Genomic DNA, 144,179 nt, shown 5'->3' with positions numbered 1-144,179 from the left:
TAAGGAGTCCTGTATTCTAATTCTTCACCATTATTTAATAAGACAAGGGTTTTTTTCCATCAGAAAGGGATAATTATACTTTACTACTTATATCACAATGTTTTTGAGATTTAAAAAGGAAATTATATGTGAAAGAAAAACATTAGGTTCCACATATAAAATGATTAGAGCACTTGGCACATAAGAGGCAACAAATTCTATAATACTAGGTTTTAAAAATGCTGTATGGATAACTGTGTATTTATATAATTGAATTTATGGCACGATAACATCTCACCTGGGACAGCAGAGGTGGTTGTCACTTATCCCTCTGTTTCTGTTATTGAGAACAGGAAGTAAGCCAAAAAATACTACTTCCGAGGATATCAAATTGATATCACAAAGTCCGTACAGCAAAGTTCTTTATTCTTAGGTAGGTGCCCTGCACCAGAGCCATTCCAGCAAGGTTTTCAATTCCAGAATGGAATTCAATCCAGTAAATTAAGTGTGTTAGCAGTAGAGAAGGGTATTGCTAGAAATAGGTACCCTGAAGCAAAAAACCCAGCTAAGTGATTGAAAAGATGAAAAAAAGAAAAAAAAAACTATAAAGAAATAAGAAAAGCAGCCTGAGGCAATTAAGTATGGTACTCTCTAAGGGCATTAACATAGTAGAGTCCAGCACCAGTCAGTGTGATAGAATAAAACAACATCAATGAAAAGGCGGATAACAGGACTGTCTGTCAATTCTGCTGTGTAAATTTGGGCAACTCACTTAACTTCCCTGGTCCTCCATTGCCTCATCTATACAATGAGGAGGTAGACTCAATTGTCTGTGAAGGCCCTTCCAGCTCCAGGATTCTGAGATCCTGTGTTCATAATGAGACCCTGACTCATTAAGAAAAGATCAAATGATGTTTGTATGCACTTGTTGAAGGAGCCCAGGAAGTATATAGTCAATAGTAGGAAGATTTTTCAAAGCAACCTTTAGTACCTACAGGTACAGATTTTAGTTATCTAAAAATGTGGAATAAGTCAACATCCTTAATAGTGACAGATAATTGAAGACTTTCTTGAAGTATTAGCTTTAAGAATGATTGATTAGGGTAATTATAATTGAAATACTAGCCAGTTTCCAGATTTTTTAAAAGCTCTATAATGTGTGTCTGCTAATTACTGTCTAGGAAAATAATGAAATTATGAAAAGAAGTCTTAGGGCAGAAATGTGCTCTGAAATATTTGAAAACCAATACTTCAGTGAGGGCGTTAAAATCCATCTTTGGTAGCATGTTGAAATGACTGATACTTAGGATTCTTCTTGCAGCCTATGCTGTTGGCATGATACTTACATTTGTTGTTCTGGTGCTGATGAAAAAGGGGCAACCTGCTCTCCTCTATTTGGTACCTTGCACACTTATTACTGCCTCAGTTGTTGCTTGGAGACGTAAGGAAATGAAAAGGTTTTGGAAAGGTAGCAGCTATCAGGTATGTGCTTATATTTTGGTTACCAAGTTATGACATAATTCACTGACTGACTTTGGCTGGGAACTGCCTATATGTATCACAGTTTTTATGTGCCAAAAAATTACCTTGGATCTGTCAGAATGTCCTCAGTTTTTTCCACTACTACCCCCTTGCCACCTGCTGCATCGTCATTTCTCATCCTCACTGCAATCTGATGCCAAAATCCTGGTGACTCAGATAAAACTACCAAGAAGCAGTGGGAGGGCATCAGAGAAAACCAAAACAGCTTTCAAAATCCACACGTAGTAGACTTCATGAAAGATAAAACTCTATGTTTAAGTACTGAACTTTGAGACTGACGTTAGCGATTTATAGTAAGAGTCCTAAGGTTTTGCAGATAAAAAGTGTACTCTCTCCAGCATTTGAATGGACCTAACTAAATGAAGTAGGGCACTCATTTCAGATTTAAGTGGATCAAGATCGACCTTTCTGTAAAATTCCCAAAGCAAAGAAAATCTTGATACCAGAATCTATTATGTCTGAGTTATTTCTTCATTGAAGTTAACCCCCCTTTCTTCTTTTCCTAAATGTTCTTGGTAGTCCAGTAAAGTTTGTTTGCACTGAAATTAAAGGGGGTTGAGAAACCCTAGTCTGTTGAGGTCAGGGTCATGGCATTGATCCCTTCATGAGGCAGTTAGCCCTGCTTTGCCCTGTTACACCAAACTGCCCTTCTCCATCCACCCTCATGCATGCGTGTTAGTGGTCACATGAGCAAAAATAGAGACACTTTGGGTGGATGGCTACAATTCTGTTAGTAGATAAACAGTTCAAAGTTCATATCCATCCTGTGGTTAGTTTTATTCTTTATTTAACAAGAGATGATTAACACATTGTTAGACTACTATAATTGGAAAAAGCACTGGTCTAGCGTTCTTTTGGTTAAATCTTGTAATTTCTTTGAGATTTGCTTAAAATAATAATACCTGCCTTGCCTACCTCATGATGCCATTGTCTCAACTTATGTTTATACACCTGGAATTAGTTTAGGGCCACAAAGTGTTTGACTAAACTAGTAAGATAGCTTGTAACTTTTCCATGAAGAGGACACCCAAATGGATTTTTTTATTTTTATGGATTTGTAAAAATAAAAGTATATCCTACAACACACACTGCTATTGGCCTTTGAAAGTCATATCCCCAAAAGTGCTCTTCGTCGTCATTTTTTTAAAAATAGTTTTATATTTCTTCATTTAGCAAGTGTTTGTTGAGGAGTTCTATGAGTCAGGTACTATTTTAGGTGCTGATGATAAAAGATGAAGAAGTTAGAAACAGGCCTACTCTCATGGCCTCTTGAAAGTTAGAGTCTAGTGGAAGATGCAGATAGAGTCGCTAACAGTAAAGTGTGATAAATGTATTAGTTATAGTAGGGTGCCATGAAAGCGAGAGGTGGGACACCCAGTGCTTATGGTTTCGAGCCAGAGCCAAAGGTGATTTGGGGAAAGCTTTTTAAAGAATGTTAAATTTATGTTGAGACTAGGACTGAGTCATGTGTTCCATAGTGGGAGAACCATGTCTTCAAAGAGGGAAGAAAGTGTGGGACATTCTAGGAACTGAAAGAAGTTTAGGATGACCATAATGTTGAGTAAGAGTAGGGGAGCTCTAGGAAATGAAAACTGGAGAAGGAAGCAAGGTTAAGAGCCTGGAGGGTCTTGTAAGCCATGTTAAAGAATTTGGACTCTATCCTAAGAACATTGGAGACCATTTAAGGGTTTTAAGAAACCTAAAAAATGGATTGAAGTAGGGAGCAAAACTTGAGGCAGCTGTTACAACAAGAAGCGATAGTAGCCAGAATTAGTAAGGTAGTGAGGTTGAGAGAAGTGGACAAAGTCAAGAGACATTTAGAGACATAGTTAATGGGATCTAGTGACAGATTCAGTGTAGGGAGAAGAGAAGGAAGTGGACTCCAAGGTTTCTGTCTTGGGTAACTGAGTAGGTGGATGGTGAGATAAAGAAGGGCAACGGGTTTCAAGAAGAAGATGATGAATTCAGTTTTGGAGTGTTAAATGTTGGACATGAATTCAGTGTTGCACATTTCAAGAGTACCTGTAGGACCACCAGGAAGAGAGAAGTAATAGGCAGTTGAATAAATGTCTCCTGATGTGCAAGAGACAGACCTAGCTAGAGAGAAATTTGGGAGTGTCATTAGCATGCTCAGTGAGTGAGGATGTAGAGGGAGAAGAACAGACTCTGGACAGAATTGTGAGCAAGAGATTTCTGGAATTAGGGGCACTCATCCGATTAACTGATTATCAGGTAAATCAGGCCAAGGAAGATGAGCAACACGGGGAAATTTTGTTTACAGTTGGCATTAAATCTTTAGGTTAGAATTTACATTTGGGACTGTTAGAGCACATATGCTATCTTATAGAATTAAGTATGTTTCTTGTTATTTTCATCACCGGTATTTTATTTTTACTTATGAAATTTCCCTTCCCCTTTAATACAGCTTTTAAAGTATTTTATTATAAAAATATGTACTTATTACAGAAAATTTTGAAAATGTAGAAAATGACAAGAAAATTAAGTGCAACCATAATCCCACTACCTAGAGTTAGCCACTCTTAAGATTTAAGTGAGTTTCCATCTGTGCCTTCCTAGATAAATGAATTGGTGGGTGGGTGATAGCATCCTCTAAATAGTTCTCTGTCTTGCTTTTTCACTGCATGTTTATATTATTTCATTTTAACTTTCTTGTAAAAATCATTTTGATGGATCATATGTATGTACCATACTTTATTTTACCATTTCCTTTGACCCAGTAATTTCTCTTCAGGGAATTGTTAAGAAAATGATTAAAAATTGGGCAAAATTGATGTGAAAAGATGTTCATTAGAGTACTTTGTGTCATCCTGTACTAGTACAGTTGTCTTATAGGTTAATGTTATTGGCAATTAACAAACTAAAATTTTTACATAGACTCTAACCCTGTTTTTATTTTAATTACTTTTTGTGTTTTAATTACAAAGTAATGCAGGTTGGCATTTTTTAAACAAGCAGTACAAAAAAGTGTCTCAAGAAACATAGAAGGCCCTTTTCTAACTCTTCTACCCCCACTCCATCCTTAAGGGGCACTCACTGCACAGTTTGCGTGGAGCCTCCAAATCTCTTTATGCCAACTCACACTCTAATGAGTTGAACAGAGATGTTATATACGTAAACGTAATAACATTGTGTTTCTTTGGAAATACCGTACAGCTCATTTTTTCTCTGGCTTAGCATAGCATCTTTCCTCCTTTCTCTCTCCATGATGTTTATTGAGGAGAAAGGGGAAGATAGGTAAGGAAGGAATTCAACCAAGGGATGTATTTATAGTTCCTGTGAACAGATAGCCTGGCCTGGGAGCATCCAAGTTTCATTCTGAAAAATTGTGATCTTGAAAAAAATTATGATTCTGCTTCATAGTAGCTCCCTATAAAGCGAAGATGATTGCAGCTGGACACAGAGCAGTAGTAAATAGCCCCAGAAGGGCACACTCCAGGGCCTTCGCCACATGACGTAGAAGCTAAAAGAGGCAATTGATGGTCGGAAAATCCATTTAAAAGTTGCTAGAAAGATGGGACAACTTTGGTTATACACTTCTCACTTTTGTAGTGTGGTGTCATAATTTTATTAGGTAAGGAGATTCACAATATAAAATAACACACAGTAATAAAAAGTGTGGAGTCTGGTGCCAGACTGCCTAAGTTTGAACACTGATTTTGTTAATTATTAGCCATGTGACCTAGGCAAGTTCCTTAGCTTCTTAGTGCCTCAGTTTCGTTCAAAGTAAAGTGGGATAATCATCATCCTACTTCAAGGGTGGTTGTTATATATGCAAACTGCTTAGAATAGGGCCTGACACATCATAAGCACTCGAAATGTATTTGCTCTTATTATTTGTAGGAATCAGGGTTTTTTGTTTTGGTTTATTTGTTGGTTTGGATGTTATTTTTCGATTCATTAACTAGATTTCCATTTTCCTGGTTTGGATATAAAAAATTTGGGTCTTCATTAAATCTGGTTCCTTTAATTTATTTTTAGAAGGATTTGATAGCCGTCACAAGCCTCAGAGAAAAAAATCCTGTTAAACTCGATCATTTTCCCGCTGTGCACTAAATTTTAAAATGTGAAGAATGGATATTTGCCAAAAATTTAGGCAAGCTGGTTGCAGAATAATATAAACTGATGCCAGGACAGAGCCTGTTTTCCCAGAAAAGGAGCATTTTTGAAAGTTACAGAATGCAGTACCTTCACAAAATTAGTTCCTTGTTAATGTGAAAAAGAAAACCTTTTGTTGCTTTTGTCCAGCCTTTAAAGTCAAAATTAATTCAGCTTGAATGTTGTCATTTGTGGGGGACAGTATATTGTAGGCTTTAGTGTCAGCTCTGGCAAGTTACTTAATCTCGTAAAACTCTGTCTCCTCGTCCATAAAATGCAGTCGGATCTCCAGGCAGGTGGGAGAATCTGTAACCCATAGCGGTGGGTGAGGCAGCTGGGTACTGAAATCAGATCAAGCTAGGCAGAGGCTTGGAGAGTAGAACGGGAACCTCAACGAGCCTGATAAAGCAGAAGGAGATTAGGTGTGGACCCACTGTAGGACAGGCCTGAAAACCCTCTGGCGGTTACTGAGTCATCTCCTAGACGACCAGGGTAATAATCCTTTCCCTCCTCTCCTCTCCCCACCTCCCTTATCTCCATGGCGTTGCCAGCCTCTGTTTCCAGAATATCCCTTATATAACTCCCCCAACTCCAAATCTGCCTTCTCCAAGCAGATACCAAAGAGTTCTCCAATGGAAATTGGGTTCACCTTTCCCTATATATATATTTTTTAGACTTTGTACTTATTAATATCTGGCATGTAGTGTAGATATTTATGTATGCCTCCCTAAGTTATTAGCTTCTAGGTGTTAGGAACCCATAGGGCTGATAACAGTGTTTTATCCACTGTAAATTCTCCATTAATGTTATTGAAATTCTTCATGCAAAGCACCTGTAATGTTCAGTCCCTAATCCACTGACCTTTAGTCACTTTTGTATGTGTGTATAAGATTCCTGATCGTGTTTTAGCAGCCCTCATAAAATTACCAAAATTGTTATAAAATATTATAAAGTGAGGCACCTTTAAAAATGTTAAATTAGACTCGTATCTCTATAATCTTTATATATAATTATTTTTTGCAAGTGCCAAAAATTTTTGCTACTGTTTTGAAATAATCAAATATAAAATAAAGTCCAAATCTAAGGTGATAGCACATTTGTGTGTGCTGTTAATCATTTGGTTCATTTTAGCACCTAATGGTAGAGTTTAGTGCAAGGATAGTGCAAGAATAGTGGTGGTAAAAAGCAGCACTTTCCACTTTTCTAAGTGGCCTGAGTGGCCCTGACAGCCTTCCTATGCTGTTTTCAAAGGGCAAATGGTACTTCGTTTGTTGCTGAAACTTGAGACTTCATAGAAATACTTTAGGATTTTGCTAGGAGTCTCTCAACCCTTTCCGTGAATTTCTCTGATCAAAAGAAGTAACATTTCTTTCTATAGGATTTCACTAAAATAATACTAAAATCTTAATTGTATATTCTTTTCTATAGCTCAAAGCTACTTATTCTGTATTTTTTATAAACTTTTTTTTCTGAAATGCTTCAGGAGCTGCAGTCTTCAGTTGCATTTATTTGATTTTACTCAAAGTCCTAGTTCTCATTAGTGCAGAGTAAATAAAGATGTTTTTTCCCTAGAGAGAAAAATCAAGCAGTGGCATAATTGCTTTAGCATATAGAACAATTAAGAGAAATGATCATTTTAGGGGATTCTTTTGTTTCTAACCCTAAATTAGTGTGTTTGATTTAGGCGGCAGCCTCCAGGGGGCTGTTTTACTCTGGGTCAGAAGTAGGTTTTCAGTTCGTCGATAATGCTGTAAACAGTGGGTTTGTCTCTGTTAAATGTCACTAGTGCTTCTAATTATTTTTAGAAGTCACAAGCTGTTACTGACAAGTCAGAATACAGAGATACTTAGAACAACTCTGCTGTAGTATCAACAACTCTGCAGTTAACCCTGCTTTAATAAGAGTTTTATTAGCCTTTCTGGAGATTGGTTCAACTATAAATAAGCAGAGCTATCAGTAAATGCCAGGTTAGGGGACCTAATTTCAGAGACGTCTTTCCAAATTGAGCTTGCCTATTTACAGATATTATGAAAAATAGTTTATACCGATTTTGCCCGTTAATTTTATCATCTATGCTAATTTTTATTGTGTTTTTAAAAGCCTATTTCAAGGGGCCGACCTGGTGGCGCAGCAATTAAGTTCACATGTTCCACTTCGGTGGCCTGGGGTTTGCCAGTTTGGATCTCAGGTGCAGACATGGCACCGCTTGGCAAAAGCCATGCTGTGGTAGGCATCCCATGTATAAAGTAGAGGAAGATGGGCGTGGATGTTAGCTCAGGGCCAGTCTTCCTCAGCAAAAAGAGGAGGATTGGCAGCAGTTAACTCAGGGCTAATCTTCCAAAAAAACACTATTTCAAGTTTGCTCTTTATGTCTCTATATTGTTTTTGTTGGGTTTTTTTGAGGAAGATTAGCCCTGAGCTAACATCTACTGCCAATCCTTCTCTTTTTATTTATTTATTTATTTATTTTGCTGAGGAAGACTGGCGCTGAGCTAACAACCATGGCCATCTTCCTCTACTTTATATGTGGGATGCTTGCCACAGCATGGCTCAACACGTGGTGCACAGGTTCACACCCAGGATCTGAACCAGTGAACCCCGGGCCGCCGAAGCAGAATGTGCAAACTTAACTGCTGCACCACCTGGCCAGTTCCCTGTATTGTTTTTATTGAAAAGTCAGTAAAGTAAATACAAAGTAGAGATGTTTACGTCTCAATAAGTTGATTTTGAAAGTGTTTTTTTTAAACTAATATATTCCTATGTTTAGGGATTAGATTACAATGCCAATGAGGTGCCTGGGGATTAGGACAGAAGCAGCGCGTAATTAAGCTAGGGTTTGTAAGCTGTCATTGCATTAGGTTACAGTTACCGAGGTAAGAAAGACTTGGGGAAGAAAGAGGGTTTCCCCACCATCCATTCTGCAGAGGATGCTTTAGTTCCGTTTCCCCACAGCTCTGACCTCTTATGCCCAGGACTTCTAAATTGTGAGAAGAAAAGGGGCCTAAATATATCTTACATACTTCTTTCCCTCCCTCATTTAAATTGTAATTAAGATCAGCTCTTCAACAACTTCCTCATGTGTTTCATGTAGTGAAATGCTTAATAAATGTCATCTGTCATGATTTGTTTTTTTATTCTTTCCCCTGGACGTACTGTGAACATGTAGCTGCCTTAATTAATCTAGGGGATATCTTTGGCACATAGAGGACCTTAAAACTCATTGTTCGAGGACTTGAGATGACCCCTAGAGTACCGGGAGGTTTGGGTCTTGGAAGCTGACCCCAATACTTGAGACACGTGTCAGCTGAGAGCCTCAACTCAGGCTGCATTCTTCTTGTCTGGCACGTCCAGTCATTTGGAAATGACTCCTCTCTCTGCTTCCTCTTCCAGAAAACACTAGAGCTTTTAGGAGTAGTTTACAAATAGAGGAACATTGATCTTGCTGGTCCTTCTTCTAATTTTTGATAAAGGAGAAGGAAAAAGTACATCACAATACTGAAATTTAATCACTAATCTAAAAATTGTTTTAGTCTTCACAAAAACATTAAGTACTTGTTTTTACTGTTTTTAAGTAATTATATATGAAGAACAGGGTAAAAACACTGAAAACGTTTAAGCAGTTTCTTCTTCCTTCATTCCCAAATATGAAAAGACTTTTATGGGAATATAGGCAGAGCTGAAGCGATCATTTGAGGAATGTTTAACTGGTAATTCCTCTAAATTGTCTATAGCAAATGTATTGGTTTTGTTTTCAGATATCATTTGACCTTTAAGTCCCTTCAGTTTATTTGTTTTTATTAGAAATTTTTGTCATTCAATGTTTCCAAAGTTTCATGTATCATTCTTAAATTATCTTAAGGTCAGTTCAAGGTATCAACCAGGTTACACTGTCCCCAAACCAGCAGATATTCTCACAGTGACTTGGGGGCCATTTTTAGTTTTTCTTTCTCTAGTAGTGGACTGCCTGGAATGGTGTCCTGGAGTAAGCAGGAGGAGTATCTTCCTTTTACAGTGGAGTTTCCACTGCATGAAGGGCAGTGTTCATACTGGGAAATGGAAATAGTGGGAGATCCAGAGACAGCATTTATCAGATTGGCCCTGAGTCAAATGAGGAGGCTTCCTGAAAGGTTCAGTGTCACCCTGCCATGTCCTTAGGAGCCTGGCTGTTGAACCAGCACATTGCTCCAAAAGGAGTGCTCAGCCCCGGGGAGCACTCTGTGCCTTTCTTAAAAAATGAGAATCCTTTTGCCAAATTAGTGAATATTGAGGGCAAGTTGAAAATGTGCATTTCCTAACATCTTTTATTTATGCCTAGATGATGGACCATCTGGATTCTGCAACAAATGAAGAAAACCCGGTGACTGCTGGTGAACAGATTGCCCAATAATAATGTTATGTGGCCCTGCAATAATGTGTCAATTGATTTTCTACAAATAGATTTTGACATTTTTTTGTTTTTAAGCTTTTGACTTTTCAAATTGAATTTTGAATTCACAATCCAAAAGAATCTTCAGTGATATGCTTACAAATATGTGTATTTTTAAGAGCTGGTACTGACAGTTACATCATAAATAATTAATATACATTTGCTTTTAATCATGTTAAAGTTTGCCTTCACATTAAATAAAAGCATATGGTCTGTGTAATTTTCAAGATGTATTATAAACAGTATATTTTTCTAAAAAAAAGTCTCAACCCACCCATGAACTTTTCTTACAGAAATGTGTTTCTTTCAACTCTAATGATAGATAAAATTATTTCTGTCAAAGTGAGTTTCTGAACAGATTTTACTATAAAGAATTATGCAGATTTTATGCTCTACAGAAATAACTGTTTAAGACCATGCAAGAAGGCAGTTCAACAATGAAATTTTGGACCTTTTATCGCTGCAGAGGTTGGAAAAATATAATTTGGGAATATATATAAATGCATATTTTTGTAGCATAAATTTTTTAAAAGTCTCAATCCTTTTTTAACCTTGAGAACCTGAGAACCTAAATTACTTCAGACTGCATATGTATTATATTAGAATATTTTTCCAGGTATAGAGAAACATAATATATAGAACTAGTCATTAAAAGGATACAAAAATTAAAATCCACAGTTTTCAGTGGTGTGCTGTTTCCTTAAAGATGGAGCTTAAATTTCTACACTAGCATTCAATTTTACTGTAGTATTTCTGATCTCTGAAGTTTGGTTCTATTGATGTTAGGCCTTGATATTTTGTAAAAATCGTTTTTCTTATCAAATTATATATTAATACATATGGCTCATTGTTCAAGTATAACATCCCTAACAGTCCGCTCCCCACCTTTTTTTCCCTGATTCCTGCTCCTTTTCCCATAGGAAATCACTGTTTACCTTTTAATATTTTGTTGGAGGATGGTTTACTAATATACAAAGTGTGCTTCAGAGGGAAGAATTGGAGACAAAAGACAGGAGACAGGATGTTAGTCTCAATTTAATTACAATATAAGACTGAGTAAATTATCTTAGCTTGAAACACTGGTATCTCAGTATTCGCATCTGCGAAATGAGTAAGTTAAATCAATTAATCACTCTAGTACCTTCCAACTTGAAAAAATCTTCCCTATTCTTTGCTAAATCTCAGTTGTGACCTTGAACATTATCGTGGAAGTCAGGGGTCAAATTATCTTTCCATTTTCTTTTATTTTCTCTAAGAAATTTCCAAATGACAAGTGATTGCAAAGGCAGCAGGATTTTGCATATCTCTGTAAATAATGTGCAAGATATGTGAACAAATCTATGATCTTTCATTGTAAGGCCAGTCAACTGATTAAAAGATAAAGCTAATGCCTTTCAAAATGGGTCAGACTTTTGATGTTTGAACTAAATTTAGCATTTGAGGGATTTAGATGTTTTTGTTTGATTGTGAACTTTCGCTGAGTAAGTTGCAGGTACAGAAGCTCCCTGACAGTCAGCCGTTCTTCCACTTAATACACTTATGGGTCCTATGGTTTATGGCAAATGACAAGTAAGTATCTGACAAGTGAGGGTTAATCTTAATTTTGCCTCCATAATATCAAGTTTGAATTTTTTCCAAAGAATCTAATTTATTTGGCAGACTCTGATAGAGAGAAAGACAGATTAAATGCCATTTTAAAGCTCCCACTATATTTTCTTTTATAATATCAATAACATGTTTGCCAAAATACAGTTTTTTTCATAAAATCATCTTCAGTCTTATCCCAGCTTTATGATATTCAAAAGCTTCAACATTTGGTGAAGAACATTAAAGAAAATTTTACATCTAGAAATCTGAAATCTTAGTTTTTGATACAAATTCTACTTTATCCAACCAGTAGTTTTTAAGTAGATACAACCTTGTTCTAGTTTGCTATTCAGATCTTCTTGACTAAATAGAAATAAATAAAAACTGAAATTCCTTAAGTTTCTCCATCCTCAACATCAACTTTACATTGTATGTAAACAATTCTTCTAGCAACCTAGATAAAATATTTAGAGAAATTACGGTAAAGCACAGAAATAATTTATTTGGGAGATGAAAATGAACAAAGGCTAGAGTAGATGAAATTTGACTTTAGAAGGCTGTGTCATGTCTTCCTCTCTTGCCCTCCTGTGACCAATAACTTTTAAGAGGAAGAGAAGTTGATTTTTTCCTAAAAATGTCTTAAAAATAAGATGTACTAATACTTACTGCAAAAAGAAGTATTACTTCTTAGAAATTCCCTATGAACATTATTGTAGCTTTTCAAACAGAAATCACTAAATATCTCAAATTGTAATGTAGATAATTTTTACTTCAGTTTAGTTCAGCAAAGACAAATATGAAATTTGTGGGGAAAGACCTTGATATTCTAATACATATTTTCTTCTATCTTGTGGTTTTTTGAGATTAGTAACACCTTATTAGTAGAATCTGCAATTTATTTCTTTTTTGAAAGAAGAGAATTTTACCCTATCTGTTACTGGCATTCATAGATTTTAGGGACATGTCGTCGGTATTTTGATGAAATGGTACATTTATAGTAAATACAAATGAGCTTTCTGATTTTCATTTACTGTTTCAATTTCTGCCTTAGGTATAAGCAAACACTATTTTTACATTTGACAAAAGAATATTTGAAGTAACTTATTTAAGCTTAGCCTCTAAAATTTTAGCCTTATTTCAGCCAATGAGATTTCACAATACAGGAGCTGCATTTCAAATTAGTGGAATGCACTAGTTTGAAGGGCTTTATATTTTCCCATTAACAAGGGAAAAAGTTGAATTTATTCAAGATGATGCCAATTAACCAATTCTACAATTAAAAAAATTTATTGTCAGTGCTCTGTTTACCTCAGAGGATAATTCTGAAGGGGGTTGGGGAGGGTAATGCAAATAAAATCAGAATACTAATTATGAATCACTTTATGCTTCCTGAAAGAGAGATACTCTGTAAATTCCAGAGATCGAATCAAACTACTCAACCTTTTGGAATTTGAAAGAAATTGTATAGTTCTCATGATTTGGATTACTGAATTTTCAGAGTAAACAAAATGATTTTTTTTTAGTATCTAAAGTTAATCCAGTTAGCCTGCAGAATTTCCCAGTAGGACGAATCAATGTAAATTAGGTAGTTTTTGCCTGTTTTATATCTTCTGTTGTATTTTGTTCAAATGAGAACCTTTTTAAAAATATATATGATTGAATTTTTACTTCTGAAAAATATGTATGATTGGTTTGAGTGTGGAATTCTTTTTTTTAACACTTTGATATGTAAGTTAGTGTAAATTAATACTTTTATAACACTACTAGGCTTTATTTTTTTATGGAACATGATTTAAAATTTAAAAATTTTGAAGTGTTAATTTAGCAGTGCTTTAAAACTCTTCATGATGGGCCAATACTGACAAGAAAAACAATTTTTTTAATGTATTGAATTCACTATGGTATTCAATAAATTCTATTTTAAAATAAAATTTGAATTTGTCTTATTTTGAATAGTGAAAAAGAATTGAAAATGAACTCAAAGTGTACTAGGCCATATCACATAAGGCACAAATGGTGATAATCACTTATGAAATGTTGTAGTTATTTAAGTCTGACCAATTATCCAGAAAACCTAAATTCATAAGTGTCATTTACTGGAAATTTATATTGATACATAATACCATTAATAAATATTTATTGAATTAATGTATGTATAGACTTTTGTGTGTGTGTGAGGAAGATTCGCCCTGAGCTAATATCTGTTACCAATCCTCCTCTTTTTTTGCTTGAGGAAGATTAGCCCTGAGCTAACATCTGTGCCAGTCTTCCTCTACTTTGTACGTGGGACGCCTCTACAGCATGGCTGTTGAGTGGTGTAGGTCTGCATCTAGGATCCAAACCAAGAAACCTGGGCCACCGAAGCAGAGCGCACAGAACTTTAAACACTCGGCCATGGGCCCGGCCCCTGTATAGACTTTTTTAACCAAGAAATTATCCTACCTCTTGTGATGAATATTCCTGGCATTTGCAGCTTGGCCAACAAATTACTAAGATCCCTGTTGCCATTGTACTGTCTTTTTAACTCCGATGTGCTTGGCCCAGATATCTATCTGTAGTGTTTGTCTTGGCTACATGTTGAAGAAGTCTCGTTCCCTTCTGCCCTGCTGCAGAGGAACCCTGTCTCATCCCACAGGCCCATATATCTGGAAAGATGCATAAGGAACTAGAAAGAGTGACTATCTAGGAAGAGAGGGAGTAAGATGGCTAGGGCATAGGGGTAAGAGGGAGAATTTGTTCACTGTATACTCGTGCTTGTTGCATTTTCTATCATATGCTTCTATTAAGATAAAAATACAAATCAAAATTTATTGAATTGTTTTCCTCTTACTAGTATTCATATTAACAGATGGTTAAATAATAAATTATTCATATCATTTTCTTTAGATAATAAGCCTTGTAAACAGTCTAATGTGTATAGTGGAAGTAAAAGGAGAAATATTTAACCAACTGTCAATTTTTTTGTCTTTAAATAAAATTATGTTCTCTAAAAATTATATTTATTAGCTTGAAAATCATTTTGTTTTGCTAGAAAATAGGAGTAGGACTAAATTTTATATTAAGATCATTTCCATTTCTAGAATCCCATGAAGACTAGAGTCTAGGTCAGTAGTCATCAATTTTGTATTTCTTTTGCTCTTACCCAAATGACCCACCACAAACTAAATTAAAAATAAAGCATGGGGCCGGCCCCTGGCCAAGTGGTTAAGTTCACACATTCTGCTTCGGAGGCCCAGGGTTTCTCCAGTTCGAATCCTGGGTGTGGACATGGCACCACTCATCAAGCCATGCTGAGACATCATCCCACATGCCACACCTAGAAGGACCCACAACTAAAAATACACAACTTTGTACTGGAGGGCTTTGGAAGAAAAAGGAAAAATAAAATCTTTAAAAAAATTTTTTTTTAAATAAAGCAAAAGTGAAATAATGTAACACTGAGAAGCATGAACACAAACAACTGAAAACCATGATCAATTGTGGGCAACACTAATGATAAAGTATGCTTCCTAAAAAATTTCAACTACCTGCATATGAGCTCTTAGAATAGACACTTTGCCCTCAAAACAATAGCCAGACAGCAGAATTCTGGAGAGAGATGTCTGTAACCTATAGTAAGATACTAATTCTTAACAGCTCTCTTAGGAGGTTATGGGTAAATAGCTCTTAGTCTTAGCTGAAAATGAAAGTCTATGGTTTGGCATGTCATTCTGTTAAAAACAAGTTTCCAGTTTAGATCAGAGGTCACTTCTCTAGATTAAGTGGGAAAAGTTTCATTGGATTCTAATTATTAGTTACTTATTAATAGGCTCTGCTAACTATGGAAAACCAAGTAATTTTTTTACCAATTAAAAATGCTTCACAAATTTATTATATGTGTTTGGAACACTTTTCAATTGAAGCCCCACCAATTATTTTCTCTACAATATCCACTCCGGCCCCTTTCAGTGCAGAGAAATATACACAAATGCACTTGCCAAGTCCTCTCCATTCTCTTCCAAATGTCTCTCAAAGAATCCTAGTACTCACCATGCCCACTGCCACCAGCTCAATTTAATCCGTCTGTACTGTAACAGACTCTTAATTGGTCTTCCAGATGCTAATTTTGCCATAAATCCCCCTTCCACATCATAGCCAGTGGTCTTTCCAAAATGGAAATCTAATCATGCAACTCAAGTGCTTTAAAAAAATCTTTAACAGCACCAAACTTGTCTAAGAATAGTCTAGATTCCTGAAAGTGATTTTTAAGGCCTAAGTAGTCTAGCCCCTGTTGCTTTCCAACTTAATCTCGCATCATTTTCCTCTCCTTCATTCCTGTCCCCTTGCACTCCTCTTCCTAGGAAACTCTCTGTGCACAAGCCCACCTCCCACAGCCAGCCATCCCCTAAAGACTCTTCAAATCTCCGTTTAGGTATCACTATTTGGAATGGGAAGAGATAAATGTGGAAAGAACAAGTACAGACAATTCCTCTACGGAGTTTTATTATAAAAGGAAGGAGAGAAATGGGGTCAAGAAATAAGTTTGGGTTTGGTGGGGTTGGTGGGGGTTGACCAGGAGAAATACAGCATGTTTGAGTGTTGGTGGGGATCCAGTAAATAGGGAAATTTTCATGATGCAGGAAAGAGATCAGAGAATTAACTAAATTTATTTCTAGTGTTAAATGATTGTTGGATTTGGGATGTTAGAAGAAGTTGGATAGATAGGAAGTGGTGGTCTGAGTGGATAGTTAGAAATTGAAATTATGAGGAATTGCCATTACTAGTAATTGCAAGGTCAATGTAGGGTTCCCAGATAAAATATAGGTTGCCCACTTAAAATTGAATTTTAGATAAACAATGGATACTTTTTAGTATGCGTATGTTCTGAAGTATTCTTAGGACATACTATGTGTATATATGTGTATATATATATATATTTTTTTTTTATATCTTTCTTCCAAGTATGGGTCTATTTTTATCCATTATGGCGATCATTCAATGGGCCCTTTAGAGGTCTAGTAACCACTGTCCTTCAATTTTGAGAAATTTTCATAAATTATTTCATTGATTGTTTCTTCCCCTTCATTTTCTCAGTTCATTCTTTCTGGAATCACTAATATTTTGTTACGGTACCTCCTTGACTAATCCTCTACTTGTCTTACCTTTATTCTCAAATATTCCACCTCCTGTCTTTTTGCCCTGTTATCTGGATGATTTCCTTAACATTATTTTCTAAGCTTTTTATGGAATTTTTTATTTCTGCTAACGTGTTCTTAATTTCCAAGAGTTCTTTTTTGCTCTAACACTTTATCTTTTATAGTATCCTATTGCTGTTTCATTATGCCATATATTCTCTTAACTCTCTGAAAATATTAATGATAGGGTTTTTGTCTGCTTGTTCTTGAAACTGTTCTCTGTGTATAGCCATGTTTTCTTCCAATTCCATTTTTGTGTGTTATATCTTAGAAGCTTTCTTCAGAGGGAAGGTAATCTTTAGTTTTCTGCTCACGTTTAAGATTTAAAGACTAAAAATCCAATTGGACACTGAGCACATAAGTGGGGTGTATTAAATGACAGGTACATTGTAGGATGATCTGGCTCTGCTACTGGGAAACCCCAATGTCAGTCTCTTTAAGCACTTTCTCTTGGGCTGATCAGATTCCTCAAAGAAATCTTTCCTAATCTCCTGGAGTCATGTGGTTGAAGAAAGTGTTGAAAGTCTCTGCATTTTATATGCAAACATTCAGTCAAATACCATTTTCAGTGTGTACCTATGCATGCCCTCAATTGTGACTGGTATCCTCCAGGCCAGAGACACCCTGTTTTACTCTCTCTGAAGAACAAACCTCTAGTTTTCTGCCAGAGTCAGGGAGGGACACTTGCCCAGCTCCATGAAGTAGGAGAGGAGATCTGTAGCTCTTGATGAATGATAGGATTAGAAAAGAACCATTTTGTAATCCCAAAGGAAATAACTGGTTCAGGCAATGATCATCAGTGTATGAAACCATTAGATGAAAGGAGGACTTGAGCTGTCAGCACCTGAAATCATTGATAAATCTTAGCATTACTAAAAGTGGGACAACTAGATACTGTAGGCCTTTCAACATGATGCAGTATGAAGCACAAAGCACCATGAAGTTTTCTGGGGAAAAAAAGACAACCTGGAATTTAATCAAATCTAGAGCACAAACTTGCAACTATGGAAAATATGGAGGATGAAGGAACAAGTGAAATGACACTGAAGGGAGCAAACTTAGAAATACAGAATAAGCAACATTCCAAAGGACAACTGAATGGTTCTTGTAATAAATCAACAGCACCTGGGGAAAAAGTGAGGCAGGAGGGGCTGCTTTAAATTAAAAGAAACTTCTATGATATGACACTCAAATCTCTTGTGTGGACCTTGTTTGGATCCCAATTCAACAAACCAACTCAATAAGACATTTGTGAGCCAACTGGGAAAATTTGGTTATGAACTGGATATAAAACAATATCAAATAATTATTGTTCATTTCTTTAGATATGATAATGGCATCATGTCCATTTTTTTAAACAAATCTGTGTTGAAATATAGAGGAATAAAATGATATGAGGTCTATAATTTACTTTAAAATAAATCAGCTCCAGCTGAAAAATAAGAAAAAAGAACAGATAAAGCAAATGTAGTAAAATCTTGATAATCATTGAAGCTAGGTGATGAGTGTTTGTTTCTACTCTTGTATATGGATGAAATTTTTCATTAAACAACTTTGAAAACTGTTGTTGCATGGAGTTTCACAAGGGAGCAAAATTAGATGTGTATTCACTTCATCACCTTTCATCTGCATCCCTCTTTATGTTTTTGCTCTTCAGCTATACATTTGTAATCATTTGGTATTAAGCACCTATATTGTATTTAAGTATTATTCAAAGCACAGAGCCAATTAACCCAACTAACAGCTGGTTGCTTAGTTATTTTATGTTTACATGTTTTAGTTTTGCTTGGAGTGTTATGTATACTGTAATTAGTTTTTATGATCTTGAAGTATATTAGGTTGAGATTAGCTACCTGAATGTTATCCCTTTGAGATCTTTATGAAACAAGATGAAAATCTCTTAAGAATAATGCGGCCAGTATACACATACTCATAAACATAAACACACATATAATATCTCCATTTTAATGCCATTTAACTTGCATTTTAGGACTTTCCTTAGATACCCTTATAATGTCACAATCTTAATAAATTGCTATTAATTTATGAGATATATGTTAGCAATGTTAATACATAGTAGAAATAATGGTATCCAATATCAGATCTTTTTTGCAATTCCTTGTTTTCAATGTTTACCAATATCCTATGTAAAAAAAAAAATTTTAGCAACCCAGAATAATTATCAAAGCAAATAGCTTAAGTGTCAAACTAGATAATCAAGTTTAAACACACTTATCTTTTCATATGTCTTACTACTTGGGTTTGCTCAAAAACATTGATGTAGCAGTGCAAATGAATAATAATTCATCTATAGGACCACCAATTAATAATTTAAAAATTGACTGTGAAAATTAAAATCTATAGCACAGTCTCATGATCCCTAACATCCAAAATCACTATGTGTACAACTTTTGTTCATCCCTCAGTTTTAGTGATTAAGTCTCTGCCTCAGACTAAAATTTAAGGATTAATTTTTTACACAAACTTCAGAAGTTTTTTTTACTTTCTCTGGAAGTAGTTGAGTCAAATGATTGAGGAATAGCTACTCCATCAAAATTAGTTTACCATAGGTCGATGCATTTAGTCTTAGACCGCTCTAAACTCTGTCCAGGCAAAGTAATCCATTCATTATACACTCACACATACTTCAGAAAAGTTCATATAGTCCCAGCAACAACATTCTTCATTAACACAAAGCCTTTGCTACATTCAAAGGGGAATTTCTCCCTATGGTTACTGGTAATTTGTTCTGGCTTTTGCCTAAATCTAGTCACTTGAGGCAGAGTTTTAAAACTTTAGGAAGAGATTTTTTTTTTTCCTTTAAAAATAAACTAGGGCCAAAGAAAAGGGTTATAAAAAAATGTTTATTATTTGTATATTGTGTACCTACCTAGCATATGTGCATACAATAAAATTGAAGTCTGATTTTCATCTTAATTATTTGAGAACTATTTATTGAATACCTATTATATGCCAGGCACTATACTAAACTACTCGGGTTAAAGATTAGTATTTGAGGCATTCCAGGTATTTTTGGTTGCCATTTTATAAGCTTTCCTCTTGCAAACCAGGTTAATTCTTTTGAAAGAATGCCTAAGAAAGAAAATCCATTAATCCTCTATCCAAAGTAGGACAAAATTTGTTGGAACTGGTTTAATCACTCTCTGCTTATTATAAACAAAGGATTTGCCAAAAATTTATGAGCATCTCATTTTTAAGTGACAGGAAAAATTACACAAAATAGACATTTCATATATTGACTCTCTTTTTAATTATTTTGATGCTTTAATTGATTTTAATTGTTTTAACATTGCCAGTCTTCAATTTTGAGATACAGGGTCCTTTTCTCAGTTGCCCAGGAACTTATACTGGTACAGATCAGTTCAGGGAGAAGTCAGAGCATGATTAATGTGGAAACAATCATAGAGGCCAACTATTTGATCCTAGTGAAGTAAACAAAGATTCTTGATTAGCTGATTAAACAGTTTGAGGAAAAGATCTTGTGAAAGACTGAATCACGTGTAATCTGTTCTCTGTGACTAGTGACAGATTTCTCAATTGTGTTAAGGACGTTAATTCTGGACTTAGATTATCTTGTTTGAAACCCTGGCTCTGTCCTGGGCCTCAATTTCTTCCTCTGTACAATAGGGATGATGATAATAGTATCCAGCACAAAGGGTTGCGAGAACTTAAGTTAATACATGTGAAATGAGTAGAAGAATACTGGGCAAATAAAAACCATTCAATAAATGCTCATTGTTCAATGAAAGGAGGTAAGGACTCTGATGCTTTCAATTTGTTTCACTATGGAGCCTGCTATCACTTATCTGAACATAAACCTCCGTATTTGTGTGAATGTCAAGGTTTGTGAAACATGTCTTAAACAACTGTGGGAAGTCATAAAACCTGATTGGTATCAGATATAGTAATCACTCATAAATTATACCACTCATTAGTCACTTTGGATATACTATGACTTACAATAAACTTACAGCATTCTAAAAATGTATTTTCTAGGTTAAAATTAAGCCTCCTTATTATTAAACACTCTAAAATCTCAGGGCATCTACCATTGTTTAAAATGGTTGCTTTGCATTTCCCAAATGCCCACTGCAGCTGTTTATGAGCTTAAATCAACAAATGTGCATCTGAAAGTTTGTAAATGCAACAGCAAGTATGGTATGTATTTGTTAACAAATTTAAATTACAAGAACAAAGAAGAAATTGTGGGGCTAATCACTGACATTTTTTGGATTAACTGAGTTTTATTTTGTTTTTTTTAAATCCATTTCTCCTCTCTGCTGTTTGGGAGTTATATAATCTGTTTCTATTCTCATGGTTCTTAATCTTAACTTTTTAATGTGCTTATGAAACTTAAAGTTCAAAACACTATGACTATTCTACCTGTTCCAAAACAATGAAACAGCTTTGCAATGATGATCTTCAAATATTTTGTTTGCATACCACTAAAAGAATTTTGAAAAAACTACTACGGATGGATAGATGTTAACTAGACTTATTATGGTAATCATTTTGCTATATATATATATATTTGAGTCTTATTGTACAGCTGAAACTCATGTTATATGTCAATTATATCTCCATAAAAAATTAATGTATAAAAAACTATGTAACATTTTTATCATAATTTTAAATATCTGCAATAAATGTAATTTACCAGAATATTGCAAATTTAGAAATTTTAAAAAATGAATTTTATTGCTTGGAATTTAAATGTCATAATGATTTGATACCCACGATCATTCATTTAAGAAAGTTAAATGAGTTATTTTCTTCAAAAATAGGAAATTTTACATCATTCTTTTGTCCTTAACTTGTGTTTTCTAGTCTACTTTCCCCACACGATTTTTTAAAAAATCAATACACTTTATTTTTAGAGCAATTTTACGTTTACAGAAAAATTGAGCTGAAGTTCCTATAAACCCTTTTCACATCCTCCCCACTCAGTTTCCCCTGTTATTAACATCTTGCGTTGGTGTGGTATGTTTGTCTCAATTGGTGAGCCAATCCTGATACATTATTATTAACTAAAGTTCATAGTTCACATTAGGATTCATTCTTTGTGTTGTATATTCTACGGGTTTTGACAAATGTATAATGAATGTATCCACATTATAGTATCATACAGAATAGGTTCACTGTCTTAAAAATATCCTCTGCTCCACCTATTCGTCCCTTCTTCCCTCCTCCCAAAACTCTGGCAACCACTGATCTTTTTACTGTCTCCATGGTTTTGCCTTTTCCAAAATGTCATACAGTTAGAATCATACAGTAGCCTTTCAGGTTGGCTTCTTTCACTTAGCAATAATCACTTAAGTTTCTTCCATGTTTTTTTCAGGGCATGATAGCTCATTTCTTTTTATCATGGAATAATATTACATTGTGTGGATGTACCACAGTTTGTTTATCTATTCACCTATTGAAGGACATCTTAGTTGCTTCAAATATTTGGCAATTATGCATAAGGCTGCTATTAACATCTGTGTGCAGGTTTTTATGTGGACACAAGTTTTCAGCTTATTTGGGTAAATACCAAGGAGCACAACTGCTGGATCATATTGAAAGAGCATGTTTAGTTTTGTAACAAACTGGCGTACTACCTTCCAGTGTCAGTTCCATTTTGCATTCCCATTAGCAGTGAATGAGAGTTCCTGTTGCCCTACATTCTTGCCAGCATTGGTGTTATAGGTGCTTCGGATTTTTGCCATTCTGATAGATGAGTAGTGGTAAATTATTGATTTAATTTGCAATTTCCTGGTGACATATGGTATTGAACCTCTTCTTATTTGATATATATATATCTTCTTCGGTGAGGTGTCTGTTCAGATCATTTGCCTCCTCTTCAGCTTTTTTCATCTTAAGATTTCTTTTTTCTTTTTAAAGATTTTATTTTTCCTTTTTCTCCCAAAGCTCCAGGTACATAGTTGTGTGTTTTTAGTTGTGGGTCATTCTACTTGTGGCATGTGGGATGCTGCCTTAGCATGGCCTGATGAGCGGTGCCATGTCCGCACCCAGGATTCGAACTGATGAAACACTGGGCTGCCACAGAGAAGCATGTGAGCTTAACCACTCGGCCACGGGGCCAGCCCCTCATCTTAAGATTTCATAATTGTGTTGTTTTCTTATTGAATTTTAAGATTTCTTTGTATATTTTGGATACCAGGCCTTTATCAGATAGGTGTTTTGCAAATATTTTCTCCCAGTCTGTGGCTTGTCTTTTCATTCTTTTAACAGTATCTGTCCTAGAGCAGAAGTTTTTAATTTTAAGGAGGTCCAACTTACTAATTTTTTCTTTCATGGATCATGCCCTTGGTGTTACATATAAAAAAATCACAGGGATGCCCTGGTGGCATAAATTTGTGTGCTCTGCTTCAGCAGCCCAGGGTTTGTAGGTTTGGATCCCAGGTGCAGACCTACACACTGCTCATCAAGCCATGCTATGATGGCGTCCCACAAAAAAAATAGAGGAGGATGGGCATAGATGTTAGCTCAGGGCTAATCTTCTTCAAGCAAAAAAAAAGAGGAAGATTGGCAACAGATGTTAGCTCAGGGCCAATCATCCTCACCAAAAAAAAGCCATCGCTAAACTCAAGATCTTCTATGTTATCTTCTAGGATTATAATGTTTTACAGTTAGGTCTCTGGTCCATTTTAAATTTCCTTTTGCGGAAGGGATATTATCTGTGTCTAGATTCATTTTTTCCCCTATGTGAATGTCCAGTTGTTCCAGCACCATTTGTTGAAGACTATCCTTTCTCCATTGAAATGCCTTTGCTCCTTTGTCAAAGATCAGTTGACTACATTTGTATGGGTCTATTTGTAGGCTCTCCATTCTGTTCCATTGACCTATTTATCTATTCTTTCACCAAAACCATATTGCCTTTATTCCTGTCACTTTGTAGTAAGTCTTGAAGTTGGGTAGTATCATTTCAGTCCTCGATTTTGTTCTTCTCCTTCAATATTGCATTGGCTATCTTGGGTCTTTTTGCCTTTCCATATAAACTTTAGAATCGGTTTGTTGATTTTGATTGGGATTGTGTTGAATCTATAGATCAAGTTGGGAAGAACTGATTTTTTTTTTAAAGATTTTATTTTTTTCCTTTTTCTCCCCAAAGCCCCCCGGTACATAGTTGTATATTATTCGTTGTGGGTCCTTCTAGTTGTGGCATGTGTGACGTCGCCTCAGCGTGATTTGACGAGCAGTGCCACGACGGCGCCCAGGATTCGAACCAACGAAACACTGGGCCGCCTGCAGCGGAGCGTGCGAACTTAACCACTCGGCCACAGGGCCAGCCCCAGAACTGATATTTTGACAATAGTGAGTCTTCCTATCCATGTACATGGAGTATCTCTCCATTTATTTAGATCTTCTTTGATTTCTTTCATCAGAGTTTTGTAGTTTTTCTCATATGACTCTTGTACATATTTTGTTAGATTTATACCTAATTATTTCATTTTTGGGTGCTAATGTAGATGATACTGTGTTTTAATTTCAAATTTCAATTGTTCATTTCTTCTATGATTTTATCAGAAAAAATTTTGTTGCTCAAAAATCTTTTACTGACCACACTATTATAATTCTCTACAAAACTATGCATATATCAGTTGACTGAAACATTAAGTTGGAAAAGGGGTTCTATTAGTCAGGAAAAATCCTGACTTATATATATATATAATGTATTGTAAGAGATTGGCTCATGTAATTATGCAGTCTGAGAAGTCCCATTATCCACTGTCTGCAAGCTGGAGACTCAGGCAAGCTGGTGGTGTAGTTTTGAGAACCAGAGGGCTAATGGTGTAATTCCCAGTCAAGGGTAGAAAACTGATGTCCTAGCTCACACAGTCAGGCAGACAGTAAACCCCCCTTCCTGTGCCTTTTTGTTCTATTTGGGCCCTCAACAGACTGGAAGATGGCCCACTCACATTGGGGAGGGCAATCTGCTTTATTCAGTCCATCAATTCAAATGCTAATCTCATCCAGAAACACTCTCACAGACACCCCCAGAGATAGTGTTTAATCTGGGCACTCCATGTCCCAGTCAAGCTGACACATAAAATTAACCATCACAAGGGTAATCAGAGTTAGTGTTCTAAGGCAGTGGTTCTCAAACTGGGGTATATATGCCCATAGTGGTATACAAAGACTTTCCAAGGGATATGGGTAGTGTTAAGGAAATTGATATTTAAGGAACTGATTCTATAAGGGCAATTTTATTTCATATTTCTCTTTTTCTCTTACTTCCACTTTCTTAGAGGATATCTCATAGTTGTCCCTACGTACCTCGTGCAGTAGGGGATTGGACACTTAGAAGCTAAGGCCAATGTAGTCGATCAGATTTAGGACAAAAATCTTTCAGGAAAGAGGCACAAACAGTAGCATAAGGCCTGAGCCATGGAATGGAGTGATCCACCATAGATGTTCAATAAACATGATGAGTAAATGGATGACAGATTGATTAAACAACATACTATGGAAACACAGACGTCCACGTTCTGCTCCACCTCCTGTAATCCTCTACTATGTAGGAATAGCACCTTGCCTTAATCTGACATGAAACTGCATGTCAGAATCAGAGGACAGAGTTCATCTTTAGACTCTGACCTATCAGCAGTTTATTTTTTTCTTCAACAAATATTATTAAATGACTCCTATACATGTGTCATCAAGCTAGGATACACGGGTGAATAAGATGGATAAGGTTATGATCTTTGAACGTTTAGTGGCAAGAGGTGAGGGGTTGGCAAGCAAATTGGTAATTAGAGTACAGTGAGATAAATGCTATAATAGGGAATATTTAGCATGCAATGGAAACATACGGGAGGAGCACCTAACCCAGATTGGGTGTGTTTGAGAGAGCGAGTAAAAATATTCTTGAAAGAAGGGACTTACAAGTTGAGGCCTGATAATGGACATCGAAGTGTTGGGAAGGAGGCTAGGAGAAATGACTAGAGACAACACTAGAAAGATAAGATGGGGTCAGACACTAAGGTATTTTGACTTGTGATAAGACAAATAGGAGCCACTGAAGGGTTTTAAGTGCAGAAAAGGCTTAAGGATCATTCTTACTAAATTAATTATAAGGAAGAGGCTGTTTGGCTTTATTACTGGAGTTCCAGCCTCTGACCACTAGGAAGGGTTGACATGACACAGTTATGCCTCTCTGCCTTCGTTTGAGGCTTCTCATTCTCTGGAATACCTTTCTTCCATATATATCCTTCCAATTCTTCCTACAAGACTCAGGTCATATTCTACTGCCTCCAAACTTCCCAACACCCCGACTTGGTGATAGACTCTACTACTGCATAGTCCCTTAATTGCACCACAATATTATCAGTTAGATATTACTGCATTACAAATTTTCCCAAAATTTAGTCGTTTAAAAGCACAATAAGGGGCCAGCCAAGTGGCATAACAGTTAAGTTCATGTGCTCTGCCTTGCTGGCATAGGGTTCAATGATTTGGATTCTGGAGAGGACCTGCACACTGCTCATCAAGCCATGCTGTGGCGGCATCCCACGTAGAAGAACTAGAAGGACTTACAACTAAGATATGTACAACTATGTACTGGGGCTTTGGGGAGAAAAAAAAGAGGAAGATTGGTAAGAGATGTTAGCTCAGGGCCAATCTTCCTCACACAAAAAAAGAAAAAAAGAACAATAAACACATTATTTCTCACAATTCCCAAGGATCAGGACTGGGGGGTGGCTTAGCTGGGTGATTCTGTCTCAGAGGTTTTCTTGAGGTAACAAGATGGCTGGGGCTGACATCTTGTCTGGGGTTGAAGGATACACTTTCAGGATGGCTTACGCACACGGCTGGCAAGTTGGTACTGGCTGTTAGCAGGAGGTCTCAGTTCTTTGCCACATGTACCTCTTCACAGGGGTGCTTGAGTTGTCCTTATGACATGGCAGCTGGCTTCCCCCAGAGTGAGTGATCTAAAAGAGCAAGGTGGAAGCCAAAATGTCTTTTATGAACAAGCCTTAGAAGTCACACATTGTCATTTCCACGATATCCCATTGATTACACAGGTTAGCCCTATTCAATATGGGAGGAGAATACAGAGGGGTGAGAATACCAGGAAGTGAGGAACATTGAAGGCCCTGTTACAGGTTGGTGCTAACACAGCAATAATAACATTTATCTTCATTATGAGTTAGGCTTGTAGTTATCTCTGTCCCATCAGACCAGTGTTTCTCACCCTTTGTTTATTACCACTCCACTATAGAGTCTTTTTAGCCATGTTTTTCCTAATTGCACCCACCTTAATGAAATTTTAATGTTTGTGTTCTCTATGTATATCTGTACTTCATATAAAAAGAGTAATATATTTTTTTTTTGAGGAAGCTTTAGCCCTGAGCTAACTACTGCCAGTCCACCTCTTTTTGCTGAGGAAGCCTGGCCCTGAGCTAACATCCGTGCTCATCTTCCTCTCCTTTATATGTGGGACGCCTACCACAGCATGGTGTGCCAAGCGGTGCCATGTCCGCACCTGGGATCTGAACCGGCGAACCCCAGGCCGCCGAAGCAGAACGTGTGCACTTAACAGCTGCACCACCGCGCCGGCCCCAAAAGAGCAATATTTTTCACCCTCCCCTCCAGAATCAATTTTCACTTCCTTGTGGGTGATATCACTCCTTTAAGATTGAGAATGCATGCACTAGATTGAGAGCTAAAAATCCAAGAGTTGGTACAGTACCATGCCTTTTCATCTTGTTATCACTCGTAGAAATTCACTTAGTGCTTTAAACAGAGTATAGAAGTCAATGTCTGCTGAATTGAATCTCTGCAAATGATTGGGCAAAGACAGGGAGGAGAATGAGTATGTGCTCCAGTGAGAGTGGGAAACAGAGATGCCACTGACCAAAATGGAAACACAGCCCCTGTGGGAAAGAAATGAGAGAGAGGGCATTTGAGGAACATTTTTTAAAACACTGTATTTATCCATCTTGTTCATCACTGAACATTGAACAGGACTGTTCCTGATATATTCTTAGGAACTCAATACTTTTTAAAAAATGAATTGATTGCTCTCTGTCAGTTAGCATATGTGAACTCCAGGGCTGTCTGATCACCTGTAAATTAATAATTTTTTTTTCATTAATTCAATTAAGGAATAATCCTGTTCCCCATTTCTAACTCTAAACTAAATGCTCCCATTTACCAAAGAGTTCTGGAGATCACGTGTCACAGAGCTGTTCTTGTTTCCTTCCTATATCACCCAAGCAAGGAGTGAAGCACTTGTGGGTACAAAAAGGCAGAGTCACAAAGACTGAGGAAAACAACGTACTCTTCTCTCATTATATTTTGATTTTCTGGTTTGTCTCCACCTTTTAGATTATAAACTCCCTAAAGGCAGGACATGCGTAGGCCCAGCTTGAGATCTAGATAATAAACATTTATTGACTATATACATAAATTAGCTAAGATCCCTTCCCCAAGGGTCTGATAATGTAGTAGGAACGGTATGACGCATGTATGAAAACGTTTTTTAACATTGGTCCTGCTGGACCTGCCAGAGGGGGAAAGAATACACAACACCTGAAGATTGTTCACAAGCATGGCCAAAGCTTGCTAGGGAAAACAACGGGTGATTCAGTTTTGTTGGAGAGAAGATCCTACTTCAGTGAACTGTGTAACATAACATACAGTTACACTTGGTGAAAGAAGCCAGACCAAAAAAAAAATAGCACATTTTATGATTCCATTATATAAAACTCTGGAATATGCAAACAAATCTATAGTGACAGAAAGCAGATTAGTAGTTGCTGAGGGGTGGGGATGGGGAGGGACAGGATGGGGGTTTACAAAGGGCAAGAAGGAAACTTGGGGCTGATGAATATACTCACTGTCTTGATTGTGGGGATTTCATGGGTGTATACATATGTCAACACTTATCAAGTTATACATTTAAATATGTGTAGCTTATTGCATGTCAATTATTCCTCGATAAAGCTGTTTAAAAAAAGAGATCAAAGTCAGATCACAGAGGGTCAAACTCTTTCCTCTTGAAGTTTTTCGGGAACAGTAAGGTGATGTGTGAAAAGCATCATTTAGTAACCTATCGCTAATAAATTGTCAAATCTGGGCTGGTATGATAGCAAAGGCAAAGGAAAGACAGGTGTTAGAACAACCCATAGTCTTTGGTTAAGCTATGTGGTGCATGCGTGTCTGCGGGCGATCCCTCCGGAGGAAAGGATGGTGCCCACAGATAAAGCCAGAGGAAGAAATTTTGCAGGCACATACAAGGGAAGTTAGAGGAAGAACATGATTTGGGGTAAGAAGATGATTTCGCACTTTGGACGAGGAGAGAGTGCTGAAAGCCTCCATCCGCTTTGAGGCACCGAGAAGGGGCTGGGAAACGCCGCTCGAGAGAGCAGGCAGAGGCCAGGCCCCGTTAGGGTAGATGAGACCACGCTGCCACTCCACGCTGCATCCCAGAGACCTGGACCCGTAACCCTCAACTATTGCTTCGTCAAGTTCCATCCCCTGGGCTGAGCCAGACTTCGTGCAAGTCTCGCCTAGGTACTCCACGGAGACCTGTGGAGGACACCCGCGCTGCCTCGGGAAACCGGGAGAGGAACGGATTGGGGGGCGGGGGGTGCTCGTGCACGGTGCGTGCGCGCGTGCGCAGGGCCGCGGCCTGGGAGGGAGGGAGCGCGCGCCCTTCACGTGACCCCCCGGCGGGCGGCGACGCACACGACGCGCCCCTCACGTGGTCCGCCTACAGCCCCGTCGCCGGCGGAGGCGGGCGCGGGCGCGTCCCTGTGGCCAGTCACCCGGAGGAGTTGGTCGCACAATTATGAAAGACTCGGCTTCTGCTGCTAGCGCCGGAGCTGAGTTAGTGCTGAGAAGGTTTCCCTGGGCTGTCCTCGTCCGGCGGCCTCTGCTGCCGCCTCCGGAGACGCTTCCCGATAGATGGCTACAGGCCGCGGAGGAGGAGGAGGTGGAGTTGCTGCCCTTCCGGAGACCGCCCCGTGAGGAGAATGGTACTGGACCCACGCAGGCCGGGCGGGGAATGGCCCTGCGGGTGCGGGCCGGGAAGGGGAGGACCTGGCGGGCCAGCGTGTGTGCGCGCCGCCGTGCTTCCCGGGGCGAGGGACCTCCGCGCTGCCTGGAGGCTTCCGGACTAGCCCTGGCGGGACGGGCGTGTGTTGCGTTCGGGGGTGAGGGGCAGGGAGCCGCTAGCAGATCTGACGCGACAGCTCGTCGCGGGAATCCCCGGAGCGGAGCCGTGGCTCCAGCGAGGGCCCCTCGAGGCGGCAGAGGCGCGGGCTGGGGAGTACCTGGCCGAGCCGGCGGCCGCAGCGCGCTAGATGCAGCGCTCCCAGCGCCGCATCCCCCGGGAATGTGTTCCTCCTGGCGCCAGTTGCTGGCAGACGAGGGAGCCAAATGCTCTGCTCAAGTTCTGCATGCAAAGGGAGGGCGGGCAGGGAGGGAACAAAAAGGGAGTAGAGGACACTGGGTTGGAGCCGTGACTTGTGTGCTGCGCAGCGGACACTCCACAGGTACATTTTACTTTTGGAGCCAGAGGGGAGGGACTGGACGCTGTGGACGGTGGATCTGGTTTGGAATTTTCTTTAGCAAGCATTAAGGGTTTTATGAGGGCGCTGCTGTAGGTCCCGAGGCGATGTGTCGTCTGGATTTCTGGCGAACTCCCTCATCCGTTGCCTTAGAGAAGAGTTGTCGGTGTTTGAAACCGAAGGCGCAGAGTGGAGAGAGGGGGATGCGGTGCATTGCAGCTTTTGAGAGAGCTTTTTTGTTAGGTCCTGGGATCAAATTTAAAGATATCTTACAAATGAAAGTTAGTTAGATCAGGGACGTGAAGAGCTGGGTAGGTATTTCTGGTCAGTACTTAACTTGATCGGCTTCCTGCAAACAATTCTCCCTCTGCTGGAGTCTGGCAGGTTTACTTTTCTCTAGAAGCTAAATCAAGTGCCGTACAGAACTGAAACCACGAATACAGTTATACTTTGGATAAATAGTGCACCTTCCACTATTTTCCACCTTCTTTCGTAATGTAAAGTCAATAAAAACGTCATTTTACCTCTTTCCTGATTTTTAAAAGAAGGATTTCTTAAGTTTCTCTTCCGACGCTAAATTTTTAAATTTATTACTTAAATGGATTTTCAGGAAATCTGTTTTAGGGGGAAGAGTTGAGTCAAAGTGCGTTTTGTTTAAAAAAGCAAACCATTAATAGTGACTCTTCAGTGATGTGTCTGGTTTTCCTCTTTAGATGGTAAATAGAGTTAATTTGAACCAATCATTTTGGTGTTTTGAAAAAATTTAGATACGTTAGAAGATGGAAATGAAGATGATTCATCATCTTCAGAACCATTACTTCCTAAGGTTTTATTACAGCAACCAGGCACCTTTGGATCTGGTGACTTTCTAATGAAAGTCTCTAAGTGTTAGTCTTACCTCAGGTGCTCTTCTTAAATCTAACCTCTTACCTTGATGTCCTCCTATATACATACTTTGAAACCCAGCCTTCAGAAATTAGGACGTGTTCTGTGTTTCTCCTGCCTTTCCATTTATGTCCAGTCTTTTTTATAGCAGATGCGCTCCCCTAAACAGTATGTTTTTATACATGAATCGCGCACTGTACTTGGCCCATAATAGGAACTCAGTATTGTTTGTACCTGCTGTTAACAATCCTGTTGATTCTACAGGGAGAAATTCTCACTTTAAAATTTGAAATTAATGCTCTGATTTTATTTTATTTTTTACATTACTTGCATCCTGACTGCTACTGAATTGTGTTATTTTCTTTTCAATTTCCAATTAAATTATAGTGAAAGCTTAGGATAACCTAAAACTGGGGTTCTCCAATAATGATAATTTGTTGAGCCTCCTCAACTTTTAGGCTAAAAGTTCACCTAAGTATGTTGTATCTACACTTTAATTCTTACTGTAAACTCTTATTTAAGGCATTTGCTTCTGGTAATCACTTTCTTCTTTGACACTGAAAGTAAGCATACAAAATTTTTCTACATTTTAAAAACATTTAAAACTAATCAGCCAATTCACCAAAAAACAATGCAAAACAAAATACCAAGAAATACAAGTTCAGAAACTGGAGTGGAGTCAAATTTTGTACAAAATTATCTGCCATGACTACTGGAAAAATTTGTTTTGTTTGACAATCACTCATTTAATGTTTAATATATTTCAAGCACTATTATAGGCATTGGAGGAACAAAGGTGTGTTAGACAAGTTTCCCACTTTAAAACAGCTTATATTTATAAATGTAATTTATAAAAGATCTACCTGTCTTTTGTCAATGGAAGATGCATATATTACTTCATAAAACAAACATTTAGTGTCTACTATGTTGCGCGGGCACTGTGATACTTAATAGTCTTCAAGGGCAGTGTGAATATGCAGAAAAAGGGATAGTGTGAAACTATTGCATAGATTACTGTGAAAGTATAAGGTAATCAGGGAGAGAGAAAGGAAGGCCTGGGTAGGCTTGCAAAGGAGCTTATAGTAGAGGTGAGTCTTGAAGTCAATAGCTATCGGAATTAACTTGGAAATAGAAGGAGTGTTTCATTGGCGATTTAAGTCTAAGGGCAACTGAGCTTTAGAAGAGAAGAGCATCCTTAGTTTATTCTGGGAACTACTGTGCAGGTACTGTACGTAGATTGGAGTGAGTGGAATATGGGATGATATGGGGTACTGGTGTGAGTGTTAGAAAAATAGGCAAGGACCAGATTTCTGAGGGCAATGGATACAAAGGAGTTTGGAGTTTGTTCTGGAGATGTTGGTGAATCACTTAAGGAAACACTATGGAGGGTGAATTGGTGTGTCTTTAAAGTGAAAAGAGAGAGACCCATAAGGAGGAGGCTATAGCAAGACTCTGACCAAAATGTTAGGGGCTTGAAATAAAGTAGTAGTAAAAAAAGAAGGAACAGATTAAGATGTTTAACAGTTGAAATATTCAGAACTTGGTTACTTTTGTGGAGTAGTGTGTGTGAGTGTGCATGTGTGTGTTGGCAAATGTCAATAATAAGAACAAGACATAAAATGAAAACATGTAATAGTTGAACTCATTACTTAAAATGTGCAAATTTAATATTAAAGGCCATACTTAAAATGTGCATTTTTGGTTTTGATTTTTAAATGAAGGTCTATTGAAGCAAGCGCTTGCAAAATTTAACTTTGAGTTTTACCCGTTATAGATAGTTTTGATCTAGTGCTCTGATACTCTCTAACATTCTAAAATGGGAGATTTCAAACATACAGAGATATAATAATAAAGTGAATCATCATATACCTGTAACCAGTTTCAACAGTTTGAAACATGTGAATTTTATTTCTTCTATTATCCCTCCCATTCCCCCTCAACTGGATAATTTAAAAGCAGATCCCAGACATATCTCATCTACAAATACTTAATTGTGTGTATCTCTAAAGAAATAAGGGCTCTTAGCATATCCACAGGACTATTAGCACACCTAAAAAATTAATAATCCTTTAAAATCATTAACTATTCAATGTATTTCCCTGGTTGTCTCATTTTTTTCAGTTGGTTTGTTCAGTCAGAATCCAAAGAATTTCACACAGCACTTGGTTGATAAGTAAGTCTTTCAGTCTCCAGTACCTCCTTCTTTTCTTGTCTTGTCATTTACCATTTATTTATTGAAAAGGTTTGGATCATTTGCCCTGTAGAATTTCCCACAGTTTGGATTTTGTTGAATGCATCCATATACTGTCATGTAACGTGTTCCTTTCTCCTCTGTATTTCCTGTAAATTAGTGGTTAATCTAAAGACTCGATCAGATTCTAGTTTGATATTTTGGCAAGAATACTTCACAGGTAGTTCTATGTACTTTGAATTGCAGCACATTAAGAGGCTTCTGCTGTCTGGTTGTTTTTCTTTTTTCTGATGTTAAGATTGACTAATTGCGGGGCTGGCCTGGTGGCGCAGCAGTTAAGTTTGCACGTTCCCCTTCTCGGGGCCTGGGGCTCACCTGTTCGGATCCCAGGTGCAGACATGGCACTGCTTGGCAAAAGCCATGCTGTGGTAGGGGTCCCACATATAAAGCAGAGGAATATGGGCACGAATATTAGCTCAGGGCTAATCTTCCTCAAAAAAACAAACAAACAAAACAAGATTGACCAGTCGCTTGGTGGTGTCAGCTGCCTGATCTTTCAGTTGTGAAGTTCCCTGTCAGACATTCATATAATAGTATCAGTAGTAGCCATTGATGATTATTACCATTGATGTGTTACTTCATTCTGAGTTTCTCTTTCCCCTTTCTCTTTGGAGGAAGCTCTCAGCCTGTGATTAAATTTTACAGTCGTCTTTTTTTTGAGTGACTGTTCCTTAAATGTCTGTTTTAAGTATGGTACCTGAAAGCAAAATTCAGAGTGGTTAAGATTACTTTAGAATATGAGCATCATTTGGCTATCTGTGGGGATTTGAATTGAGTCATTTATGTGAGTTGATATAAAAGAACTTCCATATGTCACTTTTAGAAGGGGCTTTACATTATTCGATTAGTTTGAATATGAATGAAATGTTTGACTTGGAGAATTGGTTGGACCTCTTCTAGTTTATGAGAAATGACTGGTTCTAATTTGAGTTAAGTTAGTACTTTTAGATATTTTGTTGACCCTTTGGTTCAGTTCATCTTGGATTTAGAAAATTACTCTGGATGTTTTTGGGGAATGTGTGTTTAGTTTCCTGACCATTTAGAGGTTTTAGAACCACGTTGAAGAAATTTTGGTATATGGCGGTAAGCAGTTCTTTGAAGTTGATAGGCTTCACCTTGTCTATCACCTGGCTTATCTCTTCACCTGAGCATTTTTGCCAAGTCACACTCTTTTATGAGCATCACTGTTACTCTTTCTGTAAAAGGCAGATGATGATCTTTCCTCTATTTGACCTCAGGAACAATATGAAGATTAAAGACTGTAAACACTATTTGTCCATCCTTGCATCATGAAAACGTGTCAATAACTTAACACCTTGACTGTCCAGCTGCCAGACTTCTGGAAACCTCAACGTTGGAAACCCAGCTCCTCATGGAAAGAAAAAAGTCTTTTGAGCCAAGCCATTATCGGGAATATATCAATCTTGAGCCTAGAGTTCACCGATTGAAAAATACGTGCGAAGTGAAATTTAGTAAGCTTAGTTACCTACTTTCCTCTGACAATTTGGTAGTATGTTGAGAATGGTGGAAGGAAAGTTATCTGAGAACCAAACTGTTCCTATAAGGAGGAGGTTGGAGGAACATTAACTAGACTAGAAAGATAGGCTGTAAATTACCCTTTAGTATGTGAACCAACGGTCTTCCTTGTCTTTAAGAGTATAATTTAGCATACCCAATAGCCAGAAGGTACTCTAGACTAAGAAAAGTGTGTACATGATAGACTTTAGACAGATTTTCATGATATTAGCTAACATGTATTATCCTTTAGCTGTGGCTGTTGTTCTAAATGTTTTACATGTATCACATATATTAACTCTCAAGAAAACTCTCTGAAGTAGACACTTTTTCTCCATTATTTATATAAGGGACAGAGAAGCAGAATCACTCACCAAAGGTCATAAGGCTAATAAGTGTTAGAGTAAGTGTTGACTTGCCAAATTATAGAAACTTGGAGAAGGATCTTGATATTCAGGGGCATGTATATTTGTGAGATCTCAGATGACAGATGTTATGTTAATTAAAAAGGTTAATGTCATTTTAAAAAGTGTTACTTTTTTTAAGATTATGATAGTTTACAACCTTGTGAAATTTCAGTTGTACATTATAAAAAAATATTACCTTTTAAAAAACATTTATTATACTATATTTTCTTCAAAAGCTATAAAACCTAGTAGAATTTCCTTTATGACTAAATTTCCATGTAATAACCTTAGGATAGGTTATTCACAACTCAATTGTACACATTGTATTTTGGCAAAGTGCAGACTTCCTGGTCTGAGGGGATCTTTAGTAGATTGGAAAAGCCTTTAATTAAACTAAATAGATTTCTGTGATGGGTAGAACTCTTTAATAAAAACCATAGAAACCTATCATGAATCTATCAACAAAGTATCATCACACTACTCAAGGATAGAGAATGGGTTGATATGGATTACTCACAATATAAAGGCTTGAGTTTTGTAATAGAGAATGTCCTAATGTTTTCTTTAGATTTCTCTCTTTCAGATTAATTTTTGTGACATTATCTGAAAACATATCATCGGTCATTGAATTGGCTATATGTGATGGATCCATTTAATTCAACATATTCTGTTGTTTTGGGAAAAATATTTTATTAGGTAACAAGGAGCCAGGAATAAAAGTGAAGAATTTAAATTGTACTGTTGATGCAAGTACATAATATTTTAAAATAAATGTATATAATTTGACTTCTTTGGTAATTCTGTCTTTGTTATGGAATTCAGATATATAAAGTGTATAAATCATAATATAGGTATCATAATATCCATGTACCTACCACCCAGCTTAAGCAATAAAATATTACAGATAAAATTGAAGCCTCCCGTGTACCCCATCAAAATCCTATTCTACTTTCTACTTCTGCAGACATATCATCATCCTAAATTTAGTCTTTATTGTTCCTTTGCATGCCTTTTTAGTGTTGTCACAAAGATTATATATAATATATAATGATTTTTTGATATTCCTAAATTTTATGTATATGAAATCATGTACATCTTTTTATGGATTTTGTTGTTTTCCTTTTAGTCAACATTAGGTTTTGGAGGTTTATTCATGTTAATACATGTAAGGTCTAGTTTGTAACTTTTGACTGCTCTATATTATTGTATTATACAAATATGCTATATGTTGTCCATTTTACTGTTAGAAGGCATTTAGGTTGTTTCCAGGTTTTTTGTCTTTTTTTTTTTTTTTTAACAAAAAATAGTGGAGGCTTCTTGAATGTATCATCTAAAGTACAAGTGTGAGGATTTTTCTAGGGTACGTATATCTAGAAGTAGAGTTGCTGGGTTGTAGGGTAGCTGCATCTTAAACTTTATAGATCTTGCCAAAGTGTTGACCAAAGTAATTGTGTGGTTTACACTCTCTATAAAAGTATATGAGAATTCCCATTTTTTCCCAACATCTTTGCCAACACTTTGTTGATTAGGTTCTTTTATTTTGCCAGACTCATGAATGTTAGATAGTTCCTCATTGTTTTAATTTGCATGTCCCTGGCTACTAATAATGTTGAATGTCATTTCAGGTTACAGGTTTTTGGCTGTGGTTGCCTCCTTTCTGGTGAATTGCCTGTTTATAACCTTTGCTCAATTTTCTGTTGGGTTATCCTTTCTTATTTATTTACTTGTAGAAGTTGTTTATGTATCCTGGATACTAATCTTATTTGGTTTTATGGGTTGCAAATATCTTCTTCAGTCTTTAGCTTTTTAATTTTTCACTTTGTTAATGGTAGGCTATTTATTTAGTTTTAGGCATTGATATACATTGTTTTTTTTCCCCCTGAGGGAGATCGACCCTGAGCTAACATCTGTCACCAATCTTCCTCTTTTTGCCTGAGGAAGATTGTCCCTGAGCTAACATCTGTGCCAGTCTTCCTCTGTTTTGTTTGTGGGTCACAGCCATAGCATGGCCACTGACAAGTGGTGTAGATCTGCCCCCAGGAACTGAACCCGGGCCACGGAAGTGGAACGTGCCAAACTTAGCCACTAGACCGCAGGGCTGGCCCCCTACATTGGTTTTTAATTTTACTGTAATAATTTATCAGTATTTTCTTTATACCATGTACTTTTTCTTATCCTGAGGTCATAATATTTATTCTTTTTTTTGCAGAAGTTTTAAAGTTTTACTTTTCGCATTTTGACTTTAATCCATCTAGTATTCATTTTTCGATTTAGTGTGATAGTTCATATATGTGTGTGTGTGTGTGTATATATATATATATATATAGTATAATAGTTAATATCTTCTCCTGATTGGTATTTGTCTTCATCACATGCCAAGTTTCCTAAATGGAAGTTTCTGTTTCTAAGCTATTTATTTCGTTGTTCTGTCTGTCTTCTCCTGTGTCAATATATTTATTTTGCTTTTTTAGCAATCATAGCTGTTTAGGTAAAGTTTCTTGACTTTGCATAAGAAATTTTAAATGTTCGATTTTTTTTTTGGCCAACATACTTATTACCTCTTTTATCCTAAGAAGATGAGTTTTGATCCCTTTTCATTTTACTAATAATTCTTTATGTTAAAATGAATTATTCTTTTAAGACTTTATCTAGAATGCCTGAGGAAAAAATTACTACTGTTTGAGCTAAGTTGAGGTTGGCCATTTTTTTTTTTGAAGATTTAATTTCTTTCCTTTTTCTCCCCAAAGCCCCCCAGTACATAGTTGTATATTCTTAGTTGTGGGTCCTTCTAGTTGTGGCATGTGGGACGCCACCTCAGCATGGCTTAATGAGCGGTGCCATGTCCATGCCCAGGATTTGAACTGGTGAAACCCTGGGCCGCCTCAGTGGAGTGCGGGAACTTCACCACTCAGCCATGGGGCCGGGCCCTCGGTTGGCCATTTTTAAGACTCCATGTGCCTAGTGTTCATTTATTTAATATCTTGGAGTCCATGCTCACACTTCTCTTTGTCAAACGTTTTGTGTCCCACAAATCTGGGATAATACTGGGCTGTTAAACAATCAGGATAGCAATATGTGTGAGGTCAACAGGGAAGCAAAACCAACAGAAAGTAAGGTTGGGTGTAGTAGGACTCTCTTTACAAATATAGTCATGGTCTGAGTTTGATTCAGTTTAATTTTTTAACATATAAAGCTTTACCAACTGTTTGTCATTCCACAGAGGCTTTTCAACAGTGTTTTAGAACCCTCTTATGGGGCCAGCCTGGTGGCACAGAGCTTAAGTTTGCAGGTTCTGCTTTGGTGGCCCGAGGTTCCAGTTCAGATCCTGGGTGCGGACCTACGCACTGCTTGGCAAGCCATGCTGTGGCAGGCGTCCCACATACAAAGTAGAGGAAGTTGGCCACGGGTGTTAGCTCAGGGCCACTCTTCCTCAGAAAAAAACAGGATTGGTGGCGGTGCATGTTAGCTCAGGACTAATCTTCTTCTTCTTCTTCAAAAAACCGAAAACCCTCTTAGAGGGTTCACATCTGAATTATCAGTAGTATCTAATTATTAGTTAATTACTTAAGTAGCTGGCAGCCAGTTAAGGGTAAGAGCAGAACTCTACAGTAAGGGCCTATAACAGTGCCAGAAAGTGAAATGAATTGGACTCTGATAGAGGAAGTCAGAGAGTGCCAGCCTATTTCAACATTTTGCTTTGGGTTAGCCTTAATTTCTTCTGTCATTGTCTGTGCCTTTTTAGCAGGCGTGTTGACTTATGTACAAATTTATCGCATAACTTGAAGTTTTTAGGTCTGTAGTGTCATTTAATTTTTTTTTAGGCATATGCGTTTTCTTAGTAGGCAAACCCCTCTTTAATTTGATTACCTTTTCTTTTCAGTATGGGTCACATTTTCCTGTTTCTTCTTATATTTAGTAATTTTGGATTGTATCAGAGACATTGTGAATGTTACCTTGTAGAGATGCTGGGTTCTATTATAGTCCTCTGAAGACTTGATTTTTTTTAATTAGTTGTTATAGACTGAGTATTTGTGTGTGTGTCTCCTCCCCCCAAATTCAGTGTTGAAGCCGTAACTCCCAATGTGATAGTATTTGGACATGGGCCCTTTGGGAGGTAATTAGGGTTAGATGAGGTGATGAGCATAGGGCCCTTATAAGAAGAGACACCAGGGAGCTTGCTGTCTCTCTACCATCTGTGAGGACATCAAGAAAAGACAGCTGTCTGCAACCCAAGGAGACACTCACCACACACCAACTCTGCTGACACCTTGATCTTGGATTCCATTCTTTAGAACTGTGAGAAAATGAATTTTGGTTGTTTAAAGCCACTCAGTCTTAGGATATTTGTTATGGCAGTCTGAGCAGACTAAGATAGGAGTTGATTAACTTGACTGTACTCAAATATCAGACTCTGTCTCCTTTAGTGGGCAGCAAAAATAATCTCTTCAGTTATTTTATTCTTTTCTTTTTTTTAAGGAAGATTAGCCCTGAGCTAACTGCTGCCAATCCTCCTCCTTTTTCTGAGGAAGACTGGCCCTGAGCTAACATCTGTGCCCATCTTCCTCTACTTTATATGTGGGGTGCCTACCACAGCATGGCGTGCCAAGCAGTGCTATGTCCGCACCTGGGATCCAAACTGGCGAACCCTGGGCCGCCAAAGCAGAACGTGCGCACTTAACTACTGCGCCAATGGGCCGGCCCCAAGTTATTTTATTCTTAACTGGGCTGCTTTGAGTCTGCCCCATATATACATACTTCATGGGTCACCCAGAGATTTGAGCAGAGTTAATTTGCAGCATTTAGGGCTCCCTTTCTGTGACTGTCTCCTTTGCAGGACTTTTCACATCACTTTCTAGCTGCTGTTGATGCTTTGAACCTGGTGTTCTGGTTCTTCAAGCCAGTAGTACTTGGATTTCTATTGGAGTTTTAGCTGTTCAATAGATGTGGAGCGGTGGCCATTCTTCAGGCAAAAAGCCTTAGAAAATGGGAAACTCACTCAGTGCTGTTCCTTTATTGCAAGTATAGACTGTCCAATTTTTGCCTCCTGTTGATTGCTATTCAGTGCCCGTGAGTGATTACAATAAGTAGTCGTTTTTTTGTTTTTATTCTGTCCAGAGTTTATCTTTGTTATCTGTGGGAGGGTTAGTCAGAGAGAACCCCCATAGATGTTTTTCCCAATTTTTGCCATCAGAATCTAGACAAGAAGGATGTGCTGCTACAGATTTGTTTGGAGAGTGGGATGTGATTAGAGGGTTTACTTATAACATATGTACCCATATTGCTAGTAGACAGATAAGAAGAATTTATAATTTATGGAATTTTGAGGCATTGTTGAGATTTGACTACGTGCCGGGCATTGTGCTAAAAGCACCTTGTATGGATTGTTTTGTTTAATCTTCAGAGCAACGTGAGATAGGTACTGTTAGTATCCTGTTTTACAGGTAAGGAAACAAAAGTTAAGAAACATGCTTAATTAAGGTTGCATAGAGAATAAACAACAAAGCTAGAATTCTGACTCACGTTAATCTGACTCCAGGATGTGTGCTCGCTAACCACTGAAGATCACTAAGTGATCTTTAAGTTTCCTTCTAGTGTTAGAGTTCTGTGATTATAGTTAGTTTTTACTTTACCTAGAACAATTTAAGCTTAAGAATTTTCAGATTTGTGTTGGTAGTGTGCCACCTTTTGGTAAAATTCAATAATGCATCCTAGCAAAAGAAGAAGAGAGGTGTAAAATTAGGAATTTTATGTATGTATTTATAATCCAGGGCACATTTGATTGAGTAACTGATGGCAGCCTAGAAACTCAGAATTTCAAAAAGTACAGAAACTATTGTGGGGAAGGATTTATGGCTATCACCTGGGGTATGTGAACCCAATCCCTAATGCAATAAGTAAAGGCCATGAACAACAAGAATGCTGTGTTTGGGGAGAATGTATTTACATTCTGTGGTTACAGAAACAGAATAAGAGGCAGTAAGCCCTTGAACTAAACAAAATTGGTGGATAAGGTAGAGGAAGCTGTAGGTGATAGTCTTGAAACATGCTAATGTTGTGTCCCTGTAGGCACAAAATTTGATAAGAATTTGTGAGCATGGGAGTGACACAATTTAATGAAAACGATAAAATGAAACTAACTTGTGAGCAAGATTTGTACTAGGTCCTGGAATCCAACAACATTCCTGTTTTGAGTGGTTTTATATTTTCTCATAAAAAACAAAAACGAGTACTAAAAGTGACTAAAGGGTCTTAGGTTGGCAATAATTGGAAAAGACACTTATTTCTGGAAAAAAGCTAGATATATGTACTCAAACACTACATTTTGTACTCAGTGATGTTTAGGTTTTATGGTTTACATCTATATGGGTATTTAAATACTTTTTCTATTGAAATTCCTGCAGGAAAAATAACTTTGTTAATGTACGTCTAAAACTTTTTAATCCCACCCTTTTTTTCCTCACTGAAAAGCAACTTTTAATAACAAGAATCTACTGGGATTGTAGAATTGGTTAGAAGAGACATTAGTGTCCAAGAAACAGTATAGGGGAAGAATCTGAAGGCTTTGCGCATGCTTCTTGGATTGAATTGACTCTGGAAATGTGAAAGACCCATACTTTGTGGGATTTAGGTTTGCGTGGATTGGCAAATATGCCATGTGGGCCAAATCTGGCCAAGGCCTGTTTTGTATGGCCTTGAGCTAAGAATGGTTCTTACATTTTAAAACCAAACAGAGTATGTGACAGAGACACTGTGTGGTCTAAAAAGCCTATAGTATTTACTGTCTTGTCCTTTATAGAAAAAATTGCTGATCCCTCATTTAGAGTATAGCCATACTTCTGTAGTAAGTGGGGAAATTGAGGGAAGCATCAGTTTAAAGGGAAAAGTGTTCATTGGGGTCCCATAAGTTGCATGTGTGGTTGGAAAATAAGCGTGGAGGTGAATCTGAAGAAAGGATGAGAAACCAGGACTATATTAATAATCAATCTGTAGTGCTTATTTTTTCTAAGACATTGGATTTGGAAATTTTGTTGTATCAATTCCTTTACTAGTCCAGGCCCCCATTGCCCTTCCCCCAAAAACTAGTGGCTGTGGTTTACTTTCACTTGTCTCCCTGCCAGATTAATCTTCCTAAAGAAAGCTCTGATCATTTCTTATGTTAAATGCTACTTGGGATTCGTTTTTCTTCTGTGTATAACTATCTCAAGTAAAAATGTCAGTGAAAATATTTTTATTTACATTTAGTAGAAAGGCATAAGCTATGAAAAGTATATACCTGTGATTCATTTTTATGAGTATTTCAATTAATAACTATCCAAAGTTTTGCAAGCCACCATTTAGACTTAACTGGGCATTAGTTCATTGCTGTAGAGCAGTCATTTTGAAATCTCTTGGTCTAATTCCTCCATACCTATCCCCAGCCCCATTTGAATAACTATAGTTGGAGTTGCTTCAGACAGTCTATTGCTGAGGAGCAGAATAGCAGAAAGAAAAGAGGGAAAGCTAATACTGGTTAACAGTAGTTAGTAATTAATAATACCTTTTAGGAGTGGTATGTTAACCCTTCTGTTCTATTTGGTTTTTTCTATGTTCAGAAAAGTATATACAGAGAGATCACATAAGAGTTTGCCTTTTGAAAATATTTCGTGTATTTCTACTTATTGGTTTCAAAAAAGATGTAACAAAGGCGGGTTATTTAAAGTATATCAAGTGATTTTGAAATGCTTATCTTAAATTTCTCTTAAAAAGTCAGTAGAGGCTTTGGAGCCAGGGCGAACTATTAGTTGTGTGACTTTTGACGATTCCCCAACTTCTGTGTCTAACTAAGTCTCTGCATCTGTAATATGGGAATACTAATAGTACCCAATTCATAGGATTACTGTGAGCATAGGATGAGGTAATGCATATAAAATATTTAGAAGGGGGCCTGACAAACACACTCATTCTGCTAATTGAAGTTATCTCTTCTTGTTACATGCATTTGAGGCAAAGGGTTTACAAAAGATACAGTGTCAACTGTTTTTAGGCAACATTTTTTACGTGATGTGTGGGTCAATTATATGTGGATTGGGAAACTCGAAATATCTAGTTAGAGAGAAGTCATAGCTTTGGGTTTTCCTGTTTGCAGTGATTCCTGTAACTGGCCTTGAGGGGACCTTAGATCCGTGTCTATGTGGTTATTACAAGAGTTACTGACTTTTGAGGGGCATGAGGCAAGGGCAGATCCTCTACCTACTCAGTGTTATCTTGTTACCTTGCACTTGAGCTGTCTGCTGCATGGTTGATCCAAGGACTCCCACTAAAGAAGAACAGTTGATGCTGCCTGATTGGCAATCTGTGACCCACTCATGTGTTTTTCTAGGAGGCAGGTGCTAAGTGTGGCCTATAGTATTTCGGGAGGCTAATCTCTAGTTGAGCCTATAAACCCTCCTGGTGGGTTTTGTACTCCTTTGACCTTCATTTGTTGTACAAAACAATTTATAAACAGCCACTATCTTCAGGGAGTTTACATTTGAAAGCATATCCCTCAAGGTGTTTTATAAGTAAAAACTTGTAACTATGTGCCAGGCATTGTGCTAAAGATAATAAAAGATCATTTCTGGAATGTTCTACCTCTGACCTTTTCTAAATTAACTGTATTTTAAGTTCTTTTCTTTCTCTTCATGTTGCGAAGTTACACTAATACATACCTACATGTGGATTTCTTTTTAAAAATCCTGTGTAGGAATTGAGTTTTTAGATTCTCTGGTTTGGTGTTTTTCATCAGTTCTGGGAAGGTCTCATCATCTCTTTAAACATTGCCTCTTCCTATTCTTCCCTTTTCTCCTTCTGGAACTCTGATTAAACATACATTTGACCTCCTCATTCTGTTTTACATGTCTTTTAATAACCTGCCTGTGCTTTTAAGCAGCTTTATTGTGGTATAATGCATATACTATAAAATTTTCCCTTTGTAAGTGTACGGATTTGCTGGTTTTTAATAAATTTATTTAGTGTTTGTGTGTGTGTGTGTGTGTGTGTGTGTGAGGAAGATTAGCCCTGAGCTAACATCTGCTGCCAATCCTCCTCTTTTGCTGAGGAAGACTGGCCCTGAGCTAACATCCTTGACCATCTTCCTCTACTTTATCTGTGGGATGCCTGCCACAGCATGGCTTGCCAAGCAGTGCCATGTCTGCACCCGGGATCTGAACCAGTGAACCTTGGGCCGCTGAAGTGGAACGTGTGCACTTAACCGCTGAGCCACCAGGCTGGCCCCAATTTATTTAGTTTTATGACTACTACAATCCAATTTTAGAACACTTCTATCACCTCACAAAGTCCTTGTTTTTGTTTGCAGTTTATCCCTACTCTAACTCAGCCCATGGCTGTTACGAAACTTACTATTTCTATGGTTTTGGCTTTTCTAGAAATTTTGTGTAAATGGAGCATATAATCCTATGTGCCTGGCATTTTCCACTTGGCGTAATGTTTTTGAGGTCCAGCAATGTTACGTGTTATCCTTAGCTTGTCCTTTATTGCTAAGTAGTATACCATTGTATGGATATTTCACCTTGTTGGCAATTATGAATAATGCTTCTGTGAATATTCAAATACAAGTCTTTGTGTGGGCATGTTTTCATTTTTCTTTTTTTTTGCTGAGGAAGATTGGCCCTGAGCTAACATCTGTTGCCGATTTTCCTCTTTTTGCTTAAGGAAGATTTACCTTGAGCTAACATCTGTGCCAGTCTTCCTCTATTTTGTATGTGGCACACCGCCATAGCATGGATGTCGACGAGTGGTGTAGGTCTGCACCTGGGAACTGAACCCTGGGCTGCCGAAGCAGAGCACCCTGAACTTAACCACTAGGCCATGGGACCGGTCCCTCATTTTTCTTGGGAAGATTCTTAGGAGTGGAATTGTTGGGTCGTATGTAAGTTCATGTTTAACTCTTTAATAAATGATGAAACCTTTCCTTTCTAAGTGTTTATGCTGTTCTACATTCCTACTAGGAAAGTATTAGAATTCCAGCTTATACATCCTTGCCTGTACTTGGTATTGTCAGCATTTGATTATAGCCCTTCTGGTGTTTGTGAAGTGGTATCTTATGGTGGTTTTAAATTTGCATTTTCCTAATGGCCACTGAAGTTGAGCACCTTTTCATATGCTTACTTGGTAAAATAAGCATATCCTCTTTAGCGTAATGCCTCCTCCTTTCTTTTGCCCATTTGTTAGTTGGATTGATTGGGGTTTTTTTACAGTTGAGTTTTCAGAGTTATTGATATAGGACTTATGTCCAAATATAAAGATATGCTGTTGTTGGGTGGAGTATTCTATAAATTCCATCAGGTAAAATTGGCTGATGATGATGTTTAAGTCTACTCTGGCCTTGCTGGTTTTTTGCCTAATTGTCCTATCAAGGGAAGAAAGAGGAAAAAAAGGGGTTATAAGTTGTACAAGGTTGCATTTCATGGCATTTATCTACTCCCCTGTATTCCCAAGTCCCTCCCAAGACTTCTTTCTATTTTGTTAAGTAGTTATTGTTTAACAGAACTCTAAAGAGTTCCACTATATTCTTAATTAACAATTTGTTCATGCTGTCTTTACCCTTTGCCCATCTTTCATTCATATTGTAGGCTTTATGTGTATACCCATGAACTGCAAATGATTTAGTTAAATAAAAACTTCATACAGTTGATACCAGAGCACTCTGAGTGCTTCTTAATGCATGTATATTTATTTCCATTATTTTAGTAGATTATTTGAATATGTTAAATGTCTAGTTCTGGTATCTGATTTTGGTGGGCTTCATTACCATAGCATGGGCCTGAGCTGCAGTCATTGCCAGTTGTTTCTCAATAGCTTAAAGTGAGAAATTCCAAACAAATCTTGGTCTCACTTTATACTATCTGTATCTGAATTTTATCAGTCAAGAACAACCAGTAAGAATATAGCAATAAAACAATCACTGATCTGCTCTTTTTTTAACAAGCCAATTCTGATAATTCTAAAAGAGAGAAGCAACCTTTTAAATGACAAATTACAGTATAATTTCAATGCCACTCCTAAATCCTGTGTTTTTTTATAGTAGAGCATACTGAAAATTTCATGAGTTTAAAGCAGTAGATTAAGTTGGTTTTGGTAGAAATTTAACCTCACATCATCATGTATCAGAGCAGCACTACCAAATAATATTTTTTAAGTTACAGGCAGAAGTCACATGAATAAATGTCTTGTCTCTTCAGTTACAAATACTCTGCTCAGCTTCAGTGTGTGGTTGTAGAGTGGGAGAAGGGGCCAGTATAGGAATAACATACCAGCAGTTTAACTGACATGGCCAGATGTTTTGATTCTCGGAACAATGCTCTAAATGTGATCTTGGGGTTGGTTCCATTGCTGTGTAGTTGCATAAGGGAGTAGTGGCAATGGAGATTGCATTTTTAAATACTGTAAGCCTCCTTGAAAAGGTGACATTTCCTCAAAGACTTGAAAGAGGTGACAGAAAGGAATGAGGCAGGGTGTGGATATGCAGAGAACTAGGACCTTAAAGGTTACTCTAAGGACTTTGGCCTTTTATAAAACTCTTGAATAAAATGTGAAGATATTAGAGAATTTTGAGTGTAGAGGTGACATTATGACATATTTTAGAAGGATTAATTTATCTCTTTTGAGGAATAGACTGTAGGGTGGCGTGGATAGTTTCTTCAGTAAGCCAGGCAAGAGGTGGTGATGGCTTGCATCAGAATAGTAGCAGTGGAAGTGTGAGAAGTGTTTGGATTCTGGAAGTGTTTTGAAGTCAAGCTGACAGGTTTTACTCATGAGATTATTTATGAAGTATATAAGAAGAGAAAATCAAGGACGTCATTAAGATTTTTGCCAAAAAAGGAAAAAGAACAGAACTGGAAGAATAGAGTTCCTATTTACTGAGATAGGGAACACTGCATGAGAAATAAATGTTTGGGTGAAAGATGAGTTCAGTTTTGGCCATGTTAAGTTTGATGCCTGTTAGACATCAAAATGAAGCTGTTGAGTAGGCAGTTGGATATATGAGTATGGAGTTCAGGGAAGGCTCTGGCTTGGAAATATAAATTTGGGAGTCATTTAGTGTATTGATGGTAAACTGGATGTGAGCACTAAAAGAATGAATATAATTAGAAAAAAAGAAGTCCAAGGTCTGAGTGAATATAATTGGAAAAAAGAAGTCCACAGATTGGGGAGAAGATGATGATCAGCAAGGAGATAAAAGGAGTGGTCAGTGAAGGGAAGAAAACCAAACTAACTGATGAAAATGTTTCAAGAAGATGAGAATGATCAACTTTGTTAAATGTTTTTGATATATCAATGAAGCTGAGTCCTGAAAATTGACCTTTGGATTTAGAGAAAGTCATTGGTGATCTTGTTGAAACTTATTCCAGGAGAATGATTAGCTTGAAAGCTTAACTAGAGTGGATTTTAGAAAGTGTGAGAGGAGAAGAAAAGAGGAAAAAATTTTTCCAATGATCTTTACTATAGATGGAGGCAGAAACATGAAACTTGACGGGGAAGTGGAGTCAAGCAAAGATTTGTTGTATTTTGTGTTTTAAAATGGGGAGAATAACAGCATCTTGCATGCTGATGGGAATGAGTTAATAAAGAAGGAAAAAAAAATTAAGGGAGAATTGGTGGAGAGGGTCCTTTAGTCAGTGAGGAGTATGGGGTCTAGGGTACAAGAAGAGTGGTTGGGCTTAAATAGGAGCACAGATAGTCACAGGAAGGAAGGCAGAATATGGTATAGACAACTCATTGGTGGATAGGTTTGATAGAAGTTTGTAGAGGTTTTCTTCTTGTAGCTTCGATTTTCTCAGTGAAATGGGAGGTGAGATCATTAGTTGAGAGTGAGAATGGGGAATGAGGGTTGGAGGTTTGAGGAGAGAAGGAAATGGTGTGAAATCATACAGGAGAGTGAGAAAATGGACCAAGGAAATAATAGTGCGATTGTTGGTCATCATTAAGGGACATTTGAAGTTTGTGGTCAGAGTTTTAAAGTGAAACCAGAGGGCATTGTTTTTGCTTTTCTCTAGTCATCTTAATAGTGTGTAGTCAGTTATGGAGTAGGTGGAGAATTGGATTCAGTCAGGGTTGGGTTTGCCACGTGTATTCTAGAAGCAAACATGAGTCCTACTACAGTGATGCTAGAGAGATTCCTACTTTTTTTTCAGAGAAGGATGTAGGGGAAGCAAATTCTTCAAGGGAATAGCAGATTTTAGTTAGAATAAGGAGATGGTGGAGGGACTGTGTTAAATGAGCTTTAGAGTGTAGAGCATTTTGCTGACAAAGGACCCTAAGTTCCAGAGGGCATCTTGTGATTTTTATAACTAAGAGATCATGATGTAATTTCCTCCTACCCTGAGTGAATCTATTTAAAGGAGAACAGTTGACCTAGGAAACTGACATTTTGAATGGAGAGACATAATTTGGGAAGCAGAATTAGGATTGGGGGCTAGACTAAGGTTTATCATTAGGGTACCTGAAGGATTTGAGTGGAACTTGCAAACTTCACCCATCATAATTTTGTCTTCTAGAGGTTTCCTTTTGGAAATATAGGCTCTTCCTTTTTGTACTGTCCTGGTGATTGATATATATGTATATATTATATAGGGGATAGAGCCCAAGGTCTTTAATCTACTCGATCCTAACTTATGGAGTTTCACCTACCTCAGTGTATAATGCCTCATTCCTTTTTAATCAGTCATCAGTAGCAGGATATAAAGTCTAGGGATCCAGGCAGAAGCCTAAGTAGTGGTATAAAAAATTAAATTTTCTTTTTAAAGATTTAATTTTTCCTTTTTCTCCCGAAGCCCCCCCAGTACATAGTTGTGTGTATTTTTAGTTGTGAGTGCTTCTAGTTATGGCATATGGGATGCCGCCTCAGTGTGGCTTGACGAGCTGTGCCATGTCCACACCCAGCATTCGAACCAGCGAAACCCTGTGCCGCCGAAGCTGAGCACGAGAACTTAACCACTCGGCCATGGGGCTGGCCCCCAAAAATTAATTTCTAAAATCTTTTAAATTTGAAGTAATTTGAGATTTACAATAATTGAGGAAATATGTTAATCTTCTGCTTTGATCCTAGCCTTGTCTTATTCTCCTTATTAATTTTTTGCTTTTTGTACTTTGAGACTATTTTATTTGGTTATTCATGTTTAAGACAGTTACAGAAATCTGGTGAATCAAACATTTGTAATCATGTAATAATCTGCATTATCCCTGTTGATGTTTAGTGTCAATTTTTTTCTGATACTGTCTTTTGATTAGAATTTGCTTGATATCTTTTTCTATTCCTGTACCATTAGCTATTCTGTGCCCTTATGCTTTAGCTATTTATCTTAGAAATAGAAGAGAGTTAGGTTTTATTTTTTTAGTTAAATCTGACAGCCGCTTTTAATTAGCTTTTAAATGATCCACTTCTCAGGATAACACTAGCCCCTCTTGAGATTTTTGGCTCACACTGGGAGTCTCAAACGTGATTCCCTTCCTCTCTGGTTATCTGAAGCAACAGTATGTGCACAGCACTGTTGATTTAGTAATCTGAATCACACTGGATTTACAGTAGTCCCTCCTTGTCTGAGGGGGATACAGTCCAAGACCTCGGTGGATGCCTGAAACTGTAGTTAGTACTGATCCTTACATACTATGTTTTTTTGCTATACATACATATTTGAGGTGCGACAGCAAAGCTAGCACAAATTTTTTTCTTCTTCACAATTTCACCGATAGAAGATTTGTTCTTACCCTAGATCACAGTAACCTCAGCATACCATTTTTTTTCTTCCCTTATTAAGTCAAGAGCTTTGATCTTTTCACTTAAAGAAAGCTCTTTGCGGCTTCTCTTTGGCATATCCGAATTTCCAGCATCTCTACTCTTGCACTTTGGGGCCATTATGAAGTAAAATAAGGATTACTTGAACACGAGCACTGCGATATCACCACAGTTGATCTGATAACTGCGATGGTTACTAAGTGACTAATGGGCAGTTAGCGTATACAGTGTGAATACGCCGGACAAAGGGGTGATTCACGTCCCAGGTGGGAATGGGACAGCGTGTGATTACATTATGCTACTCAGAATAGTATGCAATTTAAAACTTATGAATTGTTTATTTCTGGAATTTTCCATTTAATGTTTTTGGACTTCAGTTGACTGTGGGTAACTGAAACCATGAAAGCAAAACTGCAGATAAGGGAGAACTACTGTAGATGGAATGATTCTAATGTTCTAGGTGTGCTGTCCATAAGTAAGCATGTAGTATGTAGTAAATATTTAGTGAATTAAAAAAAAGTATGAGACTGTTTCTTTTTAGTATTTATTATTAAGTTATTTCCTTGTAATGTTAGTGGGTTAATTTATAAACCATCTTTTAAAACTTTTTGTTTTAGTCCCAGAAATCCTGGATAGAAAGCACTTTGACCAAGAGGGAATGTGTATATATTATACCAAGTTCCAAAGACCCTCACAGGTAAGCACACTTTTGTTTCTTCTAGAAATTTAGATATAAACTATATTGTTGTTTGTTTATTAAACACCAAAATCATTAAATTATTTGTAGTTATTGTTAATTTTTGTGCTTACTGTTAATTATTCTTCTTTTAGCATTGGAAAAGGAGATATCATTTGCAAGATATCAGTATTCTGGAGTTCTTAGTGACATTTACAACATAAAACCTTTTCTTCGGAGTGTTCCCCATCCCTGAACTCCCCCAAATTATACTAGGGTATTACAGAGATAAGGCAGTTAGAAAGCGGTCTTTTTTTAAACTGATTCACTGATACTGAGAACTTAAAAGTGTTTATCTGTTTATTGGACATCTGTTCAGTACCCAACACTATGGTTCATGCAGAAGAAACCATTATGAACCTAATAGTTGCTGTTTTTATTTGCTACACTGTAGATTTAGATCAGCACCTACGGGAAAACCTATTGTCAGAGACTTTAGGCATCTCTGGTTGACTTTTTGGTCTTTAAAATAGTTTTGATAATAGAAAAATTTACAAGTAAAGGACATTAACTAAATTTCAAGAAAAAGTTGACCTTGTGAGGTATTTGACAAAACATTTTTCCTAAAATTATTTTTTCTGAAGCCTAAAAATAGAAAAAAGCTTAAAAGGGCAGACCAAAGATATAGTTATTTCCTAGCCTACAGAGCATCTCTTTTCATAGGCATGTAGGAAAAATTAATTGACAAAGGCATCTATAAGATTTGTGAATCTTCCTACCTTTCCTATGTATCAAACCTTGTTCTCTATCCAATTATCTTCTCTGCAGCTTGTACTACTATTTGATATATGGCTTTTATAAGAACATAACCAAATAGGTAATTTTTTATTAACTGATGTATTTTAAATTTATAGCATCTATTGTCCATAGTAGATACTCAGTAAATATTTGTTGAATAGAGTTTCTATACCTTTGTTTGTTATATTACATAAACCTGGTGTTTGAATTCGACATTTCTTTTTATTTTAACAGTGAAAAAAATGTGTATTTTGAATATATCTGTCACTTAAACAAATTTCTATTATAAGAGTAATGTACATGATAAATTGGCAAACTTTTGAGAAGCAGAAAGTTACCTCAGTACTCAGTTTCGGTACATCAAGACACTCATTATTAATAATATTTTGTTGCATTTATTTTTAATGTTTCCTGAATGCGTAGCTTTTGTTTTAAAATATTGCTGTCTATATGTAAAATACTGTATCTGCTTTTTAGCAAAATGTTATAGTAAATGTATTTTTTCATATTATAGAAATTTTACAAGATGGTAGTTAATATTTTGTTAGTGTATATACCACAATTCATATACCTATTCTACTCTTGGACATTTGAATTGTTTTTAATTTTTAGCCATTATGAATGAAAATTAGGCCATATAAAGATCTTAGAGGATAAAACGTTTTTTGTATTTAAGGCTTTTTCCCCACTTAGTATATGTGCTCCCAAAAAGCTTTCCAAGAGGATTAAAGCAGTATACATTATCACCGGTAGTGATGAGAATGCTTACTTTACTGAAGATTGACTATAGTAACGTTTTCCATCATCTTCAGGAAAAAGTGATAAATAGTAAATGTCTTAAATTGCATTTATTTGATTACTATTGAGAACACCACATTTTTTAATATTCCGATTTTTGGTAAATTGTATCAATGTCTTTTTAGATCATTAAAATAGATGACCTGGGCCCAGCCCGGTGGTGTAGTGGTTTAATTCATGTGCTCCACTTTGGTGGCTTGGGATTCCTGGATTCAGATCCCAGGCGCGGACCTATACCCTGCTTGTCAAGCCACTCTGTGGCAATGTCCCATGTACAAAATAGAGGAAGATTGGTACAGATGTTAGCTCAGAGACAATCTTCCTTAAGCAAAAAGAGAAAGATTGGCAATAGATGTTAGCTCAGGGCCAATCTTCCTCACCAAAAAATAAACAAATAAAACAGAGAAGCTAATGTCTCTTCCAATCATTATTCTATGATTGATTTGAATTTATTACTAATTATTAAATATACATTTTATAACAGCATAACATCACATTTCTTAACCAGAGAGCATAATTCACATTTCCCAGGTCACATGGCTAATAATTCATAATGATAGGATTAGAATTTAGATCTCCATATTTCAGTGTGTTCCAAATAAGTTCTAAAATAAGACACTGTTCTTTCATTGAGAGAATATTATGGTTTTGCTGTACTAAAAAAACAGATTGTATTATTAAGGAGTTTTTTCCCTATTATTTTGTTGATTTAATTTTTCAATAGAAATAATAAAAGTACTCATTTAGGTGTTAAAGAAATACCAGGCTATTATTAAGTATCTTTGGCTTTAGCCATCCATATGAGGCATGATTTACAAATACAGCTGGTCATTTCTTTCTACACAAGTTGAGTTTTAAAATCAATTTTATATGAATAGGTTAATACATGGATTTACAAGGTACCAACACTTATAAGTGGAAGTCTCCTTTCTACCTCTGTGCCTTAAGTTCCCCTTCCTGAAGGAAACCTTATTACCTATTCTTTGAAATATCTTCCAGAAATAGTTATAGTCTTTGAATGTCTAAGCAAATGTATATTTATTCCTCCCTCTCTCCTTTTAAATACATACTGTTTAGTTCATTGTGTTTATCTTGACAATAACCATTTTGTTCTTAATTGTTGCATCCTTTTTAATTATATGCTTGAATGATAATTTGTCTTAGTAGTCCCTTATTTTAGCTATTGTTTTTCTTTTTGCGATTAGAAAAAAAATACTGTAGTGAATAACCTTCATTAATTAATTAATTATTTTACACGTATGCTACAGATACTTTTTAGCCTGTACTTTTAGTACTAGAATTAGAGTTTAAGAAGGAGTCTACATTTTTCATTTTGATGAGTATTACCAAATTGCGCTACCTAGAGATTATATTAATTTATATTCCCACCAGCAGATATGAGACAACCTTTCTCTATATTCTTGCCAAGATATTGTCTTAAAGGATTTTTAAAAAATCTTTTATAATCAAATGGCTTTCCTATGTATGTTTTTACTATCAACTATCTGTTCATATATTTTTCTTTTTTGTATTTATTTGAAGAAGCTCTTTATATATTAGGGGAACTAACCTTTTGTCAGCAAATATTTTTTCTCACTTTGACTTTAGACTTTGTTAGTGGCGTATTTTTCCTGTGTAGAAATGATGTATTTTTATGTAGTTAAATCTGTCAGTCTTTTCTTTTATGGTGTCTGGATTTTATGTTGTAACTAATTGTATTTAAAATGTGGAAACTATGTGAGTCTTAAAAAAGTCATTTGAATATATAAATCAAGGTATAAATGACCTATGATATCCACTGAAAAATTAAACTAAATATATAATTTTCCTTTGTTTTGTACTTTTATGTGGATTTTATATGGTTTAGTTTAAACTAAAAATTTTTTTTTGCTTTTAAGTAATAAATTTACCTTGTTTCATAGATGCCTTCCAGGATGTCAAATTTGTCAGCAACTCGTCAGGTAAGTTTTAATAACATAACTCTATTGCACAAATTTTGAAAAATAAAACTAATAATCTAATAAATAAAAACTTGAAAAATAAAACTTCTAATCTATTAGAAACATCAGTTAGAATACAGTGGGGTAAAATTCACAAGCTGTTGTATTTGAGGGGTACTTTACTCAGACTCAGAGGTGAGGGATCAGACAAGGCTGCTTGAGACTGAAGTGAAGCTACGTGAACAGAATTCTGAAGTTGGATGTTAACTGAATAAAGATTGAGGACAAGGGATTTTAGGCAGAGAGAAGAGATATGGGAAGGCCTAACAGTGACGAGATGAGGGCTCCGTCAGGAAACTGTAGAATGTAAGGTGGACACTGGAGAGATCTGAGTTTGACAAATAAGCAGGGGCCAGATCGTTTCAGCTCTTTGTGTACTATGCCACATAGCTTTGATTTCATGTTAAAAGGATATTGTACAGGGAAGTAACATGCTCAGATTGTTCTTTTTCCCCCCAGTAAAAGCAGTTGGCATTTTGAGGAGATTGGATTGGGAGAAAAAAAATTGTTTGGAAAGTTTTGGAGTAATTCTGGCAAAAAATGAGAGCCTGAATTAAGATAGTGGCTGTGATGATGAAGACAAGTAGACATTTGAAGGGATTAATGAGATAAACTCAATAGGATGTGGCGGATATGTGGAGAAAGGGAGGATTTGAGGATGGTACCTAAATTTCTTACTTAAGCAACTGAATAAGTAGTAATATTGTTCATGAAGATCTGATCAAGGAATGTAAGAGGAAGACGAGAAGGTCTCTGGTTGGTAGGCTAAAAACAAAAGTGTATAGAATGAGTTCATTTTAGATATATTGAGTTGTTTTACCATCTTCAGTCCTATTCATTCCTTCCTCTAGATGAAAAGTTCCACCTGGTGTCTTTCCATTCAGGCTGAAGAGTTTCCTTTAGCATTTGGTAGCATTTAGATATACTGGAGATGAATTTTCTCAGCTTATTTTATCTGAAAATATTTTTATTGTACCTTCCTTTTTGAAGGATATTTTCACTAGCTGTAGAATTCTAAGTTGACAGTTTTCTCCTTCCAGCACTTTAAGAATATCATTATATTGTCTTCTGGTTCTCCTGAAAAGTCGCCCGTCATTAGTGTAATTCTCTTCTATGTAGTGGGTCTTTTTTTTCCTCTGGCTCCTTTAAAGATTTTTTTTTCCTGTAGTTTCAATTTCAGCAGCAGGTCTATAATGTGCTTGAGAGTGGTTCTCTTTGTATTTTCTCTGCTTGCATGAATATCTGCAAGTTCATGTTTTTCACCAAATTGGGAAGTTTTTGACCATTGTTTCTTAAAATATTTTTCTTCCTCATTCTCTCTCTCTTCCCTCTAGGACTCCAGTTATGCATATGTTGGATTCCTTGATATTTCCCACAGGTCATTGAGGCCCTGTTTTATTATTGTTTTTTAATTAAAATTTTTTTCCATTTATCAAATTAGATCATATGTGTTGATCTGTCTTCAGGTTCACTAACCCTTATTTCTGCAATCTTTAATATATTGTTTTGCCAATCCAATGAACTTTTCATTTCATGCATATTTTTCATTTGTGAAATTTCCATTTGATTCTTTATTACAGTTTCTATGTCACTGCTGAGGTACCCTATCTGTCTCTTTATTATCACCATCTATTTCTAGAAGTCCTTGAACGTATTTCTAATACCTGCATTAAAATCTGTTTACTAATTCCAACACCTGCATCATTTAGGGTCTGTTTCTGTAGTCCACTTTTTTTCTTGGTTATGAGTCACATTTTCTTGCTTTTATATATGTCCAGTAATTTTTTATTGTATGTTATGAATGTTGTGTCTGATCCACTTTAGGGATTCTGGACTATGTTATCTTCCTTTAAAGGGTGTTCAGTTTTGTTCTGATGGATGATAAAGTTATTGGCATTCTTTTGTCCCATCAGGCTTTATTTATTCTTTGTTGGGGCAGCTCTATTTTTATTTTAAACTTAGTCCTAGTATATGGACCTTACTCCTAATCTGTAGCCTTTTTAGGGTCTCAGCTGAATGACCAAGGTGCTTAGTGATGTCTTTTCATCCTGAACTAAAAGTGCAATGTCTCCTAGGCCTTTATGACTCCGTTCTCAAACCCACAGCAGATCATTTCTGCTAGGTGTCACAGAGTGTTGCCTGACACAGATACAGCTCAGTCCATGGCCAAGAACCCATGATGAATCCTCATGCAAGTTTCTTTCTCTCTCTCTCTCTACAGTTCTTTCTTTTCTGGCAGCCTGCTACAAATTCCAACTGTTTCAGCAGCCTGGAATTCTGTTTTCTACCTCCTTGCTCAGCTCAGTGACACTGCTGTTTTCTGCCTGAGCATCACCTCTGTGCACAATGATTGAAAGATTTCCCACGGCTGGTGCAGTCATGGGGACGCCCCTGTTATTTCCCTCATTTCAAGGATCAAGTTTCCTTTTGTCCAGTGCTTAAAAACAGTTATCCTCATATATTTTGTTCACTTTTGTCAGGAGTCCCCAAGATGACCCTAGGTTTGGTAATTAGGTAGAAGGACTCACAGGGCTCAAAGTGTACTCACAGCTAAGATTTAGTAAGTATGATGATATCTGTATTGAGGAAGTTCCCTCCTTTCCTGATTTGCTGAAAATGTTTATAGTGAATGAATGTTGAATTTCGTTGGTCTTTTCTATGAGCAAGCTCTTTGTTCATTGATTTTTCTTCATTGTTCTCCTCTTTTTCTGTTTCATTATGTTCTTTTTATTTTTTCTTTCCATCTGCTTACTTTGGGTTTAGTTTGCTGTTTTTAATTGTTAAGGTGGAAGTTTAGATTGGTATTGCTTGCAGGTCTTTTCTAATTTAAACTTTATACTACTATATAGTGTATTTTTTTATCCTATATAGTGTATTTTTATACTGTAAAGTTTATGTATAAATACGCACTATAACTTTACTTCTAAACACTATACAATTGCATCTTATATATTTTGATACTATTTTTGTTTTCATTTTGTTCTAAATATTTTCTAGTTTTTTTTTTGTGAGTTTCTTTGAATCATGAGTTAATTAGAAGTGTCATTTTTTCCTGGTAGTTTCTTTTGTTGGTTTCTAGTTTAATTTTATTGTAGTCGGAGAGCATACTTTTTATAATTTACATCCTTTTTAGTTTATTGAGACTTATTTTATGGCCCAGAATGTGGTTAATCTTGGTGAGTAGTTCCTGTGCACTCTAGTAGAGTTTTTATTCTCTTGTTGGGTGGAGTGTTCTATAAACGTCTATTAAATCACTTTGGTTGGCTGATAGTTTTGTTCAAGTCTTATAGGATTCTAAGTTGATAGTTTTTTTTCCTTTTAGTACTTCAAAGGTGCTATACTAGTGACTTTTGGCTTGCATGGTTTTGGACAAGATGTCTTCTGTCATTCTTATCTTTGTTCTCCCGTGTATAATGTGACATTTGTAGTCTGGTTGCTTTTAAGATATTCTCTTTTTGTGTGGCTTTCAGCAATGCCCTACTGTGATTTCTTCAAGTTTGTTTTGCATAGTTCTTATTGAACTGCTCAGATCTGTCAAACAGTTTTCAAACTTTTGCCCAATATGTTTTAAAATTTTTGCTCCCACTTCCTTCTTTCTGGGACTTGAATTATGGTTGTGTTGAGCTACTTGATAGTGTTCCATGGGTCACTACTGTTCTATTCTCATTGTTCCTTTCAGTCTTTTTTCTCAGTATTTCATTTTGGATAGTTCCTATTGCTATGTCTTCAAATTTACTGGTTTTCTTTTTTTGTAGTGTCTGATATATAAATCCTACCCTGTGACATTTTCATTTCAGATACTCTGTTACCTTTAGATTCTAGTTGGGCCTTTTTTTAAAAAAATATTTTCCAGTTCCTTCCTCATGTTCATGTTTTTGTCTATCTTCCCAAGCATTTCTTTTCTTTCTTTTTTTTTTTTGAGGAAGATTAGCCATGAACTAACTCCTGCCAATCCTCCTCTTTTTTCTGAGGAAGACTAGCCCTGAGCTAACATCTGTGCCCATCTTCCTCTGCTTTATATGTGGGACAACTACCACAGTATGGCTTGCCAAGCGGTGCCATGTTCACACCCGGGATCCGAACCGGCGAACCCTAGGCCACTGACTTGGAACATGCGCACTTAACCGCTGCATCACCAGGCGGCACCCTAAGCATTTCTTAATAGTTGGAGCTTATTTATAATAACAGGGCATACCTTGGAGATATTTCAGGTTTGCTTCCAGACCACTGCAATAAAGTGAGTATCACAGTAAAGTGAGTCACACAAACTTTGGTTTCCTATTGTATATGTAAAAGTTACATTTACATTATACTGTAGTCTGTTAAGTGTGCAATAGCATTATGTCTAAAAAAACAATGTATATACCTTAATTTAAAAATACTTTATTGCTAAAAAATGCTAACCATGTGAGCCTTCAGTGATTCGTAATCTTTTTGCTGGTGAAAGGTCGTGAATTGATGTTTATGGCTGCTGACTGATCAGGGTCGTGGTTGCTAAAGGTGAGGTGGCTTGGCACTTTCTTAAAATAAGACACCAGTGAAGTCTGCCACATTGATTGACTCTTCCTTTTATGAACAATTTCTCTGTAGCACGTGATGCTGCTTGATAGCATTTTACCCACAGTAGAACTTCTTTCAAAACTGGAGTCCATCCTCTCAAACCCTTCTATTGCTTTATCACCTAAGTTTATGTAATATTCTAAATCCTTTGTTGTCATTTCAGTAGTCTTCATAGCATCTTCACCAGGAGTAGATTCCATCTCAAGAAACCATTTTCTTTGCTCATCTGTAAGAAACAACTCATCTGTTAAAGTTTTGTCATGAGATTGCAGCAATTCAGTCACATCTTCTAATTCTAGTTCTCTTGCTATTTCTGCTACATCTGCAGTGACTTCCTCCACTGAAGTCTTGAATCTCTTAAAGTCATCCATGGGTTGATTCCAATCCTGGAACCTTCCAAAACTCCTGTTAATGTTGGTATTTTGACCTCTTTCCGTGAATCACAAATGTTCTTAATGGCATCTAGAATGGTGAATCCTTTCCAGAAAGTTTTACCAGATCCATCAGAGGAATCACTGTCTATGGCAGCTATAGCCTTATGAAATGTATTTCTTAAATAATAAGACTTGAAAGTTGAAATAACTCCTTGATCCATGGGCTGCAGAATGGATGTTGTGTTAGCAGACATGAAAACAACATTAATCTCATTGTAGATCTCCATCAGAGCTCTTGTGTGACCAGGTGCATTATCAGTGAGTGGTCATGTTTTGAAAGGAATCTTTAGTTCTGAGCAGTAAGTCTGAACAGTGGGCTTAAAATATTCAGTCAACCATGTTGTAAACAGATGTCCTGTCATCCAGGCTTTGTTGTTCCACTTATAGAGCACAGGCAGAGTAGATTTAGTATAATACTTAAGGGCCCTAGGATTTTTAGAAAGGTAAATGGCATTGGCTTCAACTTAAGTCACCAACTGCCTTAGTGTCTAACAAGAGAATTAGCCTGTCCTTTGAAGCTTTGAAGCCAGGCATTGACTTCTTTCTAACTATGAAAGTCCTAGGTGGCATCTTCTTTCAATAGAAGGCTCTTTCATCTACATTGAAAATCTGTTATTTAGTGTAGCCACCTTCATTAATTGTCTTTGCTAGATCTTCTGGTTAATTTGCCACAACTTCTACATCAGCTCTCGCAGCTTCACCTTGCACTTTTATGTTATGGAGACAGCTTCTTTCTTTAAACGTCACGAACCAACCTCTCCTAGCTTCAGACTTTTCTTCTTCAGCTTATTCACCTCATTCACCTCTTTCAGCCTTCACAGAATTGAAGAGAGTTAAGGCCTTACTCTGGATTAGGCTTTGGCTTAAGGGAATGTTGTGGCTGGTTTGATCTCTCTAGACCACTAAAACTTTCTCCATATCGGCAGTAAGGCTGTTTCACTGTCTTACCATTTGTGTGTTTGCTGGGGGAGCACTTTTAATTTCCTTCAAGAGCTTTTCCTTTGCGTTCAATTTGGCTAATTGTTTGGCACAAGAGACCTAGTTTTCAGCCTGTTTTGGCTTTCGACATGCCTTCCTCACTAAGCTTAATCATTTCTTGCTTTTGATTTTAAGTGAGAGACATGCAACTCTTCCTTTCACTTAACTCTTAAAAGCCATTCTAGGGTTATTAACTGGCCTAATTTCAATATTCAGTATTGTGTCTTGGAAATAGGGAGGCCTGAGGAGAGGAAGAAGGACAGGAGAACACATACAACATTTATTAAGTTCACGGTCTTATATAGGCGCAGTTCATGGTGCCCCCAAACAATTACAGTAGTAACATCAAAGATCACTGATCACCACAACAAATAGGATAATCAACAACGAAAAAGTTTGAAGTGGTGTAAGAATTGCCAAAATGTGACTTAGAGACATACAGTGAGCAAATGCTGTTGGAAAAATGGCACTGATAGACTTGCTTGACGCAGGGTTACCTCAGACCTTCAATTTGTAAAACACTCAATATCTGCAAAGGGCAGTAAAGCAACATGCAATAAAACGAGGTATGCCTGTAGTTGTTTCAGTGTCCTTTTCTGCTAATTCCATCATCTTTATACAATTTCTGGGTCTTCATTTACTGATTTTCTTTTCACTTATATATTCTGACTTCTTCACATGCCTAGTAATTGTTTTTGTTCATTTGTTTTGGAGTTTTTTATTTGGTGAGGAAGAATGGCTGTGAGCTAACATCTGTGCCAATCTTCCTCTATTTTTATGTGGGATACCGCCACAGCATGGCTTGATGAGTGATGTGTAGGTTCACGTCCAGGATCCAAACCGGTGAACCCAGGCTGCCGAAGCAGAGCATGCGAACTTAACCACTATGCCGCCATGCTGGCCCCCACATGCCTAGTAATTTTTGATGGATGCTGCATACTGTGAATTATTTATTTTGGGTTGTTGGATTTTTGTTGTATTCCGTTAGGGAGTTTTGTACTTATTTTATCATGTAATTAAGGTCCTTTGGATCAGTTTGATTCTTTCAAGTCTTGCTCTTACACTTGTCAGGGCACATGTGTTCTAGGTCTAATTTAGTCCTTTAATTGCGCATTAGTCTTCTGAGGACCCTATCATAGTCCTGTGTCTTATGAGCTCTCTCCCTCTGGTTGGTGGAAACACAAACTTTTCCCTACCCTTTATGAACTTCAGGAATTATTTGGCTTACTGCTGTCTAGTAGTTTTTACCTTTGCCTTGGGTGGTTTATTCTTACTCATGCTTAAGGAGGCCCTTCTGCATATATGTGGAACTTTCTCTAGCTCCTTCCTCCTTTTGTTTTCTGCCCCACATTAGCTCTTTGGCTTCTACAAACTCTTATATGATTTTTTTTATCAAATCTGCCTGGCTTCATTGGGTTCCTGCTTCCTACATAGTGGTCCAAGAAGTGCTTCTAGGTAGAGTGCAAACCTTTCTGCCCCTGGCCCCAGGCCCCGTTGTTGTCACATATAGATTAGTTTGCATTTTCTTGAGTTCTGTATACATGGAATCATATAAATATGTACTCTTTGGCATCTGGCTTCTTTCATTCAGCATAATGATTTTGAGATTCATCCATATCAGTGGTTCATTCCTTTCTCTTGCTGAATACTATTTATTATATGGTTATACAATCATGCACCACCTGATGACGTTTTGGTCAACAACAGATTGTATATATGACAGTGGTCCCATAAGATTGGTGCCATATAGCCTGGGTGTGTAGTAGGCTATACTACCTAGGTTTGTGTAAGTCCACTGTATGATGTTGGCACAATGAAGAACTCACCCAATGATGTATTTCTCAGAATGTATCCCTGTCGTTAAGCAATGCATGACTGTATTACATTTAGTAGATGCCCCACACTAAATGTAGATGACTCCTACATCATCAAATACTAACGTATTTATATTATGTCAATGCTATGGTGAAGATAATACCCTAAAATCAAAAAGTCAAATTATTTTCATATTCTTCATTGGTTCATTCGTTTTATTATCATTATTTTTCCCCCTTTTCTCCCCAAAGCCCCTCAGTACATAGTTGTATATTTTTAGTTGTGAGTCCTTCTGGTTGTGGCATGTGGGATGCCGCCTCAGCATGGCCTGACAAGCAGTGCCATGTCCGTGCCCAGGATTTGAACCAGCAGAAACCCTGGGCCGCTGAAGCAGAGTGCTCGAACTCAACCACTTGGCCATGGGGCCGGCCCCGGTTCATTCATTTTAATTCAGTTTTTCATGGACTAATTTTTTGAAAGGTCTTTTTAAAATTTCTTTTATTTTTTTAGGTGTTTTTGTGGTCGCTTAGTCAAGCAACATGCTTGTTTTACTGCAAGTCTTGCCATGAAATACTCAGATGTGAAATTGGGTGACCATTTTAATCAGACACCAGAAGAATGGTCTGTGGAAAAACATACAGAACAGAGCCCAACGGATGCATATGGAGTCATAAATTTTCAAGGGGGTTCTCATTCCTACAGAGCAAAGGTATGTCAAGTATTTGATTTTTTATTTCAGTTTATCTTATCTGAATAATATACATTTATTTATATGACAATTTATAAAACACTATGTCAAGACAGTTAGTCTCACTGATTTCTTTATGTATTTTGAAGATCTTTGTATAGGTGCATACACATAGAGAATTGTTATGTCTTGGTGAATTGAACTTTTTTAAATTATGAAATGTCTTTTATCTCTTGTCGTTTTTCTTGACAAAGTCTGCTTTTTCTGAAATCACCGTAACTAAATTTTCTTTCTTCCCTTTTACTTTTAAACTTTCCTTATGTAAGAGGTTTCTTTTTGATATGTAAATAAAATACATATATTTTAAATTTAGTCTACTGTCTCACTTTGTTCCCCTTTCTTTCTTGTGTCTTTTGGATTAAGTATTGTTATTTCTGCCCTTTCCTATTAGCATGTTATTTATACATTCTTTTTCTATTCTTTAATCTTATAATAAACATTATAAAATGCATTTTTAACTGGTGGCTCTTATAAATTAGTACTCTTACTACTTCCTGGACAATCTAGGAATCTTTAGAATACTTGTAACTGCATTTATCTCCCTTATGACTCACATGCTTTTATTGGCATGAATTTTATTTCTTTGTGTATTTTACACCCCTGAAACATAATTATTGTTCATGTAGATTTACCAACATTTTACCATTTACGTTGTTCTGACTGCCTGCCTTCTTTGATGGGAAAAGCAGTGCCAAATGGTGGGCCCATCTCTCCAAATTTTCCTATTCTCTTGGATCCTGATCCTGCAAGTTCTCACTACCTTGGTAGCTCTCTTATTCCTTAAAAAATGTTATTTATCTATTTTCTAGTTTTTGTAGTTCCCAGGGGCAGAGTTAGTCCAAAACAACCTAGTCCATCATTGTCAGAAGTAGAATTCCTCATTTTATGTGTTCAAGTATAATAATGAGTTAAACAAAACTAATGCAGAAAGAGTATAGAACAAATCTCATTACAGAGCATTCTTAAGAGACTCAGGAGTCTTCTCAGTTTTGTAAAATTCTGATACTTTGGGATATTTTTCATTGGTGTTTGATCTCTGTAAAGGAATGGACAGTATATTGTTTTGCAAAGAACCTTTCTTAGAGACGATTAAAAATGTTTTTCTTGGGGCCGGCCCCGTGGCTGAGTGGTTAAGTTTGTGCGCTCCACTTCGGCGGCCCAGGATTTTGCTGGTTTGAATCCTGGGCACGGACGTGGCACTGCCCATCAAGCTATGCTGAGGTGGCATGCCACATGCCACAACTAGAGGGACCCACAACTAAAAATACACAACTATGGCCCAGGCTGCTGAAGTGGAACGTGCGCACTTAACCACTGCGTCACCAGGCTGGCCCCTTAACCTTGGAGTTTAAAATAAGAGTGCCACTACCTCTATAGCTCTTACAGAATGATTTTCCAACTTTAAAATCATTTGCTATTGCTTATTGCTAGGAGTGTAAATATATTAAAAGTAGCTTATCAAATCTATTTTGTAATCATCTGATTCAAATAAAATTTTTCTGAAGTCATATAATGTTGCATTATGAAACCTATGAACATATGCAATTATTTTGTTTTTTTAAAAATCTTTTTTAGTATGTGAGACTGTCCTATGACACCAAACCTGAAATCATTCTGCAACTTTTGCTTAAAGAATGGCAAATGGAATTACCCAAACTTGTTATCTCTGTACATGGGGGCATGCAGAAATTTGAGCTTCACCCACGAATCAAGCAGTTGATTGGAAAGGGTCTCATTAAAGCTGCAGTTACGACCGGAGCCTGGATTTTAACTGGAGGAGTAAACACAGGTACTGTGATGATTATACCAATTTTATTTAGTGTGTTCATAAATTTTTCATAATATATATTAGATATTTGAAATAATATTCAGCACTGAATATAAATATATTCGGTTCATCTGTAAAATAATTTACAGTTCCTAGATATAAATGGTAACTGTGAAAGTATTTGGTTTTCATTTAGTCTTTTAAGAAAATAATATACTTGGGCTGGCCCCGTGGCCGAGTGGTTAGGTTCGCGCGCTCCGCTGCAGGCGGCCAGTGTTTCGTTGGTTCGAATCCTGGGCGCGGACATGGCACTGCTCATCAAACCACGCTGAGGCAGCATCCCACATGCCACAACTAGAAGGACCCACAACGAAGAAGATACAACTATGTACCGGGGGACTTTGGGGAGAAAAAGGAAAAAATAAAAAAAATCTTAAAAAAAAAAAAAAAAAGAAAATAATATACTTTAGAGCAGGGGTTGGCAAACTATGACCCCATGCACCAAATCCAGCCCACTCCTTGTTTTTGTAAATAAAGGTTTATTGGAACACAGCCACACTCATTTGTTTTTGTATTGTCTATGGCTACTTTTGTGCTACAACAGCTGGGGTGAATAGATGTGTATGCCCTACAAAGCCTAAAATATTTACTATTTGGCCCTTTACAAAAAAAGGTTGCTGACCCCTACTACAGAGCAAAGTGTTCTTCCTGTCACTTTCTGACTACTGGTGAATTGATAGAAGAATGGCAATCCATTGCCTAGGAAGTGGTAAGAAGTAACTTTCAAAATTAATTATTAATATGCTATAATCTTTCATTCCAGTCTTCCCCATCACATATATGGGTTAGATTAAAATTAAAATTAATTTTAGTATCCAAAGTAAAGCATAATTATCACTTAAATTATTTTGCAAACATCTAATTCATTATCAGCAACTGTTTTTTTGAACCTCATTGTGAGTCAGACATTTTTCTGGGTGCTGAAAGCATATCATTCTACAAATTTACCTTGATGTAACTTATATTCTAGTGGGGGAGATGCAGACAACAAACAGATAACTAAATAATGTATAATATGTTAGATGATAAGTGCTCTGGAGACATGAAATACAGAGGAGGGATAGTGAGGGGTGGTGGAGGGGGCTTCATTGATAAGGTGACATTGGAGTAGAAGTGGAAGGAAGTGAGGCAGCAAAGTAAGAATAATGTATGGCAGAGCATTTAAAGCAGAAGAAGTGGCTAGTGTGTTGGGAGTATAGTAAGAGGAGTTCAGTGCAGCTTGAGTGGAATGAGCAAGGAGTGCTAGGTGAAGAGGTCAGAAAGTTATGGGTATGTGCTGGTGGCAGGGCTAGGATGGGGTAGTGTGATGAAATAGCAGGGGAAATAGGCAGCGTATTGTATAAGGCCTTGTAGGCCATTATAAGCACTTCAGCTTTTACTCTGAACGAGAAGGAAAGGTTTTAGGCAGAGAGTTGCCAAGAGCAAAGATGACTTGTATGATATAAAAATAGACTAGACAGGCAGGGCAGCAGTTGAAAGACCAGTGAAGATGCTATTTCCATATTCCAGGTGAGGAATGAAATCTAATGCATTATGAAAATCAAATTGTGTGGTGCATTGGTTTGCTAGGACTGCCTTGACAAAATACCACAGACAGTGGCTTAAACAAAAGAAATTTATTTTCTCACACTTCTGGAGGTCCAAGATCAAGATGTTAGCACGTTTGATTCCTCCTGAGGCCTCTCTCCTTGGCTTACAGATGGCCATCTTGTCACTGTGTCCTCTCATGGCCTTTGTTCTGTGCATATGAACCCTGATGTCTCTTTTTGTGTCCAAATTTCCTCTTCCTATAAAGGACACCAGTTAGATTGGTTCAGGGTCCATCCTAATGGCCTCATTTTAATATGATGACCTCTCTAAAGGATCTGTCTCCAAATACAGTCACATTCTGAGGTAGTAGGATAGGATTTCAACATATGAATTTTGGGGAGGATACAGTTTAGCCCATAGCAAGTGATGATGAGGAGTTATATACTCTTTTGAAGAGTCTTTTCCACTTTTCTCCCAATTTTTGAATCAATTGAACAACTTTTCTAGTTGTTTGGGGGGGGGGTGTGTGTGTTTTGCTTATAGTCCTGAGCCATACTCTTCATTCCGTTTAGTTGTAGAGCAGTAACAAAAAACTAGTTACTTACTGAGGTATCTAGGAGAGGACTAGGCCTAACAACATGGTAAACATTTTACAAGTGTTTCAGGCAGCTGTAATGATTTGACATTATAGGTGTTTTTTTTTCTTTTGGTTCTTGTGTTTTCTTTTGCAAGTTTGTCTTTGGACCTTGTTGCCTTTTATCTTGTATATGTAAAGAAACATATCACAAATTATAATGTTGCAAATTGAGTACAGGATTGTTCTGAACACAATAAAAGACTTTCAAATAAAGTGAATTAAATTTTGTATAAACAGGTGTGGCAAAACATGTTGGTGATGCCCTCAAAGAACATGCTTCCAGATCATCTCGAAAGATTTGCACTATTGGAATAGCTCCATGGGGAGTGATTGAGAACAGAAATGATCTTGTTGGGAGAGATGTAAGAATGATTTTTAAAATTTCTTATATTTGAACTCAATGTATAAACAAAATTAGAGCAAGAATAATGAGAGACAGCTTAAAATATTCATGATCATACCATACTTTTCAAATTAAGTGTAGAAAATATTTTCCTGAGGTTTTCTTCTGATCCTTTCTAAAATGCATTCATAGATATGATTGTCATTATAGTGTTAGTTTGGTTTCTGCCTTTTTTGTATAATTATTTCACACCTTTTCCATATCATGCCAACCTTTGTAATTAAATTTTTAATGACTATATGGCTTTAAGAATTAATTTTGTCAGTAAGAGTAGTAATCAAATGCTAGTGTTTTATTTGACTAGGTTGAAGACATGTGAATTGGTTAGAGGTAGTTATCAAGAGACTATTAAAAGGGAATTACTGAATTATCACTTTCAAGTGCGGTTACATTGCTAATTTATGGCTAGAAAAAGAGCAATATGACATTTGATTGCTTTTATTGTGTTCCTTATGTATTTGCACTTTATTCACCAGTAACTTAATAGTTTCTTCACATTATTTATTTGCTATTGCTTCTTCCTTTGCATATAATGATGAAGTATTATATATTCTGCAATAAGAGTCAAAATATAACTGTATGGTTCAACTCATTATTGATTAATCTTCATCTGCTTAAAAGCTAGTGCTTTTTAATATATTCTTAGACATTTTCTATTTGTTGCTATATGAAAATAGAATTTTACCTCCTACTGGCCTTTACAGATTGTTTCAAAGTTTATTTTTACTTTACATTTTATTATATTTAACCCTTCCCACTAACTCTTGTGTTTGCTGTTATTAGGTGGTTGCTCCTTATCAAACCTTATTGAACCCTCTGAGCAAACTGAATGTTCTAAATAATCTACATTCCCATTTCATATTGGTGGATGATGGCACTGTTGGAAAGTATGGGGCAGAAGTCAGACTGAGACGAGAACTTGAAAAAACTATTAATCAGCAAAGAATTCATGCTAGTAAGAGAATTTACAAATTTGGTATCACTGAGATTATTCTGGGCTGTATTAATTGCCAGTAGCATTCTAAAAAGATAGAATCTTCTTTGACTTGCTCATTCCTTGTATACCAAGGTAAAATGTAACACCCAAGAATGACTGACCGTAGGCAGAATAAGAAGACCTAGGAAAAGAAGTCTGAGGCTGAATAGGGTAGTCAGATATTGAGACCAGAGACACAAAGTTTCATTGGAAGCTCTGTTGCTATTGTAACCCCATTGCAGCCCGGGGAATTCAGAAATATTCTTAATGTGCAACATATTCCAAAACATGACTTTGAAATTCAAGCATAAAGAGGAAAAAAAATGCTTTTGCAAAGTAAGAATCACCTTGTTTAAAGTTTATAACATAAGTAGGTATCACTCTTTGGTAGATGTGTTTTAAAAGTTGGTATTCTTGACACTGGCCTTTTCCAACCATGGTCAAGCTTTCTGGTTCAACGTCTAGATTCTTGTTTGAAAAAGAAGAAATTTTGTAATCCTAGGACAACACGAAAGTGAGCTTTATGACAATGTGAAGTAGAAATACAAAATTATAGAATAGTGAATTTAGATTATGATGGAATCATGAATCCTCCTATAAATTAGGAATGTTTTGGAAATCTACCATTACCTATATTTTGGATTCTATCACTGCATTGCAGGTTATTGTAAAAACAAAAATTGATACTCACTAAATTTTTTCTGTTACCTTTGTGGAGGTTTTGAATTTTATTTATCAGTTCCATTTATGTAATCCTGACTTTGTCATTAATTTCTATATTAATGTTTCATTGCATTTAGAATTAGAAATACATTTTAAAAGTGAATAACAACATATGTATCAGAAGTTCAGCTCATATAGTATTAAAAAGGAAACTAAAAGACTTATTGGTGTTATAAATTTCTATGGTTCAATTAGTGAAATAATACAAGATAATTTTTATTTTTCAATGAATATGTACATACTAGTGTGCCTAATTATATGTTGGATTTTCTAATTTTATCATTTAGAGCAAACTTAAGTCAATGAAAAGTAATTTATTCAGTATTTAATGTATTTATGCCAGACTAGTATCATGTTGAGTGCTTAAAATGAAGTCAATATAAGAAACTATAATTTGGCTTTTTATTTTTATTTTGCTTTGATTGAGTAAAAATCAAGTATCTTTTTTTTGCCTAATATCTTAATTAATCTTTTACTTTTTTAGGAATTGGTCAAGGTGTCCCTGTGGTAGCCCTTATATTTGAGGGTGGGCCAAATGTTATCCTCACAGTTTTAGAATACCTTCAGGAAAGTCCTCCTGTTCCAGTTGTTGTATGTGAAGGAACAGGCAGAGCTGCAGATCTACTAGCATATATTTATAAACAAACAGAAGAAGGAGGGTGAGTGTATGATTACAACAAATTTTTAATAACTTTATGTAAACAGGCTTGTGGTTTTAGAATATTAGATTCATTTTGGTGTTTTATGAAGATGAAAATTTCAAGTTTAATACAATACCTTGTTAAGGCTTGATGAAATAGCCTGTCTAATACATTATAGGAATGAATTAAAGTATAACACTCTTTGTAGAGGACAATTTTGCAAGATCCATCAGACATACAGAGGCACATATCTTTTGACTGAATAGTTCCATTTCTGGGAATTGTTCCTATGGATGTCCTGGCACACATGAGAAATAACATATGTATAAAGTTACTCATTACAGTGTTGTTTGTAATAGTGAAAGATTAGAACAAAATGGAACATATATCAAGGGGACTAGGTAAATATTTGGTGTAGCTGCGTAGTGGAATAGTTTGTAGCTGAGTAAGGTTGGTACCTGTGTACTAGATTTGGGAAGATTACCAAAATATATACGTGGAAAAAGGAAGATGTAAAGTAGCATGTGTATTGCACCACCTTTTATGTAGAAAAAAGGGAGAAGGGTAATTATTTAAGATTTTATTTTTCCTTTATTTCCCCAAAGCCCCCGGTACACAATTATATATTTTTAGTTGTGGGTCCTTCCAGCTATGGCACGTGGGATGCCGTCTCAGCATGGCTTGAGAAGTGGTGCCATGTCTGTGCCCAGGATCTGAACTGGCGAAACCCTAGGTCCCGTGGAAGCAGAGCGCACGAACTAACCACTCGGCCATGGGGCCGGCCCCTAATTTTCACATTTTTATATTATTTTATATCATTGGATTTCTTTAACCATGTACATATATTATCTATTGAGAAAAATTAAAATGCAAATATGCTCATGTTTAAGACATCTTGGTGAAATACTGCTTTATATACCATATCTTAAAATTATCTTTATACAGTATTTTATAAAATGTAAGTACTGATGTTACAATACATGCCTTGTAAAAGAAATTCAAAATAAGTGAGAGAAAAATCACTTCATTCCATTTTCCCCCCCTTATGACTTATAGTTGGGAGTCTCGTGAAGGAGAACATTTTGCTCAGGGTCACATATTCACTGTTAATACACTATCTATAAAGCTCTTACATGGATCGAACTGTACTTCATATTAGATTCTATAAATAATGCAAATTGAAATCAGTGAATTGTTTCCTCTTACTCTAGGAATCTTCCTGATGCAGCAGAGCCTGATATTATTTCAACTATCAAAAAAACATTTAACTTTGGCCAGAGTGAAGCAGTTCATTTATTTCAAACACTGATGGAGTGCATGAAAAGAAAGGAGCTTGTAAGTAGATTTCAGCAGAATAAAAGCCTTTTTTCCCCCATTCAAAGCACATTCTGAATTAGTGAAATACTTGTTTTTAATTTTAATTTGAAATTTTTAAATCTTTTTTAACCATGTAAAGATATCGTTTATTGTTTTGTTCAAGCTGAGAGATATAGAAGGATTATAGTTTTGGTGTGGTATTAAGACATATATTTGCACTACTGTTGTAGGAAAAGTTTTGTAACTAGGCCTCAGTAGATTCTGTCTAGGATCAAGGAAGAATTCTAGAGTTGTTGATGTTTTCTCTAAGATATATTGGGGGGTAAAAAAACTTAAACTATTTTTACTCGGAGTGAGTGCTCAAATTTATAAAGGTCAGTGCTGCTTAATTTTAGTCGTCTAAACATAGGTTTAAGTTTCCAGAGAGAAAATTCTTTAAGAGCTCTGTAAGTCAGGAGATGATAACATGGTTTGGTTTGGTGTTTTCTTTCCTGCATTTTGGTTTTGTATACTATGAAATGAAGTTAGTTGAAAAATTTGTATTGGGGTGAAAACAGTAGTCTTCTACTTTATGAAAAATGTTATTAGAAGCCTTTCAAATGTTGTTACATTTCAAATAATTTAAAGAAATTCCCAGTAAAAGGATTGCGTTCAAGAACACCTATGTTGCTTGAATTAAGTAAGTGTTCACACTGTAGAAGTAACGGCAGCATTTACTCAGATAAGAAATATATAGCCTCAGCCCGTAAGTTGCTTACTCTAGTATAGGACATCAGATAGGTCAAAAAATAAGTGTAATATGAAACTAAACATTTTGAGTATACTTGCCATTATTTGGTAAATGATACAAAGTCTTTCAAAAATTTTTTTTTGGTTGAAATGAAGTTATTTCTGATTAAAAAAATAAAAGCTCCAAAACAGTATCTCCCATCTGGTTTGAAATTAACTTTCTTTTTTATGTGCTTTATGTGTTAGCTTTTAAAATGTAAAGGCATAATATTATGAATTAATCTCTAAATAGATCACTGTTTTCCACATTGGATCAGATGAACATCAAGATATTGATGTAGCAATACTTACTGCACTGCTTAAAGGTAAGATTTAAAAGTTTTTTTATTTGTAATATCTTTCATTTGTAACCTGTTTAAGATAGGACTTTTCAATTTGGCTAAATGTTTGGGAACTGAATTTTTCAATAATTCTCTTTTTGAAAGACACATTGTTAGCTTTCTTTGACAATAAGTTAGCTTTGTTTTTATCTTGTAGAAGTTTTTAAGTTTATAGCAGGATTTGTGCCACCAGACCCATTTAGGTATCCTATTAAGAATGTGTCGAATTTTTAATTGGCTGAAAAATGTGTTTAAAGCTAGTAAGGTATTAGTTGATAGAAATTAAAGATAACATTTATAAACATGCTGTTTTCATTCTGAAGGGAAATAGTGGTATCTTCTAGGACTAAGGAGTTAATGCACATGCACATTCAACTGTTTTCCTCTCATTATCTTGTCAAAGACATCCAACTGATATAACAAACAGTATTATAGTGAAAATCTTTTCAAAAATTAGAAACTAGAATCGTATCCCATCCAGGTTCCTGAGAGTCAAAGTGAGGTGGCAGGAGCAGGTCAAGAGGGCACTATTTTGTCATTCAGAAGAATTTCCCAAATATGAGACCACAGTAAATTGGCAACAGATCAAACATTTAAAAATTACTGTAATAAAATATGAGATAACATTTGCATCATCTTGGGGACAAGAGATCGTAAGTAATAGGAAACCCAGAAGCCATAAAGGGAAAGATCAATAAATGGGATTTCATAAAAATAAAAATAAGAGAGCACCTAATATTTGCCATATACTTACTGTGTGCTAGCCACTGCCCTTTAGTGGTTACGTTTAGTGGTTTACATCTCATTTTATCCTTAAAACAGACCTAAGAGGCAGATTTCCTATTGTTTTCCTCATTTTATAGATGAAGGAACTAAGAAACAGAAATGTGGAAGGATCATAAAAGGCTATTATAAATTAGTGATAAAAAGATGAATACCTCATGGAAAAATGAGTCAGAATTTATGTAAAAGATAACAGAATAATACAAATGCTTGGGGAAAATGTGGAAAGGTCGTCAATGTTATAATAAAAAAAAATTTTTTTTAAGTTTTTTTACCCTCCTAGTGGATATTCTTCAGCCCTCGATGAATGGTATAAACTTTCTGGAATATGTTTTGAAGTGTATCAAAAGCTTTAAAGTATATATCCTTTTACCCAGCAGTTTGACTTCTATGGAATCATCCTGTTTAAAAGTAATCAAATGTGCACAAAAGTATGTTCACCAAAAAATTCAAAATAGCCTGAATGTCCACTAGTTACAGTATTAGTTGAATAAATTTTAGTTCACTTTTAAAAGGTATTATGTATATAAGGTAAATCTGTATGTGCTATTATAGAAAACTAAGGCATGATATTAAAGTACATAAAGCAGGCTAGTGAGTACTTTGTGTAGTATGATCCACTTTTCCATAAACAATTAAAAGTATACATATGAATTTATATATGCACAGAAAAGCACCTGTAAGGATATTTTTCATAATCTTAACAGTCAGTACTATCTCTGTGATAGAAACAGATCACCTTTGTTTTTTTTCTCATTGTTCTGCATTGTGGATTGTTTGCAATGAATGAGGCTGTGTCTTTTCTATAGTTGGAAAATAAAAGTCCTCAACCCTGGGGGTAACCTTCTCTCTCTGAGGCAGGCTACCTATGAACAGTGGCCGACACCAGCTGTGTAAGTTAATTAAAAGGAAATGGGGAAAATTCATAAGTGTTCACATTTTAATGGAGCTAAATTAATTGAACTTGTCAATATTTTCTTTATTTGATTAGGCACTAATGCATCTGCATTTGACCAGCTCATTCTTACATTGGCGTGGGATAGAGTTGACATTGCCAAAAATCATGTATTTGTTTATGGACAGCAGTGGCTGGTATGTAAATAATCTATATATGCAATGGAAATAAATTAAACTAAGTAATAACAAAATATTTGCTGGAATTGTGACGTAACTTTTACCTGTCTGCCAAAAGTGCAAAATTAGTTTAGCTAAACATTTCTACAACATCCAGATCCATCTAGGATTTTGTAAGTTTTAGATGCCTCTTGATAAAACCATGTTTTTAAATAAAGTATAGATCTCTAAAGATCCTAGAACTGAAAGAAGTTGTAGAAATAGTGCTCTATGCATCTATGTTCATCAGGGATATTGGCTTGTGATTTTCTTTTCTTATGGGATCCTTGTCTGGTTTTGGTATCAGGTTACTGCTGGCCTCATAAAATGAGTTTGGAAGAGTTCCCTCTTTTGTTTTTTGGAAGAGTTTGAAAAGGATTAGTGTTAATTCTTTTTTGAATGTTTGGTAGAATTCCCAGCGAAGCCATCTGTTCTTGTACTTTTGTTTTTTGGGAGGTTTTTGATTACCAATTCAATCTACTAGTAATAGGTCTGTTCAGATTTTCTGTTTTGCCATGATTCACTCTTGGTAGGTTGTATGTTTCTAGAAATTTATTCATTTCTTTTAGGTTGTCCAGTTCATTGGTGTATAATTGTTTATAGTGGTCTCTTATGATCCTTTGTACTTCTGTGGTATTAGTTGTAACATCTCTTTCATTTCTGATTTTAGTTATTTGAATCCTTTCTCTTTCTTCTTGATGAGTCCAGCTAAAGGTTTGTGAATTTTGTTTATCTTTTCAAAGAGCCAGCTCTTATATTGCTTGATCTTCTCTATTTTTAATCTCTATTTCATTTATTTCTGCTCTAATCTTTATTATTTTCTTCCTTCTGCTAACTTTGGGGGTTTTTTCTTCTTTGTCTAGTTTCTCATGGTGTAATGTTATAGTGCTTGAGACTTTCTTGTTTCTTGAGGTGTAGGCATTTATCGCTATGAACTTCCCTCATAGGACTGCTTTTGCTGCATCCCACAAATTTTTTTATGTTATATTTTCATTTTTGTTTGTCTCAATGTATTTTTTGATTTCTTTGACCAATTGGTTGTTCAGGAGCATGTTGTTTAATCTCCAAATATTTGTGAATTTTCCATTTTTGTTTGTGTAATTAACATCTTGTTTCATACCATTGTGGTTGGAAAAGATGCTTGGTATGATTTCAATCCTCTTAAATTTGTTAAGACTTGTTTTGTGGCCTAACGTATGATTTATCCTGGAAACTGATCCCTATGCACTTGAGAAGAGTGTGTATTCTGTTGCTTTTTGATGGAATCTTCTGTATATATTTGTTAAGTTCATCTCCTCTAACATGTCATTTAAGGCAGATGTTTCCTTATTGATTTTCTGCCTGGATGCTCTGTCCATTGATATAATTAGAATATTGAAGTTCCCTACTATATTAGTGTATTGCTCCCTGCTTCTCCCTTCAGGTCTGTTAATATTTGCTTTATATACTTAGGTACTCCTATGTTGGGTGCTTGAATATTTACAAATGTTACATCCTCTTATTAGATTGACCCCATTATCATTATGTAATGTCCATCTTTGTTCTCTTACTACCATCTTTGTTTTAAAGTCTGTTAAGTGTAGCTACTCCAGCTTTCTTTTGGTTTCCATTTGCATGGAATATTTTTTCCCATCCCTTCACTGTTAGTCTCTGTGTGGCTTTACATCTTGTAGGCAACATATAGTTGGGTCTTGTTTTTTTAATCCCTTCAGTCACTTTATGTCTTTTGATTAGAGAATTTAGTCTATTTAAATTTAAAGTAATTATTTTTTTTATTTTTTAAAGATTTTATTTTTTTCCCCCCAAAGCCCCACGGTACATAGTTGTATATTCTTTGTTGTGGGTCCTTCTAGTTGTGGCATGTGGGACGCTGCCTCAGCGTGGTTTGATGAGCAGTGCCATGTCCACGCCCAGGACTCGAACCAACGAAACACCGGGCTGCCTGCAGCGGAGTGCGCGAACTTAACCACTCGGCCACGGGGCTAGCCCCTAAAGTAATTATTGATAGATATGTATTTATTGCCATTTTGTTAATTGTTTTCTGGCCGTTTTTATAATTGCTCTCTGTTCGTTTCTTCTTCTTCCCTTGTTCTTTTCCTTTGTGGTTGGGTGACTTTATATAAGGAATATATGCTTATATTCCTTTCTCTTTACCCTTTGTGTTTTTATTGTAGATTTTTGCTTTGTGGTTACCATGAGGCTTACATATAATAAACTTATATCCATAAAAGTCTATTTTAAGTTGATAGCAACTAATGTTTGATCTCATTCTAAAGCTCAACATTTTTACTTTCCTTTCCCCTTGTTTTATGTTTTTGATACTACATTTTACATCTTTCTACCTTATGTATCCCTTAACAAAATTATTGTAATTATAGTTACTTTTACTACTTTTGTCTTTTAACCTTCATACTAGCTTTATAAGTGATCAGTCCACTACCTTTACTGTATATTTACCTTTCCAGTGAGGTTCTTTCATGTGTTTCCTTCTTACTAATTAGCACCCTTTCATCAGCTTAAAAATGTCCCTTTACGTTTTTGTAAGGCTCATTTAGTAGTGATTAACTCTTTTAGCTTTTGCTTGTCTGGAAAACTCTTTATTTCTCCTTCAATTCTGAATGTTAACTTTGCCAGGGAGAGTATTCTTAGTTAGAAGTTTTTTCTTTCAGCACTTTGAATATATCATGCCACTCTCTTCTGGCCTGCAAAGTTTCTGCTGAAAAATCTACTAATAGTCTTATGGTGGTTCCTTTGTACATAACAAGTTGTTTTTCTCTTACTGCTTTTAATATTCTCTCCTTGTCTTTAACTTTTGACATTTAAATGGTTTGTCTTGGTGTGGGTCTCTTTAGTTTCATCTTGTGTGGAGCTCTCTGAGCTTCCTGGATTTGGATGTCTGTTTCCTTCGCCACGTTGGAGTTTTCAGCTGTTATTTTTTCAAGTAAGATTTCTGCCCCTTTCTCGCTTTCTTGTCTTTCTGGGAGCCCAATAATGCGAATGTTAGTCCATTTGATGTTGTTCCATAAGTCCCCTAAGCTATGTTTACCTTTTTTCATTCTTTTTCTTTCTGCTGCTCTGATTTGGGTGAGTTCCACTGCCTTGTCTTCGAGTTGACTGATCCTGTCTTCTGCTTCATCTAGTCTGCTGTTGAACCCCTCTTCTTTGTTTTTTTTGGTTTTTTTTTCAGTTCATTTATGCTATTCTTTTTTTTTTTTTTTTTTTTTTGAGGAAGATTAGCCCTGAGCTAACATCTGCTGCCATTCCTCCTCTTTTTGCTGAGGAACACTGGCCCTGAGCTAACATCTGTGCCAAGCTTCCCCTACTTTATTTGTGGAACGCCTACCACAGCATGGCTTGCCAAGCGGTGCCATGTCTGCATCTGGTATCTGAACCGGTGAACCCTGGGCTACCAAAGTGGAACATGCACACTTAACCACTGTACCACTGGGCTGGCCCCATCAGTTGCTGTATTCTTCAGCTGTGACTTCTCTTTGGTACTTCCTTATATTTTCCATCTCTTTGTTGAAGTTCACACTGTGTTCATCCATTCTTCTCCACAGTTTGGTGAACATCTTTATGACCATTACTTTCAATTTGTTATTAGGTAAATTAGTTACCTCCATTTCATTAAGGTTTTTTTCTGAGGTTTTATCTTATGCTTTCATTTGGAATATAATCCTCTGTTGCTTCATTTTGCTTGACTCTCTATGTTAGTTTCTATATAACAGATGAAACAACCACCTCTCCCAGTGGCCTTGTATAGGAGATGACCCTTGTTATTCAGCTTTGCCTCAGCTCTTTGTTGTCTCTCAGACGTTTGTGCTTGTCCAAGTAGCCTGTTTCTTTTGTTTGTTTGTTTTGGCTGAGGAAGATTCACCCTGAGCTAACATCTGTGCCAATCTTCCTCTATTTTTTTTGTATGTGGGGCACCTCCACAGTGTGGCTAGTGAGTGGGGTGTGTCCACACCTGGGATCTGAACCCACAAACCTGGGCCATCAAAGTGGAGTGCGTGAAACTTTAACTACTTGGCCCTGGGGCCAGGCCCTAGCCTGTTACATTTTTAATAGCTCCCAGTAATTGAGGAGGTACCAAGACCTGTCACTGCCCCTACGGGGGAGGATATTAGTATCTAGATTCAGGTTGATTGGAAGCCAGACCCTCAGGCAGCAGCTGTTGAAAATTTTCAACAAAATATTAGCAAACCGAATTCATTAAAACATTAAAAGGATCATACACCATGGGATCAAGTGGGGTTTATTCTAGGGCTGTAAGGATGGTTCAGCTTTCATGAATCAGTCAATGTGATACACTACATTAACAAAATGAAGGATAAAAGTCATATGATCATCTCAATAGATACAGAAAAAGCATTTGACAAAATTCAGCATCCAGGGGCCAGCCCCGTGGCCTAGTGGTTAAGCTTCGTGCGCTCTGCTTCAGTGGCCCAGGTTCATGGGTTTTGATCCTGGGCACAGACCTACACCACCACTCAGCCATGCTGTGATGGCATCCCACATACAAAATAGAGGAAGATTGGCACAGATGTTAGCTCAGGGCAAATCTTCCTCAGGATAAAAAAAATTCATCATCCATTTATGATAAAAGCTCAGCAAAGCACGTACAGAGGGAATGTACCTCAACAAAGTAAAGGCCATGTATGATAGGCCCACAGCTAACATCATATTCAACAATGAAAAGCTAAGAGCTTTTCCTCCAAGATCAGGAATAAGACAGAGATGTCCACTCTTGCCACTGTTATTCAGCATAGTATTGGCTGGGGCCAGCCCGGTGGCGCAGCGGTGAAGTTTATGTGTTCTGCTTCGGTGGTCCAGGGTTTGCCGGTTTGGATCCTGAGTGCGGACATGACACCACTTGGAAAGCCATACTGTGCTAGGCGTCCTTCATATAAAGTAGAGGAAGCTGGGCACAGATGTTAGCTCAGGGCCAGTCTTCCTCAGCAAAAAGAGGAGGATTGGCAGCAGATGTTAGCTCAGGGCTAATCCTCCTCAAAACAGAACAAAACACAAAAACATAGTATTGAAAGTCCTAGCCAGAACAATTAGGCAAGAAAAGAAATAAAAGACATCCAAATTGGAAGGGAAGAAGTAAAACTGTCACTTTTTGTTGATGATGTGACATTATATATGGAAAACCCTAAAGACTCATCAAAAAAACTGTTGGAGCTAATAAACAAATTCAGTAAAGTTGCAGGATACAAAATCAGTACACAAAAATCTGTTAGGTTTTTATGAACTATTAGAGAAGTTGGGAAAACAGTCCCATTTAGAGAGTTGCATGACCACAACTAAAAGGACCCACAACTAAGAATATACAACTATGTACTGGGGGGCTTTGGGGAGAAAAAGGAAAAAATAAAATAAATCTTTTAAATAAATAAATAAATAAATAAATAAAATCTTTAGAGAGTTGCATGAAAAAGAATAGAATATCAAGAATAAATTTAACCAAGGACGTTAAAGACCTGTATGTTGAAAATTACAAGACATTAGTGAAATTGAAGAAGACACAAATAAATGGAGAGATATTCTGTGCTCATGGATCAGAAAAATCAATATTGTAAAATGTCCGTACTACCCAGATCTACAGATGGAGTACAATCCATATCAAAATTCTAATGGCATTTTTCATGGAAGTAGAAAAAAGAATCCTAAAATTTGTATGGAATCACAAAAGACCGCGAATTGCCAAATCAATCTTGAGAAAGAAGAACAAAGCTGGAGGCATCATGTTCCTTAATTTAAAACTATATTATAAAGCTATAGTAATTAAAACAGTATGGTATTGGAATAAAAACACATGGATCAGTGGAACAGAGCACAGAAATAAATGTAGTCAACTAGTTTATGACAAAGAGCCAAGAATATGCACCAGTGGCAAAAGGACAGTCATTTCAATAAATAGTGTTGGGAAAACTGGACAGCCATGTGCAAAAGAATGAAACTTGACCACTATTTACACCACACACAAAAATTAACTCAAAATGGATTAAAGACTTGAAGGTAAGAGCTGAAACTGTAGAACTCCTAGAAGAAAACATAGTAAGCTCCTTGATATAGGTCTTGACAATGATTTTTTTTAATCTAACACCAAAAGCAAAAGCAACAAAAGAAAAAAAGAGACAAGTGGGACTACATCAGTCTAAAAAGCTTCTAGGGGCCCGCCCGGTGGCACAACAGTTAAGTTCGCATGTTCTGCTTCTCGGCAGCTTGGGGTTCGCCGTTTCGGATCCCGGGTGCAGACATGGAACCACTTGGCAAAAGCCACGCTGTGGTAGGTGTCCCACATATAAGTAGAGGAAGATGGGCACGGGTGTTAGCTCAGGACCAGTCTTCCTCAGCAAAACGAGGAGGATTGGCAGATGTTAGCTCAGGACTAATCTTCCAAAAAAAAAAAAGCTGCACAGCAAAGGAAACTGTCAATAAAATGGAAAGGCAACCTACTGAATGGGAGAAAATATTTGCAAATCATATATCTGGTAAGGGATTAATATCCAGAATATATAAAAACTCATAACTCAATAGCAAAAAAAGAAACAATCCAATTAAAAAATGGGTGTAACATCTGAATAGACATTTTTCCAAAGAAGACACAGATGGCCAACAAGTACATGAAAAGGTGCTCAACATTATTAATCATAAGGAAAATGCAAATCAAAATCACAATGAGATATCACCTCATCTGTTAGAATGTTATCAAGAAGAAAAGATAACAAGTGTTGGCAAGGATGTAGAGAAGAGGGAATCCTTGTGCACTATTGGTGAGAATGTAAATTGGTGCAGCCACTATGGAAAACAATATGGAGTTTCCTCAAAAAATTAAAACTAGAACTACCATATGATCCAGCAATTTCACTTCTGGGTGTTTATCTGAAGAAAATAAAAACACTAACTCAAAAAAGATCCTTGCCACCCCCATGTTCGTTGCAGCATTATTTACTGTAGCCAAGCTATGGAAACAACCTAAGTGTCCATTAGCGGATGAATGGATAAAGCAATTGTGGTATATATACACAACAGAATATTATTTAGACATAGGAAAGAATGAAATCTTGCCATTTGTGACAACATGGTTGTATTTCGAGGCCATTGTGCTGAGTGAAATAAATCAGACAGAAAAAGACAAATGCCAAATGATCTCTCTTACCTAGTCATGCGCCACATAATGACATGTTAATCAACGATGGACTGCATATACGATGGTAGTCCCATGAGATTAGTACTATATAGTCTGTGTTTGTGTAAGTATGCTCTATGATGTTTGCACAACAATGAAATTACCTAACAATGCGTTTCTCAGAATATATCCCCATTGTTAAGTGATGCATGACTGTATGTGGAATTAAAAAAAAAATCAAGCTCATAGATACAGAGAATAGAATGGATTGGTGGTTGCCAGAGGCTGGGAGTGGAGGGTGGGAGAAATGGGTGAAGAGGGGATCCAAAGCTTAAAAAAACAAAATAAAAGGAAATAGTGCTCTCATTACAACATTCTCTTGGATGTTTAGACCAGTTTCTTCTGCAGTCTTCCTCTTCTTACTAAATGGCAACAACCTCTTCCCAGTTTCTGAGACAAGAAACCTTATTATTGTCATTTTTTACTTTTCTCTTTCTCGTATATTCCAGTCCAATTCCATTTGTAAATCTTTTCAAATCTACTTTCAAAATACCAGATTTTATCATCCTTGTCCAGTCTACTGTCACCCTTCTGTATTGTTTTAGTATCATACTGTTGGGTTTTCTCACTTTCATTTTTCCTCTCATTTTGCGGACAGAAGATGGATCACGTCATGTTTACCCAGAGCACAATCCAGAGCCCTTATGATGGCCTGTGACGCTTTATATCATCTGCCCCATTACTCACCACTATCCCCTTTATTCTCTTTTATGTAGCCAAGGTAACTATTTTACTGTTCTTAGAGCACATCAAGAATGCTCATATCTCTGGAATTCATGCCTTGCTCTCTTCTCTATCTGAAACTTTTCTTAGGTGCCTACCTAGGCTTGCTTCTTCTTCTCTTTCTGTCTTCTAACCAAATGTCTCCCCTTCCTTTAGGCTTTTGCTGTCTATCCTATTTTAATAGCCCTCTATGATAGCATTTTCTGTGTTCTTCTCTGCCGATTTTTTCCTCATATATCATCATCTCACTTATCATCATCTGTTAAACCATATATTTTAGCTGTTTATTTGTTTATCCCTCTGCTCCTAGAAAGTAAATTTATGAAAGCAAGAATATTTTTCAATTTTGTTCACTGCTGTATTCACAGCCTGGCACATAGTAAGTGCTTAACAAATTTTTGTTCCATGTCTGAATCAGTAGGAGGCTGGGTAAATTAACTGTTCATCCATACCTTGGTGTATTGTCCAACCTTTACAGAGGATGAGCATGTCATTTCTGTCTACATAATGTAAACAGCAAATTGCAGAAAAATATGCAGAGCATGATCTTAATTGTGGCAAATTCTGTTTATGAACGCACACACATTCATGCATATCTGTGTGCACTGTATGGACATAGAACCATTCTGGAACTGTTAATATGGGATATGTCTGCAGAGATGAGGGCCAGAGGAGAGAACATTTTATTTTATACTATTTTGTGGGACTTAATGTTTTTTCTTTTAACCATGGGATTGTGTTATCTAAATCATAATTTTAAAAAACGATTTAGTCACTTACCCTCTTACAGGGCTACGGAGGAAGGAATTGATGTTAATCAGCTGTGGTAGAACTACTCCAGTAAACCAACCTTTTATTCCCTTGAATAATTTCATTGGATTTTTGCTCTCCTGAGATCAAAGTCTTGGAAAAAGCCTTTATCTTCTATGTATATGTGGTTTATCTCATGGATTTGTTCTGCACGATGTTATCTGTTTGACTTTATGCTTCTTTCATGCTAAACATAGAGTTTGTGGACAATTGTTTTACTTTTTTTCCTGTTGATTGTTAGTTTGATATGCACTGAGTGTATGAAGAAATGCTGCTTTCAAAGCAGATAGTTTTTTTAAATCTTTTTTTCTCAGATAGGAAAATTTTGTCATACTTTGCTGTTCTAGGGCACTGGTTATAAACTCCATCAGCTAGAACACTTCTTTTCTTGTTTCTTGTGAGGGAAATTGGCCCTGAGCTAATATCTGTTGCCAGTCCTCCTCTTTTTGCTTGAGGAAGATTGTCACTGAGCTAACATCTGTGCCAGTATTCCTCCATTTTGTATGTGGGACACCTGCCACACCATGGCTTGATGAGCGTTGATGTAGGTCCACACCTGGGATCTAAACCTGCGAATCCTGCGCTGCTGAAGCAGAGCATGTGAACTCAACCACTCCTCCACAGGACCGGCCCTGAACACTTGCTTTTTTTTTTTTTTTTTCTTTTTTTATTAATGTTATGATAGATTACAACTTTGTGAGATTTCAGTTGTACATTATTGTTAGTCATGTTGTGGGTACACCTCTTCCCCCTTTGTGCCCTCTCCCCACCCCCCCTTTTCCCCGGTAACCACCGATCAGATCTCCTTGTCAATATGTTAACTTCCACCTATGAGTGGAGTCATATAGAGTTCGTCTTTCTCTGACTGGTTTATTTCGCTTAACATAATACCCTCGAGGTCCATCCACATTGCTGCGAATGGGCCAATTTTGTCTTTTTTATGGCTGAGTAGTATTCCATTGTGAACACTTTATTTTTTAAAAGGAAAATTTTGTTGTTTCCCCTTTTAATTTTTATTTATTTATTTTGAGGCAGATTAGCCCTGAGGTAACTACTGCCAATCCTCCTCTTTTTGCTGAGGAAGATCGGCCCTGAGCTAACATCCATGCCCATCTTCCTCTACTTTATACGTGGGATGCCTACCAGAGCATGGCTTTTGCCAAGCCGTGCCATGTCCGCACCCGGGAGCCTAACTGGCGAACCCCAGGCCGCAGAGAATTGGAATATACGAACTTAACCACTGCACCACTGGGCCAGCCCCGTTATGCCCCTTTTTATTATACAAAAATGAAATTTGATAAAAATTACTGCACAAATTTTTTTGTTAAAAAGTATAATACCCTTATTATAATAAAAACAGAGAAAAAAGTGATTTATAATAACAATAGATATTTCAGTATGAAGATTCTCAAGAATGGCAACATATAAAAGACATAAGTAATCAGATGCTTGCATTTAACTTTTCACAGAATCACTGTAAATGCTGCTAGTTGTGAGTGCAAACTAATGCAGGAATGTTGTTGATAAATGAGGAGCAGAAAAACACCGCTTAAAGTATAGGACAAGAAAAGAGCAGAGAGAGGACCAAGTGAGAAATAGAGTAAAAGTTGTTAATGTTAGAATAAGTAATAACATCAGAATTATTTGTATGTGATAAGAGAAAGAATGAAATAATCTTAACTAAAATAGGAATAATGTGCCATGATAAATTGCAGGCTGTTAATATGAGAAAAAGTCAATATTGCATTCTTATAAATTAGTTGGGCCTTATTTTAAGTGCAGTGTCAAAGTTATGACATAGAACTGGGTGGTGAAAAATATCACAGAAAATGTATCTTCCATCTTGAAATCCTATTATATATAAGGCATGCATTTAGTCTTTGTACAGTCATGCGCCACATAACGATGTTTCAGTTGACAACAGACCGAATAGATGACGATGGTCCCATAAGATTAGTACCGTATCGCCTAGGTGTGTAGTAGGCTATACCATTTAGATTTGTGTAAGTGCACTCTGTGTTGTTCACGCAAGGACAAAATCACCTAACAACATTTCTCAGAATGTATCCCTGTTGTTAAGCAACACATGATGGTACTTAAAAAGATCTTGGAGACCATATGCTTTGCTAACTGATAGAAATAGAGGATAGATGGGAGAAAGAAATGGTAATAAAAGCTGCTGTAGAGAAGTTGTATAGTTGTGTGATAAACTTCTGAAGACAGAATCAGAATAAGATTGAAAAACAACAGGTAAAAAACCCCAATGATTTCAGTATCGATTTTCACCAGAGAAGTTTTTTTGACCATATGGTACCAAAATATTAAAAATATACAAAAGCAATAATAGGATATTATTAAAATAATATTAAATATATTAATATTCTATTAATCAAATAACCTTTATTAGTGATATTCAGTGAAACCCTTATATCTCCACTAATTTAACAGTATTTGATTTGAAGTCTGTTGAAGTCTATAAAAGTCTTTAAAAACTTAAAAAGGGACAGCTACAAATGCTGACTGATATACATATGTTATATTAAACTCAAATGGCACAGGTTATATTGCTGTTAAGAGATGTGATTTTTCTCTACTGATGAATAATTAAAGTTTTTTTGAAAAAAAAACTACAATCTTGGCTGACTTATGATTGTGTATTTTTGGAAAGTTCGTTGTAGAACAAACCACGACACTACTTTTGTGTTTATATGTAAAGCAAAATTACTGGATTTTCACTTGTGAGCATTTAGCAGGATAATGTAAAGTTGTGTGAGATGTGGGACAGTTCCTTTTAGAGTGTCATTATCTGGTACGTTACATGATTTCTGGTATCCTTTGACCGTACCCATTAAATATTAGTAATGTCCGCTAATTACTGAAAGGATCCCTCCGAAAAACCTTTTCTAAACATTGAGAACCATTGCCCTAAGGTATTTTTCCCCCAAAATGTACTTGATGATGACTTCTTTCTTATTTTTTCCCCCATGGGAAAACACCTGCTCGTCTACAGAAATAACGTTTATGGACTGTTCTTTGGGGAATGCTGCTCTAGAGAGGTCTTTTCATATATTCCGTATATACCTTAGGTCTTAGCCTTTTACTATTTTGCATCTTTTTAATTTTTTTCTAAAGCTGTTTAGGAACAAATATTTGTAAATCCTAAGGAGTTACATTTAGAACTGTTTGTATAGACAACATTTAGAACTGTTAGAATGTGCAAAACATATTTATTAATTTTGGTTCTCTTTTAGGTTGGATCCTTGGAACAAGCTATGCTTGATGCTCTTGTAATGGATAGAGTTGCATTTGTAAAACTTCTTATTGAAAATGGAGTAAGCATGCATAAATTCCTTACCATTCCTAGACTGGAAGAACTTTATAACACGGTAAGTGTATGTTAAAATTCTTTGTTTACTAAGATTTATCATCTTTGGGAAGTATTTATTTTACCTGAACATATCCAGTTCTATTAGTAAAACCTTTAATGCCTTCCTAAATTACATGGAAAAATTATAGCCATTCTTAGTATGTTGGTTATATGACAGTCTGAAACCCTCTCCCTGTTTCTGGAGACCTCCCCTGTCACCATAACCACATAGGAAGGAAATATAATGTTAACAACCCTGTCTCCCTTTTACTCCCCTCACCGGTTTTTAAAACTATAGGATCAACTCCTAAATTTAGAGTCGTTATATTTCTTTCTTTTTTCTTTTTTTCTTGGTGGTCATTTGTTACACCAAATTTCTTTTGACTCCTTTGCCTAATGGAGAAATTACATACTGCTTTTTTTTTTTTTTTTTTTTTGCTCCTTTTTGTTTTTTACATTCATAATTTTGACCTTATGGTGTCCCCCTTTTACTTAGAATACTGTTTTTCATTTTTCTTCTAAAGAGCTCCTAATAACTCATTCCCTTCACAGAGCCTTTTTTCATTTTATTTCAAATTTCATATCACTAGCAGTTGAGGGGGTAAATACTACCCTTCTTATGTGGTTTTCCATGTTACAAACATGAATTTGATTGAGCTATACTTTGAGGAGCACTATAAGTGAATCCTAGCTTTCTCCCTGTGACTTCTCTGCAAAGCTGTGTCCATTCATTCAACAGTTTCTATCTACTCATCTCTTCCTATTCATTCCTAATTACTTTGTACTACTCAATCATTTTTAGCCTCTACTGCTTCAGTAATCTACTCTCCTTGTCCAGTCTTTGTTCAAATCATTCTTTAATTTGTTCTTATAATCATGTATTTTATCATATCTTTCCACAGTTTTAAGAATTTTTGATGGCTCCCCAATGTGTATAGAATAATAACCCAAAAAAGCTCTCCAGCTTTTGAAACTTTGAAATTTTGCCTCTCTCACTTGGCCTTTTTATTCCCACCTTCATCCCCCCAAACTAGTTGTTTCAACTGCATTGTACCTACTATTTCCCAAAAATATAAACTTTTTAAAAAAAGCATTTGCTCTTTATGCAGTGTTGGTTGGGTTTTTTTTTTCCAACTACTCCCCACTGACTGAAATTTTGTTCATTGTTTAGAGCCATTCCACTGACTCCATGAAGCCCAGTGGCATAGTTATTTTAGTACCATTATATCTTCCCCTGTGGAGTGTAAATTTCTTTTGAGTAGAGATTATGTCTTTATTTTCCCCCATTTTTTTTCCTTTAATAGTGTCTAGCACAGTTACATTGAACTTTGTTGGTGTTCTGCTGTCTCTAGCAAACAGATGTAAAACTTAAAAGGATTATTCATTGTGCTGAAGTAAGGTTTATCCCTGAAATGTAAAGCAAATATAAAACAATAAAAAAAATTGATCGCATTAGCAAGGCAAGTAATTTTTTTAATTGTGTAACTCAAAGTTATTAGAGAATAGTTACTGTCAGCATCAATTATGGATAACATTTTTTAAAGTTTAAGGTAAAGCAGTGGTTCTCAAACTTCTTGGTATCAGGGTCCTATTACATAAAAATTGTTGAGGGCTTCGAAGAGCCGTTCTAAAGAGGTTTTGTTTATGTGTGTTGATATTTACCATATTAGAGGGTAAAACTAAGAAATTTTAAAGATATTTGTTCATTTCTGTTTTAGTAACAATAATAAATCCATTACATATTAACATAACATTTTTCAAGAAAACAAAAAAAATTGGTGAGGAGAGTAGAATAGTTTTATGGTTTTATGAATCTCTTTTATGTCTGGCTTCGTAGAAGGCAGCTAATATTTGTTTATGAATTTAATCTCACAATATCACGTCAGGAAGCCTCTGGAAAACTCCACTGAACACTGAAAGAATGAGAATGAAAAAATGCAAATAACATCTTAACATGATTCTGAAAATACTTTTGATCTCACAGACCTCCTGGAAAGGTTTTGGGGGCCTGCTGGGTCCCCTGTCCACACTTTGAGAATTGGTGTCTTTAAAGTTAATCTATTTTATGCTAAGAAGTTTTATTTAATGAATAAACATTAATGGATTAAGATAAATTAGAATTCCAAAAATTGCATTTCTATGTGATTATATATTGTTAGAGAAAATACAGTGAAACTTCCTATTACCTAAAAAATAATGAAATACTTCATATTAATTTAGAAGACACATTTATTTTTTAAAAGTTAACATGGGCGAGAATGGGTATAGAGAACTTAGCTCCTGAGCGGATAGACTAAATATTATAAAAAGAAGACAGAGCAAAGTCTGTATAAAATACAGTTTATGTGTAATATCAGTTATAGTCATCTTTGAAGTCATGTTCAAATAGAATTTGAAAGCCAAGAATATCAAACAAAATAAAATAATACTGTTTTCAAAGAAATAGGTTTACCAGATAGATTTGGAAATGTATTACCAAGTATGTGATCAAAATGGAAAAGGAGATCGAATTGATTACTATAATAACCTCTCATAAAAAATGAACAATAACTCAATGGCGGGAGAACAATCCCATTTTCTATTTCTTTTAAACAATAGATTTAAGATATTGAAAATAAATCTTGATTTGTGCTGCATAGAATTCATTGCAGTAAATTTCAGATGGGTCATAGTGCTGTCTACAAAGTTTAGAAGAACACATTTCTGGCCCATTTACCTCAGTCTTGATGGGGGGAGATATACTCCTGGATATTTTTTCAAAATACAAGATACCATCAAAATAAGACTACTGTAAAAATGAAACTTGTGTTTAGTCTACTTTAATAGTATACATAAATGGAAGTAAGATAATAGGGAAAAGATGGCATATATAAATGTTAAAAGTTTGTTACCCAAAATAAAGTATTGATAGAACTTGATGATTAGTGGTGGCGGAAACAGAGTTACAGACATTTTAACAAGAGAATGTTCACTTCCATTATCAATGAAAGAAATGTAAATTAAATTTAAGATATAATTGTGAAGCCTGCAGTATTTGCATGACTTTTAGAAAATAAAGTTTTTACATGTTTTTACATGAGTAAAAATGTAAGAACATAAGAAATTATACATCTTGTTGAAGGTAACCATGACTGTATGAAATGGTTATATCTTTTTCTTTGTTCCATTTTATGAAAAGAACTTATTTACTTAAAAACAATATAATTTGTTGAAGAAGGTCTATAAAAATCCTATAAGTAACAAAAAGGAAAGTTATTTTAGGAGAAAAATAATAGTTTAATTTTTTTCTCCTGAAAGAAACAAGGTCCAACTAATCCAATGCTATTTCATCTTGTTCGAGACGTCAAACAGGTATGACATTTTTATTTTCAAAAAATGTTATTTTAAAAGATCATGTATACTTTATCTGTTTCCAGAAAGCATTTAAATACATCTTAAAAATAGCAATAAAGTGACATTTTTTAGAACAAGGTAAAGTAAGGGCTAAATTTTGGTAATATAGAAGTAAAAAGCATAGTATATCAGAAATCAAGAAAAAGGAAAGTTTGTGAAATGAAGAACAAGTTTCCTGAACTTCTAGTTACCCGAGATAGAGTGTGATGAATTTCATAATGTTTGTTGGTCCAAAAAGGAAGATCATTGATAAAGTGTATCTTCGTTCTCTGTGTTCAGAAATTTGTTCTCTGGGCATGTAACAGACATTGAATAAGGATGTTAAGAGAAACACCGGGTGGTGATCTTCATGGCAGATTTTGCCAATAAAAATCCTGAAATGTGCGTGCTTGTGCATGCTCCCTCTCTCTCTTTTTAATATCCAGTATTGGTAGTGGCTGAATATATAGCACTGTCATATGGTCTAAAGCCATTCTGTGGTGACTAAATTTGATCCACTGATAGTCCTCTTCTCTTCTATTGAGATTCTTAGTGAATTAATAGTTTTAAACATTTATTAAAAGTTTTATAGTCATTTAAATTATTGGTATCCAATAGTTTCATTTTCCTTGTTGAAAAGATATTCATATTTAATTAATTTAAATATTTTTTAAGTTTCTGAACTAAAATGCTTTCTTTCTAGAATTTTTTTCAAAGTTTTACTTGCCATTAAGGGTGTGTACTACTAAAAGATAGAAATGTCATTTTTGTTTTAGTTTTCTGAGTTTTATAAATTATTTATTACTAAACTAGCATCCCGTAGGAAGAACTTAGACTTTATTATACTTAAAAAAGATTTTCTCTGATTCGATTTTTTTGCATGTGCTTTTCTTTATAGCTTTGTTGAAGTGTATTTCACATACCATAAAATTCATCCATTTAAAGTGTATAGTTCAGCGGCTTTTTGTATAGTTACAGAGTTTTGCAACCATCACCACCATCTAATTTTATAATATTGACAATACCCTAGAAAGTAACCCTGTGTCCATTAGCATTCCCTCCCCATTCCTGCTCCTTGTCTACTCCTTGCCTCTGTGTGCCACCCTAGGCAGCTGTTAATTTACTATCTCTATGGATTTGCCTATTCTGGACATTTCATATTAATTTTTTTTTGTTTAAATAAAAAAGCTATTTTTTGTTTCTTCCCAGAAATCTTGAGTAATGGAGGAGATCTTCAGTCCAGGGGTTTCTAAAACACATTTACATTATTATTTACTTATGTGGGTTAACAGAAAGAACGATAGTTAATTCTGGAAACAAATGTGAGATTTGGTGTATATTGACTACTTTTACATTGGTGTGGTATAATAATAAGCCAAATTTTTGTATTTCCATAAGTGAAAAATCCTAAAATAGTTTTGGGCAGTAATTGAATATTTGCTGATTCAGATTAGTAGAGTTTTGTAAGAGTTATTTGTATAGTTTGAGAAATTTCTAATCATGATTTTTTTAGATAACTCACATTATTTTCATTAAATATTTCCCATTCAAGTGGGCTCATATCATAATGGTATTTGTCAGATGTTTTAAAAAATGAAATTAAAAATATCACACATGACATCCTCAATCATAAAGCATTATTTGAGGTTGCTTAAGATAAAATAACAAAGGTCTTGCATTTAAGATGAAAATATATTTTTTCTTAATGCTTAAATCAGAGATTTAAAGAATACAGTTATCTAGAAATTAGAAACTTCACAGATGAAACCAAAATATAAAAAGTATAAGCATTTTAAAATGTCTTAAGTTCATGAAATTATAATTAGGGAAATGGAAAGAATGGTGATGGTAAGAGGGCAGAATTTGTTAATATATATATATATATCGTCTGACAGTTAAACCCTTTTAAGATTACTTAATGAAATTAACCACATGTTTGATTCTGAAACAGGGACTCTTTCCAGACTCACAAATGGCTTATGTTCTAAAAGTTTATTTGTAAATTGGTGCCCTGGGAAAATGAAGGCTTAGTTCTAAACAGTGTTACAAATGGTAGTTAAATCTTAGATGAGATATAAAAACTTGTGAAACCTATAATATAGCCAATATAATTTTGGTTTAAAAAATACTTAAAAAGTATTTATGGGCCCATCTGGAAACATAATTAACATGTATAGCTTTATTTTTGCAGGAAAATGCAATTTATGATATGTGCCACAGTGAAAATGGAATACTTGTCTCTTAGAAGTTCTTTGCCTTTGTGTGTGAAGGATTAGGGCAGTGGAGAGATCAAAGTATTTTCCTGCTGTAAGCCGTATTCCTGTCCTCAGCCACACCTTTGAGACTTCAAAACTTCAGAAACCCTTCTTACAAAAGAAAATGGAAAAACAAGTCACTCCCTTTTCCTATGAAGATAGCTGCTGGCAACCCCCGTTTCCTGTAACAAGTAAACATGTGTCATTTTGGAGAGTAGGTGTATCTCTAGGCATGGCATGGAAATATTGAGAAATACTATCCTGTCTATTTAAAACTAATGTTTTGTTTCCAGGGAAATCTTCCTCCAGGATATAAGATCACTCTAATTGATATAGGACTTGTTATTGAATATCTTATGGGAGGAACCTATAGATGCACCTACACTCGGAAACGTTTTCGATTAATATATAATAGTCTTGGTGGAAATAATCGGGTATGTAATATTTTGGGGGAAGTGTGTATATGTGCTTTCAAGTCAACTCATACACTAAAAGTTAAGAATTACTTATATTAGAATGGTGGAAGTAGCATTGTCTTAAAATATGAGATTTACACTTAAGAGTACTTAAAAATATTTTGTAATTGAAATCCTAAACAAATATTTTTTTTGTGTGTATACACACGTTTATACATGTATATACATAAATTGATTCTTGAATTTGTATAACATATCGGCATATTTAAATCTGGAAAAACTAATAAGCTTTCATTTTCAGAGATCTGGCCGGAATACCTCCAGCAGCACTCCTCAGTTACGAAAGAGTCATGAATCTTTCAGCAATAGGGCAGATAAAAAGGAAAGAATGAGACATAATCATTTCATTAAAACAGCACAGCCCTACCGACCAAAGGTACATTTATTTAGATATTACCCTTTCTGGATTTTGGATTTTGTTCTTTCCAAATTACTTAGTATTATGAAACAAAAAACTACTTTTTTTAGTAAGAATTATTTTTTGGCTTTAGTTATATCTTTAATTCTTCATTTTCCCTTACCAAAACATATTCATTGTGAGTTAATGATTCTAAATTTTTCTTATTTACTTATTATAACAACCCAGTGTATTTTTTTGTTTACGTGTGAGGAAGACTGGCCTTGAGCTAAAATCTGTTGCCAATCCTCCTCTTTCTCTTTTTTTTTTTAAGATTGGCACCTGAGCTACCATCTGTTGCCAGTCTTCTTTTTTGTTTTTATCTCTTATTCTTCTCCCCAAAGCCCCCAGTACACAGTTGTGTATTCTACTTGCAGGTCCTTCTAGTTGTGCTATGTGGATTGCCACCTCAGCATGGCTTGATGAGAAGGTGATAGGTTTGTGTCTAGGATCCAAACCGGCGAAACCCTGGGCCACCAAAGTGGAACGCACGCACTTAACCACTTGGCCAGGGGTCTGGCCCCATCAATCCTCCTCTTTTTGCTTGAGGAACATTGTCCTTGAGCTGACGTCTATCCCAGTCTTCCTCCATTTTTTGTATGTGGGACGCCACCACAGAATGACTTGATGGATGGTGTTCGGGTCTGTGCCCAGGATCTAAACCTGTGAACTCCGGGGTGCCAAAGTGGAGCACCTGAACTGAACCACTACGCCATGGGGCCAGCCCCCCAAATTTTTATAATTTTTTGATAAAGGCTTAATTGCTTCCTTGTATTCCGTTTTTACTTCATTAACAACATGTAAGACAAAGGTGTTATCAAAACTTTTTTTTTTTTGCTGGGAAAATTTCACCCTTAGCTGACATCTGTTGCCAGTCTTCCTCTCTTTTTGTTTTCTCTCCCCAAAGGCCTGGTACGTAGTTGTATATTCTAGTTCTTCAGTGTGAGCCACCACCATAGGATGGCTGCTTACAAACGAGTGGTGTGGTTCCATGCCCGGGAACTGAACCCTTGGGCTGCTGAAGCAGAGTGTGCCAAACTTCAACCGCTAGGCCATCAGGACTGGCTCTCAAAACTTTTGTTTCATTAAAATTGCATTTTATCAGGTATTAGTTGAAATATTTAGGCCCTTTATTTAATCTTGGAAAACTTTGTTACAAAAGTTTTTTTCGGAAATGAATTTTGAGCTGTGATAAATATCAAATACATAAAATTTATACTATTTTGATTTCTGCAGTTAAGTGAAGTTAAAGAATAGCATAAAAGGTTTTATAAAAATTCTGTCATGAATGTCATATGGTCTCATTATAATGAGCCTTATAAAATTTATTTTCCCTTGAAGATTGATACAACTGTGGAAGAAGGAAAGAAGAAAAGAACCAAAGATGAAATTGTAGATATTGATGATCCAGAAACAAAGCGCTTTCCTTATCCACTTAATGAACTGTTAATTTGGGCTTGCCTTATGAAGAGGCAGGTGATGGCTCGTTTTTTATGGCAGCATGGTGAAGAATCAATGGCTAAGGCATTAGTTGCCTGTAAGATCTATCGTTCAATGGCATATGAAGCAAAGCAGAGTGACCTTGTAGATGATACTTCTGAAGAATTGAAACAGTATTCCAAGTAAGTTATATTTTATCATTTGAAACATTTTAAAAATACAAAATAGGGGCCAGCCTGGTGGCACAGTGCTTAAGTTTGCACGTTCCCCTTCAGCGGCCCGGAGTTTGCCAGTTCGGATCCTGGGTGCAGACATGGCACCGCTCAGCAAGCTATGCTGTGGCAGGCATTCCACATATAAAGTAGAGGAAGATGGGCACGGATGTTAGCTCAGAGCCAGTCTTCCTCAGAAAAAAGAGGAGGATTGACAGCAGATGTCAGCTCAGGGCTAATCTTCCTTAAAAAAAAAAATACAAAATAGATTATGTTTAGGGGAGGTTATAGTGCCATGCACTAAGTGGGGATATATATGGATAATTTTATTGGCATAATTAAGAAAAACCGATTTTTTAAATATATTAGGTGTTTTTTAAAATTCAGAAAGAAACTTTGCTGCCTATCCATGTAAAAAAGATTATTATATTTGCAATTGAGGGTTACATATTTCAGCAAGAAAGAAGGAATGCCAAAAGTCAGTTTAATAATTGCACACAGTAGCAATTAGATTAGGAAAGGTTCCATCTGACATGGTAAGCAAAGGAAGAAAGTGAGGTTTGAGCTGTGTTCTCAGGAAATGAATTCAACTGGAAAGGCATTTCAGATGGTGGAATTACATATACAGAGGAATAAAACAGTTCACAGAAGTTTACAGTTTACTTAGGGGAGTAATAGAATGTTAAACTGGAAAGGTAGTTTGTAGGAATCTTTATGATAGAGAATAGGACATCCCTCCCCAAAATGGGCTGTCTTTGGAAAAAAGTAAGAGTTTTTTCTGAAAATAACTCAAGCAGAGATCCTATGATCACTTACTGGGGATTTAAGATTCAGATTTTTTATGATTAGGTTAGTCCCTGTTCACATTGTTCTTCCTCTCTACTGGGTACCAACCTTTTTCTACATTTGAAATACTAGATAGAGACTGTTTCAACAGGATATCTGAACGTTATCAGTTTGGGTTCCCTGGGAGAGTATATAGGTTTATTTCCAGAACCAGAGGAAAGTGCTCTCAGTCACCTTTTCAGTCTTGTTCTTTTTGTTTAATTAATTAAGTCATTTATTTAGTCAATCTTGTTTTTGTTTCTTTGTGGGTTTTTTGGGGGAGGAAGATTGGCCCTGAGCTAACATCTGTTGCCCATCTTTTTGCTTGAGGAAGATTGTCCCTGAGCTAACATCTGTGCCAGTCTTCCTCTATTTTGTATGTGGGTTGCTGCCACAGCAGGGCTTGATGAGTGGTGGGTAGGTCCACACCCAGGATCTGAACCTGCGAACCACAGGCCACCAAAGTGGAGCACTCAGACTTAACCACTGTGCCACCAGGCTGGCCCCAGTCAGTCTTGTTCTTAATGTGCCATGTTTTAATATTTTGTGATTTTCACATAGTAGTAGATATCTGAAAACAGACAGCTGCTATGATTATAATGCCTCACAGTTACCTGTGTGTGTGAAAATATTAAAAGCTGGACTTGTGTTGTGAATGAATTTAAGTATAGTGGTTTAATACTGCAGTTTAGTAATCCAAATATGTTTTGGCTTGTATCTTTTGATAGTGATTTTGGTCAACTGGCGGTTGAATTACTAGAACAGTCCTTCAGACAAGATGAAACCATGGCTATGAAATTGCTCACTTATGAACTGAAAAACTGGAGTAATTCTACCTGCCTTAAGTTAGCAGTTTCCTCAAGACTTAGACCTTTTGTAGCCCACACCTGTACACAAATGTTGTTATCTGATATGTGGATGGGAAGGCTGAATATGAGGAAGAATTCCTGGTACAAGGTATATCTTAGAAATAATTTTACATAAAGTGTGTGATTAGGTAAAAAGAACGGATAAATTGGCCCAAATGTATAGCAAAATATCTTGATTTATGAGGTGGGGGGAGGGGGCTGGTGTTGGCATTTTATCCCAAGTAGCAAGAAATGGCCTCTTTTTTCCTCCTGTTCTTCACTCTCAATCCTTTTCAGGTGTGGTATATAGTGATTGCTCCCCCTATCTGAGCCAGAAGTGTGAGGGCAACAAGCAGAAGCATTGGTGTTTACTGCCCTGAGCAGCCATGAAAAAAGTTGCTACTTTATGAAAAGATGATTCCCGAATTCTAAAATTATCTATCTAACTAACTTAATAATCTGTTACATTTAATTTATTTGAATTATATTGGATATTCCTGGTTTTTATGGTTAAGTATTTGGGTAAAATGTTGGTTGGTACTTTCGGTTTTGTCATAGTGAGAGAGAATACTTAAAACTTTTCCTTTTTCGTTATCTTTTATCTTAAATAAGGTACAGAAATTTAGAAGGCAGAAATCAGGCAAGTAGTTTAACCATTGACCATTGTAGGTGGATAAGTACTACTAATCATCTACTAAAAATAATGGTGAAAGATTAACCAATAGAAACCCTGATGCACAACTGTAACTTCTTTGTGCTTTAGGATTTTGTAGGTACTACATAAAATTTTAAAGTAATCCTTTTTGTTTATAGAGGCACAAGCTGAGTAATCATGTTATGACATGGAACACTTGCAGAGAGATATTTAGGATAAAATTAAGCACATAGCAACTTCATAAGGCTTAAATTTTGTTTAAACGAAAATATATTTTCTGAACAAATTGTAATCTGATTTTTTTAAAGACAAGTCTATAATAATTATTAAATCTTTTCTATACCCTCATATCATAATAATCAAATGTTTTGTTTCTCCTTAAAACAATTCAACCTGGGCCTCTTTAAATATAATATGTAAATAAAAAACGAAGTTGTTTTTTTCCCTGCGTTACCGGGACAAAATGGCTAACTAATAATCAAGATTTTAATCCCTTCTTATGGCTTTTATTATATTCTTGAAGGTCATTAATTTTAAAATGTGAACTTATATGTTTCTAAAATTTTTAGGTCATATTAAGCATTTTAGTTCCACCTGCCATATTAATGCTAGAATACAAAACTAAAGCTGAGATGTCCCATATTCCGCAATCTCAAGATGCCCATCAGATGACGATGGAAGATAGCGAGAACAACTTTCAAAACATGACAGAAGAGATTCCTATGGTAAGGAGGAAAGAAATTTTAAAGTAAACGTAAATTTCTTGTGAATAAATGTACAATAAATGTTATTCTTATTTTAGGAAGTGTTTAAAGAAATAAAAATATTGGACAGTAATGAAGGAAAGAATGAAGTGGAGATACAGATAAAATCAAAAAAGCTTCCAGTCACACGAAAGTTTTATGCCTTTTATCATGCACCAATTGTAAAGTTCTGGTTTAACACGGTATGTTTTTAAATTGTATGAGCATAATGTTTTTGAAAGATAGGCTTTAGGAGACCCTTGGTCTAGAGTCCATGTTAATTTTGATATAACTTAGATCACTGAAAAGCCATTTTCCATTTAAAAGAGCAGTAAGTTTGGCTTAGTTTCATCCACATTGCCATCATATAGAATGATAAACATTAATAAATCTCAGTTCTAATTTGAACTAGAAATTCACTAAACAAATATGTGGTAACCATATGCCTTTGTATGTACGTAACAAGTACTAATCATCTGCTAAAAATATTGATAAAGATTAAGCAATAGAAACTTTGATACACAATTATAATTTCCTTGTACTTTAGGATTTTGCAGATAATATGTAAAATTTTGGAAGTAACCCTTTTTGCGGTGTTAATTGATGGTAAATAGTAATCTAGGTCATCATTTACATAGTTTTATGTGTCAGTGATATAATAGCTTATTTCTTTAATTTTATTATGGTACTGATTTGATGATCTGCCACATAATTGTCTTTTCTCTTGCTTTTTGGAAGAACAAATTTAACTGCCAGATTAAAGAGCATATATGTCCATTGATGAAAGGACTCACCTGAAGAAACACATGAAATTAGCCCCTACTTTTAACCAAGGGCTGAGTGAATGAGTTCTTACTCCCCTTCCCAGGAATACTCTTAAGTGTTTTATTTTGTTGTTGTTTTTCATTTTAATCATTAACAGGCTTTTTTTTGAATTGCCAAAGATACAAATGGCTTTGTGCTAAGATGAACATCTCAGAATTTGTTCCTTCAACCATTGTTTTCTCACCCACACTTGCCTATTAACCTGAGACTAATTCATTACATTTCCTTCTCAATATGAAATTTTTCTTTCTCCATCTTCTTCAGATGTTGAAATTGCAAATCTGAGTTGCTAATATAATCCCCAAATTCTGTCCCTACTAATGGAAATAATGTAGATTTCTTAAGTTTGCATTCATGTGAATGACTTTAGAAATGGACAATCTAGATGGCTATAGGAATTTCTCTTTTCTTTCTTTCTTTATTGCAGTTTTTTCCCTCCCCTGCTATAGCTTAAATCAAGGTTGTGGCTTATTTTAAGTCTGGTAGAGGCAAGGAGAGCGATGAGGGGATTTTTAGCCACAGTTCAAGGGTCAATGAGTCTGGGTTTTCCTCTGAAATGAAATGACTCTTGAGATGTTATTATACATAGACCGTATCACCCTCCCACGTACCCCCCCCAATAATCTTTTTTGTTAAGAATATCAAAAATAGAATGTCCCCTTAACCTAGGGAAAATGCTTTTCATATGTGTTTTCATTTCTTGGGATTCAGCCTCAGTGGCTGGGAGCTAGGAAAATACCACTTCTCTTTCCTAGGAATACTGTTTGGTTGAGGGATGGAGGAAGGAGGTAGTATGTGTTTCTTGATGATGGTGGTGAAGTTCTATAATAAATATATTTTGGTACTTTAGGTATAATATAAGTGAAATGGAATTATGTGGACTACCCTGAGAACATAAACCTGGTATTATAAAATTCTTCCTATGAGAAGTACAAAAAAGTCAACAGAGTTCTAGAATAACACATTTATACCCTGAGAACCATTTATATTTTGATTGATAAATGGAGTGTCTGTACTGAAAAAGAGTTACTTCTAAAACTGTTTTAATGTGGAAGCTGGGAGATGGTTCACAAGGACTCATTTAATCTCTTTTTCTGTATGCTTGAAAATTTTCATAGTAAAAAATTTTGTGATCAATTTTATTCATATGTTGTATATTCTTTCTTTATTAGTTGGCATACTTAGGATTTCTGATGCTTTACACATTTGTGGTTCTTGTGCAAATGGAACGATTACCTTCAGTTCAAGAATGGATTGTTATTGCTTATATTTTTACCTATGCTATTGAGAAAGTCCGTGAGGTATGTCTTTAGTGTTTCATACCAGTAACTTACTCTATACATGAAAAGTATTTTATTTTGTTTTGGGTATGTATGTGGGTATGTGTATGTGTTGTTCATAGTTTCAGTTGGTAATAACATAGAAGTGTAGAACATGTTTAGTTTTGCTGTTCTAAAAATCATGACAAAAGACTAGAGATCAGTGTAGTGTTAACTTTGTCATAATTACAAAGATAATGATTTGTGTCAGAAACATGGCCTAGATCTGTTTTTGTTTTGTTTCCCCAACGTTCATATTTATGCTTTCTGCTACTCTTCAAAAAGTAGTAAAGATACATATAGCCAATCAGATAGGTAAATATAAGTAGGTTCTTATTTTGCTCTTGTATTGTACTGCCCACTAATGTGTGCTGTCTTGCCCATTGACTTGTCATTTCAAGTTAGATCCCAGTGTCTATTGGAGTTTTCAGTTTAAATTGTAGATTTTCTAACATCCTGATTTAAAAAAAATGGTGTTTTTCTTTAAGTACATTTTTATACTTTCTATTTAAACTAGTAGCTACATAAACGATGTTGTATAGCACACTTAAATACTTTTGAATTATTTCGTCTCTACTTTACATTTAGAGAACATATGACCTTACAAAAATAAATAGAAGGCATTATACTTCCCTCCCACTTAGTTATCAGAGGAATTTATGTTATTAAATAGCTTATTATGCATTTTAAATTCCTGAATACCATAGTCTGTATGTTTATGAAATCTGTTTTATCAACAAGTTTGAAGAAACTAAGTTGTTAAATGATAAAAGCAAGTTGCAAAGAATTTTTTTAAATGTGTATCCGTAAGACAGTTCTGCAGGGATTCTTTAGATAGTAATAAAAGTGGTTGCCTCTAGTGGGAGGGGGAATTAATTGGCTAAGGGAGAAGGTAGGAGGGAGACTTTTCAGTATTTACTTTATGATACATTGCCATTTTGAAGTTTTAAATGTATTGCCATTCCCTGCAAAAATATTTTTTAAATTTTTATATTCAAGAGAAGAGGTAAGTATGGCTACTTAAACCATTGAGTTGTTTACTTTCTACAAATAAGCACCTTTGGGAGATCCTACCAGAATATCCTAGTGTTTTTTCAATGAAAAATAAAACAGCTTTTCAACAGTCTCTTACTTTCCAAGTCTAGAGAACTGTGTTCTAATCCAAGATTTTCAGCTTCTTAGTTGGATGACTGTGGTTGGGCAGGTCATTTATTTGTAGGTTTTATGTGTGTGTGTGTGTGTATGTATTTATATATATATAATGAGGATAAGAAGTATCTGTCTCTAATATCTTATTGAATTATGTTGGTGATCAAATGCATCATCAAATGCCAGCGTAATCAAAAATACTTTGAAATGCTAAAAGATATATAAAATTCTACTATGATATTATAATTGAATGCTGGTATATGTTTTAATAGTAAGAAATGGATTAAACCTTTTTTGTTTGTTTGTTTAACTTTTAGATCTTTATGTCTGAAGCTGGAAAAATCAGCCAGAAGATTAAAGTGTGGTTTAGTGATTATTTCAATATCAGTGATACAATTGCCATAATTTCTTTCTTCATTGGATTTGGACTAAGATTTGGAGCAAAATGGAACTTTGAGAACGCATATGATAATCATGTTTTTGTGGCTGGGAGATTAATTTATTGTCTTAACATAATATTTTGGTATGTGCGTTTGCTAGATTTTCTGGCTGTAAATCAACAGGCAGGACCTTATGTAATGATGATTGGAAAAATGGTAAGTTGGGAGGCATCTGGTAATACTCATGGATTTATTGATATTTTTTCTTAAAATAATAAAAATGTTTTTTTAACATAGTTTTACTTTAACCAGAGAGTGTTATTTTATGTTTCTTTGCCTCATACTCCAAATCAACCATTCCTAAGGGCATTAACTTTTGAAGAAATATTTGATGGGATAAGGTTAGGAAAACCATATTTTATTTGTTTTATCTTGAAATGCTTTAATTTTTAAATGCTGCTTTAGGACTATTTGAGATCAGAATGAAAAATACAAACTTGTTAGCTTAAATCTGTGAATTTCTTTTCACCTTTACTGCTGTCATCCTAACCAATCCATCGTCATCTGACACCTGCAGTAGAATCTGTTTGCTCACAATCGCTCTGGCCTATCTTCAGTCTTCATTATAACTAGAGACATTATTTCAAAATGCAAATTGAATATGTTACTTCCTCTTTTTAAAAAATCTTTTGGGGACCGGCCCAGTGGTTAAGTTCGCACGTTCCGCTTCGGTGGCCCGGGGTTCACTGGTTCAGATCCCGGGTGCGGACATGGCACCATTTGGCAAGCCAAGCTGTGGTAGGCTTCCCACATATAAAGTAGAGGAGGATGGGCACTGATGTTAGCTCAGGGCTAGTCTTCCTCAGCAAAAAGAGGAGGATTGGCAGCAGATGTTAGCTCAGGGCTAATCTTCCTCAAAAAAAAAAAAAGAAAAAAATGTTTTGATGGTTTTGCATTACTCCTAGAGATCAGTGTACTTAATGAAATCCATAAGCCCTGCCCAGTTTGGCTGTTGTTTTCTTTTTCTTTATAACTTTTAATTTTGAGATAATGATTGATTCACATGCAGTTGTAAGAAATAATACGGAGAGATCCTGTGTCCCCTTTACCTAGTTTCCTCCAATATTAACATCATCTTTGCTTGCTTTTTAGGTCTCATCTCTTACCATTTTTGTCCTCTTATCTGTGCGCTAGTCATGCAGGCTTTTCTCTGTTTTCTTTAACACAGCCCCTACCAGAATACCATAGCTCATACTCCTCTTTCTGCCTGGAATGATCACCCTCATCTACATTCAAACGCTTAGCTTTTTTGACTAATAAACTTAGGTTTATCCTTCAGATCGCAGTTCCAACATGGTCCAGATCCTCATGGAACTCAAAATCATTATTTGACTTTTACAAATAAAAAAACTGGGTCTTGGGAATATTAGGACTCTTTGATTCCAAGTCACAGAGACTCAACTCTAACTTAATTATAAAAGGAAATTTATTGGCAGATCTAATAGAATTTTAAAGGTGCAAGATCAAGTCTAAATAATTAGATATAGATAAATATTTTATAATTACTCCATCCAGTCTAGATTTATTGTTCTGTTTACCTTTCACATTCCTGCCTTCCATTTCTACTCTTGCTATATATTCATTTAAGAAATATATAAAAATGTCATAATTTATTTTAGGTTGATTTATTATTGCAATTATTGTTGGTTCATAGTAGATTAAAGCACAGATTTATTTGTAAATGTAGTCTCTTGATCTGTATGGGGCTTCCCCCAGTAGATTGTTATTCGTGGATGAATATATATTGCTAGAGAGATACAATATTCACTTTTTTAATGTAAATACTGAGCACTTGTGCATCTAATTAAATAGACAAATTAAAGTTTTATTATAGCATTTCTCTTAATTTTTTGAATTCCTAAGTATTGATGCCAAAATTCACATTGTTATTTTAACTATAAAAATTATTTTTCAGTGATTTATTAGGTGATAGCTTAATTAGGCTCTTTTTAAGTTTTGTTGAAATTAAAGAATTGCAAACTACCTGACTTGCAAAAAGACTTGTTAACCAGATATTGGTATCACTTATTTCTCAACACCCGTAGTAATAATTCAGTTTGTTGTTTGTTCAGCTTCTAGGAGGTTTTCACAGCGCAAGACAGGGCACCATGGTATAGAGTTCAGGATGACTGAGAAGAATTTGAGCCTTTTTTTATGAAGTGGGCAAAGGACAGTTATCGAAGAGATAGAAAAGAGAGTGTGCACCTACAATATAAAAACAGAGCAGTGTTAGGAAAGAACACTTAAGGAAATTGATTCCCTGAATCTGGCGATGTCTCTATACCTCTTTAAAATCTTCATGCACTCGAGATAGGCAGACTTCAGTTTGAACCAGTGATATTGTTCATTATATAGAAGATGCCTATGACTTGCCTAGCTTCACAGATCAATTTTTACATAATCTCCTTGATGTCAAGGGCTGTGTAGTGATAAGATTTTCCTGAATGCTAATGTTAGGAATAAAAAGAATCTCAACGATTCTAGTTATCTATTAGAACATTAGAAACTGTTTTTTAAGATGAAAGATTGTCATTGTTTAAAATTCCCATGTATTTTAACAGTGTTCATTTTTTAACAGGTGGCCAATATGTTCTACATTGTAGTGATTATGGCTCTTGTATTACTTAGTTTTGGTGTTCCCAGAAAGGCAATACTTTATCCTCATGAAGCACCATCTTGGACTCTTGCTAAAGATATAGTTTTTCATCCATACTGGATGATTTTTGGTGAAGTTTATGCATATGAAATTGATGGTAAGGATTTATGTTTATGAACTCATCTTTTGGTTATTTTGTGTTTTAAAGTCAGAATTGCATTGCAGTCATGTGCCACATAATGTTTCAGATGGACTGCATATACAATGGTGGTCCCATGAGAGTAGTACCATATAGCCTAGGTGTGTAGGAGGCTATATCATCTAGGTTTGTGTAAGTCCACTCTTTGATGTTCGCACAGTGATGAAATTGACTAACAATGCATTTCTCAAAACATATCCCTGTTGTTAAGTGGCTCTGTATGGTAATATTACATATTTTCACAACTCATACTATTACCAACCTAAGCCCTCCCACAATACATTAGTTAATCCCAGAAGAAACAACAAAAATTAATTGAATTAATTAAACATTTAAATTAATTTTAAAAATTAATTAAAATTAAATTTAATTAATTGTATTTTAGAATTTTTTTCAGCTATAGATAATGGAAATCTGGCTTAAACTGGCTTACACAATAAGGACATTTATTAGCTTGTGTAACAGAAAGTTGAGAGGTAGAGTGGTCTTTGGGGTTGGTTAATTCGTAGCTAAGGATACCCCTTCTTTTTCATTCCTGCTCTGTAATCACAGTGTCTGACTCGTACAGGTTTCTCTTATGATTGTTAAGACTATGTCACTAGCAATAGGAGGGCAGAAACACTGTTCCACGGTTCTCTGGGAACCCCCTGTTGAAACCTGTTCTTTCATCTCATTAGTTCAAATTGGCTTCAGCCTACATATCTCTGCGACAGGGCAAGAGTGATGAGATTCTGTTGATTAGTTTAGACCAATCATGGATTGGGTAAACCCTTGGAATTATAACATTCAACTGTGGATACATTCTCTGCATAAAGTAATACATTTTTTTTATTGTTTTAGTTAATGAAGCTAGATAACTATGAACATAGATGATGCTGCCAACTTTAGGGAATGTTCTTTCACTGACCACATCTGAGTTATAGAATCTTTATTTTGTTAGTTTGCTGTTGATCTCTTGTTCTCTTTCTCTCCCTCTTGCTTCACTCCTCTCTTACCCCATACCTGTATTGCTCCCTACCCATCTAGTATAGGTGATTAGGCCGGAGGATGGCCACATAGTGGTCAGAAGTTGTTATCACGTGTTGGTTAAAACTGAGGTTTTACCAGCCTAGTCAAATTTTGTGTTTAATGGCTTCCTGTTCAGTGTCATTTCCAGATTTTCATTGTCTGCCCTTTTTCTGATGTGGCTCTAGTTTGGTTGTTGTAAACCATTGGATACAGTTTTTTAGTCTCCTGCATTCTCTTTGGTATTTGCTTCATCAAACTAATCTGAATAGAATGGAAATAGATTCCTACAACTTTTTATAAATGAAAGGACCTTATGCATTTGTTTGCCTATGAAACTATTTATTTGAAAGGAATAAATAATTTCATCGATCTGTGTATGAGAATTTCAATGGTCTATATATATTTTTAAATGATTGTTAAACTCCGAGTGCTAAGGTGTATTATAAACATTTATATAAAACTTTTCTCTGATTCATGATTATTTAATTGTGACCCTTGCCCTGTTTAAATTGATTTTACTTTATTCCTCGTAACTCTGCGGGAGGGATATTAAAGCTCTCCTTCCTTGTTTGTATTCAGCTGTGTTCTGTCTTCAGAAACATTCCAGGTGGGGGTAGTGAAAAGCAAGGAATTCAAATCTAATTCTTCTATATTTGAGAGACACTTTAACCACTCGTTCAACCCTCTTTTGTGACATAATAAGACAAACTCAGTAATCATTATGTTGGCAGATTTACTATGAGTTTACCATACTCTTTCATGGTTCAGTTATTTTTCTTACAAAAATGTTATAGTGTGGCTGAATCTGGGAATTTTATTCTCCTTAATATTCTGCAGGCTAGACTCTGCCTTGAAGGGTACAGATAACAGAGAAATATACTTCCTTGTCTGAAATAGAGTAGTAGAACAGATAACCACATCCCTCACAAAATTGTTCTGGTTTGGAATACTTTTAAGTTGCCGTTCCCAGGACTGTTTGCGCAGAAGCTTTTGCCAGAATCTGTGAAACAGATTGTACATATCAAAACTTCCTTCAAACAAACAAACATAAGTACTGATTAGAGGCAGTTACTAATGAATTACTATATTTTAATTTTTCTTTTCTTTCTAAAGTGTGTGCAAATGATTCCAGTGTGACTCAACTCTGTGGTCCTGGGACATGGTTGACTCCATTTCTTCAAGCAGTCTACCTCTTTGTACAGTATATCATTATGGTCAATCTTCTTATTGCATTTTTCAAGTAAGAATTTTATTCAGTTGCTTATTGTAATGAGATTATTTAATATACAATTTTATTTATTTTGAAGGAAATATACAAAATTTAAAATCTAAAAATTTTATTGTGGTTTAAACTACTAAAATTATCTTTGAAAATTACAAATAAGAAGGCATGCTCTTTCAAATCAAATGGGTTCTAAATTTGAGACTTTATTATCTTTCAAGATACACTTCTTTATAAATTTAACCTTTATTTGGGATTTTTATTGGATTGCCAAGGGATACACATTCAATATACAAAACAGAAATGCAAATAGAAAATTCATCAATAATTGCACTTTTAATATTTTGGTGTACGTCTTTCTGTCATTTTTATACATATATATGAACTATTTTTTCTTTTCAAAAATAATGTTCTTGAGGCCAAGCCTGGTTGTAGAGTGGTTAAGTTCAGCACGCTCTGCTTTGGCGGCCCAGGGTTCATGGGTTCACACCCTGGACACACACCTGCACCACCCATCAAGCCTTGCTGTGGTGGTAACCTACATAGAAAATAGAGGAAGACTGGCATAGATGTTAGCTCAGGGCCACTTTTCCTCAAGCAAAATGAGGAAGGTGGGCAACAGATGTTAGCTCAGGACCAATCTTCCTCACCAAAAAAAAATAATATTCTTATATTTTGTATACTGTTTTTAACTAGCAAAACATGAACATTATCCCACATTGATAAATATCTCTCTCTAGTTTATTTAATATTTTTTTAAAGATTTTATTTTTTTTTTCCTTTTTCTCCCTAAAGCCCCCCAGTACATAGTTGTATATTCTTCGTTGTGGGTCCTTCTAGTTGTGGCATGTGGGACGCTGCCTCAGTGTGGTTTGATGAGCAGTGCCATGTCTGCACCCAGGATTCGAACCAACGAAACACTGGGCCGCCTGCAGCAGAGCGTGCGAACTTAACCACTCGGCCACGGGGCCAGCCCTCTAGTTTATTTGTAATGGCTACCTGATACTCTATGATATAGACCATAGTTTTTCAAGCCAATATGTTAGATTGTTAATTCGATTGTTTATGATCTTTTATTCCCAAAACCTATAGTGTAGTTCAGTTTTTGATCAATCCTTAAGTATTTCCTTAGAATATTTTCCTAAAAGTAGAACTGTTCAATATATATATTTTTAGACTTTTTGCATTTAAGTCAAAATAGGCCTGTGTCCCCAAATCTCTGCCAACACTAGGTATTATTATCTTTTTAATGGTTACTAATTTGATAGTACATAAAAGGATCTTGCTTTTATTTATACTTATTTTGTTGCTACTAAGAGTATTAATTTACATTTTTGCCATTTATGTATAATTTTAAAATCTTAAAATCGTATTTTCTGCCCGTTTTTCTGAGAGTTTGTAATTAAGACCCTCAACAATATCACACTTGTGCCTTACACTTGTTGCATGTATTTTTTCCAGTTTCTCATTTGCCTTTTAGTCTTGTTTATCATAGGGGACTCTTTTGAATCCTTCTTTAGAATAGAATTATAATGAAATCTTTAGTATTTAAAACTTGAAATTGTGATTAGCTAAGTTTGTTTTATTCTTGTTCTTTGTTTTTCAAGTAATGTGTATTTACAAGTGAAGGCAATTTCCAATATTGTCTGGAAGTACCAACGTTATCATTTTATTATGGCTTATCATGAGAAACCAGTTCTGCCTCCACCGCTTATCATTCTCAGCCATATAGTTTCTCTTTTTTGCTGCATATGTAAAAGAAGAAAAAAAGATAAGACTTCAGATGGACCAAGTAAGTGAAACATGTTAAGGCAAATGTTTTTATTTTATCACTTATCGGTATTAGAGTAAAGGCTAAGTATTAATTTTATTCGGAAAACTCAATTGGTTAATGTTATTGTAAAGGCTTCTGTTGAATTTGCCTAAACATAAAAGAATTGTAAGTGTAATATGATTCTGTAAAAGTGAATTTAGTATTAAACTTTTTTGAGTATGGCATCAATTTCTTTTTGTTATAATGGTAAACTGTAATGCTGTTCTACAAACCATTTTTGCTGCTCTATAAACAAAAACACTTTTAGTACATTCTGTACACTATACAAGACTAAACACCATATTAAACTGTGCTTAAAATTTTATAATGGCTTTCTGTTCTGCAAAATCAGTTCTTAAATTCCTCTACCTGGATGTGTGATGGAGAAAGATGAGAGAGAGGGAGGAAGGGTGATTTATAGGAAAAGGAAATTAGAAGAGGAGGAAGTACCTGAAACTGTTCTGCTAACATCACACTGTGAGTGAAGGAAAAAATAGAAATACTTGTCTAGTGCTTTAGAAGCACAGCTGTAAAAAGAGAAAAAAATTGCAGATAAGACATAGTCTTATGAACCTTGAATAATTCACAAGACTCATGAGCTAAAGTTTGATATCTTGAGAGTCTTTATTGATTTTTTCTTTTCTCTCCTTAGAACTTTTTTTAACAGAAGAAGATCAAAAGAAACTTCATGATTTTGAAGAGCAGTGTGTTGAGATGTATTTTAATGAAAAAGATGACAAATTCCATTCTGGGAGTGAAGAGAGAATTCGTGTCACTTTTGAAAGGTTCAGAAACTCTTTAGTTATAATTGATTATATGTCAGAACGGATTCTGTTAGTTATGTCTCTTATATATGGTTGTTGTTCAATTTATGTTTGTCACACAAATAAGTTTAATAATAGTTTTACATTATATATTGGGAGACAGTTCAATTCTTTACTTCTAATACTTCATGTAAGTCAGCCTCTTGTTATTTTTTGACCTTCAGCACAAAGGGCAAAGAAGAGTTAATGTTCTTTACTCTTTGGTGGAGAAAAGTAAAACTACCCTCATTATTTTAAAGCATTTGTTTCTTTCCGTTGGCTTTGCTGCATTCTGAAGGCATATAGTGTTTGTGTAGTTAAAATAATGGTAATGGTAGTTCTATGTATATGCAGCTGTATACATATTTTTTGTTTTACTTTGATGTGGGGAAATTGAAATGAATAGCCTGTGGAACAAAAATGTTTTTTGAAATCTTTAACATGTTATTATAATAGAGTAGCACTGGATCTTTTTTAAACATAAGGTGTGTCTTGTATAAATAAATGACCTTACCTTATTTTATATCTTACCTTATTTGAGTTCGTGTAAAATTTCTTTCTTTTTGCCATTATCATTTATTAGGATTACAAATAGAATTTCTTAAAACATTAATTTTTAACATTTGTAAAAAGTCTTTGTTTCTCCTACAGAGTGGAGCAGATGTGCATTCAGGTTAAAGAAGTTGGAGATCGCGTCAACTATATAAAAAGATCATTACAGTCATTAGATTCTCAAATTGGCCATTTGCAAGATCTTTCAGCCCTGACAGTAGACACATTAAAAACACTCACTGCCCAGAAAGCTTCGGAAGCTAGCAAAGTTCACAATGAAATCACACGAGAATTGAGCATTTCCAAACATTTGGCTCAAAACCTTATTGATGATGGTCCTGCAAGACCTTCTGTTTGGAAAAAGCACAGTGTTGTAAATACACTTAGCTCCTCACTTCCTCAAGGTGGTCTTGAAAGTAATAATCCTTTTCTTTGTAATATTTTTATGAAGGATGAAAAAGATCCCCAGTGTAACCTGTTTGATCAAGATTTACCTGTAGTATCCCAGAGCAAAGATTTCAATTTTCCAGAGGCTGGTTCCTCTTCTGGTGCCTTATTCCCAAGTGCTATTTCTCCTCCAGAACTGCGACAGAGACTACATGGGGTAGAAACCTTAAAAATGTTTAGTAAAAGTCAAAAATTAGGTAGTACATCTAATAGTATACCACATCTATCATCCCCACCAACCAAATTTTTTGTTAGTACACCATCCCAGCCAAGTTGCAAAAGCCACTTGGAAACTGTAACCAAAGATCAAGAAACTGTTTGCTCTAAAGCTGCAGAAGGAGATAATATAGAATTTGGAGCCTTTGTAGGTAAGTTTGGCAAACTGATACTTGTATATCAATATTGTTTACATTTTTATTATAATTATCACCTTAGAAATAAAAATCTAATTAGTAAAACCATGTACTTGTGTGACAAGTAAACTACCCTTTTCATAGAGCATAGTTCTAGAATGTTTTAAAGGACTCACAAGTAGGGGAAATAAGTTGAATTGGGCTGTAATACATTGGCATATACCTCTCTGGTGCAATTTACTATAATAATAATTAAATGGAAAACTTATTTGGACTCTCTCTTTTGAATTTGAGGATCTCCTATTAAATTATTTAATGAACTTTTGTTGAAAGAACCTAAGTGATTTGTAAGTGTTAGATACTTGGGGAACAATAGAAAGATACAGGGGAGGCTAGAAATAACTGGAAAAGAGCATGTCTTATAAATAGAATGTGTAACTTTTCATCCAAATCACTACACTTTTGAGAGTTAAAGGGTGCACTGCTAATAATTACATTAAGACTATAGGGAAAGCCAGGATTCTACTTGGGAAATGAGTACAGTCATGTGCCACGTAATGGTGTTGCAGTCCACAACAGACCGCATATATGATGGTTGTCCCATAAGATTATGTATAGTACATGGGGCTGGCCCTGTGGCCAAGTGGTTAAGTTTGCACGCTCTGCTTCGGTGGCCCAGGGTTTCACCAGTTCAGATCCTGGGTGCGGCAGACATGGCACTGCTCGTCAAGCCGTGCTGAGGAGGCGCATCCCACATGCCACAACTGGAAGGGCTCAGAACTAAAAAATACGCAGCTGTGTACTGGGGGGTTTTGAGGAGAAAAAGGAAAAATAAAATCTTAAAAAAAAAAAGATTATGTATAGTACATAATATTAAAATGATAATAAGTGACTGTATTACTAGTTTATTTATTATACTATACATTTTATCATTATTTTAGAGTGTACTCTTTCTGCTTATTAAGGAAAGCTTACATTAAAACAGTATGCTGTGTTAAAACAGCAGGAACCTAATACATCACATGTTTACCACATCTCTTGATCACATCAATTTTCTCTTGTGCTTGATTAAATCTTGTGTTGTTTTGTTCATCATGGCCCATAAATGTAGAAACTCTACTGATATTGTTGCCAGTAATAGGCCACGTTGGGTGATTCACCTAGAAACAAAATTAAAAGTGATTAAGGACTAGGGAGGTGGAAAATCAGCGATGGTTACTGCTCGCCAGTCAAGCATGTCCCATTCCACCATAGCTGTGATCTTGAAGAGCAAGAACAAAGTGACAGAAGCTGTTAAAAAGATCTGCTTCATTGGAGGCAACAAGACTAACAAAAACTCAAGAAGGGCCTTTATCAGACATGGAGAAACTTCTAATGACCTGGATTGAAGACCAGACACAGAAGCATGTCCCTCTTATCGCCAAGATGATCACTACCAAGGCAAAAAGTTTGTTTGTGATGTTTAAAGAAAAGGCTGAATCCAACTATGATGTTGAGTTTACTGCTTGCTCTGGGTGATTTAAACAGTTCGAGAATCATCATTCATTGAGTCATGTGAAAGTGAGTGAGGAGTCTGTGACTTCACTTGTGGAGGCAGCTGAAGAATTTTTTGGAAACTCTAGTTAAACTTACTGGGGAGGAAAATTACTTACCAGAGCAAATATTCAGTATGGATGAAACCTCCCTATCCTGGAAATGGATGCCTGAAAGGATTTTTCATCAATAAGGGCACCAAGTCAAGGCCAAGTTTCAATGCTTTTGAGGACAAGACAACAGTCTTGCTCGGAGGCGATGTTCCAGGCTACACGCTGAAACCCTTTGTGATGTGGCACAGTGAGAACTCCATAGCCTTCAAGCATATCAGTAAGCACACACTGCCAGTGTACTGCAGGAGCAATGAGAAGTCGTGGATGATCCAGCTTCTCTTCCAAGATACCCTCCTTAATTGTTGTGTTAAGGAAATAGAGAAGTATTGTTTGGAGAATAACATATCTTTCAAGATTTTGCTTATTGTTGATAATGCTCCCAGACATCCTCCTTTTATCAGTGATCTTCCTCCCAATATCAGAGTGGTGTTTCTCCCTCCAAACACTACCTCTTTGATCCAACCAACAGATCAAGGATTTATAGCAACTTTTAAGGCCCACTATCTGAGGAGAACCTTTTCCCAGGCTATTGCTGCAACTGAGGAAGACACTGATGCAATTCTCGAAGGATTACATCTGTGACTGCATCAAGAACCTTACTTGAGCTTGGGGTGATGGCACCAAGGAGTGTATGAATGGCATCTGGAAGAAGGCATTCAAGAGGTTTGTCCATGACGTCGAAGAATTTGCCAAGAATGAAGAAGTTGCAAAAATCAAGAAGGATGTGGTTGAGGTAGCAAACAACTTTAACCTGGATGTGGATGAGGATGACATTGAGGAACTCCTAGAGGTGGTTTCTGTGGAATTGACAAATAAAGAGTTGATGGGACTGGAACAGGAAGGCATAGCTGAAGAATAGGCAAGAGAAAAGGAAACTGCAGGAGAAGAAAAAGAACCTCCAAGAAAATATTTAATCAAAAGATCTATAGGAGGGGCTGGGCCTGCAGCATAGTGGTTAAGTTTGGCGTGCTCCACTTCGGCGGCCCAGATTCAGATCCCAGGTGCAGACCTACACTGCTCATCACCCATGTTGTAGTGGCAACCCACATATAAAAGAGAGGAAGACTAGCAACAGATGTTAGCTCAGGGCTAATCTTCCTTAACCAAAAGGAAAAAAAAAGCCATAGGAAACTATAGAGCCATCAAAACTACTTGGAAAAAATATAAATCACTTGTTTGTATAGAGTATAGGCAATGACATTGAAAAGCAAATACTTTTTGTTGTAATTTTTTTTTTTTTTTTTTTTGCTCTTACAGGACACAGAGATAGCATGGATTTACAGAGGTTTAAAGAAACGTCAAACAAAATAAAAGAAATACTCTCGGTAAGTAAATACTTATAAGCACAATTCAATTTTACTTCACTATTTTGGGGTTTAGTTCAAACATAGGATTAAACTTTTTTTTCCCCGTTAAAAATACTGTTTTAGCATGACCATCATCAACATGATCCCAAATGTTGAAAGTATATACAGTTTGAAAAAAAGAAGAAACAATTCAGGAATATGAAAAAATGTACAAATAGCTTGGGTTTTTTTATCAACTAAAATAAAAAACATCACCTATTTAACATTTTTCTTTTTAAAAATGCTTCTCTCTATACATTTTCCATTGACTAAATACTTTTTGAGCTCAGCTCTTCCCCAGGCCCAAAAGTTTATTAGAACATAACCCTGATTCTTGGGGCCGGCCCCGTGGCCGAGTGGTTAAGTTCACACGCTCCACTTCGGTGGCCCAGGGTTTCTCCAGTTCGGATCCTGGGTGTGGACATGGCACCATTCATCAGGCTACGTTGAGGCAGCGTCCCACATGCCACAACTAGAACGACCCACAGCTGAAATATACAACTATGTGCCAGGGGGCTTTGGGGAGAAAAAGAAAAAATAAAATCTTAAAAAAAAAAGAACATAACCCTGGTTCTCAAGGAACCTGTAGTCTAGTGATAAAAAGCAGAATATGCCAGTAACTACAATCTAATGTGCAAGTGTAAGATATTCAATAAGTGTTTGTTAAAATGTGTAGAACAACTAGTGAAAAAAGTATGTTTCCTGGCTGAAAATTAGTTTTTATTTCTTAACTGTTGCTTTCATAAGTTACCCATAACTGTTTAGAGCCTTAAGGGTAATAACATAAGCCACACTAAGATAATTAAAAAGACCTGGAAAAGTGTTATGCTTCTCCATCCCTTAAAGAATTTAAGTTGTGGAAATGATCAAGTGATAAATAAAGTAAAAACAACATTATTTCTAAAGCTAAAGCTAAGGAAATGATAATGACATAATATCAGAGTTTCTATGAATGATTGTTCCTCATTTGATCCATAGTTAATTGTGTAATTACTGTCAGGACATATTAATTATCACCCTTCATATAAAAGGTAGACTGAAGTGCATTTTGCAGATACAAATACTAACATTTGTATTTTTAATAGCATATATTCTGATTAAAGTATTGTACTAAAATAAGTAACTTAGTTTAATGTCTATTAACCTGATATTTAACTTAGAATTTAATTGGTGATTATATGCAATTGAGATGTAATGATTACATGGGGTTCTTTGTCTTTCTTTATTTGCCTTCAAGTTTGTGTTTCTTACCTCAAACAGGACCAACAGAATGATGCAAGAAATACGATTATGGACTATTCAAAGATGCCTAAATATCAGGTAAAGTTTCTTTAGTATATGTGGGAGTCAGAAAGTCAGCTTAAAATGTACATGTACCTTTAGATGGAAGAAGTAGGTGTTAGTTTAGTGGACTTCTAAGACTAATTTCCATGATGTTTTCTAACCATTTTAATTCTATGGCATACCTCTAAAGATCAGAATTTTCCGTTATGTATATAATGCCTTAAAGAGAAGGACAGAACTGAATAAATGGATTCAGTGCATTAAGGTAGCCTTAGCTGACAGATGATAAAAAGAAAAATAAAGGAAGAAGAATGGAATGAGAAAAAGTAATCAGTAGAAAGAAGAACAGACAGATCTCCAACTGAAGACATCAAAGAAAACGTCATAAAAGGAGCAGCATAAACAATAGTGAGGCATAGACAGAGGATATATAGAACTCAGTGAAGGAAATGTTAGTTTGACTAGTGAATAGGTTTATCATCTGAGGGAGTAGCAGACAGGGCTAGAAAATGATCCATTATTAGGGGAGTTTAGAAGTATATTTCTTGTGTGTGGGATGACTCTTCTCCATACACTTATTCAGGAATGCAGGCTTACATTGTCTCTTCCATCTTATGGCTCTTCTACCCTCCAGGGTCCTGTGATCATTTGCATCCAGCTAACAGAAGGGGAAGGGAAAAGAGAAGTGCAAGAGGTTTTTTATGAGGCAGGCCTAGAAGTGTAGCACACATTAGTTCCTCTGAAATTCAAAGGGAGAGAATTTTGTCACATGCCATTGAAGTTTTTTTTTTTTGGCCAATGCTCCTCTTTTTGCTGAGGAAGACTGGCCCTGAACTAACATCCATGCCCATCTTCCTCTACTTTATATGTGGGACGCCTACCACAGCATGGCTTTTGCCAAGTGATGCCATGTCTGCACCCGGGATCTGAACTGGTGAACCCCGGGCCGCCGAGAAGCGTAACGTGCGAACTTAACTGCTGCGCCACCGGGCCGGCCCCGTTGAAGATTTTTGATTATCCTCATCGGACCACTAATCCAGCAACAGCTGCAGGATGAATGAGAGAACTGTAAACACAGGAGATTATTAGGAAGTTTTAATCATAACTCAGAAGAGAGGTGATAAGATCTTGACATAGACACATGGAAATGGAAAGAAGTTTCTAAGCCTAGATAATAGTGACTATTTTAGTACCATGTGTAGAAATAGGCAATTTAATTGGAAAGAATGTGAATTAGTATGGGAGGCATTAGATTATGTTTAAAATAATTAAATGTGAGAGAATAGTAAGCCAGTAAGGTAGGAGTATCTTAATGGTAGTTGCAAATGTAAGACTACAGCTTAAGAGAGAAACCAAGATGAATGATATATATTGACAGAGGGTATCTTTAAAAGAGAGAAGAGAAGGTGAGGAGTAAACCTGAGATTCAGATGTTCCCACTTCTTACGAATTAAGAGGAGAAAAAAAGTACAATGAAGTAACACTCATAGTGGGACAGTTATCATGTTGAAGCAGTCATCACAGAATCAATGCAGGAGAATTTCAAGAAGGGAGAATGTATAGTAATTGCTGATACTTTAGAGAAGTCTAGAAGAATAGGATCTTAGACCACTGAATTAGGTGGCCTACGTGAATACAATTTTAGTGTATTGGAGGATGCAAAATAAAAATTGTGGAGCTTGTAAGAGAATAGAGGAGTTAATATCATTATATTCAGCAATAACAAGATGGTTCAAGAAGTTGAATGAGTAGCAGACTTACTGGAGGCTTTTGTTGCTTTCTTAATTTGCTTAGTAAATAAGAAAGATTTATGAATGTTTTAATATGAGGGAAGGGAGCCAGTAGGGAAACCAAAGTTTTTTTTAAAGTTGTGTCTCTTGTTTTATCTTTTAGTTTCTTACAGGGAGGGAGAACCGATTGGAATTATAATTTAAAAAGCAAGGAGACATAGATGGAGTGAAATCAAGCACTCAAAGATGCTGATCTTAGCGAGAAAAGTGTAACTTCTTTTGAGATAGGAGGACTGACAGAGAGGATTGTCATACAGATAGTTGGAGTTGGAAAGAAATGCTAAAAGTCTTGAACTTATCACTTAAGATCTGTGTGTTTTATTGTATATAAATTATACAAAATCTTTTTAAAAAATTAAAGGAGATAAAAGATAATCTGGGAGGAATTTACTTTTCCAGTAACCCTGATGGGAACTGGGGTGGAGTACGTGAGATAGAGAAGGTTTAGAGTAACCATTGTGTGGAGTTGTTAAGAACTCAAGAGAAAACCAAGAATATGATTTCTCAGCCAGGGGGTTGAAAACAGCATGAATTTTTAGTAGCCATATCAGCACTTGGATTTTTGCCAGGAAAACTCTGCAGCCTGGGGGTAGGTATGGGGAAGGTAAATCTTTGGAGTGATTCTGACTAAAGAATTGGCATGACACCACAGTAAAAGGTTAGAACTGCTGACTAGGTGGAACTCTTAGAGTTGTCAAACTTAGCATGTCAGAATCTCAGATTCCCCATCATCTGCCTGCTCAGCAGACATATTTCTCCTTCTCTGTTTCCTACCTCTGTTAATAACATCAGCATTCTAGTTTACCAGGGCAAAACTACATTCTTACTTTTCCCTTCCAACCAACAGCCAATCTAACTGGTTTTGCCTCCTAAATATTTTTTTAGTATGTCTGCTTCTCTCAGTCCTTAGTAACAATTACCCTGGCTTAGGCTGTCATTCTCTAACTTTTTTTGTTGTTCAACTTTTAAAATGTCTTTAACAAGGTGTTACGACAGTTGAAAGAATTGTATCACCACATTGGGGGCATCATTTTGCTGTTGTGAAGCACTTGAAATACATAGGAAATTGTTTAGGATGAAAGGGTGAGCCATCAGAGTTTCTCCACAGATTTCACATTTTAACAATGAACCCATTAAATGAACTTAAAGCAGGAGTACAGAGTTTTACAAATAACTTGAAGCCCACTTGTTAATTCCATACTAGAATTTCTGTTATAGAACCATTGTTCTGTGAAAGTGATTGTCATTGTATCAAAGGGTATGTCTCAAGGAAGGTTCTTAAATAAAGCAAACAAGAAGTAGCTAGAACTGGTTCCAAAAGAAACAACTAAAATCAGAAAGGAAATTACTGTTGCTTTGTGACTACAGGAAAAAGGTTAGCACTCTTTAGCTTGGCTGTATAAATCAGCTGTAATGCAAAGAGTGTGGAGCATCTAAGGTAGAAAGGCTTAATTTTCTTGAGATAGTTGAGTTTATTTAATGAAAGTATAGTTTATTGTGATAGTAACATTTTTTAACTCATTGGTTCTGAGAGGTGATAGAGGTTTGGAAATATTTTAACGTTGCATAGAAGTGTGACCTATTTATAGTTGAAGAGAGGAAATGACATGAAGGTGTCAGATCTTCCTCATATTAGTTTAATACAATTCATTAGTTGATCTGGAAAAATGAATAGGTAAAAGGAAGAAAGTGAGAGAGAGTTATTAGCTACTAAAATATTGTACAGGTAGAGTAGTGGAAGCATGAATATTTAGTAAAACATTTTGAAGACCCTTCTATAAATAAGAATTTAACAAGAAGAGTTGGGTTAGAAATTGATGAGAGAGGGAATGCTTTGTCAGTAAATAGAAATTGGACAATTGGGTAGAAATTTGGAAAAGTCTGTGTTCTCATATTGCTTCATAAGCTCAGGTGAATTCCAGATTTCAAAGTAAAAGTTCAAATCATAAAAAAACTTAGTAAAATAGAAATATTAAGTCAGTAAAGTCAGGAGGGCTTCCTAAACATACAAAGAGTAGAAAATATTAAGGGAAGGATGCAAAGAGATTTAAATAACTGAAAATGTAGAGCATAGGGGCCAGCCCCGTGGCCAAATGGTTGGGTTCATGTGCTCTGCTTCGGCAGTCCAGGGTTTCACCAGTTTGGATCCTGGTCATGGACGTGGCACCGGTCATCTGGCCATATGGAGGCGGTGTCCCACATGCCACAACTAGAAGGACCCACAATTAAAAATACACAACTATGTACCAAGGGGGCATTGGGGAGAAAAACAAAAAATAAAATCCTTAAAAAAAAATGTAAAGCATAGATAAGTCAAAACAAATTTGAAAAAAATTGAAATTTGACAAACAATAATCATAAAGATCTTTGTTATATAAACAGCTCATATATATCATTAAGAAGGCTACCAAAACCCCCCAAAAGAAATCATTCCTCCCGTCCTTCACCCTCCAAATCGTCAATGTTAGTGTAAAATAGTAGCTTTTTCTTTTTTAGGAGAATTGATAAATATTTCATTATTTTCCCTACGTTTTCCCTTTTTTCCCCCCAAATTTTTATGACTTGTGTTACTATGAAAAGGGAGTCCTTTGGATGGATTTATGAATTATAAGCAAGTAGGATATTTTGATGTAGTTTTAGGGATTGACATTAGAGAAAATAACTGTAATCATAGTATACCTTTTGGTGTCCAGGTAGAATAAAGTGTATGGAGCTGTATAGATCCAGAGGCTCTCATACTGCTTAGAACAGTGATTTGAAATTCATTAAATTGTTTTAAAATTCTGTCTGTGTACAATATGCAGAATGATATTCCTGCTGAAAACACTTTGAAACACGTGAAGTCCCATGCTGGATTTACTGAGTATCACAAAACTTCTATTCCTCTTCATTCAGAACAAGGTAAGTGTTTTGACTACCTGAATTATATTAGCAAACATACTTGTTTAAGCTTTAAGTGTGTTTTATGTATATCACACCACCAGAGCAATGAATATTTCAGTGGTCAGAAAATGAAGATTCTGGTTCATCATTGTTGCAGTAACCTTGAATAAAACACAATCCTAATATTCTAATATTTTTTTACAAATTGTTTAATCCTTAAAGATGAAATATAAAGACTTGCTTTTTACAAATCTGCTGATTTTAACTTTTACAAATGAATCTGTTGTTTTAACCTGTATAGTCATTTAGTCAACATATTTTTCTAATTTAAATTTAAAAATAGCTAATACATTTATTTGGTTCAAAATTAAAATACACACACACAAGCACTTTGAAAATCTGTCTCCCTCTCACTCCAGCCCTACGCCTAACACTATTTTCATTTATCCTCTAGTTTCATACTTGTATAATCATATATGACATTATAGTCTTTTCTCTCTCTCATCTTTTACAGGAAAGGTGGCATAGCATACATGTTGTACACCTTTCATTTTTCACTGAAAAATTTAATGGCCTGGGGATGTTTCTACATCATGGTTTTTTATGAGTCAAAGTTAGATATGCACACAAAGTTATGATTATTCAACTTTCAATTATGTTCATATGACCTTTATAAAGTTCCTTAAGAAAAAGTACACGACCTTGTGCCCCTCACCATCATTTCCTCTTTCAGTCTCTTGATATACAGCAGTGTCAAGTTGGGTTTCTTCCAGGAGTGCAGGTTGTTTTAACATTCAAAAATGTAATTAATCATGATAGTAACAGATTAAAGGAGAAAAATCATATGATCGTCTCAATAGCTGCAAAAAAGGCATTTGATGAAATTCAACATCCATTCATGTGTAAAACTTTTAGAAAACTAAGAATAGAATGGAATTTCCTTAATCTTGAATAAAAGGTATCTACAAAAAGTTATCACAAATATTATACTTTATAATGAAATACTGAAAGCCCAAGATGGGGAACAAGACAAAGATTCTGGCTATTGCCATTTCTCTTTAACATCCTAGCCAGAGAAGGGAAGAAACATAAATGGTAGAAGGATTAGGAGAGAAGAAATAAAACTCAGTATTTTCAGGTAACATGGATGTTATTTCTAAAGTTAGCATGCTTATAATTTTGCATCCTCATATTTCAGTTGTAGACAATATCCATTGATCTCCCACTAAAGAAGGCAAAGATTGAACTCTTCTCCCCCCCCGTTTTCTGTTCCCAAAACACACACACATGCTCCCACATGCCTTTACCCTTTTCCACCAATATAGTTAGATCATAATTTTGGCTAAATCAGCTCTAGATTCTCTGCCATTTGACTACATTTCTTCAAGATACTCAGAAATATAGTGTATTCTTTCAGTTTCATCATCTTGAAAAAGTTTTGCCTAGAGTCTTTCATATACTTCAATCTGGTCTTTTTGCTCTCTATGCTTGGGGTACGACTTTTGGTCTAAGATTTCCATTCACCATTCATCTGAGGTTTTCCTTTATTGTATCATTAAGTTGTAAATTCTGTCAAAGTTAATTTACTATTTGACACCCTGCCTTTTTTTAAGTAGGCTTAATTCTAAAGTTTGTTTAGGATAAACAAGATACTACAAAGGTGGCATCTTAAATCAGAGGGGAAAGATGAACTATTCTATTTTTTTCCATTACTGTCAAATGATGTATGTAGAAAATTATTAATTTCAACGTTTTTATAGCAAGAGATTGAAATCAGATGTATGTATAAAATCATTAATTTCAACATTTTGTTATAGCAAGAGTTGGAATCAGACCAAATGTCCATCAGTAGGAGTTTAGTTAAATAAATTATTCTATATCCATAGTATGAAGTTCAGTGTAGCATCAAAATAGAATAGAGAAATCAGGGACCAGCCCTGTGGCCGAGTGGTTAAGTTCCTGTACTCCACTTCGGCGGCCCAGGGTTTCGCCAGTTTGGATCCTGGGTGTCGACATGCCACCGCTCATCGGGCCACACTGAGGCGGTGTCCCACATGCCACAACTAGAAGGACCCACAACTAAAAAATATACAACTATGTACTGAGGGGATTTGGGAAGAAAAAAAGCAGGGAAAAAAAAAAGATTGGCAATAGTTGTCAGCTTAGGTGCCAATCTTAAAAAAAAAAAAGAATAGAGAAATCCTCTGAGTACTGATAAAGATCTCCAAGCTTAAAGTTAAAAAACCAGCAACAAGGGGCTGGCCCCGTGGCCAAGTGATTAAGTTCGCGCACTCCGCTGCAGGCGGCCCAGTGTTTCGTTGGTTCGAATCCTGGGCATGGACCTGGCACTGCTCATTAAACCACGCTGAGGCAGCGTCCCACATGCCACAAGTAGAAGGACCCACAACGAAGAATATACAACTGTGTACTGGGGGGCTTTGGGGAGAAAAAGGAAAAAAATAAAATCTTAAAAAAAACACAAAAAAAAACCGGCAACAAAAAGCCCCAAGATATATAAAAGGAGGGGAGTACTTACAGACACACACGCGCACACACACACACACACACAATATCCCTGGAAGGGTACACAAGAAATTAGGAAACAGGGAAGAGTAAGACTTTTTCCTTTATACTCTTTTGTTTCTTACTGCCTTTTCACAAAAATAAATTGACTAATTGAGATGTCCTGCCAAGGTACTCCTGGGCCTCATATTACGCTTGTGTTCAGCAGTGTTAGGGAGAGGTTAAGGTAATCTTATGAAAGTTATACTATGCCTAGAAACACTTTGTGTTTGGTTAGCTTGTACTTTTTAAAATTTTAGTTGTGTAATTTTTCATTTTCTTTTAATTTTCTTTAAGTGGAAAGTAGCAGTAGAAGGCCATCTGCAGAGGAAACTCATGAAGTAGATTCCAAAGCAGCTTTACTACCGGTTTGTACATTTCAATTAAACAAATGCATGTTTTTAAGTACGTATTTATTAGAGAAGAGCTAAAACATGATCATGTTTTATTTGAGATTTTATCTAGCTTTCAAAAAAATTTTTACCCCGGAAAACTGACATCAGGACATGAGTAGCAGTTATAGAAAAGAGTTTCTTCCTATAGTGGTTAGTCAGAAATTTTTAAAGAAAAATTTATGCAAAAGAAAGGCAGGAATATCTGTTTAAATTGAAACTAATTATATGAAGTCATTCTCAGTCATTTGAGATAATATTTGATTTTACAAAGACTCTTTAAAAGCAGACTCTAGCGACCAAGACGAATAGCTTGGGAGAAAGCAGAAAAATTGCTCCTTTATAGTCAAAGTATAGGAGGGAGTGCTCATAATTATCCTGGATTGTCAAGAACATATTAACTTACATTCTGCTGTAAGAAGATAGATTGTATTATTAAAAATCATATTATTAAAAAAACTATTTCCATGGGTAAAAGGGGTTAGTGCACACAGAGTTTCACAGTAACAATTCCTCCTTTCTGGAAGGACCTATCCTGAAATTGATCTGCCCAGTTTTGCCAGAAATAAAGTTCCGTTGAATATGATCTCACAGTGTCAAACTATAAAACTTATGGGAGTCAAATTACAGAAGGAGTATGAGACTGCTAATAATTTAAGAGATTAGAATTATTGGTTACAGATTATAAAATAAGAGATTAGAATTATTGGTTACAGATTATAAAATAAGTATGATTCAAGTTATTAAAGCTATGAAAGAGAGTATTACAAATATGAAGAAAAGAAAAGAAACTACTCAGAAAGACTGGAAAATTTGAAAATAATCTAGAAATAAAAAATAACTCAGGGTTAAAATAACAGATTAGGCAAGCTGAACGGAGTTACTAAATTGGACCAGAATGTAACAGAATTATAATTAGATGGAAAATGTATTAAAGGTAAAGAGACATGGAAAATAACCCTAAATTGGCGTTGAGAGAGTAGACAGAATTTGAAGAGATAATACATGGCTTAGAATTTTCCAAATTGATGAAATATATGGAGATTCAAATTCAGAAAGTCTCAAACTGGGAAAGTAAAAATAAATCCATACCTAGACATAACATTATAAAACTACAGAATAAAATCCATAGGTACATATGCATACAGAAAAAGGCTTCACTGAAATATGCCTAAATGTTATTAGTAATTTCTTTGTTTCCAGTTTGCATGATTTTAATTTTTCTCTTTATACTTTGATATGTTTTTGTTTTGGCAATGGGCACGTATTTTTAGAGTCATAGAAACAAATGTAGGGGCTGGCCTGATGGCACAGCGGTTAAGTGTGCACGTTCCGCGTCCCGCATATAAACTGGAGGAAGATGGGCACCGATGTTAGCTCAGGGCCAGTCTTCCTGAGCAAAAAGAGGAGAATTGGCAGCAGTTAGCTCAGGGCTAATCTTCCTCAAAAAAAAAAAAAGAAAGAAACAAATGTATATTTTAAGAAAACAAAATTGTCATCAGAGACAAAGAACTGAGTAGACTATAACTGTGTTAAAGGAAATAACACTCATGAAATTCTTTATTCCACTTTGTGGAATGGCCTTATGGTAGTTTTATCCATTTGTTGTCTTACTAATTCAATTGTATGAAAAAATGACTTCATATTAATTTTTCAGCCCTTCATTCTTAAAACATACTATAGGAAACAAACTAGGGTTAAACAGTTATGCTTCATCTAGAGATTTTTTTCTTTAACTTTTTGTTTTTGATTTTGACTATAAAGGATTGGTTACAAGATAGACCATCAAAGAGAGAAATGTAAGTAAGCTTTTTCTCGTTATTAGCCTGAAAAGGATCATAGTTATTGAATGTTGCTTTTTTTTCCTGCTATTTGCATCATTTCTTTAACTCTTTTATCTGTGGATGATGATTATTTTAGCATCTCCTATGTTTACATAGAAGAGATTAGGGGAATTCATTTATTAGGTTTATGTACAGATTTAAATTTTTAATTTTGTATAGTTATACTATAATTATAGTCATACTATAGTTACAACTGTACTAAAATCTTCCTTATAATGATGCAGTTATGATTTTATTAGTCCTGTTTCCAACTTGCTTTTCAATAGATTTATTCAGAGACCTACTTTGACACTTTAGTTTTGTATTTGCTTAACTTCTCTGCCCATGATTCTAATCAAAAAACCTTGCATCTCCTTTTGGAAAACACTTGGATAATTAGAGCAGTAATATACAGTATACATTAGAAAGCCCGCATACAGAGAGACCCACTAGACAGCTGATGTGGTAATCCAGAACCAAAAGTAGAAACTAAAGGCAATCTGACAGGTAATCATCCCCAGAGAGTAAAAATTTTAAATACAGATTAAACTTAAAGATAAGAATCAAAGATAATCTCTGTATTTCCAGCCTGAGAATTAGTATTTTAGGATTCCAAAGGACATTTACGAAAAATATCATCTTGTTTTGACACGCATTTGGTACTGGAAGCATGATAGAGTTACTCTCTGATGTGGACTACTTGAGAAGGGAAGCCACTTTGAGGGAAATTATTATACTTTCTACAGTGTTTCCCCCGTTTCCTTCTGTGCATCAGGAGTAGATGTGAATATATAGACAAGAAAATAAACCAGGTGCCACATGGAATCGCAGTTCAAATTCTTTGGGTATCCTGGTCCTAGTTGGCATTTGGACCTACCTATAGTCAGATCTCTTCAGAGAATAATGTCTCGTATAACCAAAACTGTAGGATATAAAGACAGAATAGGTCCTTGAAGTTAATGTTAATTCAGCTAACAAGAGAACATTGTCTTACAGAATACTTACCCATAGAAAAAGCCAGAAAGGTGGATTTGGTCAGCACTCTTTGGGTGCTGAGAAAAGAGTTGTTTTTCAGCAGCAGACAAAAGGAGGATGCTAGGGTCAAAATACTTCGTATAAAAAATGTTAATATTATTAAGATGAAAATCAGTAGACACATCAGGATCAGATTAAATGTAAGAGCTAGAAGGAGACTGCACAGGTTCTCCATTCCAGAATGCCTCTTTGGACCTAGTCCTTTTAGTGCTAAGAAAGGCCACAGAGCTGGATAATGGGAGAGCTAAGCCTCTAGCCCATTTTTTTCTTGATTCCCATGCCACTCTCCTGTCTACTATACCTGTCTCTCTAATTTGCACTGAATCTGTGGAATTAATAAAACCTCCATTTGGTACCAATATTTGTTGTTATAAATAAATATATTCAACAATGGAAAAAAATTTTTTCAACATTAGAAATTGAGTTTTGCAAAATGACATCTCTTTGCTGTTCTCTTAGTTCTTTGCCCATCTATTCTATTGAAGTATTTTTAGAATCCTGCAAAGTTATTTTAAGATGTTGTTATAGTGCTGGAATGAATCCCCACAATAGAGAAGTCATGGAATATTTTGCTCTCTTAATACCAAACCTTCAGTTTGGCACCAAACTATGAATAATGTTTATGTAGGCATAAATTGGAGGTACGCGTTTTTAATAAAGTGTATGCATATGGATATATACATACCCATGTATGAATTTGGCCATTGGCCTAAGGGAAATGGCAAATGTTTAAACAAAAGTGAATCTGAGGGCTGGCCGTTGGTACAGTGATTAAGTTCACACATTCCGTTTTGGTGGCCCAGGGTTCGCTGGCTCAGATCCTGGGTGTGGACATGGCACTGCTTGGCAAGCCATGCTGTGGCAGGCATCCCACATATAAGTAGAGGAAGATGGGCATGGATGTTAGCTCAGGACCAGTCTTCCTCAGCCAAAAGAGGAGGATTGGCGGCAGGTGCTAGCTCAGGGCTAATCTTCCTCAAAAAAAAAGTGAATCTGAGTCTCAGAATTCCTTTAGTAATGTTCTATTAAATAATCAAATAACTTCATAAAATAAAAATTATGTGGTAGCCAAAACGAAAATTGTGGCACAACTTTTATAACATAGTTTTTGATGTTTCTTTAGGCCATCTGAAGAAGGAACATTAAATGGTGAGTCCATGTTGTAGATTTAGTGTGAAGAAATGAGGAACCGTATATGACCTATTATAGCAAATACCACATTATCCTGGGTTAGAAATTTCAGACTTCATGTTTGAAAAAGCCAAGGTAGTAAGAAGTTGTTCCTTCAGCTAGTTTCTCTTCGATATGTATGTTTCACAAACACATGAACTCACCATATGAATGATAATCTATTTACTGTCTTCCACCCCGCTTCATCTCTGTTCCCCAGCCTGCTCCTTCCCTTGTATTCCCTGTTTTCATGAACAGTGCTCTCAGTCAGCTAGGTGAAACCTGAGAGGGAGTTACTCTTCATCCCCTTGCCCTTGCATTCACAAAGTCCTGTTGTATTTACCTCTTAAATATCTCTAGAATCCATCCTCCACTGTACATCTTGCTGGTGCTTTCAGTTCAGACCTTCATCATTTTTAAAATTTTTTATTGAAGTGTGATATGCATACAGAAAAGTGCAGATAAGCCTCCGTGTCAGTGAATTCTAAGTGAACATTCCTGTGTAATCAGCACCCTGATCACAAAATACAGTTTGCCAATATCCCAGTTCCTTGTGTCCTCTTCTTGTTATACTTCCTGCCCCTAAATAACATAGTAGATTAGTTTTATGTGTGTGTGTGTGTGTGTGTGGAATATATAAATGGAATCATACAATGTGTACTCTTTGTGTCTGGCATCCTGTTAATATGTGTGCATGAGATTCATCAGTATTGCTTTCTATAGTGATAGTTTGTGCATTCTCGCTACTGTACAGTATTTCCTTGTGTGAAAATATTGAATTTATTTATCCATTCTAGTTGATGGGCATTTCGGTAGCTTCCAGTGTATGGCTATTATGAATAGTGCTGCTATGAGCATTCTTGTTCTTGTCTTTTGGTAAACATAGGTATTTGTTTTCTGTTGGGTGTATACCTAGGAGTGGAATTGCTAGGTGGTAGGATACGCATATGTTCACATTTAGTAGTTACTGCCAAGTAGATTTTGAAGTGGTTGTACCAATTTGGGCTCCCAGTTTATCTTCTGTTCTGCCACCAGAATGATTCTCCTAAAAGATCTGATCTCGTCACTCTTCTGCTTTACGTTTTTCCCATTGTCATTGGATAAAATTCAGTATCCTTTCTTAGCATGGCATATTTGGCTCTTAACTGTTTGGTATTTCCTGTTTCTGTAGCTTTACCTCCTAAAGGCATGCCTATACTCTTCCTCATTAATTTGCAATCTTGGTTGCATATCTGAATACTTCTAGAGAATCACTTATATGATGACACATACCTACACAATTATAATTTTTTTGGAGTGAGATCTGGGTAGGTGTATGTTGAAAAAAACCTCACAGGAGATTCTCATCTATATATAAAATAGTATTGAAAACCACTCTTCTATTCATACTAAACAATTTGCAGTTTCTCAAGAATCACATGCACTTGAGCAATTCCATGCCTTTGCAAACGTTGCTCTAACCACACCACTACCTTCCAAACTACCCTCATTTCCCCCCGGCTTTTCCTCTGAGTAGCTCTTCAACCAGGGGGCATTTGGTACCCCTCCTCTCATCTAGTCTGTGTGTGTGTGTGTGTACATACGTATATATACACACACTTATATATATTTTATACTTATCACACAGTATTAAAACTGTTGACTAACTTCCTTTTCCTGCAAAACAATGTTCTTTTTCATTTATGTTCTAGAAACTTAACACATAGCAGATTCAATTTATACTCCATCTTTCTCACTACAGTTAACAAGTAAAATCCTCAAATACATTTAGAGATGGAGGAGGGGCTTTTTTGGTGTCACATTCCAGAAGTTCATCTTCTCATGGTCAACCCATTAAAATGGTTACGTGGCCACGGGCCCCAGCCCCCATAGGTCTAAAACTAAAAGATAGGTATATATTTTTTTGAGTGGGAGTTACAGGAAGAATGCAGTTTATGACAGGAGTGTGAAGCATCAGTGTTTCTGCCCTTCTGGGTGTCTGAGTGCAGTTACCACTAATCTGGCGTAATGAAATAGGATAGTATAGCACACAATGGACATATCTTATTCCTTGTTTTTTCTGTTTTTGTGAAGAGAGCTTTACATGAAGGAAACTTAGGATGATTATATGAGCATGTATGAGCAAAAATTTATGCTGCATTAGTACTTTTAAAAGGGTCTCATTTGTTTATTTGCCATTTTAGGTCTTGCTTCTCCATTTAAGCCAGTTATGGATACAAATTACTATTACTCAGGTCAGTAGTATTAAAAAACAAATTTAGTAATATTTCAGCTTTTAGAGATTTCATTATTTCTCTCTCATTTTTATGCAGCTGTGGAAAGAAATAATTTGATGAGATTATCCCAGAGCATTCCATTTACACCTGTGCCTCCAAGAGGTAAATCTGAAAAGTAAAGAAATGAAAGAGAAAATCAACCCTTTATTAATATGTGGTTTTAGCTATAATATAGAACATGGATGGTGACAGAAAGGAGGAGGATCACATGAAGTGTCCATTTCATATAAATTTTAATTATCCTGACTACTACAGTAGTCACTTATGTTTAAATAGAAGAAGGAAGCATCAGGAGTATTGAATTTCTCTATTTCTGGCATATTCAGAAGCAGTAGTGTATTTGAATCAGAAAAGCTCTTGATCCGTTGTCTAGTAATGAAAGCATAGATAAAGTGACTTCACGGGGTTTGTGCAACAGATACTTCTAAGCTCTTGTCTAAAAGTGTAATTTAGAAGTCCAGTTGCTTTCTAAAAGTTTTTTTTAAAATGTTCACACTTTCATAGAACTTTATCATTGTTAATACACATGAATTTAGAGATATTAGTAGATTCTTGATTTCTAAGCATTTGTTGCCCTTAAACTTTTTTTATAAAACTATAACTTGGTCCATCTTATCTTTTATTCCTTACTTAATCCTAACCAAAGATATCTGATTTTTAGTTTTATTCTGCCATGTCATTTTTAAAGAGTCATAATTTGACTTTAAAATGTGTCCATTCCTGTTGCAGGTGAGCCTGTCACAGTGTATCGCTTGGAGGAGAGTTCACCCAACATACTGAATAACAGCATGTCTTCTTGGTCACAGCTAGGCCTCTGTGCCAAAATAGAGTTTTTAAGTAAAGAGGAGATGGGAGGAGGTTTACGGAGAGCTGTCAAGGTACAATGTACCTGGTCAGAACATGATATCCTCAAATCAGGGCATCTTTATATTATCAAATCTTTCCTTCCTGAAGTGGTTAACACATGGTCAAGTATTTATAAAGAAGATACGGTTCTGCATCTCTGTCTCAGAGTAAGTGCTAGTGAATGCATAACAGTTGAATGTTCTTTGAGTCTCATGTTTTCACTTTGAAAGTAGGATAAACCAAATAAAATCTTAGTTTCAATGTTGAACAAGGGTTTGGTTTTTTCTGTTCTGTAGGAAATTCAACAACAAAGAGCAGCACAAAAGCTCACATTTGCCTTCAACCAAATGAAACCCAAATCCATACCGTATTCTCCAAGGTAAATCTTTAGATTATTCTGGGATCTTTTAGTGTTATGTGGATAGCATTCTCTTTTCACCTTCATTATTGATGCTAAATATTTATTTCTCCATTTTAAAGATCAATTAGAATTTTATTAACAAAACTACTAGTAATGTCTATAACTTTTTCATAAGGTTCCTTGAAGTTTTCCTGCTGTATTGCCATTCAGCAGGACAGTGGTTTGCTGTGGAAGAATGTATGACTGGAGAATTTAGAAAATACAACAATAATAATGGTGATGAAATTATTCCAACTAATACACTGGAAGAGATCATGCTAGCCTTTAGCCACTGGACTTACGAATATACAAGAGGGGAGTTACTGGTCCTTGATTTACAAGGTAAATTTATTAAAATATTGCTGAAGTGAAATTGTACAGTACGTTCTTACCCATTCATGTGTTATGAATGATATACAGAAATCTGCTAATTTATAGATAGGTAAAATCTTAGAGCAGTAGAAGGTATTAAAAAATAGGTTGATAACAGCTTTGGCATGTAGCCATCAGGGCCCCAAATCGTGGGATCTGGCTATCTTAATTGTTGTTCAGGTAATACAGATGTTTTAATAAGCAAAAACATGAAATTTCTTATGCTACTTTTAGATGTGTAGCCTTAGTCGTTTAAAAGTATGAAAGACCATTTGTTTTGCCGTGAACTGAACTACCTAAATATTTAGTGGATTGAAACAGCCATTTTACATGCTTACAGTTCTCTGGTTCAGGAATTTGGGCGGGACATAGTAGGTAGAGATGGCTCGTCTCTGCTGTCTCTTCAGAGGATTCAAATGACTGGAGATGAGCTTGGACAGGTTGACTGGAGTTAAATGTCTCATGTCTGTTCATTGACAGCTAAATTCCTCAGTTTTCCACCAAAGATCTCTCTACATAGCTAGCTAACTTGGGCTTTCTCATAGCATGGTAGTTTCAGGTAGTTAGACTTCTTACACGGCAGCTGGCTTCCTCCAGCGAGAAAGCCGTAACTCTTAGGGTTAGGCCCAGAACTGGCCCAGATCCCTTCTGCCACATTACTGGTTAAGGCAAGTAACAAAAACTCAGACTCAAGAGGTGGGGAATAGATTCCAGCACTTGGTCGGTGGAGCAGTGTGTATACAAGGAGGGAAAAACTGATCATAGCCATCTTTGTAGACATACTCTGTTGTAGCTGTAAAAGAAAGAAAAAGAAATTGTGGCTGAGAGAGGGCAGATTTCCTTAGGGTAATGTCTGTGCAGTTTCGCAGCAGGGTCAAAGGAAAATACAATTGAGCAAATTGCCAGCACTGTCTGGATGATACTTTCACATTATAGCTTCCATAATTTTTTTCCCTAAAGAGCAGCCTTAATTTCAAATGTCAGCACAGACTAGATTTCAAAATCACTAAGAATAACTGTTTAGAATGTTCATCAGTTAATGACTTCTTTCATTATGTAGATACTCACAAACATAAAAGATTTGTTGAAAAGCAAACAGTTGGTATTGATTTAGCTCAAGAAAGAAAATCTGTGTAAAAATAACTCAGTAGTTCATTTTACATAAATAAGTGTTTTATATATAGTGAAAATTCTTATGTATGTTGTTAGACAGGCCCATCCAATTAAGTAAAAAGGGTCTTAGTTAAAATATATTCTTAAATAAGTATCATTTAATTATCTCCAAACATGCATAGGAAGTGAGGCCAAACAGATTTTATAGTTAAAAAGATGGCAGTTATTTTCAATAACAAAGTAATTCTGATGTTCTGTACATAATTAATAAGTTCATGGAGGCATTTTTTCAGATATTATTTGGATGATTTTATGATAAAATGATTATTTTAGATGACTGGTACAAACAAGTGAGACAGTATGGAAATATATAAAGAACAAAGTGTTTTCATCTTTACTGTTTCCCTCTGTGAAGACAAATACATAAAAGGAGGCCCTTTTTTTCTTATTTTTAATCATTTTGTGTTGTGGTGGTTTTCCTCCTACTGGGATCATGCTGTGTGTGTGTGTGTGTGTGTTCGTTCCACTTGAGGTTTTTTCCACCTAACAGTATATCATGGGCATCTTCTGGGTTGTTACTGATAAATTTGGGTTATTCCTTTTAATAGCTGCATGATAGTCCGTAGTATGGAGGTATACCATGATTTACATCCTCTATTGAGAGACATTCATCCTATTTTTAGTTTTTTTGCTACTATAAACAGTGATGCAACAAACATACTCACATATTGCTCCTTTTATTTCCATAAAGTATATTCCAAAGTTGGCTTAGTAAGAAGAGATGAGTGCAATTTTAAATAGCTACTGCCAGGTTACTTTTCCAGAAAGTTGCAGGAATTCATACTTAGCACTGTGTGTGAGTGCCTATTGCTCCACAATCTCTCCAGTACTGAATATTCTTCATATTTGCCAGTTTGATGTATCATATCATTTTTTAATTCTGGTTTTTCCTATTATGAAATTGTAATGTTTTATTAGATTTTGTTCCAATGGGTTAAATATTTATGATTATTCAAATGGCAGTAGGTGTTCTTTCTTTGTTTGTATGAATGAGTAGATAGAGAGAGACTGAAAAGATTTAACCACACATATAACATCTCGGGGGGGCGCTGGAGGTGAAGGAAGACGTTCATGATCTTATTCTTCGTGTAATCTGCATCTTTTGCAAGAAGATGTATTTATGTGTTACTGTGTGGATTGTTTTTGTTTTTGTTTTTTGGAGAGGAAGATTGGCCCTGAGCTAACATCTGTTGCCAATCTTCCTCTTATTGCTTGAGGAAGATTGGTCCTGAGCTGACATCTGTGCCAGTCCTCCTCTATTCTGTATGTGGGTCACCACCATGTCATGGCTTGATGAGTGGTGTTGGGCCACCAATGTGGAGCACATGGAACCCGAGTACCATGCTGCTGGGCCAGCCCCTAGTGTGTGATTTTTTTAAATCCACAGCACTTTTTAAATGGCCTATAGATTGTCTTCATGTGAAACAAGGGCAGATTGTGTAGACCTTTGCATAAGGAGATAGTTGTGTACGACCTTGGCCCTATTGCATCAGGAGCCCACATGCCTACCTACTGACTCTGACGTTAACTCTCATTCACATTGCAGGAGCTCTTTGTTCCCAGTGCAGTGTTGAGGTCATAAGTCAAGTTATGAAATATCAAGAGAGAAAAACTACTTTATTGAATAATGTAACATTGTGGAATGGTTGATGATGTTATAAAATCTCTCATGACTTTATTTTGCAAATATCAATGTTTATATCAATTATATAATACAAATTGTCTTTTTTATATATACATGTAAAGGTGTGGGTGAAAATTTGACTGATCCATCTGTGATAAAAGCAGAAGAAAAGAGGTAGTAAGTTTTAATAATTCCGTTGACATATTTTCATAATTCAAATTCTACATTTCTATTTGTGTAAACTTTTTTTTTTTTAACTACCAATTCCACAGATCCTGTGATATGGTTTTTGGCCCAGCAAATCTAGGAGAAGATGCAATAAAAAACTTCAGAGCAAAGCATCACTGTAATTCTTGTTGTAGAAAGCTTAAACTTCCAGGTAAACATTTTCTTAGTCAGTATAATGTATAAATTGTTAGCAAAGTTGGTTACTACAATACTTTATAACGCCAGAGACAGAAATCCACATTGTTGGTTATAAATGGGTTACTGCTTTCTTTCATTACTTATAAAAACACAAACTTCATTCATTTAGTACATATTTATTATGTGTCTGCTGGATGCCAGGAATTGTGCTGGATGTTGACAATATAATAGTGAAGCAAACATGGTCCCTGCCCCAATGAAGTTTAGGCAAATCATGAATACTGACAAGGTTAGCAGGGAGTTATAGGACTGTCATAAATACCAAGCAGAAAACGAGAACAGGTAAGCAGCCATTTAACACAAGCTTAGAGGGCAAGGAATGCTGCCTGGGGAACTGATGGATTTGCCTCTAACTGAAGGATGAATAGGCTTTCAAGCTAGCCTGGCAGACAGTTGGGGAAAGAGTATTCCACTAAGCAGGAACAGGAACTGCGCATATATTCCCCCGTGAGAGTAACTTTCATCTTTCTATTTGAAGGACTGCAACTTACTGGCGAATTCTAACACAAACCAGTGGTTCGCACTCTTTGGAGTGCATCAGAATCCCCTGTGGAACTTTTTAAAAATTACAGATGCCTGGGACTCACCCTCGAGCTGTATTTCTTAAAGTCGCTTTCATTATGACCAATAATGTAGTTGTTAAGAGCTTGAAATTGGGAGCCACACTGCAGGGTTCCAGAGAATAACTATACCACAGAGCCGCTTTTTTTTTTCTTGTGAAGAAGATTCTTCCTGAGCTAACATCTGTGCCACTCTTCCTCTACTTTGTACATGGGTTGCTGCCACAGCATGGCTGATGAGTGGTGTAGGTCTGCACCTGGGATCTGAACCTGCAAACCTGGGTTACTGAAGTGGAACACGCTGAACTTAACCACTACGCCACGAGGCCAGCCCCGAGGAAAGCTTTTTGATAGTGTTGTTCAGGCTTTTTATATCCTTGCTGATTTTCTGTCTGCTTGTTCTGTTGATTACTTAGAAAGAAGGTCTCTAAGTATAATTGTGGATTTGTCTGTTTTGCCTTTCAGTTCTGTCAGTTTTTCCTTTATGTATTAGGTACATACACATTTAGTTGTTATGTCTTCTAGGTGAATTGATTCTTTTTATCATTATATAATGTCATGGTAATTTTCCTTGTTCTGAAGTCTCCTTTGTCTGATATTAGCATAGCTACACCAGCTATCTTTTGGTTAGTGGTTTCATCAGGTATCTTTTCCTAATTTTTTTACCTATGTATATTAATTATATTTAAAGTGAATTTCTTGTAGACAGCATATAGTTGGGCCCCAGGCTTAATTTGTTTTGTAAAATCTAACATTTCCATCTTTTAATTGGTGTTTTAGACCCTTTACATTTAATGTAATTATTGATATGGTTACATTTAGATCTGCTGGGTGTTGTTATCTGATTGATGTGTGTGGTTTCTTGGAGGCCTTTCCCACCCCTTTCTGCTTCAGTACTTTATTTGATTTTTATGTTTAGTTTGTAGTGGTGGTTCTTAGGTTTTCTTATCTAAGAATGTGTGTGTTTTGCCTTCATTCCTAAAGGATGTTTTCACTAGATCTGTAATTTTAGGTTGACACCTCTTCCTTTCAGCACTTAAAAAATGTTCTGCTGTCTTCTTGCCTCTGTTATTTGTGATGAAAACTCCACGGTCATTTGAATTGTTCTTCTCCTATCTGTGATATATGGTTAAATCTCACTTCTTCCAATATTTGTTCTTTATCTTTGGTTTTCAGCAGTTTGATTCTGATGTGTCTACTTGTAGCTGTCTCTGAGTTTATCCTGTTTCAGGTGTACTTAACTTCTTGAAGTTGCAAATTTATGACTTTTATCCAATGTGGGGAGTTTTTAGCTGTTAGTTCTTCAAATATTTGTTCTGCATCAAGTCTCTTTTCATCTCTTTCTGGGGATCCCACAATAAGAAGATCAGACCTTTTGATGTTGTGCCCCAGGAATTGGAGGCTCTAATTATTTCCTTAAAAATTATTTTTTCTCTGCTGTTCAGAGTGGATAATTTCTATTGGTTTATCAATTTCACTCATAACTCATTCTTTGTTTCTTCTGCTCTTAAGCTCATGCACTAGATTTTTTTATTTCACTTATATTTTTCAGTCCTGGAATTTCCTTTTGGTTCTTTTTATACTGTTATTTCTCTGTGGAAAACTTTTTTCATTCATTTCAAGTCTGTTTGCCCTACATCATGGAGTATGGTTATAATAGCTGGTTTAAAGTTTTTGATCCTTCTACCATCTGGGTAATCTTGGGATTGGCATCTCTTGATTGTCTTTTTCTCTGAGAATTTTTGGAATTTTCCTAGTTCTTTGTATCTCCAGTAAGTTTAGAATGTGTCCTGGAGTTTTTTGAATGTTAACGCTGTGAGATTCTGGGTCTTGTTAAAAATCCTCTCGGGGGTGTTGATTTTTGTTGTTTGTGTTAGTAGGCAACCAGTTGACTTAAGTTCAGTTCACAAGTCCCGGTCTGCCTTCTGCGTCTGTGATTCCAATGTCAGTTTAGTTTTTAAAGCCTTTTTAGTGTCACTCAGGTCTGTCTCACATGTGTGTCAAACAGGGGCAAGTCTGGGACTTGAGTGGAGGTCTGCACCATAGTTTAGTGCTGAGAGCCTGTGCTATGATATCTTTCCACGTAAGTGCCACTTAAGGGTGAGCCTGGGATTTCATACACAAATTTAGTGTGTCCCTCTCTCCATTTTCCTCCTCTCCATGATTTCTTCCATACTTTGTGACTTCCCAAGGGCCTCTTTTTTTTTTTAGCCTCCCTGCTCTGTCACACACTTCCTGCAACTGGGTCTATTTCTGGTGCTAAGTGGCGAGAAAAAAATACTCTTTGGATCATAGTGGTACCTATTCTCAGTTCTTCTGGTCAGAGAGAAGGGTTTCTCTTGGAATTGTAGGTGCTTGCCCAGCTGCCTCCACCACAGGAGCACCTCTTCTTGACTAGGGCTTGTCTTAGGTAAGGGCCAGAGGAGCAAAAAAAGAAAAATGAAAATCAGGGTATTCCAGTCAACATTCTCTATCCCACAGGGTCCTCCTTCCTGATCCTCTAGCCAAAAAGTCTTGGAGCTTTTTCTGTCTGTGCTCACTGTACATTTCTGAGATCAAGCCGTCTTCAAGTCTAAGCCTAGAAATAGGAGAGGAAAAAAAACCCAGGAGACACACCACCATATAAGTCGTTCTTCAAGCTCTAATTTCCTTCCCCGGTACCTCTCCTGTCACTTTTCAGAAGCTCAGATAGTTGCTGTATGTATTGTGTGAAAAGTTTTTACTTGTAATCAGTAGGAGAGAGAGAGTAGAAAATGCTTTAGTCCGTTTTAGCCAGAACTAGAGGACACAATGGTGAATTTAACAAGCGGCCCTGATACAATTTTTGGGTACAATTCAATTTTTAATAGCAAATCTGTTTTTGAATTATTATTATAATCAGGATTTCACAGCTTGGAATTAAAAGCAATCTAATCCGAATGCATCATTTTATAGAACATATAATTAAGAGTTCAGATGATTTGCCCACGGTTACACCATTAGTTAACAACATTTTCAGGACTTGAATTATAATTGTTTCTCTCCATGGTTTTTTTGTGTACAGTACAGCTACAGATTAGTTTGCTTTCTCTAAGGCCATACTGGCATAGTCTTAAATTCAAAATTTATCAAAAATTATTCATGCAGTAGCAAATATGTATTTGGATCATTGAATGAAGGCTTTTACTCAAAATTAACAGTTCATATTCTGAGTGTCAGTTCTGTTTTATATGGAGATAAAAGTGTAAGGGTATATGCATGACTATAGTTAGTTTAAAATATAAATCTAATGTTACTGCATTAAGTTTTCCAATTCTGCAACTATTGATTTCATCCTATCTCATATATATAAATACAATATACATACTGATAGTACCAGATTTAACTGAAGACTTAATTTCTTTTCTGAGCTCCTGTTTCTATATTCAGTTTCTTACGTTTCTACTTGGATACCCGAAAGTATCTTTATAACATGTCCATTCCCTAACTCTTAACTTTCATTTCCCACCCCCACCCACAAAACTGCTTCCCCATCTCATTTATGGTTACCCAGTTGCTCAGGCTCAAAACCTAAAAGCTAGCTGATTCCTTTTTTCTCTTACCTTTCATAGCAAATCTGTCAAATTCTATCTACTCTAATTCCAAAATCCCTCTAGAATTCATCGAGTTCTCGTCATCTTCATTGCCACCATTTTGTTTCCTGGATTCCTGCCAATTACCCCCTAACAAGACATCAGATGATAATCAGCATAGTCATTTAAAACAAATCTGATTATGTTCCTCCCTTAAGACTGCTTAATACCTTCCAGTGGGTTTTCATTGTGATCTGTACCCCTTACCATAGTTTGCATCCCATAAATCAGGGGTCAGCAAATTTTTCTGTAAAAAGCAAGGTAGTAAATATTTTAGGCTTTGTGAGCCACATGGCCTGCGTCACAGCTACCCAGCTCTACCATTGTAGTGCAGAAAGAGCTCTAGACAATCTGTAAACAAATGAGCATTGCTGCGTTTCAGTAAAACTGTTTACAAAACAAGCAGCAGGCCAGATTGTGCCACAGGCTGTAGTTTCACAACCCTTGACCGGTAACTGCTGCTAGACCTCAGTTCTACTGCTCTTCCCCTCGTTTGCTATGTGCCAGCCACCTATGCCTCTTCCTGCCGTTCTTAGAACACGCCCAAACCATTTCCGCCTTAGAGTCTGCAGGTAACCTCTTTTCTAGAACACTCCTCCTAGAGCTTTGATAGGTCACATCTCAGTGTTCAGGTCTTCACTCAAATGTTAACTCCTGTGGCTTTTCTGTCAGCGCTGTCTAAAAGCATCAACCTTATACCATGTCCTCATCACACTGTTTTCTTTGAAGCACTTGTTACTACTTAGAATTCTGTCATTTTTCTATTTGTTTTTCTTTACGCACAAGAATATAAGCTCCATGAGAGCAGGGACCTTATCTACCTGTTCATTGCTACATTTCCACACTTAGATGAGTTATTGACTCATGGTCAGCAGGTAATGATTATTTGTTGGGTGAATGAGTTATTTCATTTCTATGTGTATAAATTTTGTGACCTTGAATTTGTTACAACCTGGTAGAAAATAGATCTGGCACGTTTAGAGGAAAATTCACTTAGAAAATGTTCCTAATTTTCCATTTCTAGGCAATACTGACCTTTTTCTTCTTTTTTTGTTGGGGTGATATATAGATCTGAAGAGGAATGACTATACACCTGATAAAATTCTGTTTCCTCAGGATGAGCCTTCAGATTTGACTCTTCAGCCTGGAAATTCCACCAAAGAATCAGATTCAACTAATTCTATTCGTCTAATGTTATAATATAACTGAATCATTGGTTTTGCCTATGCCTCGCAAACATCTTACTGTGTCATTTTTCCTGCAGGAGGAGATTGTTTGGTAATATAGAAAAGTATGTGCAAATTGAGTATGCTGACTCTGGCACAGTTAAAAGGTCAATATTCTTTGAACCTGATTAAACTAGTCAGTCAGGAACTCCCTGTAGGATACAGCTGACAGCTGTTAAATTTTAAAGGTAAAGGGAAATTAGTATTTATAACTTTTTAAAGAGCTCTTTTTAGCGGAGGATTTCATTTGACTTTGTTCTGGTGAGGGTGATACCCTCTCATGTGGTGCAATACCATTAACCAAAGTTAGGTGTCTGTGCAGATTGTATTGGCAGCTGGTTTACTGCCGTTGAGCTAGCAGAATGAGGAAGTCACCCAGCCTTTGGTTAAGTGGCAGTCAGATGTCTTCCTCAGTGTGTTTTAGTGTGCTCAGTGGTGATGTCACTCATTCCCAGCTAGATGCTTGTTGGCCATGGGAAAGGAGATGGCTTGTTATAATTCTAGATCCACAGGAGTATGAGAAGCCCAAGCTGAAAACTATTTTCTAAGAGAGACTTTATGAATCAGGGTTAGGCTCCATATTTAAAGAAAGAGCTGATTTTTTGTTAAATAGAGCCCAAATTGTGCGAACGTATTAGGATCTTTTTTAAAACATTGTTTTATCACGTCATTGCTAAGTAGAAGAAAGCCATGGTAGACTGGTATAACTAAACATATCAAAGGAGAAACTTAACTCACTGTTGCAGAGAAGTGAGAAAAGTTAAAGTGCTTTTTTCCCCGCCTCTGTCTGTAGTGACACCCTGGAATTTACAGACTTCTCCAAAGATTTTATTGACCAGTATATCAAATCCGAATGTAAACATGAACTCTTTCATATATTTAAAATTGTGTAGGAACATTGTTTATGGTACTTATTTAAGAAATTGAGTTGGGTCATCATTATGTGATGTCGGGAGAGATTACAGTGCAACTTTACGCCAATAAAATGTAATTTAACTGCCCCAGATGTTGTGGAATACTTAACAAGAAAAGCTTTTCAGCTGACTAAAGTTTTATGCTTTGATTTTTTTTTCTTTCTTTTTTTTTCTTTTTGTTTGTTTCTTAGGTACTAATTTTAATTTTTATTTGGAAGGGAGCAGTGTAACTCTTATGTGTATTCAGTAGTGTATCTCATAGATACAGACAAGGCAAAAAGAGATAAGCTGTTTAAATAGTGTTTAATATTGATGGGGGGAGAAAGAAAAAGTGTATTAAAGATATTATACTATATACATTTTGTATATCATTAAATCTTTAAAAAAATAAATAAATTTATTCTTGTTTACAGATGTTTAGTGAGTTTAATCATTCTAAAAAATTATCTGAAATTTTGTGTTAATTCATTTTCACAGTATCATTTTTTTAAATGAACCATTTAATCCCCTGTCCTGTACAATGTTTAAAGTGATCTTGGTTTCCTACCGTGTCTTTTGTAAAATCTGTTTCTTGTTTTATCAGAAAACCATATGGGTTATCTATTGATGTTTAATTTTATGTTATTTTCACAAGATAATTTATTGAACATTTGTTTAGTACTTAATAGGTGTCAGGCATTACTCTAAGTACTTTGTGTTAACCCATTTAATCCTTATAACAATGTTAGGAAATAGGTGTTATTCTTATCCTATTTTGCCAGTTAGAAAATCAAGGCATTAGGTAAAGTAACTTTCCTAAGACTCTCATAATTAGGAAGTAGCAGTATTAGGATTCAACCCAGGCAGACTGGCTCTCGTCTGTGCTCTTAAGCCCCATGCTATATTGACTTTGAAGCATAATGAGCATGATGGTTTCTGTACCAGTTCCTGGTCTCTTTTCTGAAACAAATCAGCTCCATCAACTTTTTTGGTTAATTTTAGAAAGTAACAGTTTGCCTGAAAATCACATTTCTCATCCCAAAGACATATTGTCTGTCTTTAGATTAGTGAAGTTCATCATTATCACTCCATGGTCTGAGTCATTTGCTTAATTTCTTTAACATTTTCTTCTCAGTCTCATCCTACTGAGAACAAAACTCCATCTCTACCAAATTACTTGTTAAAATGTGTCTGCAGATGTTGTCTAGTAGTGTGCCTTCCTCAGTCTGCTGATGTGTGAGCCATCTTTATGTTAAAAGTAATGCACGTTGATTGTATTGCAGTGTATGGAAAAGATTTTAAAATGTAAAGACAAGTATAAAAATCACTTTCTTTTTCCAGCCTTCAGTTGAACTATGTTGCTTTTGTAGTTAGTCTTTTTATCCCTCTGGACTGTGCCCTTTGCAGAGGAGAGGACCCTTAGGGTTTTTCACTGCTGTCACACCCAGCACCTTGCATAGTACGTTGTGAAGGGCACACAATAAAAAAATTAAGAATTTTTAAATGTTTTTTTCACAATACCAAACTTTCTCTTGAGGAAGGTAGATCACAATGATACAGTCTTGTATGTTCAAGTAGACAGTCAAAGGAAGAGTACCCAATAGAGAGCTGTTTATTGCTTAGAAGAGAGATCGAGTAATTATTTGCAGAAAAGGATGCATCTGTGAGAAGGGATTTTTGTGATCCTCCTTATTTACCATTTCAGTTCTGATTGTTTCCTATTTCACACAGGGTTTTTTTTTTTTTGAGAAACCCAGCTCCTCAGACCTGTCACAACTAGCACTTAGTTAAATGCTCAGTAGTTATGTGTTGGAGTGAGACCTCAACCGCTGTGTGTCTCTCTTAAAACTAGATTGCGTTCCCAACTAAGAGCTGTCTTGTTTATTTTTGTATTTCCCTTAGTGTCTTGCTGGAGTTTGTAGTATAGAATATAGGTGCTCAGTGAAGACCTGTTGAAGAAGTACCAAGAATATTTCCAATATGAGATGATCTGTGAGCTTTTTCTTAGGAAAAATCCCAAGCTAAGGTTCTGCTCCTTTCTGGAATATGTTTTCCTTCTTCTAGGCTTTTTGGAAATTCCTCAAAGCAGAGTTTCTTCCTGGGGTCCATGATTCCACCTTGGTGGGCATGGGTGGGGTAGGGGAGAGAGAGGACATGGTTATTCCTCAGAAAAGCTGCCTGCTCCAGCTCACAGTAAACAGTACCAATCAACAAGGTACTTTCTTGCCCTGCCACCCCACCTTTAGCGCTCTCCTTGTTTTTTCCTTGGAATTTCTGTTCAGTCCTGCATTATGGAACTTGTCTTTCATTTTAATTATGAATGCCTTAGTATATGTTTCTAAAAGATAAGAACTAGTATCTTCACACCTAAAAATTAACAGTTCCTTAATATCAGATAAGGTAGTCATTCTCAAAAAAATGTTTTTTAATAATTTGTTTGCTTCAGGACCCAGATAAGATTCATATGTTGCAGTTGCTTGATTTGTCTTTAAAATCTCTGTTAATGTGTAGTTTTCTCCTCCCATCTTTTTTTTTTTTTTTAATTGCTTGTTTGTTCTGAAGGGTTTCCCACGTTCAGGATCCTGCTGATTGTTTCCCTTAGGTGTCATTTTACACGTTTCTGTTCCCTGTATATGCCGTGAACTAGTTGTTAGGTGTATAGGCTTGGTCAGATTAAATTGAATTTTTGACAAGAATGCTTTCTTGGTGGTGGTGTGTGCTGTCAGCAGGAAACACACGTCTGGTTGTCTTTCTGATAGTCATTGCCGAGATCTGTTAATTAGGTCACTGGTTCTCAAAGTGGACCACAGACCCTGAGGGTCCCCAGGACACTTTCAGGGGGCCCACAAAGTCAAAACTTTTTTTCTAAGATATTTATTTGCCTTTTTCACTGTGTTGCAAGTTTTACTGATGAGGCAAAATCATTTATGGGTTGAACTGCTGGTACCTTAGCATGAATCAAGGCAGGAGTGCCAAACTACTAGTGGTCATTATATTCTTTACCCTCACCACAGTTGAAAAACAACAACAAAAAAGTCCATCTCATTTAAAATGTCTTTGAGGAAGTAATAAGTTAATTTTTAATTAATCTTGACCCTTGAATACATGTCTTTAATATTCTGTGGAACAAAGTGAGAAATACGCATAAAGCACTTTTGCTACATAGTGAAATGTGATGATTGTCTTGAGGAAAAGCACTTACACGACGGTATGAATAGTGAACTAAACTAGTCACTTTTTTCATTGACCATAATTTCTACTTGGAAGAATGACTGGCAGATAAACCAGGCTTATTCAGACTTGAGTATTTGGCAGAAGACTAACAGTACTTGTTAATGATAAAATTTGAGCTTTCAAAAGAAAATTGGAATTTTGGAAAGCTTGCCTCTTAACACCAGTAGTATGACAGCTTCCCAATACTTTACTAATGAAACCGGTGTTCATTTCACAAGTTAGTTTTGACAGTGTATTATGAAATTGTTGATTTTTGGAAGACCTGCATAACAACCAGTATTTTCCAAATGACCTATGCCTGGTGTTAGAAAATGATGCATGAGTGAAAGATCTAGCAGAGTAAGAAAATTTTGTAGTTTCAGATTCTACACTGCAGTTGACCTTTAGGAAACTGCCACTTGTCCAATTTTGGTATTGTCTCAAATAAGATTATCCAGAATTATCTAAAAAGGCTATTAAAATCCTCCTCCCCATACAAAGCTACAGTAGTCAAGACTGTCTTGGGGCGGGCCTGGTGGCATAGTGGTTAAGTTTGCACACTCCGCTTCAGTGGCCCCGGGCTTGCAGGTTCGGATCCCAGTTGCAGACCTACACACCGCTCATTAAGCCATGCTGTTCCACATACAAGATAGACGAAGATTGGCACAGATGTTAAGCTCAGGGACAGTCTTCCTGTTACAGCTTATAGATCAAAATAGAATTGAGTCCAGACATTTACAGCTAACTGATTTTTGACCAGGGGGCCAAAACAACTCCTTGGGGAAAGGATGATCTTTTTGATAAATCGTGCTGGAACAACTAGATATCCACATGCAAAAGAATTAAGTTGATCCCCTACCTTGCATCATACACAAAAATTAACTCAGGGGCTGGCACCGTGGCTGAGTGGTTAAGTTTGCACTCTCCACTTTAGCAGCCCAGAGTTTCGCTGGTTCAGATCCTGGGCGCTGACATGGCACCGCTCATCAAGCCATGCTGAGGCGGCATCCCACATGCCACAACTAGAAGGACCCATAACTAAAAATATATATATGCAAGTATGTACCGGGTGTCTTTGGGGAGAAAAAGGAAAAACTTTAAAAAAAGTTAACTCAAAATGGATCAAAAACCTAAATATAAGCCAAAATCAAAAACTCGTAGAAGAAAATGTAGGGGTAAATCTTTGTGACCTTGGATGAGGCGATAGTTTCTTAGGTATGACACCAACAGCAAAAGCAACCAAAGAAGAAATAGAACTTGATCACAATTAAAAATTTTTGTGCTTCAAAGTACACTGTCAACTGTGAAAAGACAACTTATGAAATGGGAGAAAATTAGCCATTTTGGAAAACAGTCTGGCACTTCCTCAAAAGGTTAAACAGAGTTGCCCATATGACCCAACAATTTTACTCCTGGGTATATGCCCAAGAGAAATGAAAACATGTCTACACAAAACCTTGTACACAAATGTTCACGAGCAGCATTATCGATAATAGCCGAAAAGTAGAAACAACTCAAATG

General features: G+C 36.0%; 2 protein-coding genes across 2 annotated transcripts in view; both read left to right on the top strand.

Annotated features, from left to right (window-relative positions):
- The window catches only part of SPPL2A (signal peptide peptidase like 2A), a 46,893-nt gene extending 33,317 nt beyond the window's left edge, over nt 1-13,576 (top strand). Inside the window, exons 14-15 of the mRNA XM_046652669.1 lie at nt 1,301-1,461; nt 9,953-13,576. Coding sequence (XP_046508625.1) covers nt 1,301-1,461; nt 9,953-10,024 — 233 coding nt within the window. The 3' untranslated portion in view covers nt 10,025-13,576. The remainder of the gene's footprint in view (nt 1-1,300; nt 1,462-9,952) is intronic.
- A 15,995-nt stretch (nt 13,577-29,571) lies between these two features.
- Nucleotides 29,572-139,880, top strand: TRPM7 (transient receptor potential cation channel subfamily M member 7). Its single transcript, XM_046652252.1, has 40 exons — nt 29,572-29,831; nt 50,814-50,893; nt 54,391-54,429; nt 62,766-62,964; nt 64,579-64,792; nt 67,236-67,360; nt 68,185-68,356; nt 69,585-69,759; nt 70,953-71,076; nt 72,080-72,152; nt 73,942-74,042; nt 86,043-86,177; nt 89,456-89,509; nt 92,079-92,219; nt 92,503-92,637; nt 94,000-94,280; nt 95,864-96,092; nt 97,208-97,363; nt 97,441-97,584; nt 99,379-99,507; nt 100,992-101,270; nt 103,693-103,867; nt 106,031-106,157; nt 107,747-107,931; nt 108,605-108,737; nt 109,407-110,122; nt 113,011-113,078; nt 114,360-114,419; nt 118,978-119,074; nt 121,916-121,986; nt 123,775-123,809; nt 125,992-126,017; nt 128,222-128,272; nt 128,351-128,416; nt 129,044-129,327; nt 129,457-129,539; nt 129,697-129,902; nt 132,852-132,903; nt 133,002-133,108; nt 138,396-139,880. The coding sequence occupies exons 1-40, from the start codon at nt 29,829-29,831 to the stop codon at nt 138,524-138,526; spliced, it is 5,661 nt and encodes a 1,886-aa protein (XP_046508208.1). The 5' UTR covers nt 29,572-29,828; the 3' UTR covers nt 138,527-139,880.
- The last annotated feature ends 4,299 nt before the right edge of the window (nt 139,881-144,179 follow it).

This window comes from Equus quagga, chromosome 2 (genome assembly GCF_021613505.1).
Source record: "Equus quagga isolate Etosha38 chromosome 2, UCLA_HA_Equagga_1.0, whole genome shotgun sequence".
Classification (NCBI taxonomy): Eukaryota; Metazoa; Chordata; class Mammalia; order Perissodactyla; family Equidae; genus Equus; species Equus quagga.
The sequence above is the reverse complement of the archived record's forward strand: the minus strand, read 5'-3'. Positions and strand labels throughout refer to the sequence as shown.

What these genes read in the sequence shown, in the direction of transcription:
- TRPM7 (XM_046652252.1), top strand. An exon ending in TGACAGAAGAGATTCCTATG is followed by an intron (nt 97,364 to 97,440) that starts GTAAGGAGGAAA and finishes TTCTTATTTTAG; the next exon opens with GAAGTGTTTAAAGAAATAAA. An exon ending in ATTCGTGTCACTTTTGAAAG is followed by an intron (nt 108,738 to 109,406) that starts GTTCAGAAACTC and finishes TTTCTCCTACAG; the next exon opens with AGTGGAGCAGATGTGCATTC.